This window comes from Symphalangus syndactylus, chromosome 21, assembly GCF_028878055.3.
Source record: "Symphalangus syndactylus isolate Jambi chromosome 21, NHGRI_mSymSyn1-v2.1_pri, whole genome shotgun sequence".
NCBI lineage: Eukaryota > Metazoa > Chordata > Mammalia > Primates > Hylobatidae > Symphalangus > Symphalangus syndactylus.
This window is the reverse complement of record NC_072443.2, coordinates 86,675,531-86,815,287: the sequence shown is the minus strand read 5'-3', so window position 1 is coordinate 86,815,287 and position 139,757 is coordinate 86,675,531. Positions and strand designations below refer to the sequence as shown.

Here is a 139,757-nt window from a genome sequence, read left to right as displayed (position 1 = left end):
TATGATTTAACTCTGTTAGCTGAATGCACAGATCAGTACGAGGTTTCACAGAATGCTTCTGTGTAGTTTTTATTTGAAGATAGTCCTTTTTCCAATATAGGCCTCTTAGCGCTCCGAATATCGAATTGCAGTTTCTACAGAAAGACTGTTTTAGAACGGCTCAATCAAAAGTAAGGTTCAACTATGTTATTTGAATGCACACAACAGATAGAAGTTTCACTGAATGCTTCTGTGTAGTTTATATTTGAATACATTCTTTTTCCACTATTACCTTCTTAGCACTCCGAATGTCCACATGCATTTAATACGGAAAGAGTGTTTCAGAACTGCTCAATCAAAGGTATGGTTTAATTCTGTTAGCTGAATGCACAGATCAGAAAGAAGTTTCACAGAATGCTTCTGTGTAGTTTTTATTTGAAGATATTCTTTTTCCCAATATAGGCCCCTTAGCGCTCAGAATGTCCAATTGCAGTTTCTACAGAAAGAGTGTTTCAGAAGGGCTCAATCAATAGTAAGGTTCAACCCTGTTAGTTGAATGCACAGAACAGAATGTAGTTTCACAGAATGCTTCTGTGTAGTTTATATTTGAAGATATTCTTTTTCCACTATTAACCTCTTAGAGCTCGGAATGTCCACTTGCATTTTCTACAGAAAGAGTGTTCAGAACAGCTCAATCAAAAGTATGGTTTAACTCTGTTAATTGAATGCAAAGATCAGAAAGAATTTTCACAGAATCCTCCTGTGTAGTTTTTATTTGAAGATATTCCTTTTTCCAATATAGGAATCCTAGCGCTCAGAATGTCCAATTGCAGTATCTACAGAAAGAGTGTTTCAGAACTGCTCAATCAAAAGTAAGGTTCAACACTGTTAGTTGAATGCACAGAACAGAAACTTGTTTCAGAGAATGCTTCTGTGTAGTATTTATTTGAAGATATTCCTTTTTCCACTATTACCCTCTTAGCGCTCCGAACGTCCACTTGCATTTTCTACAGAAAGAGTGTTTCAGAACGGCTCAATCAAATGTAAGGTTCAACTCTTTTAGTTGAATGCACAGAACAGAAAGTAGTTTCACAGAATGCTTCTGTGTAGTATTTAGTTGAAGATATTACTTTTTAAACTATTACCCTCTTAGCGCTCCGAATGTCCACTTACAGTTTCTAAAGAAAGAGTCTTTCAGAACTGCTCCTTCAAAAGTAAGGCTCAACTCTGTTAGTTGAATGCAGAGAAGAGAAAGGTGTTTCAGAGATTGCTTCTGTGTATTTTTTATTTGGAGATATTCTGATTTCCACTATTACAATCTTAGCGCTCCAAATGTCCACTTGCATTATCTACAGAAAGAGTGTTTCATAACTGCTCAATCAAAAGTATCGTTTAACTCTGTTACCTGAATGCACAGATCAGAAAGAAGTTTCAGAGAATGCCTCTGTGTAGTTTTTATTTGAAGATATTATTTTTTCCACTATTAACATCTTAGCGCACCAAATGTCCACTTGCATTATCTACAGAAAGAGTGTTCCAGAACTGCTCAATCAAAAGTATCGCTTAACTCTGTTAGCTGAATGCACATATCAGAAAGATGTTTCACAGAATGCATCGGCGTAGTTTTTATTTGACGATATTCTTTATCCCAATATAGGCCTCATAGCGCTCAGTATATTAAATTGCAGTTTCTACAGAAAGAGTGTTTCAGAACGGCTCAATCAAAAGTAAGGTTCAACTCTGTTAGTTGAATGCACAGAACAGAAAGAAGTTTCACAGAATGCTTCTGTGTAGTTTATATTTGAATATATTCGTTTGCCACTTTTACCCTCTTGGCGCTCTGAATGTCCACTTGCATTTCCTACTGAAAGAGTGTTTCAGAACTGCTCAATCAAAGGTATGGTTTAATTCTGTTAGCTGAATGCACAGATCAGAAAGAAGTTTCACAGAATGCTCCTGTGTAGTTTTTATTTGAAGATATTCTTTTTCCCAATATAGGCCTCTTAGCGCTCAGAATGTCCAACTGCAGTTTCTACAGAAAGAGTGTTTCAGAACGGCTCAATCAAAAGTAAGGTTCAACTCTGTTAGTTGAATGCGCAGAGCAGAATGCAGTTTCACAGAATGCTTCTGTGTAGTTTATATATGAAGATATTCCTTTTTCCACTATTACCGTCTTAGAGCTCCGAATGTCCACTTGCATTTTCTACAGAAAGAGTGTTCAGAACTGCTAAATCAAAAGTATGGTTTAACTCTGTTAGTTGAATGCACAGATCAGAAAGTAGTTTCACAGAATTTTTCTGTGTAGTTTTTATTTGAAGATATTCCTTTTTCCAATATAGGACTCTTAGCGCTCAGAATGTCCAATTGCAGTATCTACAGAAAGCGTGTTTCAGAACTGCTCAATCAAAAGTAAGGTTCAACACTGTTAGTTGAATGAACGGAACAGAAAGAAGTTTCAGAGAATGCTTCTGTGTAGTTTATATTTGAAGATATTCCTTTTTCCACTATTAGCCTCTTAGCGCTCTGAATGTCCACTTGCATTTTCTACAGAAAGAGTGCTTCAGAACGGCTCAATCAATAGTAAGGTTCAACTCTTTTAGTTGAATGCACAGAACAGGAAGGAGTTTCACAGAATGCTTCTGTGTAGTATTTATTTGAAGATATTCCTTTTTCCACTATTACCCTCTTAGCGCTCCGAATGTCCACTGGCAGTTTCTACAAAAAGAGTGTTTCAGAAGTGCTCCTTCAAAAGTAAGGCTCAACGCTGTTAGTTGAAAGCAGAGAACAGAAAGAAGTTTCAGAGAATGCTTCTGTGTAGTTTTTATTTGGAGATATTACTTTTTCCACTATTACCATCTTAGCGCTCCGAATGTCCAATTGCATTTTCTACAGAAAGAGTGTTTCGGAACTGCTCAATCAAAAGTATGATATAACTCTGTTAGCTGAATGCACAGATGAGAAAGGAGTTTCCCAGAATGCTTCTGTGTAGTTATTTGAAGATATACTTTTTCCCAATATAGGTCTCTTAGCGCTCAGAATGTCCAATTGCAGCTTCAACAGAAAGAGTGTTTCAGAACGGCTCAATCAAATGTAAGGTTCAAATCTGTTAGTTGAATGCACGGAAAAGAAAGATGTTTCACCGAATGCTTCTGTGTAGTTTATATTTGAATATATTCCTTTTTCCACTATTACCCGCTTAGTGCTCCGAATGTCCACTTGCATTTTCTACAGAAAGTGTGTTCTGAACTGCTCAATCAAAAGTATGGTTTAACTCTGTTTGTTGAATGCACAGATCAGAAAGAAGTTTCACAGAATGCTTCTGTGTAGTTTTTATTTGAAGATATTCGTTTTTCCAATAAAAGACATTTTGCGCTCAGAATGTCCAATTGCAGTATCTACAGAAAGAGTGTTTCAGAACTGCTCAATCAAAGTAAAGTTCAACTCTGTTAGTTGAATGCACGGAACAGACAGTAGTTTCAGAGAATGCTTCTGTGTTGTTTATATTTGAAGATATTCCTTTTTCCACTATTACCCTCTTAGCGCTCCGAATGTCCACTTGCAGGTTCTACAGAAGGAGTGTTTCAGAACTGCTCCTTCAACAGTAAGGCTCAACTCTGTTAGTTGAATGCACGGAACAGAAAGAAGTTTCAGAGAATGTTTCTGTGTAGTTTATATTTGAAGATATTCCTTTTTCCACTATTACCATCTTAGCGCTCTGAATGTCCACTTGCATTTTCTACAGAAAGAGGGTTTCAGAATGGCTCAATCAAAAGTAAGGTTCAACTATGTTACTTGAATGCACAGAACAGCAAGTAGTTTCACAGAATGTTTCTGTGTACTTTATATTTGAATATATTCCTTTTTCCTCTATTACCCGCTTAGCGCTCCGAATGTCCGCTTGCATTTTCTACAGAAGGAATGTCCAGAACTCCGCAATCAAAAGTATGGTTTAAGTCTGTTAGTTGAATGCACAGATCAGAAAGAAGTTTCACAGAATGCTTCTGTGTAGTTTTTATTTGAAGATATTCCTTTTTCCAATATAGGACTCTTAGCGCTCAGAATGTCCAATTGCAGTATCTACAGAAAGAGTGTTTCCGAACTGCTCAATCAAAAGTACTTTTCAACTCTGTTAGTTGAATTAACGGAACAGAAAGAAGTTTCAGAGAATGCTTCTGTGTAGTTTTTATTTGAAGATATTCTTTTTCCCAATATAGGCCCCTTAGCGCTCAGAATGTCCAATTGCAGTTTCTACAGAAAGAGTGTTTCAGAAGTGCTCAATCAAAAGTAAGGTTCAACTCTGTTAGTTGAATGCACAGAACAGAATGTAGTTTCACAGAATGCTTCTGTGTAGTTTATATTTGAAGATATTCCTTTTTCCACTATTACCCTCTTAGAGCTCCGAATGTCCACTTGCATTTTCTACAGAAAGATTGTTCAGAACTGCTCAATCAAAAGTATGGTTTAACTCTGTTAATTGAATGCACAGATCAGAAAGAATTTTCACAGTATTCTTCTGTGTAGTTTTTATTTGAAGATATTCCTTTTTCCAATATAGGACTCTTAGCGCTCAGAATGTCCAATTGCAGTATCTACAGAAAGAGTTTTTCAGAACTTCTCAATCAGAAGTAAGGTTCAACACTGTTAGTTGAATGCACGGAACAGAAACAAGTTTCAGAGAATGCTTCTGTGTTGTTTATATTTGAAGATATTCCTTTTTCCACTATTACCCTCTTAGCGCTCCGAATGTCCACTTGCATTTTCTACAGAAAGAGTGTTTCAGAACGGCTCAATCAAAAGTAAGTTTCAACTCTTTTAGTTGAATGCACAGAATAGAAAATATTTTCACAGAATGCTTCTGTGTAGTATTTTGTTGAAGATATTTCTTTTTCCACTATTACCCTCTTAGCGCTCCGAATGTCCACTTGCAGTTTCTACAGAAAGAGTGTTCAGAATTGCTCAATCAAAAGTATCGTTTAACTCTGTTAGCTGAAAGCAAGATCAGAAATAAGTTTCAAGGAATGCTTCTGTGTAGTTTTTATTTGAAGATATTCTTTTTCCCAATATAGGTCTCTTAGCGCTCAGAATGTCCAATTGCAGTTTCTACAGAATGAGTGTTTCAGAACGGCTCAATCAAAAGTAAGGTTCAACTCTGTTAGTTGAATGCACAGAACAGAAAGAAGTTTCACAGAATGCTTCTGTGTAGTTTATATTGGAATATATTCCTTTTTCCAGTATTACCCTCTTAGCGCTCCTAATGTCCACTTGCATTTTCTACAGCAAGGGTGTTCAGAATTGCTCAATCAAAGTATGGTTTAACTCTGTTAGCTGAATGCACAGATCATAAAGAATTTTCACAAAATGCTTCTGTGTAGTTTTTATATGAAGATATTCTTTTCCCCAATATAGGCCCCTTAGCGCTCAGAATGTACAATTGCAGTTTCTACAGAAAGAGCGTTTCAGAACGGCTCAATCAAAAGTAAGGTACCACTATGTTAGTTGAATGCACAGAACAGAAAGAAGTTTCACAGAATGCTTCTCTGTAGTTTATATTTCAATATATTCTTTTTCCACTATTACCCTCTTAGCGCTCCGAATGTCCACATGCATTTTCTATGGAAAGAGTGTTTCAGAAAGGCTCAATCAATGGTATGGTTTAATTCTGTTAGCTGAATGCACAGATGAGAAAGTAGTTTCCCACAATGCTTCTGTGTAGTTATTATTTGAAAATATTCTTTTTCCCAATATGGGCCTCTTAGCGCTCAGAATGTCCAATTGCAGTTTCAACAGAAAGAGTGTTTCAGAACGGCTCAATCAAATGTAAGGTTCAAATCTGTTAGTTGAATGCACGGAACAGAAAGGAGTTTCACAGAATGCTTCTGTGTAGTTTATATTTGAAAATATTCCTTTTTCCACTATTACCCTCTTAGTGCTCCGAATGTCCACTTGCATTTTCTACAGAAAGAGTGTTCAGAACTGCTCAATCGAAAGTATGGTTTAACTCTGTTAGTTGAATGCACAGATCTGGAAGAAGTTTCACAGAATGATTCTGTGTAGTTTTTATTTGAAGATATTCGATTTTCCAATATAAGACTCCTAGCGCTCAGAATGTCCAATTGCAGTATCTACAGAAAGAGTGTTTCAGAACTGCTCAATCAAAATTAAGGTTCAACTCTGTTAGTTGAATGCACGGAACAGAAAGAAGTTTCAGAGAATGATTCTGTGTTGTTTATATTTGAAGATACTCCTTTTTCCACTATTACCCTCTTAGCGCTCCGAATGACCACTTGCAGGTTCTACAGAAAGAGTGTTTCAGAACTGCTCCTTCAAAAGTAAGGCTCAACTCTGTTAGTTGAATGCTCGGAACAGAAAGAAGTTTCAGAGAATGTTTCTGTGTAGTTTATATTTGAAGATATTCCTTTTTCCACTATTAGCATCTAAGCGCTCCGAATGTCCACTTGCATTTTCTACTGAAAGAGGGTTTCAGAACGGCTCAATCAAAAGTAAGGTTCAACTCTGTTACTTGAATGCACCGAACAGCAAGAAGTTTCACAGAATGATTCTATGTAATTTATATTTGAATATATTCCTTTTTCCACTACTACCCGCTTAGCGCTCCGAATGTCCACTTGCATTTTCTACAGAAGGAGTGTCCAGAACTCCTCAATCAAAAAGTATGGTTTAACTCTGTTAGTTGAATTCACAGATCAGAAAGACGTTTCACAGAATGCTTCTGTGTAGTTTTTATTTGAAGATATTATTTTTCCCAGTATAGGCCCCTTAGCGCTCAGAATGTCCAATTGCATTTTCTACAGAAAGAGTGTTTCAGAAGGGCTCAATCAAAAGTAAGGTTCAACTCTGTTAGTTGAATGCACAGAACAGAATGTAGTTTCACATAATGCTTCTGTGTAGTTTATATTTGAAGATATTCCTTTTTCCACTATTACCCTCTTAGAGCTCGGAATGTCCACTAGCATTTTCTACAGAAAGAGTGTTCAGAACAACTCAATCAAAAGTATGGTTTAACTCTGTTAATTGAATGCATAGATCGGAAAAAATTTTCACAGAATTCTTCTGTGTAGTTTTAATTTGAAGATATTCCTTTTTCCAATATAGGACTACTAGCGCTCAGAATGTCCAATTGTAGTATCTACAGAAAGAGTGTTTCAGAACTGCTCATTCAAAAGTAAGGTTCAACACTGTTAGTTGAATGCACGGAACAGAAACAAGTTTCAGAGAATGCTTCTGTGTAGTTTATATTTGAAGTTATTCCTTTTTCCACTATTACCCTCTTAGCGCTCCGAATGTCCACTTGCATTTTCTACAGAAAGAGTGTTCAGAACGGCTCAATCAAAATTATGGTTTTATTCTGTTAGTTGAATGCACAGATCAGAAAGAAGTTTCACAGAATGCTTCTGTGTAGTTTTTATTTGTAGATATTCTTTTTCCGAATATAGGCCTCTTAGCGCTCAGAATGTCCAATTGCAGTTTCTACAGAAAGAGTGTTTCAGAGCGGATCAATCAAAAGTAAGGCTCAACTCTGTTAGTTGAATGCTCGGAACAGAAAGAAGTTTCAGAGAATGTTTCTGTGTAGTTTATATTTGAAGATATTCCTTTTTCCACTATCAGCATCTAAGCGCTCCGAATGTCCACTTGCATTTTCTACAGAAAGAGGGTTTCAGAACGGCTCAATCAAAAGTAAGGTTCAACTCTGTTACTTGAATGCACCGAACAGCAAGAAGTTTCACAGAATGATTCTTTGTAATTTATATTTGAATATATTCCTTTTTCCACTACTACCCGCTTAGCGCTCCGAATTTCCACTTGCATTTTCTACAGAAGGAGTGTCCAGAACTCCTCAATCAAAAAGTATGGTTTAACTCTGTTAGTTGAATTCACAGATCAGAAAGACGTTTCACAGAATGCTTCTGTGTAGTTTATATTTGAATATATTCCATTTTCCACTATTACCCTCTTAGCGCACCTAATGTCCACTTGCATTTTCTACAGCAAGTGTGTTCAGAATTGCTCAATCAAAGTATGCTTTAACTCTGTTAGCTGAATGCACAGATCAGAAAGAATTTTCACAAAATGCTTCTGTGTAGTTTTTATATGAAGATATTCTTTTCCCCAATATAGGCCCCTTAGCGCTCAGAATGTACAATTGCAGTTTCTACAGAAAGAGCGTTTCAGAACGGCTCAATCAAAAGTAAGGTTCCACTATGTTAGTTGAATGCACAGAACAGAAAGAAGTTTCACAGAATGCTTCTGTGTAGTTTATATTTCAATATATTCTTTTTTTACTATTACCCTCTTAGCGCTCCGAATGTCCACTTGCATTTTCTATGGAAAGAGTGTTTCAGAACGGCTCAATCAATGGTATGGTTTAATTCTGTTAGCTGAATGCACAGATGAGAAAGTAGTTTCCCACAATGCTTCTGTGTAGTTATTATTTGAAAATATTCTTTTTCCCAATATGGGCCTCTTAGCGCTCAGAATGTCCAATTGCAGTTTCTACAGAAAGAGTGTTTCAGAACGGCTCAATCAAATGTAAGGTTCAAATCTGTTAGTTGAATGCACGGAACAGAAAGGAGTTTCACAGAATGCTTCTGTGTAGTTTATATTTGAATATATTCCTTTTTCCACTATTACCCTCTTAGTGCTCCAAATGTCCACTTGCATTTTTTACAGAAAGAGTGTTCAGAACTGCTCAATCGAAAGTATGGTTTAACTCTGTTAGTTGAATGCACAGATCTGGAAGAAGTTTCACAGAATGATTCTGTGTAGTTTTTATTTGAAGATATTCGATTTTCCAATATAAGACTCCTAGCGCTCAGAATGTCCAATTGCAGTATCTACAGAAAGAGTGTTTCAGAACTGCTCAATCAAAATTAAGGTTCAACTCTGTTAGTTGAATGCACGGAACAGAAAGAAGTTTCAGAGAATGATTCTGTGTTGTTTATATTTGAAGATACTCCTTTTTCCACTATTACCCTCTTAGCGCTCCGAATGACCACTTGCAGGTTCTACAGAAAGAGTGTTTCAGAACTGCTCCTTCAAAAGTAAGGCTCAACTCTGTTAGTTGAATGCTCGGAACAGAAAGAAGTTTCAGAGAATGTTTCTGTGTAGTTTATATTTGAAGATATTCCTTTTTCCACTATTAGCATCTAAGCGCTCCGAATGTCCACTTGCATTTTCTACTGAAAGAGGGTTTCAGAACGGCTCAATCAAAAGTAAGGTTCAACTCTGTTACTTGAATGCACCGAACAGCAAGAAGTTTCACAGAATGATTCTTTGTAATTTATATTTGAATATATTCCTTTTTCCACTACTACCCGCTTAGCGCTCCGAATGTCCACTTGCATTTTCTACAGAAGGAGTGTCCAGAACTCCTCAATCAAAAAGTATGGTTTAACTCTGTTAGTTGAATTCACAGATCAGAAAGAAGTTTCACAGAATGCTTCTGTGTAGTTTTTATTTGAAGATATTATTTTTCCCAATATAGGCCCCTTAGCGCTCAGAATGTCCAATTGCATTTTCTACAGAAAGAGTGTTTCAGAAGGGCTCAATCAAAAGTAAGGTTCAACTCTGTTAGTTGAATGCACAGAACAGAATGTAGTTTCACATAATGCTTCTGTGTAGTTTATATTTGAAGATATTCCTTTTTCCACTATTACCCTCTTAGAGCTCGGAATGTCCACTAGCATTTTCTACAGAAAGAGTGTTCAGAACAACTCAATCAAAAGTATGGTTTAACTCTGTTAATTGAATGCACAGATCAGAAAAAATTTTCACAGAATTCTTCTGTGTAGTTTTAATTTGAAGATATTCCTTTTTCCAATATAGGACTACTAGCGCTCAGAATGTCCAATTGTAGTATCTACAGAAAGAGTGTTTCAGAACTGCTCATTCAAAAGTAAGGTTCAACACTGTTAGTTGAATGCACAGAACAGAAACAAGTTTCAGAGAATGCTTCTGTGTAGTTTATATTTGAAGTTATTCCTTTTTCCACTATTACCCTCTTAGCGCTCCGAATGTCCACTTGCATTTTCTACAGAAAGAGTTTTTCAGAACTGCTCCTTCAAAAGTACGGCTCAACTCTGTTAGTTGAATGCACGGAACAGAAAGAAGTTTCAGAGAATGTTTCTGTGTAGTTTATATTTGAAGATATTCCCTTTTCCACTATTACCATCTTAGCGCTCCGAATTTTCACGTGCATTTTCTACAGAAAGAGGGTTTCATAACGGCTCAATCAAAAGTAAGGTTCAACTCTGTTACTTGAATGCACAGAACAGGAGGAAGTTTCACAGAATCCTTCTGTGTAGTTTAAATTTGAATATATTCCTTTTTCTCCTATTACCCTCTTAGCGCTCCGAATGTCCACTTGCATTTTCTACAGAAAGAGTGTCCAGAACTGCTCAATCAAAAGTATGGTTTAACTCTGTTAGTTGAATGTACAGATCCGAAGTAAGTTTCACAGAATGCTTCTGTGTAGTTTTTATTTGAAGATATTCCTTTTTCCAATATATGACTCTTAGCGCTCAGAATGTCCAATTGCAGTATCTACAGAAAGAGTGTTTCTGAACTGCTCAATCAAAAGTAAGGTTCAACTCTGTTAGTTGAATGAACGGAAGAGAAAGAAGTTTCAGAGAATGCTTCTGTGTAGTTTATATTTGAAGATATTCCTTTTTCCACTATTACCCTCTAAGCGCTCCGAATGTCCACTTGCATTTTCTACAGAGAATGTATTTCCGAACTGCTTAACCAAAAGTACGGTTTAACTCTGTTAGCTGAATGCACAGATCAGTACGAAATTTCACAGAATGCTTCTGTGTCGTTTTTTTTGAAGATAGTCCTTTTTCCAATATAGGCCTCTTAGCGATCCGAATATCCAATTGCAGTGTCTACAGAAAGAGTGTTTCAGAACGGCTCAATCAAAGGTAAGGTTCAACTATGTTAGTTGAATGCACAGAACAGAAAGAAGTTCCACAGAATGCTTCTGTGTAGTTTATATTTGAATATATTCTTTTTCCATTATTACCCTCTTAGCGCTCCGAATGTCCACATGCATTTTCTATGGAAAGAGTGTTTCAGAACTGCTCAATCAAAGGTATGGTTTAATTCTGTTAGCTGAATGCACAGATGAGAAAGAAGTTTCCCACAATGCTTCTGTGTAGTTATTATTTGAAGATATTCTTTTTCCCAATATCGGCCTCTTAGCGCTCAGAATGTCCAATTGCAGTTTCTACAGAAAGAGTGTTTCAGAACGGCTCAATCAAATGTAAGGTTCAAATCTGTTAGTTGAATGAACGGAACAGAAAGAAGTTTCACAGAATGCTTCAGTGTAGTTTATATTTGAATATATTCGTTTTTCCACTATTACCCTCTTAGTGTTCCGAATGTCCACTTGCATTTTCTACAGAAAGAGTGTTCAGAACTGCTCAATCGAAAGTATGGTTTAACTCTGTTAGCTGAATGCACAGATCAGAAAGAAGTTTCACAGAATGATTCTGTGTAGTTTTTATTTGAAGATATTCGTTTTTCCAATGTAAGTCTCTCAGCGCTCAGAATGTCCATTTGCAGTATCTACAGAAAGAGTATTTCAGAACTGCTCAATGAAAAGTAAGGTTCAACTCTGTTGGTTGAATGCACGGAACAGAAAGAAGTTTCAGAGAATGCTTCTGTGTTGTTTATAGTTGAAGATATTCCTTTTTCCACTATTAACCTCTTAGCGCTCCGAATATCCACTTGCATTTTCTACAGAAAGAGTGTTTCAGAATGGCTCAATCAAATGTAAGGTTCAACTCTTTTAGTTGAATGCACAGAACAGAAAGTAGTTTCACAGAATGCTTCTGTGTAGTATTTAGTTGAAGATATTACTTTTTAAACTATTACTCTCTTAGCGCTCTGAATGTCCACTTACAGTTTCTACAGAAAGAGTCTTTCAGAACTGCTCCTTCAAAAGTAAGGCTCAACTCTGTTAGTTGAATGCAGAGAAGAGGAAGGTGTTTCAGAGATTGCTTCTGTGTATTTTTTATTTGGAGATATTCCGTTTTCCACTATTACAATCTTAGCGCTCCAAATGTCCACTTGCGTTTTCTACAGAAAGGGTGTTTCATAACTGCTCAATCAAAAGTATCGTTTAAATCTGTTAGCTGAATGCACAGATCAGAAGGAAGTTTCAGAGAATGCCTCTGTGTAGTTTTTATTTGAAGATATTCCTTTTTCCACTATTACCATCTTAGCGCACCGAATGTCCACTTGCATTTTCTACAGAAAGAGTGTTCCAGAACTGCACAATCAAATATATCGTTTAACTCTGTTAGCTGAATGCACAGATCAGAAAGAAGTTTCACAGAATGCATCTGCGTAGTTTGTATTTGATGATATTCTTTATCCCAATACAGGCCTCATAGCGCTCAGTATGTTAAATTGCAGTTTCTACAGAAAGAGTGTTTCAGAACGGCTCAATCAAAAGTAAGGTTCAACTCTGTTAGTTGAATGCACAGAACAGAAAGAAGTTTCACACAATGCTTCTGTGTAGTTTATATATGAATATATTCTTTTTCCACTTTTACCCTCTTTGCGCTCTGAATGTCCACTTGCATATCCTACTGAAAGAGTGATTCAGAACTGCTCAATCAAAGGTATGGTTTAATTCTGTTAGCTGAATGCACAGATCAGAAAGAAGTTTCACAGAATGCTCCTGTGTAGTTTTTATTTGAAGATATTCCTTTTTCCAATATAGGACTCTTAGAGCTCAGAATGTCCAATTGCAGTATCTACAGAAAGCGTGTTTCAGAACTGCTCAATCAAAAGTAAGGTTCAACACTGTTAGTTGAATGCACTGAACAGAAAGAAGTTTCAGAGAATGCTTCTGTGTAGTTTATATTTGAAGATATTCCTTTTTCCACTATTATCCTCTTAGCGCTCCGAATGTCCACTTGCATTTTCTACAGAAAGTGTCTTTCAGAACTGCTCAATGAAAAGTATGGTTTAAGTCTGTTAGCTGAATGCACAGATCAGAAAGAAGTTTCACACAATGCTTCTGTGTAGTTTTTGTTTGAAGATAGTCCTTTTACCAATATAGGCCTCTTAGCGCTCCGAATATCCAATTGCAGTTTCTACAGAAAGAGTGTTTCAGAATAGCTCAATCAAAAGTAAGTTTCAACACTTTTAGTTGAATGCACAGAACAGAAAGGAGTTTCACAGAATGCTTCTGTGTACTATTTATTTGAAGATATTCCTTTTTCCACTATTACCCTCTTAGCGCTCCGAATGTCCAGTTGCAGTTTCTACAAAAAGAGTGTTTCAGAACTGCTCCTTCAAAAGTAAGGCCTAACGCTGTTAGTTGAAAGCAGAGAACAGAAAGAAGTTTCAGAGAATGCTTCTCTGTAGTTTTTATTTGGAGATATTACTTTTTCCACTATTACCATCTTAGCGCTCCGAATGTCCAATTGCATTTTCTACAGAAAGAGTGTTTCGGAACTGCTCAATCAAAAGTATGGTATAACTCTGTTAGCTAAATGCACAGATGAGAAAGGAGTTTCCCAGAATGCTTCTGTGTAGTTATTATTTGAAGATATTCTTTTTCCCAATATCGGCCTCTTAGCGCTCAGAATGTCCAATTGCAGTTTCAACAGAAAGAGTGTTTCAGAACGGCTCAATCAAATGTAAGGTTCAAAACTGTTAGTTGAATGCACGGAACAGAAAGTAGTTTCACAGAATGCTTCTGTGTAGTTTATATTTGAATATATTCCTTTTTCCACTATTACCCTCTTAGTGCTCCGAATGTCCACTAGCATTTTCTACAGAAAGAGTGTTCCGAACTGCTCAATCAAAAGTATGGTTTAACTCTGTTAGTTGAATGCACAGATCAGAAAGAAGTTTCACAGAATGCTTCTGTGTATTTTTTATTTGATGATATTCGTTTTTCCAATAAAAGACATTTTGCTCTCAGAATGTCCAATTGCATTATCTACAGAAAGAGTGTTTCAGAACTGCTCAATCAAAAGTAAGGTTCAACTCTGTTAGTTGAATGCACGGAACAGAAAGAAGTTTCAGAGAATGCTTCTGTGTTGTTTATATTTGAAGATATTCCTTTTTCCACTATTACCCTCTTAGCGCTCCGAATGTCCACTTGCAGGTTCTCCAGAAAAAGTGTTTCAGAACGGCTCAATCAAATGTAAGGTTCAAATCTGTTAGTTGAATGCACGGAACAGAAAGTAGTTTCACAGAATGCTTCTGTGTAGTTTATATTTGAATATATTCCTTTTTCCACTATTACCCTCTTAGTGCTCCAAATGTCCACTTGCATTTTCTACAGAAAGAGTGTTCCGCACTGCTCAATCAAAAGTATGGTTTAACTCTGTTAGTTGAATGCACAGATCAGAAAGAAGTTTCACAGAATGCTTCTGTGTAGTTTTTATTTGAAGATATTCGTTTTTCCAATAAAAGACATTTTGCTCTCAGAATGTCCAATTGCATTATCTACAGAAAGAGTGTTTCAGAACTGCTCAATCAAAAGTAAGGTTCAACTCTGTTAGTTGAATGCACGGAACAGAAAGAAGTTTCAGAGAATGCTTCTGTGTTGTTTATATTTGAAGATATTCCCTTTTCCACTATTACCCTCTTAGCGCTCCAAATATCCACTTGCAGGTTCTCCAGAAAGAGTGTTTCAGAATGGCTCAATCAAAAGTAAGGTTCAACTCTTTTAGTTGAATGCACAGAACAGAAAGATGTTTCACAGAATCCTTCTTTATATTATTTATTTGAAAATATTCTTTTTCCATTATTACCCCCTTAACGCTCCGAATGTCCACTTGCAGTTTCTACAGAAAGAGTGTTACAGAACTGCTCCTTCAAAATTAATGCTCAACTCTGTTAGTTGAATGCAGAGAAGAGAAAGAAGTTTCAGAGAATGCTTCTGTGTAATTTTTATTTGGAGATATTCCTTTTTCCACTATTACCATCTTAGCGCTCCGAATTTCCACTTGCATTTTCTACAGAAAGAGTGTTTCAGAACTGCTCAATCAAAAGTATGGTTTAAATCTGTTAGCTGAATGCACAGATCAGAAAGAAGTTTCACAGAATGCTTCTGTGTAGTTTTTATTTGAAGATATTCTTTTTCCCAATATAGGCCTCTTAGCGCTCAGAATGTCCAATTGCAGTTTCTACAGAAAGAGTGTTTCAGAGCGGATCAATCAAAAGTAAGGCTCAAATCTGTTAGTTGAATGCACGGAAGAGAAAGAAGTTTCAGAGAATGTTTCTGTGTAGTTTATATTTAAAGATATTCCTTTTTCCACTATTAACATCTTAGCGCTCCAAATGTCAACTTGCATTTTCTACAGAAAGAGTGTTCAGAACTCCTCAATCAAAAGTATGGTTTAACTCTGTTAGCTGAATGTACAGTTCAGAAATAAGTTTCAAAGAATTCTTCTGTGTAGTTTTTATTTGAAGTTATTCTTTTTCCCAATATAGACCTCTTAGCGCTCAGAATGTCCAATTGCAGTTTCTACAGAAAGAGTTTTTCAGATCGGCACAATGAAAAGTAAGGTTCAAATCTGTTAGTTGAATGCACAGAACAGAAAGAAGTTTCACAGAATGCTTCTGTGTAGTTTATATTTGAATATATTCCTTTTTCCACTATTACCCACTTGGCGCTCCGAATGTCCAGTTGCATTTTCTACAGAAAGAATGTTTCAGAACTGCTCAATCAAAAGTATGGTTTAACTCTGTTAGCTGAATGCACAGATCAGAAAGATGTTTCACAGAATGCTTCTGTGTGGTTTTCATATGAATATATGTTTTTACCAATATAGGCCTCTTAGCGCTCAAAATGTCCAACTGCAGTTTCTACAGAAAGAGTGTTTCAGAACGGCACAATCAAAAGTAAGGTTCAACTCTGTTAGTTGAATGCACAGAACAGAAAGAAGTTTCACAGAGTGCTTCTGTGTAGTTTATGTTTTAATATATTCCTTTTTCCACTACTACCCTCTTAGCGCTCCAAATGTCCAGTTGCATTTTCTACAGAAAGTGTTCAGAACTGCTCAATCTAAAGTATGTTTTAACTCTGTTAGTTGAATGCACAGATCAGAAAGAAGTTTCACAGAACTCTTCTGTGTAGTTTTTATTTGAAGATATTACTTTTTCCAATATAGGACTTTTAACGTTCAGAATGTCCAACTGCAGTATCTACAGAAAGAGTGTTTCCGAACTGCTCAATCAAAACTATGGTTGAACCCTGTTAGCTGAATGCACAGAACCAAAAGAAGTTTCAAAGAATGCTTCTGTGTAGTTTTTATTTGAAGATAGTCCTTTTTCCAATATAGGCCTCTTAGCGCTCTTAATATCCAATTGCAGTTTCTACAGAAAGAGTGTTTCAGAACGGCTCAATCAAAAGTAAGGTTCAACTACTTTAGTGGAATGCACAGAACAGAAAGAAGTTTCACAGAATGCTTCTGTGTAGTATTTATTTGAAGATATTCCTTTTTCCACTATTACCCTCTTAGCGCTCCGAATGTCCACTGGCAGGTTCTACAGAAAGAGTGTTTCAGAAATGCTCCTTCAAAGGTAAGCTCAACTCTGTTAGTTGAATGTACGGAACAGAAAGAAGTTTCAGAGAATGTTTCTGAGAAGTTTATATTTGAAGATATTCCTTTTTCCACTATTACCATCTTAGCACTCCAAATGTCCACTTGCATTTTCTACAGAAAGAGTGTTCAGAACTGCTCAATCAAAAGTAATGTTCAACTCTGTTAGTTGAATGCACAGAACAGCAAGAAGTTTCACAGAAGGCTTCTGTGTAGTTTTATTTGAAGATATTCTTTATCCCAATATAGGCCTCTTAGCGCTCAGAATGTTCAAGTGTAGTTTCTACAGAAAGAGTGTTTCCGAAGGGCTCAATCAAAAGTAAGGTTCAACTCTGTTAGTTGAATGCACAGAACAGAAAGAAGTTTCACAGAATGCTTCTGTGTAGTTTATATTTGAATATATTCCTATTTCCACTATTACACTCTTAGCGCTCCGAATGTCCACTTGCATTTTCTACAGAAAGAGTGTTCAGAACTGCTCAATCCAAAGTATGGTTTAATTCTGTTAGTTGAATGCACAGATCAGAAAGAAGTTTCACAGAATGCTTCCGTGTAGTTTTTATTTGAAGATATTCCTTTTTTAAATATAGGACTCTTAGCGCTAAGAATGTCCAATTGCAGTTTCTTCAGAAAGAGTGTTTCAGACCTGCTCAATGAAAAGTAAATTTCAGCTCTGTTAGTTGAATGCGCGGAACAGAAAGAAGTTTCAGAGAATGCTTCTGTGTAGTTTATATTTGAAGATATTCCTTTTTCCACTATTAACCTCTTAGAGCTCCGAATGTCCACTTGCATTATCTTCAAAAAGAGTGTTTCCGAATTGCTCAATCAAAAGTATGGTTGAACTCTGTTAGCTGAATGCACAGATCAGAAAGAAGTTTCACAGAATATTTTTGTGTAGTTTTATTTGAAGATACTCCTTTTTCCAATTTAGGCCTCTTAGCGTTCCGAATATCCAATTGCAGTTTCTACAGAAAGAGTGTTTCAGAACGGCTCAATCAAAAGTAAGGTTCAACTCTTTTAGTTGAATGCACAGAACAGAAAGAAGTTTCACAGAATCCTTCTTTATAGTATTTATTTGAAAATATTCCTTTTTCTTCTATAACCCCCTTAGCGCTCCGAATGTCCACTTGCAGTTTCTACAGAAATAGTGTTACAGAACTGCTCCTTCAAAAAGAAGGCTCAACTCTGTTAGTTGAATGCAGAGAAGAGAAAGAAGTTTCAGAGAATGCTTCTGTTTACTTTTTATTTGGACATATTCCTTCTTCCACTATTACCATCTTAGCGCTCCGAATGTCCACTTGCATTTTCTACAGAAAGAGTGTTTCAGAACTGCTCAATTAAAAGTATGGTTTAAATCTGTTAACTGAATGCACAGATCAGAAAGAAGTTTCACAGAATGCTTCTGTGTAGTTTTTATTTGAAGATATTCTTTTTCCCAATATAGGCCTCTTAGCGCTCAGAATGTCCATTTGCAGTTTCTACAGAAAGAGTGTTTCAGAGCGGATCAATCAAAAGTAAGGTTCAACTCTGTTAGTTGAATGCACAGGACAGAAAAAATTTTCACAGAATGCTTCTGTGAGGTTTATATTTGAATATATCCCTTTTTCCACTATTACCCTCTTAGCACCCCGAATGTCCACTTGCATTTTCTACAGAAAGGGTGTTCACAACTGCTCAATCAAAAGTATGTTTTAACTCTGTTAGTTGAATGCACAGATCAGAAAGAAGTTTCACAGAATCCTTCTGTGTAGTTTTTTTTGAAGATAATCCTTTTTCCAATATAGGACTCTTAGCGCTCAGAATGTCCAATGGCAGTATCTACAGAAAGAGTGTTTCAGAACTGCTCAATCAAAAGTAAGGTTAAACACTGTTCGTCGAATGCGCGGAACAGAAAGAAGTTTCATAGAATGATTCTGAGTAGTTTATATTTGAAGATATTCCTTTTTCCACTATTACCCTCTTAGCGCTCCGAATGTTCACTTGCATTTTCTACAGAAAGAGTGTTTCAGAACTGCTCTATCAATAGTATGGTTTAATTCTGTTAGTTGAATGCACGGAACAGAAACTAGTTTCACAGAATGCTTCTGTGTAGTTTTATATGAATATATTTGTTTTTCCACTATGAGATGAAACAGGGTGGGAGAGTACATATGGAGGCTCATAACCTCAGTGTGGTTGGAGAAAACCGGCTGAAAGGAGAAACGGGAGAAAGTTACAAAGGGAATCAAATGTGTTAGTAGTGGAGGGAAAAGCAAATATTGAATACGACCCACAGATCTTGGATAACCCTGTGTTTGGTAGTAACTTACCTGAAAGGTTTTGACAAAATAGCGGGATAGATGGAGAAAATAATAAGTAAGTGTTATATTTCCTCAGTAGAAACAAACAAACAAAAAACGTGTAATCACAGCCTGATCTTTTAACTGGCCTCCACTTTTCTTTCTGCCTGGTTTGGCATACATATTCCGCTGCCTGAAAACTGCCCAACACGTTTGAAAAGTTGTTGCTCACTATTACACCCAGGCATTCCTGCTTCACCAGCTGAGTTGTAAGGGGTCTCCAGGTGGCCTAGATTGTTCTCCTTATCATATACTTTATTTTCATTTATCGATTTGCCCAGAACATCTAGTGAAATATTACGGACACCAATAACATGAATACAAACATAGCTATAGACACTAAAATGTAAATTGATGTCTTTTGAAAGGCTGTCATGTCTTAGATGCTAAATTTGGAGTATTTGCTTCTAATAAATAAATAGCTTGCTTTAATCATTCTGGTTTATGAATATAATATAGGGGAGCAGCTTTGATTTTGCCCTTAATCTTAAAAAACAATTAGCGAGGCATGGTTGCAGCACCTGTAGTCCCAGCTACTCAGGAAGCTGAGGCAGGAGAATGATGTGAATACGGGAGGTGGAGATTGCTGTGAGCCAAAATCATGCCACTGCACTCCAGCCTCGGCGACAGTGTGAGACCCAATCTCAAAAAAAAAAAAAGATCATACAAGGAGTAAATGATGATTTAGCATAAAACACAGTTCATAGAACTCAAACTTTGTTATTTTATGGGATTATACTAACCTGTTACTATTCAAAATTTACCATTTCAAAAGAAGAAATATTGGTCTGGGAAAATTGCCATTGCTTATACAGAAGAATGGAAGAATCTTTTTGAGCACAACAATTCTAATGATATTCCTCATCACTGGTTCCAAAACCAAGCCCAAGGAAGGCCTGCATAGGGATAACGTGTAGAACACGCAAAAGAAACACACATCACCAGCTCCTCAACCCAGAGCTCCAAGGGAATGGCCAAGGAAGCTGTATTGTCCTAAGAAATTTGAGATTGTTTTGACTTACATTAAATCCTGCTCAATCATATGTATGTACACAGACACACACACACACACACACACACACACACAGACGGTGTTGTCAGTGAAGCCTCTAACAATGCATCTTGACTGGATAGATTCGACAATTAAAATGACTGGAAGAAAATATTGCTCCAAAAGTGGCACTTACTATTCACATAACACATTAAAAGGACATCTCCTAAATTAAATCTTGTCTATGATAAAAAGGCAGACAATCATGACCCAAGGCTAATTTATAACTGCACAAATGTTCAAGACAGACCAATGCTTGCTATGTTTAGGAACTGACAAGAAAGTACAGGTCTTTATAATCTACCATTTTGCTTCATTTGATACCAGGTGACCTTCATAATGCAGGCAATAGAGAATTGCAAGACTTGTCGGAGATTTCAGGTCTTTGGAAAGCTACGCCCTTTCACAAGAACAACCGTGGAAACAGGAAGAAAGTCAACTCCCACTTAATGCAATCAGAATTTACAAATATTCATTCCTTCATTGAAATTTCAATAGGCACTTCAATATTATCTTTAATTAATTCTTTTGTTACAATCATACATCACATAACATTTTGGTCAAGGATGGTGCACACACATGACAGTGGTGCAATAAAATCTTAACACTGTATTTTTACTGTACCTCTTCTATGTTTAGACATGTATAGATACACTTACTGTATAGATATAAGTAAGCATATACATATACTTAACTGTTGTGTTACAATTGCCTACAGTATTCAGTGCAGTAACATGCTGCACAGGTTTGTAGCTTAGGAGGAATAGGCTATACCATATAGCATAGGTATGTAATCAGCTATAGTATCTAGGTTTGTGTAAGTAAACTCTGTGATGTTCATACAATAATAAAATTGTCCAGCAATGCATTTCTCAGACATACCCCTGTCATTAAGTGACACATGACTATGTTAGTTAACACTGAGGGAACTTCATGGGAAATGCACTCTGCAGCCCCATCATAAATAGAAACCGTTTATGTCAAAAAACACATAAAAGCATAGTTGCAAGATTACAATTCCTTCCAGATATTTCATTTAGTATCTCCACAGATCACTAACTGCCTGAATAGCATTCTTGAGTCTCCACTGCCTCACATTTGATTTCAGGTCATTCCATCAATTGTCAAAGACGCATCCAACATTAACTTTCCAATACTGGTTTGGATTGTGTCAACATTGTCATCCTGGGCCACAACAACACAAAAGGCTAACTCGGTGAGGTAACATAGACACTGATCAGTGAGATTTTGCTGACGGGTGGTACGATTTTTTAGCAAGATCAAGGGTATTCATACCTTCAGGCATATAGATAACATTGAAAAGGGCAGGTTCGTAGATAAAAAGGCGATGAGGAAGGGTTATTGCAGGGTACATGAGCTACGGTGTCTCCTGTTTAACCTGAGTCTGAAGAGATTCAAAGTGCAGGTGCCATGCATGCCTCTTCAATAGTTCCATGTCGATTGATTTTCTGGGCTACACTTCCCAGCATTCAAATTGCTAAATGCATATAAATGACAACTGAATATTTATAACCTGGATTTGTGCTTTTGAGTGACCTTATCTATAGTTATGTGCTTCAGTGATCTAACTTGGGGTTGACTCCAAACTTTGATAAAGTAAAGACCCTGCTTATTCCTTGAGTATTGCTGCACTGACAACTGATTTAGTGAATGCCACTGTGAAAATAATAAACCTCTTGGTGAATATATTGAGACATGTCTTGTAACCTGTACACATCTTAACCAGGGATGTTACTTGATCTTTCTATGTACAGGAGTGTGTGGACATAGAACAACATACATGATTGTAATTGCTGCCTGTGAGACTAATAGAAAATTCAAGCTAGTGAAGTATGTTTATGCATGCACACTTCTCACCAGCAATTTTAGGAAGTTCTACCCACAACCCATATGTCTTTTGATATGTGGGTTACCTTGGAGAGAGAAAAAGGAACTCTGAACACAGGCACGAAATCCTTTAGAATTTTATCTAGAGTTGGACTTGTCCCAAAGCTTTTGTATAAACTTGCTTGATGAGCAATGGTTGTCCACTGGTACCTTCACTGTACAATCCACACACAACCAAACTTCACAACTGGAGTCCTAAATTTGCACTTTGTTTGGTAAAGTTGAACGAAAAATGGTCTTTAAAGCATATGCTCTCTTATGAGAGCTGTTATTAGATTAATTTTACTCCAAGATATGCCAGTTAGGAAATAACTTCCAATATAATTTCACCAGCCCCCTGTGGGTGGACTAATTAGTCATACATCACACTTACTCTGGTGGTGAAATGCCTCAAAAGAAGGTCTGCAGAGTGTTGCTCTACCTAGAAGGACATGAATAAAGAGACATAAAAATCATTCATTAAGAAGGAAGAAGACTTTCCTTGCCTAGATTTTCACTTGTAGGATCCAATTAATTTTATCACTTAATATTTTGTCCTGGTGGGCATTCATTTTACAAATTTGTAAGATCAGTAGAAATGGTAACTTTCAGAAATCAAACTGTAAATGTTCTGTAGACATTGACAGAAAGAGCTATTTGGAGCTGTGCTTTTGCCAATTAGACACTCTGAGAAAATCTGTGAAAGGATATTTTCAGGAAGTCATTGAACCCCCTAAAAATCAAGTTTATTGCTCTTACCATAAATATAAATAATTTATTATCAACCATTTTCAATATTCTAATAAGTAACCTTTATTGTTCATTTCATTGGCATGATCTACGTAGACACGTGATTTATCTTCTTTTGCAATAAATTCAGAAAATTTCCTGCCTGGAAAAGCCATGTTTTAAAATTACCACCTGTTTGATGATTTTCTTATAAAAACATTTCCACTTAAGTACCTATCTCTATTTGTCCTTTATTTTCCCTTCCATTCTATCTCTACCCCTTGTCTCCTTTGTGTGTCTCAGGATAAGTGCCCTATAACATTATGTAATTCTGGAAACCCTTCGATACAATGTTATTACATGTAAAAAAAAAAAGTATGTTTTAGCAAACTCTTTGTTCACAGATTATCTTTGACTACTTGCCTATTAGACAATTTTTGTAGGCTCCATATGCTATTAATTTATATTCACTTTTAGAAGAATTTTCATCAAAAGCAAAAGTCTTATGTAAATTGATTATATGCTACTTGTACTTCTGTGTATATATACACACAGAGCCACATACATATATGTAACTCCGGAGGCCTGCCTGGACTGTTTAATAACTGTCCTGAACAAGAGCAAGAAAAAGCTGGTCAAATTTCAAACAACAGGTTGAACTGGGAAGCTCACATTTTGCATAAAATACACAGTAGCGGCCTTCAAAAATTAAACATTTCTACTGTTTTAAAAAATTGTAGCCATCATAATATGAGGAAAAAATGTAATAATCCTTTGTAATTCTTGCCATTTTATTAACCACAGAGTCCTTACGCCCTAACTTCATTGGTATCCCTTTGAGATTAAACAGAACACTGAATTTAAAATTCTGAGAAATAAATAATTACACCATTTACTTGAGGCACTCTTTCCCCTTTCAAGAACTATTTTGAGAATTCATTAGCTAAATATTGCTATAATGCAGGCTAGTAATAAATGGAAATAACGAGTTCATTGTAAAATTTAAACTCATGATGGTATGATCTGGAATTTTTGTTAACCTAGAATACATAATTAGCTCTAGAGGTGAAATGAAAGACAAAATCACTTTACATATTAGTAAAAAACAAATAATGTAACTTTTTAAGCTACTGCTGTTCTTTTGCTCTTGAGAACCAGTGACATCTCTAATTAGAGAACATTATGGAAAGGTTAAAGATGAGAATACGTGCAGTCTGTCTACAGGAAACCTCAACTGTTCAGGTTAATGAAATGTTTGCTGAAGTCATATTAATTAGCAGGTTCACAGGAAACTAATATTTATTGTATAAATTCCATGGTAAAATGGATTAGGGCTCCAGGCACACAACTGTGCACCATCTACGTTACCACACAGTGCCTACTTCTTTCCGTCTTTATTCATTTCTCTCCTGATGGTCTGTATGTTATTGTTACATAGTTCTAAAAATCTTCCATGAGGCAGAAATTTCATTTAATGATATAGCTTTGAAAATAAAGAAAAACAGTAGAAACTTTCTATTTTCTTATAAAGCAGAATTGTTGAATTTTCAAAGTTTCATTTATGTAGTGTCACAAGGTGACAAACGTATTTCTTTAATTCCCTCTTGTTGTTATTTTTGTGTAACATCAAACAAAGCCGTTTCTTTCATTTGAAGGTGAAAACTGCTCATCAAAATCCAGTTTAAGCTGAGAAACAAAGAACTAAATTTTGCATGAGAGATTATACACTGCATAAGTATAAAACAGGACCAGAAACAATGGTGGGTCAGCAATTTTAAAAAAGATGAACACAGGTTATCATCAAATCAATTGTTACCAACACACCAATTCCACCTCTAGGCCAGAAAATTAGCCACTTCCCACAGGAAAACAATAATTGAAGACAAAGTTCACCAGTGAAAGTTGGTTATTTTTTTTTCCATCCTTGCATCAACTAAAATGATATCTATAGTTCCTCTTAACACTTTTCTTACTTTCAAATATCTGGGTATGCTTAATTAGCTGAGGCCATGTTTCATAGGCACATCTGGCTACAAGGGAAACTGGGAATTTGAGCCCCAATCCTAATGTTTGTAGAGTATTTAGAAATTTGAGAATTCCCTCCAAAGAAAGAGTTTTTTAAAACACTGTTAAACAAAAAGTTTGAATTACAAAATGTGGTAGTAGCTCATGTCTAACTCAAATGCAGGGAAAAAAAAAACTGTAAACTCTAAAAAAAATAAATACACATTTGATGGTAATAAGAAACAGAAAATAGGCAGAAATAGTAGAATATTTGATCACTGATGAAGTTTTTAACCATTGAATAAAGAAAAATTCCAATGATTTAAATTTGCATCAATGCAGCTTCACACCTGATGACACTCCCTGGTCTGTGCAAAATTGCATGTCTACGAGTAAAGCAGTGAGTTTTACTAGCTTGAGGAATAAGAGCACAGAGTTCCAGGCTGACAGAAAAGAAGAACTGGGAAATTTGAGTGACATGGGAGGAAATCTCACACAAGTGAAAGTCACAGAGGAGAATGTCACAGAGTAAAAATCTAAAATCAGCACTTAAACTTCATTCAGATATATGACGGCTGCTACATTTCACATTGATAAAAAGAGACTCCATAGAATACAGCAGAAAACAACAGCTAAATTGCTAGTACAGAGCAGATATTTCAACCATTGCATATAGCTCAGGAGTAAAAGTTTGGTGTTTGACTACACAAAGAAGACTAATATTAGAAAAGAGTCGCTCTTCAAAGGAAAATAAAAGAACCTATCTCTACAAAATATCATCCACATAATCTAACATATAATTTAACCTGTCTAGACATAGAACCAGGAAAATATGACGCATAAGAAAAAAAGTAAACAATGGATTAAGACATTGAAATGGCCCACACGCTGGGATTAGAAGATAAGAAATTTAAAATAAGCTATTGTAAGCATATTCAAGGATTTAAGGAATAGACGATCATAAGAGTGAATATATGGAGAATCTCAACAGAGAAGTAAAAACGACAAAGAAATAATGGGACAAATTTTAGAATTGAGGGACAGAATATCTTATATAAAAATGACATCGTACGCACATACCAGTAAATTAAAGATGGCAGAAAAAAACTATCAGTGCACTTAAAAAGAGATTAAGAAAAATTTCCCAATACAGTTAAGAACACAGAGGAATAAAAATAATAAAAATAGGGCCAGTCTAGAACTAATAAAATTGGAGTCCTAGAAAGAGTAGAGAAGTAGAAAATGAGACAGAAAAATCTATTTGAAAAAGTAAAGACCAAAAGTTTTCCTAATTGTCAGCATATATCAACTTACAGGTTTAAGAAACTCAAAGAACAGAATAAAAATAAAGAAACAAAGGCAGACATATCATAGTCAAACCACTGGGCAAAAAAAGAGTAAATCTTGAAAGTAGCTAAAGGGAGGGAGAAAAATAATGTACATACATGGAAACAAACTGACAGATGACCTGTCATCAGAAATGACAGTTTAAAAAGCAATGAAACCACATCTTGAAAATAAAAAAAAAAACCTGTCAACTCCAAATTCTATAACTAGAAAAAGTAATTCTTGAGAAAATAAAGATTTATTCAGATAAAAGAAAGCTTCGAACATCTGTCATTTGCAGACCTAAATACAAGAAATGCAAACGGAAATTTTTCGGGCTAAAGAAAGATAACAACAGATGGAAATTCTGAACTACAGGAAGCAAGGAGAAGCTCTAGGAATGGCAAGTGCATCAACATGAAAAGCTAAGGCTTTTTTCTTTTAGTTTTATAACAAACAACTGATGGTTTAAATAAAAAATTACGTGTACTGTTGATAATGTATGTAAACTATTCTAAATTAATAGCTCTGACAGGAGACTAAACGCAACAATTTTGCTGCAACATTTCTTTATGTTACATGAAAACGTTGACTGTTAACAGTAAGTGGACTGCGATAAGCCCAGGGTGCTGATTATAATCCCTAGAGAACCACCACATCATATGAAGACATTCTTCTAAAATGCCAATAAAGGAATTAAAATGGAACGCCGAATATTGTTCAGTTAATATAAAAAGGCATGAAAGAAAGAACAGAGGAGCAAAAAATGAGGGAACAAATAGAACATAAGAGCAAAATAGGCCGGGCGCGGTGGCTCACGCCTGTAATCCCAGCACTTTGGGAGGCCGAGGCAGGCGGATCACGAGGTCAGGAGATCGAGACCATCCTGGCTAACACGGTGAAACCCCGTCTCTACTAAAAATACAAAAAATTAGCCGGGCGTGGTGGCGGCACCTGTAGTCCCAGCTACTCGGGAGGCTGAGGCAGGATAATGGCGTGAACCCGGGAGGCGGACCTTGCAGTGAGCTGAGATAGCGCCCCTGCACTCCAGCATGGGCGACAGAGCGAGACTCCGTCTAAAAAAAAAAAAAAGAAAAAAAGAAAAAAAAAGCAAAATAGCAGGCTTAAATCCAACCTTATCAATAATTATTTCAAATGTATTTTAAATACTCCAAATAAAACACAGATTGTCCATCGGTATATTCTGTTGTATGAATATACCACATTATCTTTATTCATCTGCCAATAGACATTAATAAAAGTACCTATAAGAGATGCATGCCAAATATTATGATATAGATAAGCTGAGAGTAAAATAATTTCCAAGTATACCATGGAAACAACAAGCACAAGAAATCTTATGTGGCTATATTAATAGAAGAAAAAGTAGACCTCCAAACAAGCAATATTACAACAGAAAGCTATTTCATAATGATAAAATGTCAAGTACTTATGAAGACATAATGCTATATTGCTAACTGATAGAATAACTAAAGAAAGTTAAGATAAAATAATTTTGACAACAGCTTGACCTAATCAATATTGACCAAGACGATAGAATATATGTTCTATTATGCTACACGTGAAACATTTATCAATAGACTATAGACCACAAAATATCCCTCAAGAAGTTTCAAAACACTGTAATCATAGAAAGTATGCTTTCTGACCACAATGAAAATGAGTTGAAATGGGTAAAAACAAGCTACCCAGGAAAGTCTACACTACTGGAAGATTTAAATACACTTTAAAATGCCCTTTAGCTCAAGGAAGAAATCATGAGAAACACCTTAAAATACATTGAACTGAATACAAATAAAAATATCCTATATCAAAATGTGTGGGATAAAGTTAAGCAGACCCAGAGTAAAGTTTTTGTATAAATGCTTATTCTAAAAAAGAGAAGTTCAAAACAAGTGAACTAATTTTCTACCTTAAAAAGAAAATCTAAAACAAGAGAGCAAATTAAGTCCAAACAAAGTAGAAGAAAGGAAATAAAACAGAAATTAGAAATCAATGAGACAGAAAACAGACACAGGAGAAAAGTAACATGGCCAAAAGTTAGTTCTGTGAGAAAGAAAGAAAACGCAAATTATAAATATCAGGGATTAATGAGATTGTACAGTTGTAGACACAAGGGACATTAACAAGATAATGGAATATTGTAAAACATTTTATACCAATTTTCATTACTTGGATGAAAGGGTGAATTCGTTGAAAAAAACATAAAAATATTCACAAGATTAAATGGAACATATGAATTGACATTTATTAAAGTAATTAATTGTCAAATAATTGCACATAAAAACATAAAACTAAAGAAAATAAAAAAATAAGCAAACTCCAGATCCAAAGAGTTTTGCTGGTGAATTCTTTCAAACATTTTAAAAAAATAAAATGTTTAAATTATTTCAGAAATAAAGAAGGGGGAAATTCCAAATTTGTTTTATGAGTCAGAATTCTGATACCAAAGCTGCAAAACCCAGGAATGCAAAACAGATTTCAGCTTAAAGAGCTATCACCATTCTAATCTGTGATTCTAATGAATTTGGCTATCTTAGATACTTTATACACGTGGAATCACACAGTTTGTCCTTCTGTGACTGATTTCCTTTACTTAGCATTAATGTCCTCTAGGTTCATCCATGTTGCATATTGCAGGGCTTTCTGTTTTTTAAAGCTGAATAATACTCCGTTGCATGAATATACCACATTTTCTTTATCTATTGATCTGCCAATAGACATTAACCTTATTCCCACATTTTGATTTGTGTAAATAATGCTGCAATGAGCCTGAGAATCAGAGAATCATCCCAATTTCAATCCTTTCAGATAAATAACCTGAAGTGAGATTGCCAGATCATATAGTAGTTCTACTTTCTTAATTTTTTTGAGGAGCCACCGTACAGCTTTCCATAGAGGCTGCACAGTTTTACATTCCCAGAAACACTGTACAAGTGTTCCAATTTCTCCCCATTGTTAACACTCATTATCTTTTTCTTTTAATAAGACCATTCTAACAGGCTTGAGGCAATATCTCTGTGGTTTTGAATTACATTTCCCTGATGATTAGTGATGCTGAGCATCTTTTTCATGTACCTGTTGGTCATTTGGATATTTCATTTGGAGAAATATCTATTGCTGATTAAAAAAAGAAAAAACTCTCAGCAAGCTAGAAAAAGAAATTTTCTCGAAGTGATGGAAAGCATCCACAACAAAACATATAAACAATATTATATTTAATGGTGAAAGCGTCAATGTTTAAACCACACAGATTAGGACAAGAAAAGGATGTGTGTGTTCGTCACCTCTATTCAACATTGTACTGGTGATTCTAGATTTTGAGTATTAATATTTAGGGGACAACTGTTGTCACTGAAGCCCAAATCTTGGTCATCCTCAGAAAAAAAAAAAAAAAAGTTGATTAGGTTGTATATAATCTAATTCTACTTGCTTTGGGCTTAATTTTAGAGAAATTCAATTAAGTTGCTTAATTTAAGCAACTTTTGCTTAAATTAAGCAACTTAATTGAATTTCTCTAAAATTACAGCTTGTATCAACTCTAGAATTTACTGGGCACCTCCTAGGACATAAACACTGCAATTTGGTGAGAGACACCAGGTAGGAAACAGCCTGGCTCTGACATAAATTCAACACACAGAGGGGGACACATGTTATGAGACTGACCTGCCTTCTCCATCTCATAAAAGGGTTCTTGTTGCTGGTAACACAGATTAAAGTATTTCAATTACATTCAAGATAAAAGGATTAGCAATTGTATGTAAGATGTAAAAATCACCCCACAGGAAGACAAAAGTCTCACAAAAGGATATTTAAACAAGCCAACACTTTGAAATTTAGGCAGAGATCGCGCTTTCTGGTGAACTAAAGTAGCAAGAACAAAGTAGAGGCTCCAATTCTAGGAAAAAGGGGCCCTAATAAGGTTTACTATCCAGAAACTCAAGAAATCCAGACAGAAGGATGCAGTCTCCGCATTCAAGGCAGTAGCAATACCTGGATTACGAAGCCAATCCCCAAAGCAGGAACTCATAAACACAAATTGGATTGAGGAAGAAGCTTGCCCACCAGAAGATTTAGGTTATTACAAGGCAGAATGTGATAGAGAAAACGAGCATGGGACTGGAAACAAAAGGAGGAAGCCCCATGATTACAACTAGAATATAACTGTCAGAGATGGTGCAGAAACAAGACTGAAAAGAGAACTCCTTAAACCCCACGTGCCTTACGTCAGGACTGATCCTGGACACAGGCTGGACAGCATAGCCTGCAAGTGCTGAGGGAGGAGGCGTGGGCTCCGCTGTGAGAAGGAGAAGGACATAGAGCTGAAAAGCAGATACGGGTCTTGAAATCGCGCAGAGGGTTTGGGCCTTTGTTGCTCTCTGCCAGCAGCTGCCAGTAGTTCTCACACTTTGGCTGGCATCAAAATCACCTGGGGCAGTGGTGGGGAGGGGGAGAGTGTTGTAAAACCACAAGTGACCAGGCAGAAAACACCTGTATGTTTTCCAATTCAGTAAGTACAGAAATATTAATTGGAACAAGGTGGAGGTCAGACATTGATAGTGCTGTGGACTGCTCCAGGGACATAAGCATGATCTTTAGAGAAGTTGCTCTAACCAGTTGAGGGCAACCACTGGACAGAGAGAGGTCCAGACCAACCGTACACAGAGACATCATGCAATTACACTTTAGCAACCTCTCCAAATAACATGTCTCTTAGAGAAACTTGGCAGGATGAAAACTAAACCATAAAATCCAGTGGCAATTATGTATCCTAGACACTTATATTTGTCTGGTTCTTCCACCTTGCCTTTGCTTGGTTAGAATTTTGGCTAGATAAGAGGTGGACTTACATGTGCTAGTGTGAGAACTTTGATACACTCATTTAGACATTGACCTACTATCTTGATGTTTGAAAGCTACAACCCAAAGAAATTTGTCTTTTTACATAAAACAAATTCAGCCCTTGCCTTCCTTATAGATTACATCTTCCACTAGCAGTAATAAAAATGTAACAATATGCGTAAGTCAAAGTATCTTCTTAGATCCTCTGTAGTGTTTTATTATTTAGTTGTGTGAATTAAAGTAACTCTCAAAATTTCAAGGATGCCTGAGAAGCAATTCATGTTCAAAGGCTGCCCTCTTGTGACAATGTGTTGTATGTTTTACTGTAAAAGTAATCTTATTTCACCTTATAACCTCTACAATCCAATTCATAACAGCATAAAAAGGAAATAAAACCTTACATAATTTTGAATTTTAGAAAGTACCTTGTTTATATGGCTCCTTTAGAGAATGAATAGTCAATTTGGTAAATATTCCAGTGAGTTGAAGGTTTGAATCCATCTCACTTAACTAGCTTGATGGATGTATTTCTAAACCTATACAACCCACTCCACTGCTTCTAAAAAATTAAAGTTAGCTGTAGATTGAGATGTCAGTGACACAGTTTATAGAACATAACTTAGATTGTCATCTACATTACTGTAACTGCAAATACCACCATCAGATGGAAGAATCAGTTTTATCAGTAAACATCTCTAATTGAACTAGAAATGGTGTATGTCTTCTGGCTTTTACAAGCTCTTGGTCTAATGCAGGGGATATATGATGTAAAAATTACGAAACAAGGCCACGCGCGCTGGCTCATGCCTGTAATCCCAGCACCTTGGGAGGCCGAGGCGGGTGGATCACAAAGTCAGTAGATCGAGACCATCCTGGCTAACACGGTGAAACCCATCTCTACTAAAAATACAAAAATTAGCTGGGTGTGGTGGCGGCGCCTGTAGTCCCAGCTACTCAGAAGGCTGAGGCAGAAGAATCGCTTGAACCCAAGACGCAGAGGTTGCAGTGAGCTGAGATTGCATCACTGCACTGCAGCCTGGTGGCAGAACAAGATTCCATCTCAAAAATAAATAAATAAATAAATAAATAAATAAATAAATAAATAAATATAAAGTAACAGTGACTATAACGTTTTGTGATGTTAAACTTTGAGAGCTTTTTTTTTCTTTCTTTTCCCAAGTCCCTTTCCCAGTTTCAGGAGCAGTTATTCTAAGCTCATTGACGTAAAGGAATAGAAACAAAAGGTTTGGTGGAAAAAATAATAACCTGCTATCATTTCTGTCTTTTGTTTTTTAAAAGCTTGAGCATTTGGGAGAATTTGGAAAGATTGTGGAGTAAGTGCAAAGAAGGAATTCGCTAACAAAAATTATATAGGGTAAAATGACTTTTTTCCAGTTTAGAAAATACTCACTCCCTACATTCCTACCTTCCTTTCCCATAGTTAAGAAGAGGAAAAAGCAAAGGCCTCTTGGTAGCAGTGGTGACTTAGGCAGTTTCTTAGAAATATTCTAGAAGGCCTAGTCATCTTTAAAAAAAATAGCTACAAGGATATGTCTAAGAAGAAGGGACCATGGGCCAAATTACGAGTAGACTTTTGCATTCCAGATATGGTAAAGAAGAAGCAGGAAGCCGGTGGGCCTAAACAGGCCACACAGAAATGGACAAGGAATAGGCCAGCAGCAGCTTGTGGGGACAAGATGTCAAGCCCCAAATGTTAAACCCACCATCCATCCTCCAAATTCTGGCTCTGTTTAACAAGGCTGTGGTCTGGCACTAGGTGCCACCTCAGTGACTAAAGCATAATTCCCCGTCTCCTGCGAGTGTTGACAGCTGACTCCTGGCAACAACACTCACAGCACAGTAAAGTTCCTTCATCCAAGTTCATGTCCCTTCTCAAGGCATCCCACATCCGAGAACTGCTTGGTACACAAATATAATGGCCTGGCTTGCTTGCTCCAATTTGAGGTCATTAGGTAAACTCACCAAGATCCCTGTAGAGCGGGCCGCGGCCATGATAGTGATTGCATTGCAGCCAGCTTCCTGCTCTGCCCAATCCTATTGCTTTCACTCTTCGCAGGTGTTGGGAATATCCATTTCAACTTCCTTGCATGCAAATCTCCAACTCCGAGTCAGTTTCCTAGCACACCTGACTGGTGACATCTCTATCACTATCACAGTACTTAGAGGTGGAGCATCTTAAAATGATTTAAGGCTAACTGCCCTAAGAGCACAGACAGATGGTGGCTTAAAATAGAATTTAAGTGGCTTTAAAAAAAACATGAAAGAAGTTGACATTGCACGCTCATATGAGCTTATGGATCAAACCATGCATATGATTTCTAAGATCCCTTGTGCAGTGTATATTTGCACTGTTTATAAATGACATCCCCTTGAATTGAATTCACTGCAATTCAAAACAGTAATTTGTGGGAAAAATTAGGTATGCAGATAGCCTAGACTCTACAGAGGCACACATCATTTGGAGAATAATAGTGAACTGGCTGGTCTATGAGGGAAGAAAACAGTGAATATAGACTACTAGTGAACAAGGATATTTTCCCATATATATTCAAATTAAGGTGAATTTCTTTACAGAATTATGCCTCAGAAAAAGTATTTCCCTATATATGAATCGTCACAAGTTTTCCCTCGATGAGTACTTTTGTGATTATTTTGAATAACGAAGTAATATTTAAGGAAACTCTCTTGCCCCGAATGTACTTTATGTCAATTGATGTTGCATATAGAGATCATCAGAGTGAAGCTACAAGAAAAGGAGGAACATTACTTAGCAAAGACTTAGAGAATTAGTCCTAATAGTGTGAAATCAAAATTTCAAGTGAGGGAATAAATGCAGCTTTTAATGATTACTTAAATGAAGTTTAACTGTAGCAGGATCTACAAGAAATTGGCAACCTTTGGCTCCGGTAACAGAAACTCAGGATATCCGCCTTTCAGGGCTTTTGGATTCTGCATCATATTGAGAGAGACTCCTTTAAACAAGCAATAGGAAACTTCCTGTGACAACATAATAAATTCAAAAAGTTCTGTAACTCAGACAATGTAGATAGAAGTGAGGACTTTGGCCTAGACAGCCCTGTTCACTCTAAAGATGGATTAAACAAAGAAAAAGATATTGATATCAAAAATTCAATCGGGAATTTGATTAAAGCGTTTCATTAAATGTGATAATTTCTTAGTATATTATCTCACATATGCAATTTCCATGTGTAACAAATTAAATACAAGTAAACATTTGACTATATTATCTGCAGCATAATTTACATATCAATTTACGTATTCAGTTTTGCTCACGTGAAAACTTGGATCTTCTCAAGAAGAAAATTTGTGAAATCTTTAATTCCTCATCCCCAGAAATGTAAATAAGTCAATATCAATACTGTAAGTCAATGATTTGTTCCTAGGAAGACAGTAAAAGTTTTACAAAAATGCTTTAGAGCCCTTCTCATTGTAAACCTAGAAAACAGAGAAAGGCTCTCTGATGGAAAAAGACAGACCTTAGGGAGGAGGACATTGCAATGGGAACATGCCTGACAAAAGAAACTATGTAGATTCAAATGGTGAAGGAAGACAAGGTCTTTAACAGAAAAACGATCAACCTGGAAGCATGGAGGAGTAGAAACAAATAAAGGAAAAATGAAGAGGCTTATGTAATTGTTTCGATACAGTTATCTTCAACTATACAGATCAACAACAAGGTCGATGTCAGTTGAAGGTTGGGCAGGTGGTTGCTGGATAGATGTCCTCACAGAAGTGTATTTTGTGTAAGGTTGCTATGGCCTTTGTGCAAGGTTGTGGTTTTTGTGGTATTTTGTGATAGTTTTTGTTATCAGGCCTAGAAGCATGAGAACCCTCTCTTCAAGGCCTTCTCTGAATCTATTTGTCCAGGTGTTTTCCTTTTAAACATTAGTGACAGTTTTGATTCTGATAACTTTCATATCATGATCCCTAATTTCAAAAAAAAATTAAACATGTAATTTGTTAGTGATGTATTTGATAGGCTTGGATTTGTGAGTCACCTCTACTATCTATAGTGGTAGATATATCTGAGCCTGCTTACACCAGATTTGCATCAGATTTTCTCTTCAGTGGAATTGGAAGAGGGGGTTTTGGAGAAGGGGATGAAGGAATTGTGCTGCATCAGAGGTCTCCATCTAACACCACAGGGACGTTTCCTGTGCTCTTGCCAGGCCGTTGTATTAGGCTGATGCAAAAGCAATTTTGCTGTCGTCATTGAAAGTAATGAGACCATGTGACTTACAATGTCTGTGCCATGACCAGCTTCTAATAGCCTCCGAGGACCCCTCTGCCCTGACACATACTGTCCTGGAACCACGTCTGCTCTGTAACACCTGAGGTAGCTGCCACCATGACCAATCCCTTCTCATCTTTACTCTACATGCAGGTAACAGTTATAATTACATCTCTGTGTATTCACAGAACAGTTAGTACATCTAGGACTTCTACAAAATTTCCCTAGCTGATTTTGGTGTTTTGGTGTCCTGGCAGCTCTAGCCATGGAGGGATGATGCTTTATGAGCATTTCTGTTGAGTTTTTTGCTTTTCCTCAGAAACTGATTCCAATTTTCCCACATATGTTTGACAATTTGTTTGAACTCATTTATTCTAAACCCATTATTTTTTGTCTATTATTTAATAGGGAGGGGGCGAGGGATAAAAGATTACAAATAGGGTGCATACAGCAGGAGGTGTACAGCCACCCTGGGATATGACTCCGAACATCCACGGAGAGGAGAGGCTGCTATTACTCCCAATATCGCAGGGGGTGTACATCCATTCTGTGACATTGTTCTTAATATTCCAAGGCAGAGAGGTTGATATTACTCCCAATATCAGAGAAAGTGTACAAACCCGTGTGATATTGTTCCTATTATCCAAAAGAAGACAAGATGATATTACCCCCCATATCGCAGGAGGTGTACACCCACTCTGTGATATTTTTCGTAATATGCAGGGCGGGAGAGGCAGAGGGGCGAGGCGCCCCCCGCGAGGTGGGGACTGAGAGCCAGCCCCTCTGCCCCCCTGGCTCTTAGGACCCGTGGTGGACTCACAGCCTGTTTACCATATTGTGACTAATATCTTCCCCTCTGGAAATTATCAACTATTGCACAGGCGGGTGTACACCGGCTTTCTACAGAGGACGTACACCCGTCTGTATTCGAGTAACATCATCCTCTTCCTCCCTGAAGATTAACAACAGTATCACAGGGGTGTTTCTACTCCCTGCGATATTAATAACAATATCACAGAGTGGGTGAACACAGCCTGCGATGCTGCAATTATTATCATCCTCTCCCCCTCGGGATACTAGGAACAATATCACAAAAGGGGTGGACACTCCCTGCGATATTGGGAGTAACGTCATACGCTTCTTCCGTGAATGTTAGGAGCAATATCACCGGGTGGCTGTACATTCATTGCTATGTTGCAGTCATGTCATACTCTACCCGCTGGATATTAGGATCAGTGTCACAGGGTGAGTGTACACCTACTGCGATATTAAAACTAATATCATGCTCTCCATCCCTGGATATTAGGAACAATATCACAGGCAGGTGTACACCTCCTGCGGTATTAGGAGTCATAATATTGTGAATTATTAAACATCAGTCTCATTAATAACTATCAATGCTAATATTAATTCATAGTATAACGTTATTAATCATTAATGATTATTTTAAAGAGAGGATTATGCATGATTAGAATTATTACTATTAATGCCATTTTTAATATTAGTTATTAATCTTAATGTTTATCATTGTTTTATTACCAACATCCGGAATGAAATCACCCTGTGATATTGTTCTTCATATTATAGGGAGATATTGCTTCTAATATCACAGTGGGTGGACCCCTCGTGTGTATACTCTGTGACAGTGTTTTTTATATCCTAAGGAGGTATTACTCCTAATGTCACAGTGGGTGTTCACCCTGTGTTATCATTCTTATTTGACCTGACTGCCTTTTTTAACCCACACTACAGAAGGAATGGAACAGATAAAAAGATATGGAGATTGGGCCGTGCTGCCGTGTGGCCGCTGCAGGACACCTTTACTATCCCTGTTTCTCAGGCTGTCGATGAAGGGGTTCAGCATGGGGGTGACCACCGTGTACATCACCAAGGCCACTGCAACCTTTCTGGGGGAAGAGGACACATCTGAACTGAGGTCCCCTCCAACGCCTCTTCCATAAACCCAGCAAACAACTGACAGGTGAGACCCACAGGTGGAGAAGGCTTTATACTTCCCACCTGACGATGACAGCCTCAGAATGGAGGAAACCATTTTATAGTAAGAGGAAAGGGTCCCCGAGATGGGAAGGAACCCAAATACGGCAGCAGGAAAATACATGATTATGCTATTGGTGAAGGTGTCACAACATGCAAGGTGGGGGAGTTGAGAAGGGTCACAGAAGAAATTAGGATTTTCCGCACCCTTGAAGCAGGTCGTTACCAAGGCAATCAAGTTGTGCAGCTGGGAGTCTAGAAGACTGAGAAGAAAAAAAAAAAAAAAAAGACAACCAAACTAGGAAGCCACAGAAACACGGGTTCATGATGGCCGAATGATATAGAGGGTGACAGATGGCTACAAACCGGTCATAGGCCATCACACTCAGGAGCGTGTCTCTCTTCCATGCTTCGAAAAATGGCAAACAGAGACATCTGAGTCAGGCGGCCTGCCTAGGAGATGACTCTGCCGTGAGATTGGATGTCCACAATCATCTCGGGGACCGTGGTGGAGGTGAAACCCATGTCAGGCGAGGACAGGTTGGAGAGGAAGAAGTACATGGGGGTGTGGAGGTGGGAGTCAGGGCTGATGGCCAGGATGATGAGCGGTTCCCCAGGACCGTGACCTGGCACATGGACAGGAACAGCCCGGTGAGGATCGGCTGCAGTTCTGGATCCCCTGAGAGTTCTAGGAGGAGGAATCTAGAGACATCGGTTAGATTCTGTGGGTCTGCATGGTTTGGACACCTTTTGCCTAGAAAAGGGGGTTGAAAAATGGGAAACAAGTAAACCAACACGCGGCATTGTGTCTGCATTTTGGATAGAAGCAATTCACAAGTAACGTTTTCAGATTTCAGAGCAATCCACGCTCAGCAATATTTTGCAGTTCTGACAAACTCACTTGTCTTCTAATGCTTTCATCATTGATTTCTGTGTTCTTCACTTCTTGCTGTACACGCCTGCCATAGAGACACTAGATTCAAGAATGTTCCAAGAACCAGATCATCATATATAACAAATGCGTAACTGCTAGAAAATACAGCCTATCTTGTCCGAAGAAAAATACGTAACAAAGCCGTTCTCTTCACTTGAAGAAAAAGGTTATCCTAATTAAAGGAAATTAAGAACTCAAATATTTTATTTTATTTTATTCTACTAGATTGATACAAATTCCCTTGATTTAGAACATTTATAAACACTGTATAGCAGCTGAGACCAGGCGGGGCGCGGTGGCTCACGCCTGTAATCCCAGCACTTTGGGAGGCTGAGGCGGGCGGATCACTTGAGGTCAGGAGTTCGAGACCAGCCTCAACATGGGGAAACCCCGTCTCTACTAAAAATACAAAATTAGCCGGGCGTAGTGGTGCATGCCTGTAATCTCAGCTACTCGGGAGGCTGAGGCAGGAGAATTGCTTGAACCTGGGAGGCGGAGGTTGCGGTGAGCCGAGATCGAGCCATTGCACTCCAGCCTGGGCAACAAGAGCTGAGACCATGTCAGCTGGAAATGAAATGAAAGTTGATAGTTCCTAAGCAGAAACTGGTTCCACAAGCCAGTTAGGTCCTAGTGATGTCATCGTTCCGTTTTCTGACTTTTCACCTTCAGCAGGAATAGTAATTGCTTCCTCAAATCGGTGGGTCTTCTTTGAAAATTCACGTCAGCTACAACTCCTATCCTTAGCTTAGGTGGACTTAGAGTTTTCATCAGAAAGTTCGGCCAGACACGGTGGCTCACGCCTGTAATCCTAGCACTTTGGAAGGCCGAGGAGGGCGGATCACGGGGTCAGGGGATCAAGACCATGCTGGCCAACATGGTGAAACCCTGCCTCTACTAAAAATACAAAAACTTCTCCCGGTATGGCGGCGGGTGCCTGTAGCCCCAACTACTCGTAAGGCTGAGGCAGGAGACTGGCTTGAACCTGGGAGGCAGAGGCTACGGTGAGCCGAGATCACACCACTGCACTCCAGCCTGGGCAACGGGAGCAAAATTCCGTTTCAAAAAACAAAAAACAAAAAGAATCAAGTAAGTTGAAGTCACACTGATGACAGCCAATTGTTGTGAACCAAGGAAGTGTCAATTCAAGAATTAACATAGATTTTGACTTTTGCTACCTCTTCTGTGCCAAGCAAGATACAGGCTCTGGAGAATCAGAAACAACAGAGACTCACTTGTTCCTCTCACAATACTCAGTACTTACTGAGATAAGGACAAAAGAAAATGTCCTGTCTGGAATGCAGGGAAACCGGAACTTCAGGTCAGGGGATATTTCCATTGAACTATATGGAGTTGAAGCTTAAAATAGTAACGAATGTATGGGAGATTCACTTGGCCTTGACTTTCCACATCCATCACAGAGAGATCACGCAGCGGGCACCCACAATCGGTTTCATCATCGCTCGCTTCCATTAGATCACCTAGAAATCAGCTCAGATTAGAGTGCTGAGTCTCAGAGGATGGACATCTCACCGCCTGCCATACACAGAAGTAGAAAGGGTGGTATTCCAAATTCATGGCCAGACTCTAAGTCCCGGGTACTCTACTTCATGGTCTTCCAACTCTCAAAAAGTTGTGGTTTGCGTTTTGCTTTTTGAGATGGAGTCTCGTTCTGTGGCCCAGGCTGGAGTGCAGTGGAGTGATCTCGGCTCACTGCAGCCTCCGCATCCCAGGTTCAAGCTATTCTCCTGCCTCAGCCTGCCGAGCAGCTGAGAGGACAGGCGCCCGCCACTACGCCTGGCTCCTTTTTTTCTATTTTTAGTAGAGACGGGGTTTCCCCGTGTTGCCCAGGCTGGTCTCAAACACCTGACCTTGTGATTTGCCTGCCTCAGCCTCCCAAAGTGCTGGGATTAGAGGCATGAGCCACCGTGCCCAGCTTCCAAAAGTTGTAAGCAGAGCTTAGAGGTCTTAACCACGGGCACGTCTGAGGAGCATTTTTTGAAACGCTTTCCAGCTTCCTCAGTAGGAATGGAAGCCAAACTCTGAATCGATGACTCCTTTGAGGCAGTCGAGAGCTGTAAGGAGAGCCAGGAACAGGGGCAAGGGAGAGATGCGTCCCGAATGATCCTGTCCCCGTTCTTTCTGGAATCTTTGATGTGATCTCAGCTGCCCTTTCTCTACTTGACACAGTGATTGTGGCACCCACTGGTCTAGCTGTGGTCTACAAGGAACCCCAAAGGGAAGGGCACAGTGAGCAGGGGCATCGGCCTGAGTGACAAGGATTTGAGAGGGCAGGTTGGATGCAGGGAGAGGATTGGCCAAATGCCATGTGTCCGGACTTAGACTGCCTGGTTCAAATTGGACTTCACCCTTTTTGACTTCGTGATCTGGTACAAGTCCTATGAAAATGCGTTGCTCCTTCTCTAGTCTGTAAAATCATCATGAAATGTGCACTCGTAACTGGGAAACTATGCAGATGAAATGAAACAAGCTGCATAGAGCACAGAGCTCAGAGCCTGGCCTTTAGGAAGCCCTCAGTGAGGGTTCATGATGCCCTGGTGTCTGTCTTCATCCTCTTTATCCTCATCATCACCTTCATCATCTTTGCTGTTCTTAGGGAATAATTTAGAGGGACTCATTCCCTGCTATCTTGGGTGAGGTGTCTATGAAAAGGACAACTCAGTGGGGGAGGAAGGCAAAAGTTTGAATAAGATTTCTGAGGCCCCCTCACCACAAGCAAGAACAGAAACTCCACAGTCTGCTGAGCTGACAGGTTGCACCTTGGTCTCCTCCCATCTGCCCACCGCACTGTCCTGTTTGTCCTGAGGATGAGGAAACAAAGCGAGGCTCCCGAACGTCCCTCAGCTGAACTGCCCTTCCCCCCTGCCGGGCCATGACCGCGGAGAACAGGTCCACGGTCCTCCCTGCGTGGTGCACGATGGAGGCTCAGACTCCGTCCTCAAGGCTGGCAAGAAGACAGGGTGAGACATGAGCCTCCTGATACAGGTGACGGGTGTGAAGCCCCCAGGACTGGAAGCTCAGACTGCAGGGCTGGAGGCACAGACTGAGTATTGACTATTCTTTGGCCTGGGGGGCTCAAGGCACAGAGCTCCTCATTAGCCAAAGTCGCCCAAGCTCCCCAATCTCTAAAGATTTTCTCATAAGACTGCAGGAAGAAGAAGAGAAAAGGGAGTGTCCGTAGAAGCTTTGGGGCTCTTCCTGTAATCAGGAGGAAGCTTTCGTGTATTCTTCGCTTCTTTCTTTTCTTTCTAAAGATCCAACTGCTTTCATTTTCATCTGTTATTATGGGAAAATATACCACGTATCAATACTAAAAGTTGTAAATAGATATGATTGCATCTAGAACGGCCGGTATAAACATTGACAATTTCCACTATTTTTCAGTTGACAGTTGAATGACATTAAGTACCTTCACATTGTTTAGCAACCATCACCGCCGTCATCTCCAGAACAGTTTTCTTTCAAAATGGAAATGGCACCCATTCACCAAACTCTCCATTCCTCTCTCTTGCCCACCCCGGGGGCCACCATTCTGATTTGCAACTCTATGAGTTTAACTACTCTAGGCACTTGATGGAAGTGGAATCATACCGTGTTGAATTTGTTTTCCTGTTTTTTTGGGGGGGGGGGACAGAGTCTTTCTCTGTCGCCCAGGCTGGAGTGCAGTGGCGTGATCTCGGCTCACTGTAACCTCCACATCGTGGGTTCGAGCGATTCTTGTGCCCCAGTCTCCCGAGTAGCTGGGATTACAAGCATGCGCACCCACGCCCAGCTAATTTTTGTGTTTTTAACAGAGACGAGCTTTCAGCATATTGGCCAGGCTGCTCTCGAACTCCTGACCTTAAGGGATCCGCCTGCCTCAGCTTCCCAAAGCGCTGGGGTTACAGGTGTGAGCCACTGAGCCTGGTCGTGTTTATCCTTTTGGGATTTCTTTATTTCACTGACGATAATGTCTTCAAGGTTCATCCATGTTGCAGCCTGTGTCAGAAGTGCCTGTCTGGTTTTGTTTTTTGGTTTTGTTTAATTTCGTTTTGTTTTGTGTTTACATGGAGTCTCACTGTCGCACAGGCTGGAGTGCAGTGGCACAATCTGGGCTCACTGCAACCTCCGCTTCCCGGGTTCAAGCGATTCTTGTGCCTCAGCCTCCCAAGTAGCTGGGACTATGGGCACACGCCACCACAGTGGGCTAATTTTTTGCATTGTCTTTTTTTTTTTTTGAGACGGAGTCTTGCTCTGTCGCCAAGGCTGGAGTGCAGTGGCACGATCTTGGCTCACTGCAAGCTCCACCTCCCAGGTTCACGCCATTCTCCTGCCTCAGCCTCCCAAGTAGCTGGGACTACAGCTGCCCGCCACCACGCCCAGCTAATTTTTTGTATTTTTAGTAACACGGGGTTTCACCGTGTTAGCCAGGATGGTCTCGATCTCCTGACCTCGTGATCCGCCAGCCTTGGCCTCCCAAAGTGCTGGGATGACAGACCTGAGCCACCACATCTGGCCAAGATTTTCTTTTGTTCCCACATCTAAGTGAGGACATGTAATATTTGTCATTCTGTGCCTGCCTTACTTCACTTAACATACAGACCCTGCAGTCTCATCCATTTTTTCTGCAGTGGAGAGGATTTTATGCCTTTTTAGGCTGGATAATACCGCATAGTGTGTGTATACCACAGTTTCTTCATTGAAACAAAATTCAAAAAAGCAAATATTTTTAAAATGTCTCGGAATGTGAAACTTTAGGGATACTGTGCCCATTTTATTCTTTTCTATTTCCCATTTTATTTATATGTAAGTGTAGAATAAAGCAGGAATCAATGTGTGTAGAGATCTGTGACTTCAACAAATGTAAAATGAAAATGCTAAGTGGTGGATGGGCACTGTCACTCACGCCTGTAATCCCAGCACTTTAGGAGGCCGAAGCGGGCGGATCACCTGAGGTCGGGAGTTCAAGACCAGCCTGACCAGTATGGAGAAACAAAGTCTCTACTAAAAATACAAAAAAAAAAAGAAAAGAAAAGAAAACTGAACGGGGCGTGGTAGCACATGCCTGTAATCCCAGCTACTCAGAAGGCTGAGACAGGAGAATTGCCTGAATATGGGAGGCAGAGATTGTAGTGAGCCGAGATCGTGCCATCGCACTCCAGCCTGGGCAACAACAGTGAAACTCTGTCTCAAAAAAAAGAAAAGAAAGAAAGAAAAAGAAAAAGAAAAGAAGAAGAAAAGAAAATATTACTTCCATTATCGCAGGGGGTGTTCAGCCCTGATGATATTGTTTTCTAATATCCAGGGAAGGAGAGTATGATATTACTCCCAGTATCACAGGGGGTGTACACCTTTTTGTGATATTGTGTCTAATATCCAAGGAAACAGAGGATGACATTACTCCCAATATCGCAGAGGGTGGACACCCCCCTGGGATATGGTTCCGAATATCCCAACGGGGAGAGGATGATATTACTCCCCATATCAACCCTGGAGGGTTATCTTCCGCCCCTACTCTTGGCCACCGCTTAGCCGGAGCTGGTCTTCTCTCTTGGCCCGGCTCAGTGAAGAAAAGTCTCCATTCCTCCTCTCCGGGGACCATAAGGCTCATAGTGACTCCCATTCTGGGTAGCTTTAGCAGCAAAGAGCCATGCTCTGTCAAAGAGACAGTGGCTCTCAGCTTGTTAAGCAAGTCCCTCCCCAACAAGAGCAAGGGACAGTCAGGCATGGACAAAAACTGATGAGTCACTGTATGTCCTCCTACAGTGCAAGTCCCAGGCAAGCAGAAAGCTTGCTTTGCTGAAACCCCCGTGGCTCCGATGATGTCAATAGTCTTTCTGGAGAAGGGGGCGACCGGGGCGGTTACTAGCGAATGTCCAGCACCGGTATCTATAAGAAAATCAACGCCTCTACCCCCGACTGTCATTCTGACCATAGGCTCTTTGGGGACACTTGAGCCCACTCTCCCTCAGTCCAAGAACCCTTCTGCCAGGTTGAGCAGGGCCCCTTCCTCCTTGTCCGGGGCCTCCTGCTCTGAGTCACCTTGTTTTCTTTTAACTTGAGGGCATTTGTTCCTCCAATGTCGTATTTCTTTACAATAAGCACACTGGCTACGCTGCCAACTCTGACAGCCAAGCTGAGTTTCTTTCCCAGGGCCCCCCTTCCCTTGCCTCTTTGGGGGGAGCCCTCTGATTCCTGAAGCTAACAGGCAGGTCGGTGTCGCCGGGCCTGACGTTCATTCTCTGTGCGGTGTTCCTTACGGCTTACTGCATCCCTGTTTACAAACACCTGCTTAGCTCTTTCTAATAATTGTGATGTATTCGTCCCTGCAAGCACAGCCTGTTTCTGCAGTTTTCTTCTCATGTCTTCTGCGCTTTGATGGACTCAAGCCATGTGAAGCATGTGCTGATTTTCAGGGCTATCGGGATCAAAGGGAGTATACATACGATAGGCCTCACACAATCTCTCATAAAACTGTGCTGGACTTGGCCGGGAGCGGTGGCTCAAGCCTGTAATCCTGGCACTTTGGGAGGCTGAGGTGGGCGGATCACAAGGTCAGGAGATCAAGACCATCCTGGCTAACACGGTGAAACCCCGTCTGTACTAAAAACACACAAAAAAATTAGCTGGGCGTGTTGGCGGGCGCCTGTAGTCCCAGCTACTTGGGAGGCTAAGGCAGGAGAATGGTGTGAACCCGGGAGGTGGAGCTTGCAGTGAGCCGAGATCGTGCCACTGCACTCCAGCCTGGGGGACAGAGAAAGACTCCATCTCAAAAAAAAAAAAAAAAAAAAGAATTGTGCTGGTCTTTCTTCTTTTCCCCGAATGACCTCAGAGACTTCAGAGACCTTGTTAACGTTTGTGGCCTTCTGAGCTCCCCTCTTGAATGCTTCCAAGAGAGCTTCCCTGTCTCGGTTTAGCCTTTGCATATCCTCTCTTTCATTTGGGTCCCACTGGGGGCCGGTTCCTGGTAACTGGGTCCTTCCATACTCTTGGGGGTTTTGATAATCAGCTGGTGCATGTTCCTCTAGCCACTTAGTTGCTGCTAGGAACACTCTCCGCCTTTCATCTCTGTGAAAGAGGAACATGAGCAACCGGTGGCAATCAGCCCAGGTGGGGTTGTGGGTCTGGATAATAGTTTGGAGCAAATCAATTCGAGCTTGTGGCTTTTCGGTATAGGACGGGGTACGGTTTTTCCAGTTGAGAAGGTCGGCACAGGTGAAGGGCTGGTAGAGAAAAACACGCCTCTCCACCACGTGACCATCCTCATCTATCCCAGTATACCGCTGCTGTCAGGGGCATCTGTATCCCCGTTTTGGGTCATCAACGAGCTGCCAAGGGAGGGGTTTCTCCCGAGGCATCACCTCCTCTCTTGTCTCCTCTGGGTGGCCTAGGGATATGCTTGTCTTGCGGAGGCACAAGCACTGAGGGCTCAAGAGTGGGGAGCCTCTTTCCCTGGTAAGGGGAGGGCACCACTGGGATCACTGGTGCCATCTCCTGCAATGGATCTTCTGACATTGGGTCAAACAGAACTTGAGGAGTTGATTTCCCTGGGCAGGTGGAGCGGGATCCTTCCTTAGCTGTCTGTCCCTTGGCTACTAGTATTGCTGCTGCCTGCCCTCTTAGCCACTGTGGGGGGTCTAGCACCAGCTGTCACCAAGTGTCTATGTATGGGAAGCGGTCTAGGTATCCTTTCCCAGTTACCTTGTGCCACACTTGAGAAACAAGGGACCTGTCCAGGCTTACTTGTGACGGCCAACCCACTTCTAATGTTGGGCAATCTATTTCCCATGAAGTTTGAAGTTCCCAGGTGGTCTGGTGGTTAGGAGTCGGCGCTCTCACCGCCGCGGCCCAGGTTCGATTCCTGGTCATGTGAACCAAAAACTGGAGCAGGACTCGTCGCGGACACAAACCCCTCAGACGCCGGATTCAAGAAGGAAGAGGTTGCTTTTAATCGGCCAGGGGCGTCAGAAGACTCGCGTCTTAAGAGCCGAGCGCCCCGAAGGAAGACAGACTTCCTAGGCGTTTTCTCAGGGCTTACAACTCTAAGAGTTTCCACCTGAAAGGCTCCCGATGGATTCAGAGCACATGTGCTTAGAGTAGGGGAGGGGGGGTTCATCTTTTCACCTCAGGCTGCCTCATCAGTGGCAGTGGCTGGTCTTGCCACTGACTTCAAACTTCTTGGTTTTCAACTTTTACTTCCTCCTCCTCTTCAGAGACAGTAGACAGAAAGAGAAATGCCTTCTCTCCTCAGGGCCACAGGATGATATGACTCCCAATAATACTGTGAGGAAGGTCGCAATATTACTTATCAAAATTAATAATATCAATTATTAATTGATATTAATAATTATCAATATTAATAACGGATCGTATAATTTTTAAAATCAATACCGATAATAATGATAATTAATATTGAAGAGTCATACTGACGATAACAATAAATTATTAATATTAACTATTAATAACGCCCGATATTAATAACTGGGACTGATCATATTCATTAGAACACAGTAATATTAGCTCCTAATAATTAATATTAATAACCCGAAAACTTTTCACTAGCAATTATTTCTTAACATTAATATTGGTAATTCATATTAACGTGACTTGTAAATGAGTAACAAGTAATACTAATATGACTCCTAATACCGCAGTGGGTGTACCCCCACCTGCGATAGTGTTCCTAATGTCCAGGGACGGAGAGAGCATGGTATTACTTTCAATATCGCAATAGGTGTACACCCACCTGACGATATTGATCCGAATAGAATCTCCACGGGGTGGAAGACCCCCATCGCAGGGGGGCAAGTCGCCCCCCGCGACGCGGTGCGTAAGAGCCAGCCCCTCTGCCCCCTGAGCTCTTAGGACCCCCATCGCACGGGGGCGAGGCGCCCCCTGCGAGGCGGGGCATAAGAGCCAGCAGCTCTGCCCCCAGAATTCTTAGGACCCCCATCGCAGGGGGGCGAGGCGTAAGAGCCAGCCCCTCTGCAACCTTGGCTCTTAGGACCCGCGGTGGACTCAAAGCCTGTTTACCATATTGTGAGTAATATCATCTACCCCTCTGGAAATTGTCAACTATTGCACAGACGGGTGTACACCAGCATTGTACAGAGGACGTACACCCGTCTGTATTCGAGTAATATCATCCTCTTCCTCCCTGAAGATTAAGAACAGTATCACAAGGGTGTTTCTACTCCTTGAGATATTGGGTGTCAGGTCCTCCTCTCCCAGGTTGTAACTAGAATGCTAACCCTAACGCTAACCCTAAACCGACCCTACCCTAACCATAACCCTAACCCTTAACCCCAACCCCAACCCTTAACCCTAACCCTAGCCCTAACCCTAACCCCTAACCCCAACCCCAACCAAACCCTAACCCTACCCCAACCGTAACCCTAACACTACCCCCTAACCCTAACCCTAACCCCTAACCCTAACCCCTAACCCTAACCCCTAATCCTAACCCTAACCCAACCCAAACCCTAACCCTAACCCCTAACCCTAACCCCAACCCCTACCCCTAACCCTAACCCCAACTCTAACCCTAACCCCTAGCCCTAACCCTAAGCCCTAACCCTAACCCCTAACCCTAACTCTAACCCTAACGCTAACCCCAATCCCTAACCCTAACGCTAACCCAACCCTAACCCTAACCCCTAACCCTAACCCTAACCCTAACCCCAACCCCAACCCTAACCCTAACCCTAACCTGGGCCCTGACGACAACTCTAATCCTAACCCTAGGTTCCTTACTAAGTTTGTATGTACTTTGTTAATGTGGATTATTACGATTACTGTGTGAGGACTGCACAGCAGCATGGGGATTGCCAATCTTACATTAATTTTTTTTATTGAGGCAGTGCATTAGCATTACAGGTGCTTGTGACATGAGTAATGTGGGTGTCATATTTTGGGTGTCATGTCTGCATTAGCAGTGCTGCATTTGTGTTTCGAAGCTGCAGTGTGGACCTGGCACTGTGGCCCCTTGCCTTCGCTTGGGAGAACTTTGGTGGGCAGGATTCAGAGGGGCTTTTGGTTTCCCATTTTGCACGCTGAACCCTTCTAACTGGTCTGTGAACTTGATTATTCAGGGCTGCAAACAGGAAGGATTTTACTCACCGTCGATGCTGCCCCGAGTTGTCCCAAAGCGAGGTAGCGCCCCCAACGTCTGTGCTGAGGAGAATGGTGCTCCGCCTTTGCGGTGTCCCCCAGGTCTGTGCTGAGCAGAACGCAGCTCCGCCCTCGCGGTGCCCCTGGCCCGCACGCCCAGGTCTGTGCTGAGAAGAACACTGCTCCGCCTTCGCAGTACCCCGGAGTCTGTGCAGAGGAGAATGCAGCTCCGCCCTCGCGATGCCCTCTGGGTCTGTGCTGCGGCGAACGCAGCTCCGTCCTCGCAAAGGCACCGCGCCCGCGCAGGCGCAGAGAAGAGCGGCGGGCCGTCGCTCCGCGGCGCAGGCGCAGAGAGGCGCGGCGGGCCCGCGCCGGCGCAGAGAGGGGCCGCGCGCCCTCGCTCCGCGGCGCAGGTGCAGAGATGCGCGGCAGCCCGGCCCCCGTGGGGAGGCGCGGCGCAGGGCAGAGATGCACAGCGGCGCGTCGCCGGTAGGGTGGGTGCGGCGCAGGCGCAGACATGCACGCCGCTGGGCCGGGGGTTGGGGGGAGCGTTGCAGGCACACAGGTGCACATTCACACGCCGCCGGGCTGGGGGGCGCGGGTGGACGCGGTGCAGGCAGAGAGACGCACGTCGCCGGGGGTGCGGCGCAGAGACGGGTGGAACCTCAGTAATCTGAAAAGCTGGCCACTACAGGACCTGCTTGCTCACGGTGCTGTGCCACTGCGCCTCCTGCTGGCGCCTAGGGCAACTGCAGCGCCCTCTTGCTTACACTGGTGGCCAGCGCCCCCTGCTGGCGCGGGGACACGCAGGGCCCTCTTGCTCACAGTATAGTGGCAGCACGCCGCCTGCTGGCAGCTAGGGACGTTGCAGGGCCCTCTTGCTCACAGTGTAGTGGCAGCATGCTCGCGTGCTGGCAGCTGTGGACACTGCTGGGCCCTCCTGCTCCAAGTGTAGTGGCGGCTGACTCCCCTGCTGGCAGCTGGGGACACTGCTGGGCCCTCTTGCTTTTAGTGTAGTGCGGGCAAGCCCTCTTCTGGCACCTGCGGACACTACAAGATCCTCTTGCTCCCAGTGTAGTGGCAGCACGCCCCGTGCTGGCAACCAGGGCACTGCAGGGTCCTCTTGCTCATGTTGTGGTGCCCGTGTGCCACCTGCTGGCAGCTAAGGACACTGCAGGGCCCTCTTGCTCACAGTGTAGTCGTCGTATACCCCTGCTGGCAGCTGGGGACACTGCTAGGCCCTCTTGCTGGCAGTGTCATGGCAGCATGCCACCTGCAGGCAGATGGGAACTATGCAGGGCCCTCTTGCTCCCGGTGTGACGGCTGGGGTCCGCTACTGGCCACCTCCTGCACCACTTAAAGTCAGAGCGCCAGTTATTAAGCCCCATCAGTTCTGTAAATTCAAACTGAAATGGAGCTATTACTGGGGAGAGCTGATGTCCCAGTTCTTGTCTAACTTGGAAGAAAGATTTTCACCAAGAGGCAGTACAAAGATGGCAGATAACTTCATTCAAAAGAAATACAGTGTAAAGAGCTTATTGTAGAAAAATAGGGAGGAGTGGGCTGATCGTGCATGAAAACAGCCTAAGAGTCCTGTGCAGGGAATTTTATTGTAGACTTCTTCACATTCCTGCCTCTGTCTCAAGTCTCTGCCTGTTTTCTTTGTCTGGTTTTCCTGCTACTGCCTTAGGTCCCCGACTTGCCCCACTTAGGCATGTGGGACCTCCTCGCTGTTGGTTGAGGTACATGTGTGGTGATCAATCCAAATCCACTCTGGCACCAGCCTCTTTCCCGCCTCACAGGCCGGCTGACAGCGGTCATCTTTGTACCTACTGCACCTGCCCATCTCTTGAATGTCCTTCTCTGCCCTAATCTGTACTTATGGTGCCAGGTTTCTTAAGAATGTCCCCTTTGTTGTTCTTTTTTTTTTTTTTTTTTGAGACGGAGTCTTGCTCTATCACCCAGGCTGGAGTGCAGTGGCCCGATCTCGGCTCACTGCAAGCTCCGCCTCCCGGGTTCACGCCATTCTCCTGCCTCAGCCTCTCCGAGTAGCTGGGACTACAGGCGCCCGCCACCACGCCCGGCTAATTTTTTTGTATTTTTAGTAGAGACGGGGTTTCACTGTGGTCTCGATCTCCTGACCTCGTGATCCGCCAGCCTCGGCCTCCCAAAGTGCTGGGATTACAAGCGTGAGCCACCGCGCCCAGCCTCCCCTTTGTTGTTCTTATCAGCATGTACCTAGCAATATTCTGACATTTTTATTGCAGAACGAATGATGATTGGGGCATCTTAAGAAGAGTTCTAGGGTGTTTCTTTCTGCATAGGTACCTCTTCTCCCTCCTACCCACAATTGACAAGTGCCCATCCACTCCAGCACTAGAGATGCTACTAACATGAATTTTTGGTGGTCCCTCCAGGAGAGCCTTCCCAGGCTTTCACTTTTTCAGGAGCTCCCCCTCCTGTTCATGTCTAGCTATCTATTCTAATGGAGCCCACTATCCTGTGTCCTTCCCAAAAATAGTGAGGGAATGATTAATTGGAAGCCATAAGAAATGACATCCGTGTAGATGAAAACTTTACAACTTACACAAATAATCACTCAAAATCATCCTTACACTAAAAATCTAAAACTATACCATTTCTACAAGAAACTATAGAAGAAGAGCTATGTGCCTTTGGGTTTGGTAATGAATTTTAACAACTGACAGAAAAGGTTGATATACACAGAAGAAATGACAATGTGGATTTCTTAATATTCAAAGTTTATACTCTGGAAGAGACCTTGTTAAGAGAACAAAAAGAAAAGCCACATATTGAAGAAAATATTTGCAAAATACAGATCTCAGAATTTGTATTCAAAATATATAAAAATTGTTAAAACGAAACAATAAGTTAAACAGCCCAATTAAAAATGCACACAGATCTGAACAGACACCTCACCAAAAAAGATCTACAGATGCCAAGTAAACATACAAAAAGATACTCAACATACTAGAGAACTGAAAACCACAATGAGATAGCACAGCTGGTCTATATGTCTTAGAACTGCTAAACTCTTTAAAAAATGACAAATTGCTGGAGGAAAAACAAGAACTCTTTTCATTGCTGGTGGAACACAGTGCATAAGACCAAAATATGCCACCCCAATATATGTCCCTTTGGCTTAAGAATTATTCCAAGCTGATTATTTTGAAAAAAATTCTAACAAAGGAAGTTCTGAAAACAAGGTAGAAGTTACACTTGTGTAAGGAAAATTTACATCTATAAAGGAAATCCCCATTTAAAAGCTACCTCTCTCGACACCAAGAAGAGAAGGATAACTAAATCACTAAGGAGTCTTATCAATGGAGAACGCATGGACTTAACTCTGTATAACAAACCTTACCCTTGTCTACTGTGCTTTTGCTGATTAACTCCCCACTACTGCACCTCAAATCTTCTTTCTTTAAGTGAAAGATAGTATTTATGCTTGAATTGAAAGTCACCTATTGGAGATTTACTCATTTTTCTGTGAGTATCTCCCATGTATCCATAAGGTATACATGTTTTTAAACTTTTCTGTTTTTCTCATTTTAATCTGTCAGTTTTTACAGAGGGTCCCATCTAAGAATTCCAAAAACATAGAAAATTTTTTTCCTCCCCATTACAAGTTGGGCAGTTTTTTTCTAACGCTAAACAAGTCTCACCTTACAATCCAAAAATCACATTCCTAAGTATTTTGACAACTACTTTGATGTTATTTCCAAACAAAAGCTACCATGCAATTACTTACAGAAGCCCTATTCATAATGACCAAAGGAAAAAAAAGGAATCAGAAAGTCTTACAATAGATGACTGTGTGGGAATCCACTCAGACATCAAAAGCTGTTATAAAGATTATGTAAATGAAAACACTTGAGATACCGAAGATAAAGGAAGAAATCTTACCAGAACTTACTTTATCCAATTAAAGCAGAGCTCCCAGAAAAATGCAACTGCCATTAACCCCTTCAAAGGAGTTTCTTGCAAATTCAGCTGCCATGGAGACAGCGTATGCTTTCCCATTAGCACTGACAAATGAAAATGAAATCCTAAGCTCCCAACTGACTGAACAGACCCACTCTTGGCTGAGGGGACCCCAGAGTAACTTTCAAAACAGTTCTCAGCTTTGCTAGGACGGGATGATGGGGGTCAGTTACACATCGTTATACCCCCTCCTTTGCTAACCATGATGAGGCTTTCTTCCCTAAGGATTTACCAGAAACCAGCCCTTTCAAAGGCTCCACCACTGATGTCAGCCTCTCCTTTCTTGCCTGATAAGAGACCACCCATGACGGAGAGGTTCTGGCCAGTGTACAGAGGATGCACAGAGCGAGTTTTCATGTCCTCTGCTTCACATTTTAATATCAGAGGGCTGAAAATTCCACCCTGGGATCATGCTAACACTGCCATTTTTTGTACATGGGACCCATGAAGAAGCAAGAAACTCAATTGCGCATGCATGCATTTCTCCTTCCATAAATATTCATGACTCCTCCTAGAGCTTATTAAATAAATTTATTTAGCCATTCCACTCAGCATAAATTACTATTTCCTTTACCTCCTCCTTGAAGCGTCTGTTTCTGGCTTCTGGCTGGAGGCTATGCTTCCCAGCCTGTCAGAAGGACAACCCTGCAGGCTGCAACCCTTTATAGGAAATAAATCTCTCATTGGGTGTGGTGGCTCATGCCTGTAATCCCAGCACTTTGGGAGGCTGAGGTGGGTGGATCACCTGAGGTCAGGAGTTTCAGACGAGCCTGGCCAACATGATGAAACCCTATCTCTACTAAAAATACAAAAAAATTAGCCAGGTGTGGTGGTGGGCATCTGTAATCCCAGCTAATCAGGAGCCTGAGGCAGGAGAATTGCTTGAACCCAGGAGGTGGAGGTTGCAGTGAACCAAGATCACGCCATTGCACTCCAGCCTGGGCAACAAGAGTGAAACTCTGTCTCAAAAAAAATAAACATAAAAATGAAGAAATGTCTCCTTTCCAAATTTATGAACCTCATCATTCTTCCGTTGACAGCATTAAAAGGTTCAAAAAGACCTTTCCATACTCCCCCACAGAAGCCCTAGAAATTATCACTTTGTTAATCATTTTGGATGCCTGAGAACTTGTAATCCAATGAGTAGAAATGTTGGTACCCCATTTATGGCTGTCAACCTGCCAGTTCTCAGGAGTTTGTATAAGCCTAAATCTGAAAGGATCTCATCCCATTAGGACCCTTGTCTCCTTTTCTGTTGCCTTTGCCCACTGGCTCTGGCAACAGGGGTCTTTCTTTCTCATTGGCTATATTTGGATATGCGGGCTCCATCTTCTGTGCCACCTTAGGGAATCCCTTTTGCATGCATGGCTAAGTCATTAAAAAGCCTACAGTTTCAGTAAAACTTTGAGTGAGTGCTCTCTGAAGCTGGGTTGGAATCTCAGGCTTCTTTGTCTGGAAGGTAACTCTTGGGCTATAACTTTCTTATCTTAGCTTTGGTTTTGAGGCCTCTCTGTTCTCCTCTTGGGTTGGAAGTTATTCCTGGCTTTTTGTTTCAAGGTGTCTCTGTGTGATCTTAATCTTGCTCCTTTCATGGGAACTTCTCAGTTGACTAAATTCTCCCTTCTCGAACCTCTGCTGACTCTGTGTTCCACCAATATGGAACTAATTCTACTTCCTTTCCTGTTTGCATGACTTTACTAAGAATTATTTACAACTTTAATGGCACCTTTGAGAAAATTCTTATCTTCCAAATTACCTCCTTTTAGACCTTTCCTTTCCCAACTGAGTCTCTCAACTCCCTATAATCACTGAAATTTTAGGCGCCCCGCTCCATGCCTTGGAGGCTTTCAGTGTGCTCACTAATCTGCAAAAGCAAACACCTGGGGCTGAAAAATAAAATAGAAAAAAAAATTTATTTATCAGCCTCCATAAGATTGTATGTCAAAACAAAAGAAAATCTTAAAAATCTCCAAAAATATTGGTGAGAAAAAAGCTTTAGCCCTCACATGAAGAAGAAAAAAAAACTTGTTCCATTTTCCAGATACACAGTTATAATACAAATATAAAATGGGGCAAAGACAAAAACCAGGTCTTCTATATAAACTAGTTAATTTTGTATTATTGCAATCACATTAGTCAGAGTTCTCCAGAAAGGCAGAATCAATAGAATATATGTAGATAGATAGATGAGAGAATATTCATTAGGGGAATTGGTTCACATAATTATGGAGGCTAAGAAGTTCCACAATAGCCTGTCTCCCAGTTGGAGAACCAGGAAAGCTGGTAGCATGGCTCACTCCAGACACAAAGGACTCAGAGTCAGGGAAGCCAGTGGTGTAACTCTGATTCTGAGGCCAAAGTTCTGAGACCCTGAAGTTCTGATGTCAAGGGCAGGAGAAGAAGAATGTTTCCATTTCAGAAGGAGATAATTCACCTTTCCTCTTCCTTGTTGTTCTATGTGGGCTCTCAACCAATTGGATGGTGCCTGTATTCATCAATTTTTATACGGCTATGAAGAAATACCTGAGTCTGAGCAATTTATAAAGAACAAAGAGGTTTAATAGGCTGACGGTTCCACATGGCTGCAGGGGCCTCACAATCATGGCAGAAGGGGAAGCAAAGCCGTCCTTCTTCACATGGCAGCAACAAGGAGAAGTGCTGAGCCAAAGGGGAAAAGCCCCTTATAAAACCATCAGATCATGAGAACTCACTCACTGTCATGGGAACAGCATGGCAGTAACCACCACCGTGATTCAATCACCTCCCACTGGGTCCCTCCCACGACATGTAGGGATTATAGGAACTACAATTCAAGATGAGATCTGGGTGGGGACACAGCCAAACCATATCAGTGCCCATCCACACTGGGTCATGGTTATCTCAGTGTCTTCCAGAAACACCCTCACAGATATGCCCAGAAATTGTGTTTTACCAGCTATGTGTGTCTCTTAATCCAATCAAGTAGATGTCTAAAATTAACCATCAGAATATTTATGCCTGATTCACGGCTGAAATTTCAGGATGAAAGCTATGAAATCTCTATTTGTGTTTGTATATCTATTAATGTATGTTATGTATATGTGATACTTTCTTAACTCCGGAGAGCACTGCAAAATTCATTTATAAAATCCTTTAAAAGTGCTCCATTCTAACTTGGCTTAGAAAAAAAAAGCATTCATAAATAAATATTCACCAAACTCCTAAAAATATAGGAACTGATCAAATGTTTTTTAAGTTAACACGATTTGGATAAAACTTAGTTAAATAAGATTAATATAATATTTTTGATGTAATAAAACAACTATGTCTTCAAAGTTATCACTATTGAATATAAAACAAACATAAATTCCTATTCTGCTTGAGTTCTAGTCAAATAAGCTAATATTATACTTACTAGAAACATAAAATCTTAAAGCTTATAGATTTGATTCTAATTAATTTGTCACTCTTATGGAAAACATTATTTCTTTGTTTTATAGTTAAAAGATATACATGTATTTAGAGTTAGCCAGCTGGACTCAGTTTAAATGATCCCAATTTTGTTGCAACATACAAAGCATCATAATCAGGAGCCAGTCGAACATATATGCCTTCTTCTCTTGATCAGGACGAATCAGGGTGGTGACCTTGGCCACATAACTGTCATCGAGCTTCTTCACAGCCTGTTTAATCTGGTGCTTGTTGGCTTCAACATCTACGAGGAACACAAGCGTGTTGTTTTCTTCTATCTTCTTCACGGCTGACTCAGCGGTCAGCGGAAACTTGATAGCATAGTGGTCAAGCTTGTTTCTCCTGGGGGTGCTCTTCTGAGGATATCTGGGCTGCCTCCGGAGTCGCAGTGTCTTGTGACCAAAATATGCCACCCCAAAACCTAATCCTAACCCTAACCCCTAACCCCTAACCCTTAACCCTAACCCTTACCGGTGACCCTACTTTATCCCTAACTCCTAACCAACGTTGATCCCTAACCCTAAACCCCTTACTGTAACCATAATCCTCATCCTAACCCTATCCCTAGCCTTAGTGCCATCCCCCAGGCTTTTTCCAGGATGGGATTTTATGTGATTGTTTGGAATAGGTGGGAATCTCTGCTCATTTAGGAGTCCTTCAATGTAACAAGGATCTCGGTCTTCACAGAGACCCTAAACGCGTGTGGCCCAGGGTCCTATGGACGCCATCAGCCAGCAGGTGGCAGCAGGGGCCCTTTGGATTTGAATCGTGCAGCTCAGTCAGACGGCTGGACTGGGACACCCCTACACATGGTCTCTCTTGGCATGGTTTTGTTTGGTGACTCCAGGTGTCCCAACCTCCTGTGTCCATTGTAATACGTCCTGGGACCATCTCCCCCAGGGCCTTCGACCTCTCCTTGCTGTCCTGGCTACTGATGGAAGATGTACCTCCAGCCTGTCCCATTCCTCACTTCCTGCTGAGACCTGGCCCTGGCATGGCCAGCTCTATGTTCCTCAGACCCTCAGGCCACCTTCTCTCTTCTAGGCACTGCCGCTGGGCTCCTCCCCACCCCATAGATCCACAGCCCCCAGGTAGTCCTACAGCTGTGTCCACTCATGCAGCCTGCACCCCCTTCCCCTAGTCGGCCACCCCATCTGAGTAGTGAGGGGCCCCTGCCTGATTGGCGACCCCCAGACGCAGACCCAGATCACACAGCACACGGATAAGAGGAGGGATTCCCACCTTAAAAGAAAGGCATGGGACCAAGCCCAGATCCCACCACCCTCGGCCTCAAGGGCAGGCATGACTAGAGGCCCTTGGTGGCCAGGACCCACTGCCTTCTTCACCAACCAGCTGGCATGGCCTCTCAACAGTGTTCCCTCCTAACACACCTGTTCTCTCTCTTACACACCCTAAAGCCGCTTGCCAACCACCTGTCACACAGCCACTCCATGCCTGTTGCTGCTTGGCACCCACTGGGGGCCAGGGATGTGAACAAACCTCATCTGAGCTGGCTGCCAGGTCCTAATGGGCAGGTCCGGTCCGCCCTCTGGGAGAGGTGCTGTCCAGTGAGGCATAAAATCCCAGGATTCTCGCTGGAGGCAGCTCCTGAGACTGCCGGCATGAAGGGGAGCCGTGCCCTCCTGCTGGTGGCCCTCACCCTGTTCTGCATCTGCCGTGAGTCTGTGCCACTGGGGTTTCCAGAACATTCAGGGGCGGGGGGTGGGGGGGGGTACCTGAGAAGGTAAAATCCTGGCATCAGGCCCCTGCAGTGAACACTCCACCTGCTTCTGTCACAGAAGTGGGCAAGGACCCTGCAGAACCCGTGCCCACCCTACTCCACCCCAACCAAAGACAAAGCCCAGCTGACCCAACACCAGCCCAGTGTCTCCTACCCCAGCCCAGTCCAGCCTGACCTGACCCTTCAAGCCTCTGGTCATAGTAGCCTCTCATCAGGGGAAATTTTCCCCACACCAGGAGCTTCACTTTCCTTCCCTGGTGATCCCAGGGAATGCGGAGTGGAAATTGGAGCAGCTAAGATTAAGGGTGATGTGGATGGGTCTTCGGGCAAGGTGGAGTTGGGGGTGTTGTGGAGGAAGCCCTGGGGAGGAGAGGTGGGCATTGAAGGGGAAGGTACGGAGACCATGGAGGTTGGAGCCCTGGGGCAGGTCCAGGGCTGCGGTTGCACCAGAGTCACCCTGTCCTGTCCTGGCATCATCTCGCTCGTGATGCAGGGATGGCCACAGGGGAGGACAACAATGAGTTTTTCATGGACTTCCTGCAAACACTACTGGTGGGGACCCCAGAGGAGCTCTATGAGGGGACCTTGGGCAAGCACAATGTCAATGAAGATGCCAAGGCAGCAATGACTGAACTCAAGTCCTGCATCGACAGCCTGCAGCCAATGCACAAGGCGGAGCTGGTCAAGCTGCTGGTATGAGGGCAGGGGGGCACCCCATTTTCTAAAGACCTGCAGCCTTACCAAGACCACCCAACACAGCACCCCCACAGCCTACTCCACCCACAGACATCCACCACCCACAGACATTGGACCCGCATCAGCCAGCTCAAGTGGACACCCCAGACCTCCTGTCCACCGAGCAGCCCCCAGACTCCATAGACCTGCTCCTCCCCAGTCTGTGGGATACTCCTCCATGCACACATGTGAACATACACAGAGATCCAAACACAAGTGCAGACATGAAATGCACGCTGCGTGCACACATGTATAAACACATTCACGCACGCATGCTCACACTGGGATATGCACACACATACACGTGTGCACCCCATCACACATGCACTAAACACATTCACACGTGCGTGCTTACACTGGGATATGCACACACATACATGTGTGCACACCATCATGCATGCACACACACCTCCCAGCTGCTGGGAGGAGATAGGCAGCAATATGTCAGACCCCCCCACTGAGGGCCTTGCTTTCCTGATGGAGCTGTGGCTCTCCACTTATTGAGCACAGCCCTCTTAGTCCACATGTGTCTGCCTTCCAGGTGCAAGTGCTGGGCAGTCAGGACGGTGCCTAAGTGGACCTCAGACATGGCTCAGCCATAGGACCTGCCACACAAGCAGCCATGGACACGACGCCCACTACCACCTCCCACATGGAAATTTATCCTCAAACCGTTTAATCAATAAAGGCTTCTGCAGCTCAGGCTCTGGTTCCTGTCTCTGCCCCCACAGAGGCACACACAAATGGGGACATCAGGAACACACTCAGGGACACAGCCACACACAGAGGGTCCCGCTGAAGGAGCACATGTGTGAAAGTCCCCCACAGAGGGGCACACAGGGTCCACACAGAAGCAGGCACACCACAGGCAAGACCCAAAATGGAAATCCAGGCAGACGCCATGTAGGCAGGTGGACAGAGCACGGAGCCAGAGAGCACCGCGTGGACATCCAGAGGGGGCCTCTGGAGGGGGCGTCCGGAGGGAGACGGGCGGCAGAGGCAGCGGTATGAGGTGGGAGGGACAGGGAGCCCCAGAACGAGGAAGTGTCCTTGACGGGGTGGACACAGACCCCATGTCGCCCACGGGGCCACACACAACCAGCACAGACCCTGATCCTGACCCTGGATCCCAGGCTCTCCCACAGCCAGAACCTTCCAGCATCTCAGTTACCCAATCTATGGTCTCTTCTGGGGGCACAGCTGAGTGGAACTGCCCCATCCTTGGCCACCCTGGGTGCTGAGCCCTGACACTTCACTGCCCCGGCCCTCCTCTCCACACCTCTGTCCTGTCTGCACCTGGCAAGGAGGCCACGCGGTGCTGTCGGCTCTGTGCTCTGTCCACCTGCCTACATGGTATCTGCCTGGATTTCCATTTGGCTGAGGGAGCCCTAGGGAGGGGGCCCTGGAAGACTTGGTTACAGGGGACCTGGTGAGGGGACCCAGTGAGGAGGACTTCATGAGGCAGTGCCTGGTTGAGGGGACCTGGTGAAAGAAACATGGTGACAGGGCCTGGTGAGGGGCAGTCTGGTGAGGGAACTTAGGGGAACCTGGTGAGGAGCACCTGGTGAGGGGACATGGTGAGGGGACATGGGGGGGCCTTGGTGAGGGGACCTGGTGAGGAGGACCTGGTGAGGGGACATGGTGAGGGGACCTGGTGAGGGGAACCTGGTCAGGGGGACTTATAGGGGTGTCCTGTTGGGGGGACCTGATGAGGGGACCTGGTGGTGAGATCTGGTGAGGGGATCAAAGGCAGAGGCCATTGTCTTGGTAACACAGATAGAATCTAGAACCTGTCATCCCACAGAGCCACATTCTAGAGTTTAGAGTGAGGGACCTCTCCCAAATTCTGTAAGCCCCTGAGGACAGAGCAAGGCCTTTCTCTCCATGCTCCTTTTGCGGGAACTCCCTGGCACCAAGGCCAGGGGGGAAAGGGCGGTCTCTGAGGAGGATGGGTCCGTAGGCTGCTCTGAGTGCTGTCCCTGCACCGAAGAAGTTAGAGTTCCCTCCCGGGCGGCCCCCTCCCTGCCCCTCAGCACAGCCTCAGTCAAGAAGTTCCCCATCTTTGATCACCACTCCAAGTAGGAGAAACCGGCCCAGGGCTCCCTTAGAGCTAAGAACAGTGGTGAGTTGAGGGCCAGCAGGGACAGCAACTCTGGGTTACAGTTAAGCTCATGAGGAGCTCACAGTCCCATGCAGAAAACTCCTACCGTCCCTTACTCCTGGCTCCCAGCTGGAGATCCCCACTGAGGATGCTGCGGCAGGTTCGGCAGGTCCACCCTTCAGTGTCAGCAAGAGCAGGGACGGGGACATCAGGGGCCAGCATGGGACAGGACCGGGCCTCCCAGCACCTGGTAACCCTCTCACTTATGGACAGAGCTGGCCATGACGGAGGAGGTATGGATGGGCACCTGGAGGCCCCATCGCCCCCGGGGACCCATCATGGCCCTCTACAGCAGCCCTGGACCCAAGTACCTGATTCCACCAACAACAGGTAAGAGCCCGAGAGACTGTGGGGGAGGGTCAGGAGCCAGGCGGGCAGGTGGGGGGCCCGGGAAGGGCCTGGGGCTCAATGCCTGACTCCCAGCGGGCAGAAGGGCAGGTCAGGCTCCAGGCTGCTCAGGGCCCACTGCGTCCACAGGCTTCCTGAAGCACACGTCCACCAAGCTGCGTGCGCCAGCCTACAGCTTCCGTGGGGCCCCCATGCTCCTGGCAGAGAACTGCTCCCCAGGGCCCCGTTACAATGTAAACCCCAAGATACTGAGGACTGGCAAGGACCTGGGCCCTGCCTACTCTATCCTGGGGCGCTACCACACCAAGACCATGCTGACCCCAGGCCCAGGTTAGTGACCCTGTCTCAGGCTCCTGCCCCGCGCAGCCCCGGGCCTGCCCCTCCCTGCTGGGTGCCCCTAACCTCATGTCAGCAAGGGTGTGAGAGAGCTCAGCCATCCTGGCCTCTCCCGTCCCATCTTTCCCTCTTGAGGGGTCACCATCGTGCCTGGGCAGAGAAGACTCTGGCGCGAGAGCCCAGCTCCACCCTGGACCTTTCTCTGCCAGGCCGACGTCAGACCCCACTCTCCCTGCTCAAAAATAGCCTTTGTCTCCCCAGCCCTGAAGTCAGCATTTCCATCCTGGACACCCCCTGACCAGACTTGGTCACCATCTGTGTTGGAGCCCAGAGGCCCCACGCCTAGAATGTTGGGGAATCCTCCTTGAGCCCCCAAACTGGGCTGCATACCCACCTGCTTGTCCCAGCAACCCCCTTGGCTCCTTGTCCAGGTGACTACTTTCCAGAGAAATCCACCAAGTACGTGTTCGACTCAGCGCCCAGCCACTCCATCTCTGCCCGGACGAAGACATTCCGAGTGGACAGCACCCCAGGTCCGCAGCAGCCCCAGCCGTCCTCAGCCAAATGGACCTGGGGATCCTGGGTGGGGTGTGTGAGATGGGGCAGCCTGACGGCTGATCTCCAGAGTTGGGGGAGAGCCCCAGTGAAGGAGCAGTGGGCGCTGTTCCGGCCTGAGGCTCCACGTCCACCCTGCAGGCCCTGCTGCGTACATGCTGCCCATGGTAATGGGGCCCAATACCGTCGGCAAGGCCTCCCAGCCCTCCTTTTCCATCAAGGGCCGCAGCAAGCTGGGTGGCTTCAGCGACGACCTACACAAGGCAAGCGTCACCCCAACTGAGAACAGAGAATCACCCCCAACCATCTGAACCCTCCCCCAGAACCCAGGACCCACCAGTTCGGCCCTGCCTTGCCGATGCCCCTCAGCCCCCTCAGCCCTTCATCCTCTGGGTGCCTGCCACGTGCTGGGGTCACACTGCAGTGGTGAGGAGGGGCAGTCAATAGGCCAGAAGGGAGAGGCCCTGGCCCCAGCATGGACAGTGCTGAGGACAAGAGATGGGGTTTAGGAAGCACTGTCTGAAGAGAGAGAGGCAATCTTAGATAGGGTAGCATGGAAAGAAGAGGAGGAGGAAAAAATAAACCGTGACCTATTTGGGGGAGGAGGGTCCTGGTTTCAGAAACAGCCAGTGCAAAGGCGCTGGGTGGCACATGCCTGAGAGCTTGCAGGGCCTGAGATGGGGAAGCAGCATCATGGCACCCAACAGCCCTCGTCCATGTTGATTTTGCCAGCCCCAGGCCCTCAGGTCCAACGGGGCAGCGACAGCCTCTCTCACACATGCTCAGCGATGTTCCCAGGACTGGCACATGCTGGGGATGCCATTGCCAGCGTGAGGCTGAAATGGAGGAAGTGACCCCCACAGGAGGTGCCCCACAAGCAGTGGGGTGTGGTCTCCACAGTGTGACAGAAGACAGAAAGGGACCTTGATGCACGGGCACCAACTTGTAGCTGACCCTGTTGACTCAGGGCCTGAGACCCTCCGGCCAAGCTTGCTCCCTGTCCTCCAGGGCCACGCGCCCTGGGTAGGCCGAGTTTGTCTGAACCTCCTTTACCTCTCAGACCCCAGGTCCCGCAGCCTACCACCAGACTGATGTGCAGGTGACCAAGCGCAAAGCTCCGCAGTACACCATGGCTGCCCGTGTGGAGCACCCAGGGGACAAGACCCTCAAGCCAGGACCAGGCGCCCACAGCCCCGAGAAGGTCCAGGAAGAGCACAGCTCAGAGGGGTCAGGGTGGGGTCGGGGGCCTGGCCCGGAGGGATGTGTAGGAAAGAGCAGGGAGGGGGGTTGGGACACAGACGAAGGGAAACAGGGTCAGGCTATGGAAGGACACAGCCAAGAGGGGGTGGAGGGGTGGGGTGGGGTGGGGAGGGGAGGCACCTGCGCCCTGAGGACTCTGTACATTTCCAGCACTAGCCCCACAGGTAACCCTTCAGAGACATGGAAGCAGAGACCCTGCCCTTTTCCCTAGACAGTGTGACAGCTACTACTGCTGAGTGCTCTGTGTTCAAACGTGGGAGCATAGCTTCTGGCCACCGTAGCCCCAGGTTCAGGAAGGACAGCAGCCCAGCCCCAGCCAGGGCAGAGGCCTGCAGGTGGGGGCAGGGGTGCTGGCTCCTATCATAGCCCCTCCTCTCCCAGGTGACCCTGACCAAGCCCTGCGCCCCAGCTGTCACCTTCGGCATCAAACACTCTGATTACATGACTCCCCTGCTTGTTGATGTGGAATAGCGCCAGCCCTGCTGTGCCCCATCACGCCCAGCGTCTGCACAAGATCCACCGGGCCACAGAGCTCCAGGCTGTCTTCACCAGCTGGGCTGGCCAGCCTGGCCCTGCAGGCCAGAGCACGCTTGTTTGGGCAATTGTAACCAGTTACTTCTTTTCTATGCTATTTTACCATTTGTTAATCTTGTTTTCTGCTGTGCCCAAATTATTTAATAGATCAGATCGTATTAATAAGGGTTTGTCTTGGGGGAAGGATCAAGCTTTTCCAGAAAGGAGCCCCCGTAGGCTGTCAGCACTTGCCCACAAGGGGCCCCATCCTGCCTTCTAGGGCCCAGGGTCAGCCTGGTGAGATGGGAGGGCCCAGGGTCTGTGTTGGGAGAGACGGTAGGGCCTGAGTGCCCCAGACACCCTGCTCCACACTGTCCCTCCTGAGGCTTTCTGCCTTGAACCCGAAGATGGCCACACCCGTGCTCATCACCTCTGAGCAATGCTGTGTCCCTTCCCTTGAATCTGGACTGCAGCCTGTGGGTGTCCTGAATAATGGGGTATGGCAGAAGTGATGCCACCAGGCTCCTGAGGCCAGGCATACAACATACCAAGGAAACAGCTTCTCCCTGGACACGAGAGCCCACCCCACCCCCACCTTCTGCCACGTGTCCACGTTTGCTCCAGCACCAGCCATCATGTGAGGAAGCTCAACCATGGCGAGACTGAATCCACCATCCCAGGCAGTCAGCCCAGCCACAGGCAGTCAGCCCGGCCAGGCCTTCCACTCACCAGCACTGACCTCTGGACCTGTGAGTGAGCCTTCAAGTGAAGGCAGCCCCAGGACCACATCTCCCAGTGAGGCCTCGACATTGTAGAGCAAAGACAGCCAACCCTGAAGTGTGCCCCGTCTCAAATTCAATGAGACATGATAAATCATTGCTATTTTAAGTGAAGTTTTAGGGTGACCTATTACACATCAATGGGTAATACAGGGACTACAAGGAAGACATGGACAGGGAAGGTGGGGTATCCGCTGGGCCTGAAGAGGAATTCCAGAGGCTGCCCAGAAGTCCAAGGCCAGGCCTCAAGAAGTGGAGTCTGGATTTCAACTCAGGCTTTCAGGGAGGTCACTTTAGGACGGGTGACCTTGACAGACACACTGGTAGGACCATCACCTGCACCTGTATAAAGCACAATACAGCTGCTGACCTTCACTTAGCTGTGATCATGCCAGGCTATTTGAAGCACTTCATGTTTACTCTCTTTTTTTTTTCTGAGATGGAGTCTCGCTCTGTTGCCCAGGCTGGAGTGCAATGGCACAATCTCAGCTCACTGCAACCTCTGTCTGACAGGTTCAAGCAATTCCCCTACCTCAGCCTCCTGAGTAGCTGGGATTATTGGCACGTGCCACCACACCCAGCTAATTTTTGTATTTTTAGTAGAGACGGGGTTTCACCATGTTGGTCAGGCTGGTCTCAAACTCCTGACCTCGTGATTCACCCACCTTGACCTCCCAAAGTGTTGAGATTACAGGCATGAGCCACCGCGCCCGGCCAACTCACTTATTCCCTAAGCGGTGATGCTATCAGGATCCCCATCTGCGTTTCAGGAACTTGGGCAGGGAAGGGTAACACAGCAGGAAGTGGGTGAGTGTGGGGCAAAGGAAGACAGATCAGACTGTTACTCTTTCTATGTAGAAAAGAAAGACAAAAGAAACTCCATTTTGATCTGTACAAAGAAAAATTGTTCTGCTTTGAGATGCTGTTAACCTCTAACGTTAGCCCCAATCCTGTGCTCACAGAAACATGTGCTGTATTAAATCAAGGTTTAAGGGATTTAGGGTTATGCAGAATGTGCCTTGTTAACAGTATGTTTGCAGACAGTATGCTTGGTAAAAGTCATCACCATTCTCCATTCTCTATTAACCAGGGACACAGTGCACTGCAGAAAACCACAGGGACCTCTATCCGAGAAAGCCTGGGTATTGTCCAAGGTTTCCCCCAACTGAGACAGCCTGAGATACAGCCTCATGGGAAGGGAAAGACCTGACCGTCCCCCAGCCCGACACCCATAAAGGGTCTGTGCTGAGAAGGATTCGTAAAAAAGGCCTCTTTGCAGTTGAGATAAGAAGGCCTCTGTTTCCCGCATGTCCCTGGGAACGGAACGTCTCGGTGTAAAGCTGATTATTCGTTCTGTTCTAAAATAGGAGAAAACCACTCTGTGGCTAGAGGCGAAATATGCTAGCGGTGATACTGCTCTGTTACTCTTTGCTACACTAAAATGGGTAAAGAGAAACCTAAATCTAGCCTACGTGCACATCTGGGCACAGTACCTTCCCTTGAACTTATTTATGACGCAGATTCCTTTACTCACATTTTCCTTCTGACCTTCTCCCCACCATCACCATTCTCCCTGTTCTCCTGCCGCACTCCCCTTACCAAGATAGTGAAAATAGTCATCAATAAATACTGAGGGAACCCGGAGACTGGCGCCGGTGCGGGTCTTCGCACGCTGAGTGTGCTGGCCCCCTGGGCCCACTGTTCCTTCTCTATACTTTGTGTCTTCTTTCTTTCCTCCCTCAGTCTCTCGTCCCACCTGATGAGAAATACCCACAGGTGTGGAGAGGCAGACCCCTTTCAGGTGAGTCTGTGGCTGCTCTGCCCAAAGTCAACCGTGATGGGGTGAATGAAGGGGCAGGGTTTACAGCACCAGTGCCCATGACCAGCCACGCGGTGAATGAGGGAAGGGGCAGGCTTTACAGCACCAGTGCTCATGGCCAGCCTGTGGACCAGAGTGAGCTCCAGACAAAATTCCCTCAAATACCAAGGAAATGAGGACAGAGACCATGCGATTAGTTCTTCATGAGGTTATGTTTACTACAAATTTTTATTGTTGACATTTCTCATCCTGAAATTATGGGATATGGCCTAGCAGTTTGTTCTCACTTGGCAGAGTGGGTAACCCTGGCTCTCACACTGAGCCCCCAAGAGTCCTTTTGGTTTTACTGGTGTCAGGGATTACAGTCAGCAAACCCCATTCATTTACAGGGTCAGGTGTACGGGGCTGAGCTGGAGGGTTAGGGTCAGGGCCCCTCAGGAAACTCTGGTCTGGCACAGCAGCAGCAGGGATGCCACTCTCCCTTTGTGGAATCCTTCTTAATACAAGAGTGAGAAGCAGAAGAGCAAACCACAAAGGAAGTCCAGCTCAGACCCCAAAGTACCTGGGAGGGCTGCAAGCAGCCATGGAGATAACAGAGGCGGGGAGGGAACACAGTGGCTGAGTCTCAGAGACAGCAAAGCACCTCTCCAGCGAAGGCCACTCCGAGATGCAGCCTAACTTCCTAGTTTGCATCAGCAAGATGAGGAGGCACCACCATGGAAAGAGCACCTGGGGTGTAGCTGGTTACCACAGCTCAGCCACATTCCCCAGAATTGGAGGTCAACCCTCCATGGCCCAGGAAAATATGGGGGATGAAGGGTTGGCACCTGCAGTGACCAGATGGAGATACAATGCAGGCAGCTGCTACCATGCTTGGTGACCAGGGTGCAAGACCCTGATGAGCTTGCCATGGCAGCCAAGGACACTGGTGCCGGAGGAACGACACGGGCCTGCAAAGGGACATCCGAGGAGGGGGAAGCAAGCTGGGAGCAAGACCAGCCCAGCTAAGTTTCAGGGCAACGGCAAAACCCCAGAGACATGGAGGCAGATGAGTCGACCTTGCTGGGTGAGAAGTGAGCTTGCACCTGCATAGGGGAAGAAGAAGGTGGACCCCACCCCTCCAGGAGGCTGACAGTCTCAGCCAGGTACAATGGAGGGCCCAGGTCACAAGGAAGGGGGCTATGGTGAGTGTGCATGGAGAAAGGTGGGCTTGCTGTGTGGAAGGAAGGAAAGGGAAGGGTGAGCAAAGTGGGGCTGCAGGCACCAGGCTGTGGCTGATCTGTGGTCAGCCTGGAGCTCAGAGGCAGTTCTGGATTGACAGGACACATGGTGTGGCCACACAGGTGGGGGGACAGCGATCCCACAGTCCCCAGGGAGTGACTGGGAGGCAGAAGATTGGAACAGGACAGAGAAGGGCAAAGAAGCACATGGCTCATGCTTTAAAGGTGTTTTTATGCCAAGACAAGGGGCGAGGACCTCATCTTGAGGTGGGAAGAAGTCGTTGCCCTGCCAGTCCAGCGGTTTGAACATGAGCCCAGCCCAGTGGACAGGGAAGGCCCAGGGAGAGGTGGGTAGGGAGGGCATCCTGCAGAGGCTGGGGACAAGGAGGACGGCACAGAACGCCATCACAGCCAGGGGAGTCTGGCAGGGCTTGGCGGAGGCGCCAAAGTTACCAGCAAGCTAAAAGGCAACAACTGATAGCCCTCACAGGAACCTTCTTGTGTAGACCCACAGAAGCTCCCCGGCCCTGCCTGCTTTGCCTCACTCTGAAATGCCAGACAGGCCCATTTCTAGGTCTGTTCTCCTGAAAATACATCTTTGTTGCTGGGTAGATCCTGAATCCTGAGAATACAAGTTTCTGCTCCTGGATACACAGTCACATGACCCAGAAGGATCCCAGCCCAGTGGCTAGGCCAAGGCTGCAGTCCACTCCTTCATCCACAACCCCAGTTCTCCCCAGGGGTCTCACTTCATCGTAGGCGCAGATAACTCACAGCAGGGTGGCCTGCACTGGTCTGCCCGTGCTCAACAACCATGGCCAGGAGTAACTGCCATCTCCAGGCTGAGAAGCCTCAGTCGGACGAGATGACACCCACTTAGGGTTCACAGCCCCTTCCTGTGTCAGTTCCAGGAACCTTGGATCACAGACATGGCCTCACCCAGACAAGGACACGACCGTGGAGCCTTAAGATGTCAGAGTCCCAAGCGCTGGGAGAAAGGCTGCAAGCCACAGGTGGCCATGTCTGGGATTCAACATCTGCTCTGCTCAGACCTGGCTCCTCCAGACATGCTGTGGCCCCAGCTCTGCCTGGGTCTCTAGCACCTGGGGGAAGCGGGAGGGGCTGGGCCTTGGTTTCCCCGAGAGAGTCCCTTCCACACGTGGGACCAGCCAACACGAGCTCATCAGGTCACAGGCAGCCGCAGCCTCCTGCCACACAGGAAGAAGATTCCTGACCCACGATTATAATTGCAAAGGAGTATTTTGTAGGTAAGTCCTCTGGAGCCCAAGACACCAGGCAGGGAAGACCCTGGCTGCCCTTGGTACCCACAGACACCAGCTCCCACTGGCTCACGTCCTTGCCCTCGACAAGAAGTAGGACAGGATGAAGAAGGCCACAATTAGACCCACGGCCATGCCACATAGAAGCTTCCGGTTGTCTCGTCCGGACCTTGCCATTGTGGAAAAGCGCTTCATGCTCCCTGTAAGCAGGCCGGTCGTGCTTGTGAAATCCGAGTCCTAAAGGAGGAATCCCAGCAAGATCACACAGAAGTGGTGATTTGACCACCCACCCGCACCAGTGCTGAAGGAGACACTGCAGGCTCTGCAGCAGGTAGTGCTGGGGCAGGGCACTGATTCACACACACTGTGGGCCCTTACCATGCCATCCAGGTACCGGTTCTGATCCTCTGCATCCCTGTCGATGTCCAGGGCGAGCTGTTCATCAGACAGAGAGGGCAGAGTTGAGCCAGAGCAGACACATAATACAGCACTCACCCTCCCCAGACCAGACAAACCCTGCCAACAACTCTGCCAGACACAGTGGGGCAGCAGCAGATAAAAAGGTCCAGGTGTCAGCGGGGGCCTCATGCAGGTGAGCACAGCCACGAATCGGACGAGGATGGAAAACTGCCCGAAACTCCTCTGGGCCCTCTGCCTTCCCTCTGATCCCCATTCCCCAAAGGCACCAGGTGGAGGTAATAGGACAGACCACCACTGACCGATTTGAGCCTGGTGACTTTGGAGGCCAGGCTGTCAGCCATTCGCTTGTTCTCCCGGTCTAGAATCTCTTCCACAGCGCCCGGGCTCTGAGCTGAGAAAAGAGAGGGGCTGAAGGGTTGCATCCATCGGTGAGCGCGGCCCCTGACCCCTCTCACTCCAATCACATCTGGGTGAGTCAGAAATCTAGGGGGCCCTAACCTAGGTTCCAGCAGGTGAATCCTGCACATGAGACAGGCTGCATAAAGGACGATGTGTGTAAGGGCCTGTCATGTGAACACATGTCCTGTGTACACATCAAGGTGGGGATGGGCAAGCACCCACAACGGGTTCGGTCCAACCAGCACCTTCTGAGACTGTGTAGCAAAAACTGGACCCAGCCCTGGGGTGCTAGTATGATGTGACACTTGCATCCAGGGAGGTAACCATCTGTGTATGTGGAGCCCATTCTTATAGAAAAACAGTAAACTCTGCAAAGAGCATAGGAAAGACTTGGGAAAAGTACCCAGCGGGGCAGCAGAAAGGCTCCTGCAGGGACGACCTTTGAGCAGAGGTGGCAAGGAACCAGGACACAACATTGGGAAGGCCCTTTCCCGCACACAAAATGGCTGAGCAAAGTTCCCAATTCCCCGAGATGGGAGCTGACGTCGACCAGGAGCGGGATCCTTGGTCTGCATCCCACATGGGGCTTCCTGCAACACCCAGGGCAGAGTGCTTGCAGAGGCCTGGCCTGTGGCCGGCTGGGCCAGGTGATAAAAAATTTCTGTCACATCAGGTACGTGAGAACCACCTCCTCCCTAGCTTCAATGTAAGGAAGGGATGCCAGCGTCCTTCCAACCACTTCATGTTTATCAATTCTTTTAATCATCATGACAACTCAGAGAGACAGGCATCAATATCCCACTTTGCAGACAAGAACACGGGCTCCAGGAGGGGAAATGGAGCCACCGAGGCCCAAGTTAGTAAGAGTCCTGCTTGGACACCAGCGGAGCACAGCCTCTACTCCTAGGGCCTGGCCTCGGGACCTGTCGAATGCCGACTCCCGCTCACCCCGAACCCATGCAGAACGATCTCACAGGGGGCGGCGGGGAGTGGGGGGACCCCGCTGCTGCGCGACCCCTCACTGGAGCTGCTGCGCCGCCACGCCCGCCTTCGGTCCTAGCCGCAGTGCCGGCCGAAACCCGGCCCTGCTCCGACCCGGAAGGATCCGAATCCGCCCCCCTGACAGGGTCCTCCCGGCCGACGTCACCCTAGTCGGGCCAAAGGCAGGCGCACGCGGCTCTACAGGCAGCGGCGTCGGTTTCGGCCCGGCCCTGCCCCCAACGGCTCCGCTCTCCCGCGCTCACCCCGAGCCCAGTCCGCCATCGTGCCCTGCCCCGGCTCCTCGACGCCGACACCGACGCGGCCACTGCCGCCTCAGACGTGGCGCAGTCACGAGGAAAAGGGTTCCGGCCCCGCCCCCAGCCAGCGATAGCCCCGCCTCCACACCGACCACGCCCCTAGATGGCCCAGCCCCTTCCGCTTCGGGCTCTCTGACTTCCGGCTTAGGGCCGAGGGTGGGGAACCGCTGGCCGCGGAAGCGATGGGCATAGTTGTGACTTATTTTCAGCACTGTCGCCCAGACAGTGGCGCGATCTCAGCTGACTGCAGTCCCCGCCTACCGGGCTCCCAAGGTGCTGGGATTACAGCACCACCGCGGATGTGACGTTTGTTGTTCCTGTGAACGTGGGGCGGGGCGGGGCCGTTTGCTTGCTCAGTGCCAAGACGATGGTGGTGGAAAGACGCTTCTGTGGGTTAGGTCCTAACGGTTAGGAAGGATTCACAGGCGGGTCATGAGGAAGGAGCAGGCCCCTCGGGCAGAAGCCCGCGAGGAGCACTGGGTGTGGTGGGGGCAAGGGTGCCTCCTCTGTCAAGTGGAGATCGGCGCCTCGCTCGTGCCTGCGAGTGCGCGCCGCGTCGAATACAGGCGTACAGAAAGCACTACAGGAAAGTGAAGCAGGGAGAGAGACTGGGAGGCGGCGCGGGGACTGGGGGCCGTAGACGCCTTTGCTCCCGGGCACTTGTTAGAAGAGCGAGTGCACCGCGCTTCCTGTGCGTCACTGAATCCTCATGACGGCCACTGAAACGGACACGCAGGATCTTTGCTTTTCAAGAGGGAACTGAGTCCGGGCCAGACTGGGTTGCTCCCCTTTCTGTCGGCCCCTCACGGCCCTCCACCTTTGCAAGTGCTGCTCCTTCTGCCTGGAGTGGCTCCAGTCTTCCCGGCTCACTTCCCACCGTCCGGTGTCAGCAAAAACGGCACTTCCTCACAGCCCGTTGCAGCCTAGTAGTCGCCTTTTGCTTCCTTTGAAGCACAGCCCTGTGACCGCCTCATGTCCTTTTGTTTTTCCTTGTCTCCCTTCCCCTCTGGAACATAAGCTCCACAAAGGCAGGGACCTGGGAATCCCGTTCGCCTGCATTCCCCAGCAAACGCCTAACGAACCCAATGGCCTAGGACTGAAAAGTCCTTTCCACTTCGGCTTTCCCCTCTACATCCCATCGGTTCTGTGGAGCTCGAGGGGCGTCACTATGTGTGTGGCAGGGCACGGTGGGGGCTGAGATCCTTTCCTGTTGGAAATTCTGGCCCAAGAAGCGCGGGTCACAAGGAAAGGGGTCAGTTCGGTTCAGGGCGACTCAGCCCCCCGACTCGGGTCTTAAAACCTCCGAGCCGCCAGCGCTGCCTCAGGCCGCGCCCCCTTAAAGCGCCACCAGACGCCGCGCCCCGTCCCGGCCTCCCCCGCGCGCTGGCGCGAGGCTTTCTGGGCCAGGGCGGGGCCGGCGAACTGCGGCCCGGAACGGCTGAGAAAGGGCTCGTCCCGCCTTCCCCGCGCCGGGTCCCGGTCGCGCCATGGAGCCCCGGGCGGTTGCAGAAGCCGTGGAGACGGGGAAGGAGGATGTGATTATGGAAGCTCTGCGGTCATACAACCAGGAGGTAAGCGGCCGCCTGAGGCCGGGGGGCGGGCACGGAGGGGGTGGGGCAGGGTCGTGCGCGGGTGGCAGGGAGGGTGTGGGTGAGGCAGGGGCTGTGTCAGCAAGCGTAGGGGACGCGGCGGGGTGCGGGGGGCAGGTCTGGGATGCAGTGTTGCGGGGAGAGTGGGGGTGCACCCGTTGGGTGGCAGGTGTGTAGGGATGGGGGCGAGTGCAGACCCTGCCATCTGTTCTGAGCAGTGGCTGCTGCCTGAGTTAGAGGCCAATAGGCCGCCCCCCATCAGCGGACGCGGATCCTACCCCTCTGTGGATTTGAATTCACTAGTTCTCTCTGCAGCACTCCCAGAGCTTCACGTTTGATGATGCCCAACAGGAGGACCGGAAGGTGGGTGCTGGCCCAAGGGGTAAAGGGGCAGGGACAGGTGGCCCCAGGAAGAAGGGCCTGGTGGAACCGCTCTTCTCCCTGCCCACAGAGACTGGCGGAGCTGCTGGTCTCCGTCCTGGAACAGGGCTTGCCACCCTCCCACCGTGTCACCTGGCTGCAGAGTGTCCGAATCCTGTCCCGGGACCGCAACTGCCTGGACCCGTTCACCAGCCGCCAGAGCCTGCAGGCACTGGCCTGCTATGCTGACATCTCTGTCTCTGAGGGGTCCATCCCAGAATGCCCAGACATGGATGTTGTACTGGAGTCCCTCAAGTGCCTGTGCAACCTCGTGCTCAGCAGCCCTGTGGCACAGATGCTGGCAGCAGAGGCCCGCCTAGTGGTGAAGCTCACAGAGCGTGTGGGACTGTACCGTGAGAGGAGCTTCCCCCACGATGTCCAGTTCTTTGACTTGAGGCTCCTCTTCCTGCTAACGGCACTCCGCACCGATGTGCGCCAGCAGCTGTTTCAGGAGCTGAAAGGAGTGCGTCTGCTGACTGACACACTTGAGCTGACGCTGGGGGTGACTCCTGAAGGGAACCCACCCAAGCTCCTTCCTTCCCAAGAGACTGAGCGGGCCATGGAGATCCTCAAAGTGCTCTTCAACATCACTCTCGACTCCATCAAGGGGGAGGTGGACGAGGTGAGCACTGACCTGAACCCATGGATGGGTCTCAACGCAGCTCCGACATTTCCTGGACCTGCCTCCCACTGGGTACCTTCAGGTTTCTGGGTGTCAGACATGGAGAGGACAGGACCTCCCAGCCTGTTGGGACAAGGCCAAGGAGATGCCAGTTCTGGGCTGGGACCTCAGGGAAGGCTTCTGAGGAAAGTAGAGGCCCCTTCTGGCTCTTGCTGCCTGGCAGGAGGGCTGTGTGGTGTCCGGGGAGACTGTAAGAGATCCTCCACCACGAGGCTGTGAGTGGGGCTGAGACAGAGTGTGACTTCATCCCAAGGGTATGTGTTAACGTTCCTAATCAGGGAAGTGCTCTTGGAAGAATACTCATGGAGTTTTTAGGAAGACAGCAGTGGTCATCTTTTGCCCCCAGCACTACCCACAGTCACCTAGGAAGATCCCAGGGGACCAGGTACGCAGTACAGGAAGTGCACAGTCATTGCCACACAGTCCTGGAGTGCAACAGACAGTGGAGCCTCAGCAGGCAGCAGTGGGATGAGTGGGGCGCCTCACAGGAACCCTTCTTTCTTTGATCAGGAAGACGCTGCCCTTTACCGACACCTGGGGACCCTTCTCCGGCACTGTGTGATGATTGCTACTGCTGGAGACCGCACAGAGGAGTTCCATGGGTGAGGATGGGGCTTTTTCTGGGAGGGAAGTGTGCCCACATGTCTAGATGGTCGTCCTCAACCCTGGCTGTGAACCAGAACTCACCTGAGAGCCCAGGCCCCACCCTAGAGGGTCTGACTTTGTCTGGGTGAGTAAGACGACATCGGTGTATTTCCAGAGAATACTGGGTGCTTCTAATATGTGGCCAAGACAACAGCCATGAATTTGGGGGCAGGAATGTGCCAACTGGGCCTTGGTAGTGGCAACAGTGTAGTACTTACTAGGGCACATTGGTTCCTTGGCCCCGTTTTTGGTCCAGCTGCCCCTAGGCTGGTCTGGGTTTCCAGAGATGGTCTGGCGCTTTGGCTCAGACAGGGTGGGGGAGGCAGGGTGTCTCAGTGCCCCCACTTCTCCAGGGGACCCCACTGTACAGCTGAGTGGCAGTGCCTCTCAGATCAGTCCCTGCCCTTGGCTTTGGTCCCTAGCGCTGCCCCTTTGGGACTCACATGCCAGCTCATGTAATGTGTGGTTCAGCGGGGGCACAAAGATTGCACCTGTGCTGAGGGATTAACCCTATTGAGACCCCCACCTCCATCTGTCCCCAGCCACGCAGTGAACCTCCTGGGGAACTTGCCCCTCAAGTGTCTGGATGTTCTCCTCACCCTGGAGCCACATGGAGACTCCGTGGAGTTCATGGGAGTGAATATGGATGTGATTCGTGCCCTCCTCATCTTCCTAGAGAAGCGTTTGCACCAGGTAGGCTGGGGATGGCTATGCATGCTCCCCCAGTGGCTCTGGCACTGGTTCTCCTGCACAGCTGTGGTCAGTGCTTCTACACTGTCCACACTGGTAAGTGGAGATCGTCTTGGTGGTGTGATATGGGCGATTCCTCCAGCTGTTCTGTGGTCCAGCCTGGCAAGACGCCAGACCTTTCCTCCATGAGAAGCATGTGGACACCTTCCACACACTTGAAGGTTTCACTTCTTAAATCTTTGTGGATCTTTATTGAGTGGTCCTGAGAAGCCCCCCAGTCCCTGCTTTTAACTCTTAGACACAGGCAGCCCTTGATTACAAGCATAGCTGTCCCTCAGCATCCTGAGGAGACCCATAGGAACCTCAGATCAAAGCTTCCCTCTCACTCCTGTGACTGCACTACAGGGCATCTGGACAGCTGGGGCTCTAACCATCTTCCAGGAGCTTGCAGAAAGCAGGCTGGAGTACAATAAACCAAGATTTAGTAGACCTCCTGGGAATCTACCTGCCTAAGCAAGGGACACACATGGTGCCTGCGAGCAACTCAGGATAGGGAGCTGGCATTGGACACACACCTGGGGGGTTGTCTGTGCCCGTCGCTGCCACTGCTGGTGCTGGGGTCCAGGCACATTATGCTAGGAGGGTCAAGAACTCCCTGCTCTGTCCATGAAGTACACAGAGCTGGGATTCGGTTCTCGTTTCTTTTTGCCACCAACATCTGAGGGCAATGTGTGCGCCAGTCTAAAGCTTGAATTGCTTTGTGTTTTCTTCCCAGCTCTGGTTTATAGTTGAGGTAATTAGACTTAAAGCAGTTATTTCTCCCAAGTCACAAAGCTTACGAGTACCTCTGAGTTACGCTCTATCCCCGTCCTTTTCAAAAGTGACACAGACACCCACCACCCACTCTTGGCCTTGCGCTAACTGCAGAGGGGCTTATTCCCAAACCTCTGCCGCCAGGACCAGCTGCTGTGTATGTTGGTGGGAAGGGGCGGTGGGGGGGTGTAACTCTGTGCCAGTCTCAAATTAGGCAGGGGCACAGCCCCGGTGACAGAGAATCCTCTACAGACACACAGGCTGAAGGAGAGTGTAGCTCCCGTGCTGAGCGTGCTGACTGAATGTGCCCGGATGCACCGCCCAGCCAGGAAGTTCCTGAAGGCCCAGGTATGAGGCTGAGGAGCTGGTGCTCCTGGGGGATGTGGTTTCAGCCCTGATCACAGACCCTTGGCTACTCCAAGCCCAAGCTTAGGGATGGCCACCTCCCCAGGTGCTGCCCCCTCTGCGGGATGTGAGGACACGGCCTGAGGTTGGGGAGATGCTGCGGAACAAGCTTGTCCGCCTCATGACACACCTGGACACGGATGTGAAGAGGGTGGCTGCCGAGTTCTTGTTTGTCCTGTGCTCTGAGAGTGGTGAGTTATGGAGACCCAGGTCCCAGCCCACCCCACCTCAGCCAGGCTTGCACACTGACCTCTGCCTTGCCCCTCAGTGCCCCGATTCATCAAGTACACGGGCTACGGGAATGCTGCTGGCCTTCTGGCTGCCAGGGGCCTCATGGCGGGAGGCCGGCCCGAGGGCCAGTACTCGGAGGATGAGGACACAGACACAGATGAGTACAAGGAAGCCAAGGCCAGGTGTGTGCCCCCAACACACCCTCGGGTCTCCATTCACAGCCCCCCCAGTCCCTGCTTCCACACCCATGTGGACCCCTGTAGGGTGGGACAGGATGACAAATGGACAAGACCTTCCAGAATCAAGCACCTGTTCCTAAGTGCTATCTGGGATACCAGAAGGTGGCAGATGGCAGGAGCTGGTTACCTGTGCCGCTTCTGGAGGGAGGCCTCTTCCTGCAGTTGCCTTGCCCACCTCACCCCACTGGGAAAATAGGTGGCTTGCCTCCTGTCCTGGAGAGTCACTAATGCATTCCCCACATTCCACCCACTGGGAAACAGCATAAACCCAGTGACCGGGAGGGTGGAGGAGAAGCCGCCTAACCCTATGGAGGGCATGACGGAGGAGCAGAAGGAGCACGAGGCCATGAAGCTGGTGACCATGTTTGACAAGCTCTCCAGGTGTGTGGCATGACAAGGAGGGGCCTGCAGCTGGGAGAAGGGAGAGCTGACCCACATCCTGTCTTGTGAGCCCCAGGAGGTAGGATCAGAGGAGAGCTTAGGATCCTGGTATTAGGTTGCATTGCTGATGTTTGAAATCACTGGCCCTGGAGGAAATCCCCCAGGGGATGGGTATATTGAATCAGTATTGTGCCCCTTTTACAGATGATAACTGAGGCCCAGAGAAATTAAGAGACTGTCTAAGGCCGGGCATGGTAGCTCACGCCTATAATCCCAGCACTTTGGGAGGCTGAGGCAGGTGGATCACAAGGTCAGGAGATCAAGACCATCCGGGCCAACGTGGTGAAACCCCGTCTCTGCTAAAATACAAAAAAACAAGTTAGCTGGGCGTGGTGGTGGGCGCCTGTAGTCCCAGCTACTTGGGAGGTTGAGGCAGGGGAATCACTTGAACCCGGGAGGCAGAGATTGCAGTGAGCTGACTGTGCCACTGCACTCCAGCCTGGCGACAGAGTGAGACTTCCTCTCCAAAAAAAAAAAAAAAAAAGACTAATGTCGCCAGATTTATTGGAGATGGCCCAGTGTCCAAATTAAGAGCCTGCTTAAGGCCAATTTAGATGTTTACATTAGGAAACTGCTTAAAGCCAGGAGGCAGCAGTTAGGGTTTGGGCCCAGTTAACAGAAGGTCCAACCAGGCTTCCCCAGTAAATGGGAGCAGCCTACTTGGTGGAGGAAGGTAGCAGCCAGGGGTGAGCAGGACCCCTGCCTGGCCAACTGGGCCCCTTCCCCAGCCCCATTGCACCTTTCCCCAATAGGAACAGAGTCATCCAGCCAATGGGCATGAGTCCCCGGGGTCATCTTACGTCCCTGCAGGATGCCATGTGCGAGACTATGGAGCAGCAGCTCTCCTCAGACCCTGACTCGGACCCTGACTGAGGATGGCAGCTCTTCTGCTCCCCCGTTAGAACTGGTGCTGCTTCCAGAGACTTCCTTGGGGTTGCAACCTGGGGAAGCCACATCCCACTGGCTCCACACCCGCTCCCACTTCTCCATTTTAGAAATCTCTTCTCTTTACTCCCAAGGTTCTGTTCATGATTTGCCTCTGGTCCAGTTTCTTATCTCTGGACTGCAATGGTCTTCTTGTGCTAGAACTCAGGGCTCAGCCTTGAATTCCACAGACGAATACTTTCTTTTGTCTGCGCCAAGAGGAATGTGTTCGGAAGCTGCTGCCTGAGGGCAGGGTCTACCTGGGCACACAGAAGAGCATATGGGAGGGCAGGGGGTTGGATGTGGGTGTGTACAGAGCAAGCACATCTGGGATTGGCACGCTGGCAGAGCCAGTGTGTTGGGGCATGTGCTGCACTTCCCAGGGAGAAAACCTGTCAGAACTTTCCATACGAGTGTGTCAGAACACACTTCCGAGGTATGTATGCTCTGTTGTTTCTGTCCTGTCTTCACTGAGCGCAGGGCTGGAGGCCTCTTAGACATTCTCCTTGGTCCTCGTTCAGCTGCCCACTGTAGTATCCACAGTGCCCGAGTTCTCGCTGGTTTTGGCAATTAAACCTCCTTCCTACTGGTTTAGACTACACTTACAACAAGGAAAATGCCCCTCGTGTGACCATAGATTGAGATTTATACCACATACCAGACATAGCCACAGAAACATCATCTTGAAATAAAGAAGAGTTTTGGGCAAAAATGTATGTGTGAATATATGTGTAAATTATCAAATAAAGGGGCCAGGCACAGTGGCTCATTCCTGTAATCCCAGCACTCTGGGAGGCCGAGGTGGGTGGATCACTTGAAGCCCAGGAGTTCGACACCAGCCTGGCCAACATAGCGAAAGCTTGTCTCTGTTATAAATATGCCCATGTGCTAGGCGTGGTGGGACACACCTGTAATCCCAGCTACCCAGGAGAATCGCTTAAACGCAGGAGGTAGAAGTTGCAGTGAGCTGAGATCGTTAACACTGCACTGCACCCTGAGCGACAGGGCGAGACTAAAAAAATAAAAAAGGAACATTAACTAGGGTTAGAAACTAACTTCATTCTTTTTAGAATTCAACAGTTTTCCTAGGTCACCAGTTCCACCTTTTGTTCTTATTAAGGAGCAAAGACCCCCTTGCTGGGAGTCACTGTCATTAAATCTATTCCCATCAGCTCAGCCCAGGGTAGGCAAGGTTCAGGAATGGGAAGTGCTTTTGTCTGGGAAAACACGCAGGTAATCTGATGCCAGGAAGGAGGATGTGCATGTGGGTGAGAGCCCAGGAGGGAGCAGCTGGTGCCTGACAGGGTGAGCCATCAGAGCTGGGCTTTGGTGCAGCCCCAGGAGAAGGAGCCTGTGCAGAAGTAGGAGCTCAGTGGATTCCACCTCCTATGTCACAATCCAGCAGGTGGCCAGGACTCAGCCTGGGTTTTAAGTGAGTAATGCCTTCCCTGTCTCAAAGATTAGCTCTAACAGTGTCACTCGAGGAAGCCCTGGCGAGGGTGGGGGGGCGTAGTGTGGGGACAAGGAGACCAGATAGAAAGTGCTGGAATGTTCTGGAACAGATCTGTTTCTGGAGGAGAGGCTAAGTATGGAGATGCAACAGAATGTGACCACCTTCAAAGGGAGGAGCTGGGCCATCTCCAATAAATCCAGGGACAAATGCCTTCAGTCCTCAGACTGTTCCAATAGAGGGGACGCCAGGGTTCCCTTTCCAACTCATGTCAACACTTGCACTCCCTTTGAGGAGATTAAATGTATTTCATGCTGGAAAGAACAGATTTTCTCTCACTAAAAATAGCCCTACTAAAGGAGACCAACATGCTAGAAGTGCAGCACCAGGGCCTCAAGACTACACTTTGGAACATGAAGAGGGCTGGGGGCTGCTCGGCCCAAGTCTGGATCTCTATCCAACAGATGCTGAGCTTGCCGTTCACCTGGGCACAGAAAGCAGACTCGGTCTGGGATTCCAGTCGGTCTGTTTCAGTTCAAGAGGGTCACAGTCAGAAGAAAGCTTTTTCCATTAGGAGCTTCAGCAGAGTAAAGAATTCAACACAGCAAACAGGCAGGCAGCTCCTTTGTATATGTGATGGGGTGGCCCTGAATGTAAACACAGCCCTACCAGTCAGTGCAGCTCATGGCCTGAGAAGACATTCCAGTGGCAGCCTCAGGTGTCCACTCAGTTCACATATTCTGGTTTCACCTGCCCAAGCTGTCTTCAGGCATGAGGTCTTGTCAGAATTGGGATGTGGATGTCTCCTATGTCACCATTTATTGTGTGGGGGCAGCCATCCTATTTGTCTGGTCCATCAAGCTGGAATACAGAAGACAGAGGGTATCAGCTATCTGTTTACACACCCAGGCAGGCCAGCAGATCTCTGGTCAAACAGCTCTAGCTGCAGACATGCAAAATATTTCACAAAACAAGGTGCTTTCTGCCAATGCTGCTGCTACTGTGCTGGACTAGGAGGTCCCAGCAGGCCTGGGCAGAACAGGGTGGCTAAATGGAGAGCCTCATTCTATGGGACTTTAAGTACCCAAATCAAGATGTACTGATGCTCATGTGCTTAAAAGCATTCACTATTTGGAAAAGTAACCCCTTGGATAGTAATTCTTTAAAAAACAAAAAATGAAATCATAACCCATTTTACATACATTTCTGTGAAACTAGATAATACAGTTCACATCCTATTAGGCCATTTCCAAAACTCCACAGGAGCTACCAGAGTTACAATCTGCTTTTCTATGAAAACAGGAAGTTGGGCCGGGCATGCTGGCTCACGCCTATAATCCCAGCACTTTGGGAGGCTGAGGTGGGTGGATCACCTGAGGTCAGGAGTTTGAGACCAGCCTGACTAACATGGTGAAATCCCATCTCTAATACAAGTACAAAAATTAGCCAGGCATGGTGGCGCATGCCTGTAATCCCAGCTACTTAGGAGGCTGAGGCAGGAGAATCACTTGAACCCGGGAGGCAGGGTTGCAGTGAGCCAAGATCGCGCCATTGCACTCCAGCTTGGGCAACAAGACTGAAACTCCCTTACAAAAAAAAAGAAAATAGGTTGGAGCAGGAATAGGCTCCCTCACAAAAGCCTGCTGGGCTGATGTAAGATTTCTGCTGCCTTGTGAGCTGGCCAGGAGGCACTCGCCTCTCAGCGTTTAAGCCTCATTGTTAGCTGGGTTCCCTGCTTCCATAATGAAGTGACCATGATTGGTAAAAAATCAGCCTGTGACCAGAGGTTGGAGGTCTTGGACTGGTGGAGGTGAGGAGAGTGCTGACCCCATGGCCCTAAGCCATGAGGCAGCCACAGCTGTGGACAAGGAAAAAGGATCAGGATTTCCTAAGACATCTGCCTTGGAAGGCAAGAGGAGCATCAACTGTGATATATTCTGGTTGATATGGTTTGGCTGTGTCCCCACCCAAATCTCACCTTGAATTGTAATAATCCCCATGTGTCAAGGGTGAGGCCAAGTAGAAGTAACTGAATCATGGGGGCGGGACTTTCCCATGCTGTTCTTGTGATAGTAAGTCTCACAAGATCTGATAGTTTTATAAAGGGCAGTTCCCCTGCACATGTCCTCTTGCCTGCCGCCATGTAAGACGTGACTTTGCTCCTCCTTTGCCTTCCACTATGATTGTGAGGCCCCTCACAGCCATATGGAACTGTGAGTCCATTAAACCTCTTTCCTTTATAAATTACCCAGTCTCAGGGATGCCTGTATGAGCAGCATGAGAACAGACTAATACACTGGTGAAATCCCCTTTGGACAGTGTTACACCTGCCTGTAATCATAACACTGGACTTTAAATGCTTACTGACACCTCCCATTGAAAACTCTTTAATCAAGGCTATGCATGCTACATGATTCTCATGGGAAACTGCATTTTCTGTAACTTTACTTGTTTACAGGTGGTTTGGAATCTCTTAGAAAGCATCAAGGCTCTTTGGCTTTCCTCAGATTATAATTGATCAATGGCTCTCATACCAATTCCGAAAAGCATCACTAATGTAGCCTTCATCCAACACAGATGCAGAGAACTTTAGCTTCTCAAAGTTCTTTAACCCGTATCATCTTAGAATCACATACCAGGCCTTAGAGGAACACTGTTGGCTGCTTTATTTTAGGGAGTGAAGATAACGCCTATAGTCTGTTAAGAATACAGACTCATAAGCCCTGAGTGTCTGGACCGTGTCCCTGCTTGGCCTGTTAGCATCTGTTTCTTCATCTCTAAATGGAGGTATTGAAAGTAATACCCAGTCAGGTCCAGGTAGTGCCTGGTGCAGGATTCACAGCATCATCAGCTATTACTGTTACTGTGTTAGCCAATGGGGCTCCCTATCAGGTGGACCATACCCTAGAGCAGTGAGAAGGGCAGCCCCTTGGATGGTCCTCCTCAGCAGTCTGTACCTTCCCAGTTTCCCGCTGCACAAGGTCCCGCATCTCTTCTGTCCAGCCCAAAAGCTCCACTAGCCTTTCCACGCCGTGAACCACGTCCCCCAGCTGGGCCACGTCCCTGCTGCGAGGATGCCAAGCCAAGGGCCCCACCAAGTCCCGGTTGATGAGCAGTCGGGGAACTGAGCTCCGCACGGCCTCGGTCAAGCTGGCAAAAGGCTCCACCTGAAAAATGGCCCAAATGTGAGGGGCAGAGTGTCCACCTTACAAGCCCCTCAGGATGTTTCATGCCACAGCCACTGAGGCCTTGGAGGAGCAGCAGATTGGCAGTCAGACCCTGCGATATAGGGAAAACCCACCACCAATCTCATTTCTTCAGTTGAGCTCCTGCCACTTGGCCTCAGTGACTTTTTTCTCCCCTCAGCCTCTCTCTCTTCCACTTCTTGCTATTTCCACACATCCTTGCTTCTCCCCACCTCCATTCCAAGGCTCATCAGGGATCCAACCTTCCTACCTCCTCTTTGTGAGCACGTTCTGTTCTCCCCGTCCTTCCCACCTCGCTGTCTCCCAGCATGCCACAGAGGGACAACAGCACAGACTCGTCCGTCTCCTCTGGCTAGCCCTGCTCGCTGTGACAGCTGCCACCAGCATCAGGCACCCAGAGGAGCTGGTACCCCCAAGCAGGAGTTACTGTTATGTCTCTCCATGGTCTTCCCCACCCAGCCTCTAGAGAGGCCTAGCTCGGTGCCATCAGGCTCCTTCATACAGCTCTCAAAGCTTCTTTTAAGAGGAACAAGGTAAAAAATGGACACATTAATAAATGGCATTAGAACTGGCTCATTATCTGGGAGGAAAATACTCCATTCCTACCTCCCACTGAAAAAAAATTCAAATGGATTAAAGGTTTCAATGTAAACAAAACAGTTCTTGAAGAAAACTGAGGGTTTACAAGTAAGGATAGGGAAAAACTTTTTAGGCGTAAAAACTGAAGTCAGATAAGACAAAGGAAAATGGCAGATCTGACTATGTAAATACTATTACCTCGGTATCTACATAAAACTACTATGTCGAAAACTTAAAATGTTTAAAAACTTCTCATCATCATAAACTACAAAAATATTTACAACATATGACAATAGTTTATATTGCTAATTGATACTCATTTATAAACATATAATTTATGAACTAATTTATAATGCTAATTTATAATGACATTTATATTAACAGCCAGGCATGGTGGTTCACACCTATAATCCCAGCAATTTGGGAGGCCGAGGCGGGCAGATCACCTGAGGTCAGGAGCTCAAGACCAGCCTGGCCAACATGGTGAAACCCCATCTCTACTAAAAATACAAAACTTAGCTGGGCGTAGTGGCACACGCCTGTAATCCCAGCTACTCAGGAGGTTGAGGCAGGAGAATGGCTTAGGCCGGGCGCGGTGGCTCACGCTTGTAATCCCAGCACTTTGGGAGGCCGAGGCGGGCGGATCACGAGGTCAGGAGATCGAGACCGCAGTGAAACCTCGTCTCTACTAAAAAATACAAAAAAATTAGCCGGGCGTGGTGGCGGGCGCCTGTAGTCCCAGCTACTCGGAGAGGCTGAGGCGGGAGAATGGCGTGAACCCGGGAGGCGGAGCTTGCAGTGAGCAGAGATTGCGCCACTGCACTCCAGCCTGGGCGACAGAGCGAGACTCCGTCTCGAGAAAAAAAAAAAAAAAAAAAAAAAAAGGAGAATGGCTTGAGCCTGGGAGGTGGAGGTTGCAGTGAGCCAAGATCGCGCCACCGCACTCCAGCCTGGGAGACAGAGCAAGACTCTGTCTCAAAAAAAAAAAGAAAAAAGAAAAATTTATATTAACATTAAAACGGATTTATATTATTTAATTTATATTAAAATTAAAACTAATTTATAATGACCCAATGAAAAATGGTCAAGAGGTACAAATATACAATCCAAAGAGAAGAAACACAACTGGCCAACAAACATGAAAAGATGAACTTCGTTCTTTACTACAGAACTGCAAAATCCGCACCCCCCTCCACACACACACATGCATTTTTTAACCAATTTGATTTGTGTGATTTTGGTTTTGATGAGGATGTGATAAAATGGCTACACAAAAACACAGTTTGTGGCAGTGTAATTGTTACATCTTTCTGGAAGGCAAGTTCTCAATATTTATCAGCATTTACCTTTCAGGAGTACTTGCATGGGTAGATAAGGATGATACACAGGGATATTCATTACAGCATGGGATCTCATGCTGTTACCCAGGCTGGAATGCAGTGGCATGATCATAGTTCACTATAACCTCAAACTCCTGGGCTCAAGCAATCCTCCTTCCTCAGCCTCTCAAATAGCTGCAAGTACACAGACCACGGCTATCTTTTTATTTTTTGTAGAGATGAGGTCTGACTATACTGCCCAGGCTGGTCTCAAATGCCTAGCTTCAGGCAATCTTCCTGCCTTGGCCTCCCAAAGTGCTGGGATAACAGGTGTGAGCCACGGTGCCTTGCCTGGCATTACTTTTTTTTTTTTTTTTTTTTTTTTGAGACGGAGTCTCGCTCTGTCGCCCAGGCTGGAGTGCAGTGGCGCAATCTCGGCTCACTGCAAGCTCCGCCTCCCGGGTTCATGCCATTCTCCTGCCTCAGCCTCTCCGAGTAGCTGGGACTACAGGCGCCCGCCACCATGCCCGGCTAATTTTTTTTGTATTTTTAGTAGAGACGGGGTTTCACCGTGGTCTCGATCTCCTGACCTCATGATCCGCCCGCCTCGGCCTCCCAAAGTGCTGGGATTACAAGCGTGAGCCACCGCGCCCGGCCCTGGCATTACTTTTAATATAAAAATTATATACTATTTATTGTCATTGTCCATCAGTAAGAAATTGCTTACATAAATTTTGTATTAAATCCACAAAATCTATGTTAAAGCTCTTGTGGCTGAATATGTTTCAGAATTTTTGAGATTTTAGAAAAGATCATATGGTTTACATCCCACGTGTTACGTCACACCTAAAGGGGATCTGGAGTGGCACTCCATAGTCAAACACATTAACATTTCGTCCACAAAGCACGTGAGACAGAGTCTGTGCGTGAGACCAGCTCACTCGGTTCATGATGGCACCAGCCTTACAGACATGGGCCTCTCAGTTGGGACCTCGTATCCGTGTAAGGGAAACTGTCGGCATTAACAAGGCAGCGGATCTCCATGGACTCACATTGTTACGTGAAAGCAGCAGGCTGCAGAATAGAATGTACAGTGCTGTCCAACTTTTAGTTAAAAATTACCACCTGTACATGTGAATTTGTACAAAAAAAAGAAACCTGAGAGGACACAGAATAAGATGTTAACAGTTGGTGGGATTAAAAAGTTGATCCTTTGCTTTATATCTTTATATAATGTATGAATCTTTTCAAAGACACACATGGTACACTTATAATCAGGAAAAATGCCATTTTCATCTCACTTCCATAATAAAGATGGCTGGTGGCCCAAGTGTCCACACCTGGTGGCCAGCACGGTCAGCTGGTCTCAGCCCACACTGTGCTGACCACCATGGCCCCTCTGACTGCTCCTCCTGTGTCTGTCCCTGCATCCTAGGCCTAGCACGGCATTCTCATGTCTGTCCACACTCTGGGCTCTCCTGTCTGCTCACTCCAGCACCCCAGCTCCTGCCTCTGGGCCTTCCTGGACTCCAGACTCATGTCCACCTGCTCAACACCTCCAGTCTGCAGCACATCCTCAAACCTGTGGAAACCAGGCTGAGTTCCTGAGCTCCCCCAAACCCACCTACCAGGCTTCTCCATCTCAGGAAGTGGCAGCTCCGTCTTTCTAGCTGCTCCAGCCACAGCCCTGGAGTCCTTGGGAATCCACACCCTCCCGTGCACTGTGCCAGCATACCCACTCTGCGTTCACACACACCCAGACTCCAGCACCCCTCAGCCTCTGCTGGCTTTACCTGCCAGTGCCAGCCGGTGAGTACCTACAAGGGCCCTGCTGGGTCTGCTGCTCCCAGTCTTGCCCCCATGGTGGGCTCACAGCCCAGCACCCAACGGAGTCCTCTCAACTTCAGGCTCTGGCCTGGAACCCAAGCTGAACCCATTCACCTTCTGAGGCGGCGCCAGCCTCCCATGAGATGACACTTGTGCTCCACCTCCTTCTCTGCTCCAGCCCCGTGCCCATCAATGCTGACTTCGCCCCACCCTCCTTGCTGCTTGTCACCTGTGCAGTGTCCCCTGCCAGACCCCCCTCACCTTGGTAAACTCTTAGATCCAACTCCACCTGCCTGATTTGACACTGCAGCTGGTTCCCAACCCTTCTAGCCTTTATCCTACTTGTTATCTTTCTCATAACATCAATCATCTCCTAACAAACTATATAACTTCTCACATTGACATCTGACTGTGTATGTCCAAAGCACTGGAGCAGGGCCCAGCACACAGCAGGCAGCACACAATGAATGCCTGAACAAACACATGCTCTGGGCCCCTGCGGCTGCCCTGGGCCCCTCTAAGCACAGGTCTTTCTGGCCCTTCTGCCCTTGGTGCCTACATCCAGTCACGCACACACTGACTTCATGGTCTCATTTCTTGCTCTCATCACAGCTTTTAGGAATTTCCTGAGTTTCAGACACAGACGCAGAACAGCTGCTTGAACACATCCAGGGGGTGTTTCCCAGACACCTCAGACACATGCAGAACCGAGCCAGGCATCCTCCCTCCCAAATCACGCCCCACCAGCAAGTGCCCTGACCTTACAGACCAAGCCAGACGCCTCCTTCTCACGTCCCCAAAACATCACAGACTGCGAGTCCAGTCCCCTCCTTGCCATCCCTCAGGGGACCACAGTGCCACCTTCTTCAGGACCAGCCTCCGGGCACTGCTTGCTCCACTCTCCACTCTCCAAAGGCCTCTCTGACCCCAAGGGTGCAGCCACGTCCCCGGGACAGTCCCTGTGGATTTATCACTCCTCCCACTGCAGCATCAGTATTCCTGATCTGACCTGGGAGGCCCGCCCCTCCACCTCACCCCCACGCCCCCATCCTTCCCCCTTCTCCTCACACGTGGTGCCCCACCCGCACCTATACCACCTCCAAAGCCCAGCAGCTTCCCACCTTCCTGTCTCCTGCACAGGCTGCTGCTCCCTCAGCCTGGAACCCCAGCTGAATCCACTCACCTTCCAAAAGTGGCACCAGCCCCGGAAGGGCCCATGAGATGACTCCTGTACCCCTCCCTTCCCCTGCCCTCCAGCCTCCTCCCTGCACAGGCCTGCTGACAAACCTCCAGGGAGGTCCCAAGGATGAGCAGCAGATCTGCCATGGGGAAATCAACCACATGCAGCAAGAACTTCTGGGGCAGCGGCTCCCCAAAGAACACAATGTCGGGCTTCACAACGCCGGTGCACACCGGGCAGCGGGGAACCCTGTCTGCCATCACATCAGCCTGGAAAACAGAGAAAACAGGCCTGAGGAAGATGCCTGCAATACCCTGTAAAAGGAAAAGGCAACAAGCTCTTATTAAAGTGTCATTCTCCCCCAAAAAGGTGAGAGAGGTATCATGAACCCCCATGTACCCAGCTTTAGGAATTACCAGTTTTCATAGCTAATTGTTTCACAGGCCTCCAGAATCTGGGAGGAGGTGTTGGAGCGTTTAAAAGCAAATCTTGGACATCATATGTTTCACCCATAATTACTTCGGCAGGCATATAGCGTATCTAACACCATGCTCTATCCCTGGAATAGCGACCAGAGACATTCAGGTGCTAAGGAAACACCGTAGACTACACCAGTCCTCAAACAGTTGTCTGCAGGCATCTGGCCCACACCGAACATTATTCAGTCACAAAGGTGAAACTGTCTCCAGTTTGAGCTTAAGTGATCGTGCCATTGCCTCAGCCCTGGGAGGCATTCAGGTCAGCTTCACTCACTGGCTGGCATTATTAGGAGTAACAACTTCTGCCAAACACTGCTTCCTTACTGGCCAAGGTGAACTGCACACAACTTCACTTTGCGTCAACATTAATATAAACAAATGCCTTGGAGCAGATGGAAAAAGGAGAGAGTTACAGAGGAAGACACCTGACTTTCTAAGGTAAACCTTTATAGCTAACGGGACTTGTTTTAAGCAGGCTCAGTCCAGCAAGAAGCAACAGAAACAAAAGACAAAAGAAAGAGACCCACAAAAGATTTCAGATATTCTTGGATACACAGTAAAACCGTACTATATTTAAATTAAAAAGAAAAAACTGTTATCTTGGAGGCATGGGGTATAGCAAAAAAAAAAAAAAAAAAAAAAAAAAAATTAAGGAAGCAAAAAAAAAGAAAAGAAAAGATGAACTTGAAATATCTATTAAAGGCCCGGCGCGATGGCTCAGCTCTGTAATCCCAGCACTTTGGGAGGCCGAGGTGGGCAGATCATGAGGTCAGGAGATCGAGACTGTCTTGGCCAACATGGTGAAACCCCGTCTCTACTAAAACACAAAAAATTAGCCGGGCGTGGTGGTGCGTGCCTGTAATCCCAGCTACTTGGGGGACTGAGGCAGGGGAATCACTTGAACCTGGGAGGTGGAGGTTGCAGTGAGCTGAGATCGCACCACTGCACTCCAGCCTGGGCAACAAAGCGAGACTCCGTCTCAAAAAAAAAAAAAAAAACACCATCTATTAAAGATAAAAAACTATTAAAAAGTTATGTAATAATGTAGCAGACTTGAAAAATAACCAAATAGAACTTCTAGCAATAAAAAATACAGGAACCAAAATTAAAACTCAATGTCTGTTTCGAGTTGGTGTTTGGGAAAACAGAAAGAAACACTCAATGGAAGGACTTTATAACAGAATATAGTATTAGTAAACTGGAAAAAAGACCAGAAGAAATGACCCAGAACACAGCACAAGGAGCAGCAATTACAGGACACAAGAGTGATCAGGAACGGCAGGAGAGAGAAGGTCTAACGTATGTTCAATCAGAGATCCCTAAAGAGAGGGGCCAGATAGTGGGCTAGGGGCAATTCATATCCGAAGAGAAAATGGCAGAGTATTATCCAGCAACCATGGAAGATACCAACCCACAGATTCAGGATCTCAAGCAAGTGAGGGCTACTGAGCCAGCTTGAGGGTGCCCACAGGAAAAACATGAGTCACAAGCACATCTGTGGTTGTTTTTGTCCCAAGAGGTTCTCAGGAGGTTTAGTAATTACACGTGGTCCCTCAAAGGGGGAGGGTGGCTGTGAGGTGAGTGGTTACATACTTGTGAGACTTCAGTAAGTGCCCAGTAAATGTACATTTTACCTAAGATAGAAGGAAACAGAGGGAGAGAACTAAGCAGACCTCTCAGGGAAGGGTGAAGGAGCCATTAATCTCATCTTGTCTTTAATCTGTATCTGGGAAGGTAAGCCAGTAATCCACATTAGCAGTGTGGAGTCTTTGAAAAGGGCTGGTTTCTGTTTAGCCCTTAGTGAAGAAGCCTAATGGTGGTTAGAGAGGGAGGGGTACAGTGAGACGCGTCTGGCCTCCCCTCCTGCTACGGCCAGGAACTCAAGCTTCCAAGGTTTCTCTGGGGTTCCCTTGACCAAGGGGAGGGGTCCATTCAGTTGGTTGCAGGGCTTAGAATTTTATTTTATGTTTTATTTTTTTGAGATGGCGTCTCGCTCTGTCACCCAGGCTGGAGTGCAGTGGCATGATCTCGGTTCACCACAACCTCCGCCTCCTGGGTTCCAGCAATTCTCCTGCCTCAGCCTCCCGAGTAGCTGGGATTACAGATGGGTGCCACCACACGTGGCTCATTTTTGTATTTTTAGTAGAGACGGGGTTTCACCATGTTGGCCAGGCTGGTCTCAAACTCCTAACTCAGGTGATCCACCCGCCTCAGCTTCCCAAAGTACTGGGATTACAGGCAGGAGCCACCGCGCCCAGCCTAGAATTTTATTTTATTTTTCTTAAGGAAGGCCTACAATTTTTTTTTTTTTTCGAGATGGAGTTTCGCTCTTGTTTCCCAGGCTAGAGTGCAATGGCCTAATCTCAGCTCACCACAACCTCCGCCTCCCGGGTTCAAGCAATTCTCCTGCCTCAGCCTCCCGAGTATCTGAGATTATAGGCATGCACCATCACACCCGGCTAATTTTGTATTTTTAGTAGATATGGGGTTTCTCCATGTTGGTCAGGCTGGTCTCAAACTCCTGACCTCAGGCGATCTGCCCACCCGGCCTCCCAAGGTGCTGGGATTATAGGCATGAGCCACCATGACCAACTGGCCTACAAATTTTAAGCAGAAGAAATAAAAAGAAATTCATATGGAAAACCACAATGGAGAAACCGCAAAACTCCAAAGACAAAAGTCTTAAAAAACAGGCAGAGAAGCCAGACACGGTGGCTCATGCCTGTAATCCCAGCACTTTGGGAGGCCGAGGCAGGTGGATCATGAGGTCAGGAGTTCGAGACCAGCCTGACCAACATGGTGAAACCCCCATCTCTACTAAAAATACAAAAATTAGCTGGGCGTGGTGGCACATGCCTGTAATCCCAGCTACTCAGGAGGGTGAGGCAAGAGAATCGCTTGAACCTGGGAGTGGGAGGTTGCAGTGAGCTGAGATCATACCACTGCACTCCAGCCTGGGTGACAGAGCAAGACTCTGTCTCAAAAAAAAAAAAAAAACCCCAAACAACAACAACAAAAATAAAACAGGCAGAGAACAGATAGCAACACTTTCAGAAATTTATATGAAAAGGCAAAAGATTCAGACCAGCCAACACAGTAGTGAAGAAGAACAAAGGTGGAGAATTAACACCAACCTGTTGCCCAAATTATCTATTTTATTCTCTTATTTATTTATTTATTTATTTATTTATTTATTTATTTATTTTGGTTTGAGATGGAGTCTTACTCTGTTACCCAGGCTGGAGTGCAATGGTGCGATCTCAGCTCACAGCAACCTCCCCTCCCGGGTTCAAGCAATTCTTCTGCCTCAGCCTCCTGAGTAGCTGGGATTACAGGTGCACCACCACACCCGGCTAATTTCTGAATTTTTAGTAGAGATGGGATTTCACCATTTTGGCAGGCTGCTCTCAAACTCCCCACCCCAGGTGACCCGCCTGTCTAGGCCTCCCAAAGTGCTGGAATTACAGGCGTGAGCCACTGTGCCCAGCCCCAAATAATCTCTTTTAAATACAAATCCTTTCACATCATTTTCCTGCCTAAAAATCCTCCAATGCCTCCCATGATCGTCAGGATACAGTTCAAACCCTAACAGAGCAAGCAGGCCTCCCACACTCCAGGTCTCTGCTGCCAGAAACAGACTCTACATCCAGACGACCTCATCTCCAAGGTGCTTCCCAGCCTGCTCTGTTCCTACAGCTGAGTCAGTTAGTGTCCAGTGCATACTTGTAGTAAAACTCGTATGGCACCCAGTTGTAACTGTTGGATGACTCCACCTTATTTTAATTTGTTTTCACATCCACAGAACCCAGACAAGGGCCTGGCACTGAGGAGACTAAACTATTTGTTGAATAAATTGGTCATTCAGTGAATGAATGAGTTGACCAAAACAGTAATACGCATATATGAAGTTTCTACTATGTGCTGCATTCACACTTCCTAATTTCAAAACTTACTACAAAGCTACAGTAACCAAAACATTATAGTGCAAGCACAAGGATATGTATATAACAATGGAATAGAATTGAGAATCCAGAAATAACCCATCACCTATGGCCAACTGATTTTCAACAACAATGCCAAGACCACAGTTTTTTTTTTTAACAAATGGTGCTGGAACAATTACATATCCACATAAAAGAAAATGAAGCTGGATCCCTACCTTACAGGACACTCAAAAATTAACTCAAAATGGATCAAAGAACTAAATGTAAAAGCTTTAAACTATAAAACTCTTATAAGAAAACAGGAGTAAAACAATACCATTTCTCAGATATGATTCCAAAAAAGTGAGAAAATAAATAGATAAACTGGATTTCATCAAAATCAAAACTTCTATGCATCAAAAGACATCAGCAACAAAGTAAAAAAGACAATCTACAGACTGGCAGAAAATATTTGCAAATCATGTGTCTGATAAGGATCTAGCATCCAGAATATATAAAGGACTCTCTTAACAATAAAAAAGACAACACAATTACACAATGCGCAAAGGACTTCAATCTCCAAAGATATACAAATGGCCAAAAAGCACATGGAAAGATGTTTGATATCATGAATCGTTAGGAAAAATGCCAATCAGTGCTACAATGGGTTACCACCTCCCGCCCACTGGGATAGCTGTAATTAAAAAATGAAAAGTAAGTGTTGGGATGTGGAGAAGATGAAACCCTTGCGCACCGTTGGTAGAATGTAAAATGGTCCAGCTTCTGCAGAAAACAGTATATTCGTTCCTCAAAAAGTTAAACACGGGCCGGGAGCAGTGGCTCACGCCTGTAATCCCACACTTTGGGAGGCCGAGGTGGGCAGATCACGAGGTCAAGAGATCGAGACATCCTGGCCAACATGGTGAAACCCCATCTCTACTAAAATACAAAAATTAGCCAGGCGTGGTGGCGCGTGCCTGTAGTCCCAGCTACTCAGGAAGCTGAGGCAGGAGAATCGCTTGAACCCAGGAGGCGGATGGCACAGTGAGCCGAAATTGCGCCACTGCACTCCAGCCTGGTGACAGAGCAAGACTCCGTCTCAAAACAAACAAACAAAAAAGTTAAACATGGGCAGGGCATGGTGGTTCACGCCTGTAATCTTAGCACTTTGGGATGCCGAGGCAGGTGAACCACCTGAGGTCAGGAGTGCAAGAGCAGCCTGGCCAACAAGGTGAAACCCTATCTCTACTAGAAATACAAAAAACATTAGCTGGGCGTGGTGGCAGGCACCTGTAATCCCAGCTTCTCAGGAGGCTGAGGCAGGAGAATTGCTTGAACCCGGGAGGCGGAGGTTGTATTGAGCCGAGATTGCGCCATTGCACTCCAGCCTGGGTAACAGTGTAAGACTCTGTCTCAAAAAATAAATAAATAAAAAAAGCTAAATGTGGAGTTACCCAGCAATACTTGTGGGTATCATACTCAAAAGAATAAAAAACAAGGACTCTCAAACGAATACTTGCATATATTCACAGCAGAACTATTCACAAGAGCAGAAAGGTGGGAAAAACCCAAACATCCATCCATGTACAAGCAAACCAATTATGGTGCATATATCAGTGGAACATTTAGCCATAAAACAGGATGAAATACTAACACAAGCTACAAGGTGAAGGAGACAGAAATATTTTCAGGAAATAAGCTCGACACAAAAGGCCATCTGATTGCCGGGCGTGGTGGCTCACACCTGTAATCCCAGCACTTTGGGAGGCCGAGGCGGGTGGATCACCTGAGGTCAGGAGTTGGAGACCAGTCTGACCAATCTCGTGAAACACCATCTCTACTAAAAATACAAAAATTAGCCAGGCAAGGGGGCAGGCACCCGTAATCCCAGCTACTTGGGAGGCTGAGACAGGAGAATCGCTTGAACCCAGTAGGCAGAGGTTGCAGTGAGCCGAGATCGCGCCACAGCACTCTAGTCTGGGCAACAGAGTGAGACTCTAACTGAAGAAAAAAAAAGGCCATCTGATTACATTTAAGTGAAATAATGAAACATCCAGAATATACAAATCTATAGAGAGAAAGCAGGTTCGTGGTTGCCAGGGGCTGGAGGGAGAAGAAATGAGGAAGGTCTGCTTGAAAGTACAAGGTTTTCTTCTGGGGTGACCAGCTCCAGGGCTTGATAGAGACGATGGCTTCACACACTGTGAATGTACCAAATGCCAATGAACCAAACACCTTAAAACAGTTAATTTTATGTTATGTCAAATTCACCTCAATAAGCTGGGTGGATCACTTGAGGTCAGGAGTTCAAGACCAGCCCGGCCAACATGATGAAACCCCATCTCTACTGAAAACACACACACAAAAAATGGGCCGGGCCTGTTGGCACACGCCTGTAGTCCCAGCTACTCGGGAGGCTGAGGCGGGAGAATTGCTTGAACCCGGGAGGCGAAGGTTGCAGTGAGCAGAGATCGCATGCAGCCTGGGTGACAGAGCAAGACTCTGTCTCAAAAAAACAAAACGAAAAAATTCACCTCAATAAAAAATAAGTAAATAAAAAAAGTCCTGTGCCATGTCTCCATTTCAGAGTTTTATCTTTAAGATTTTTCAACTCTATCCTATTCTAAGAAACCCATTCTACAGAAATACAGAAGTACATAGCAGTATAAGCATAGGTATCACTGCTATATTTTTAATCGTAAAAATTATACATCAAAGAATGTTCCACAATACGTGAATGGCTAAATGTAATACTCTATAGTTAATAAAAAGAGTAAGCAGAACTGTGGGTTTTGACACAAGAGATCCATGAAACTGCTCAGTAAAAAATCAAGCTGTAGAATACTAAGCTTAAAATGACCCCATTGCTGAATTTTTTTTTTTTTTTTTTTTTTGAGATGGAGTCTCGCTCTGTTGCCAGGCTGGAGTGCAGTGGCACAATCTCAGCTCACTGCAACCTCTGCCTCCCGGGTTCAAACGATTCTCCTACCTCAGCCTCCCTAGTAGCTGGGACTACAGGCGTGCGCCACCACGCCTGGCTAATTTTTGTATTTTTAGTAGAAACGAGTTTTCACCATGTTGGCCACCAGAATGGTCTTGATCTCTTGACCTTGTGATCTGCCCGCCTCAGCCTTCCAAAGTGCTGGGATGGCAGGTGTGAGCCACTGCGCCCAGCCTGAAAAAAGAATTTTTTAACTGTGTAGGTTTATGTACATAGATACGTGCACGTATGTTTATATAAACATATCACTTTTTTTTAAAAGGCCTGGAACATTATACACCAAGCTGTTAAAAGTGGGCAGCAGGGGCTGGCATCGTGGCTCAAGCCTAGTATCCCAGCACTTTGGGAGGCCAAGGTGGGCAGATCACCTGAGGTCAGGAGTTTGAGACCAACCTGGCCAACATGGTGAAACCCTGTCTGTACTAAAAATACAGAAAAAAAAAAAAAATTAGCTGAGTGTGGTGGCGCATGCCTGTAATCCCAGCTACTTAGGAGGCTGAGGCAGGAGAATTCCTTGAACCCGGGAGACGGAGGTTGCAGTGAGCCGAGATAGCCCCACTGCACTCCAGCCTGGGCAACAGAGTGAGACTCCGTCTCAAAAAAAAAAAAAAAAAAAAGTGGGCAGCTGGAATTGGCTGAAGGGAGATTCATTTTCCCTACATATTTCTATATTGTCTTAAATTTTTTCACAAGCATGTATTAATTTTATAATTTACAAATAAAATGTTTCACACTATTATTGTTCAACTGTCCTTTCGAGACAGTGCTTACAAAATACCACTTTTCCAGATCACCCCAACAGCAAACTGTAGAAAGACGACCAACAGCAGGTTAACTCACCCGAATGTCCTCCCCTGGGAAGGGTCTTCGGCAGACCGTGCAGGTGGCAGAGGCAAAGGTTCCATGAGCTTCAACCAGCTTTGAGGCAGGGATGCCCGACACTGAAATTCAAGCCAAAGCGAAGTGTTGCTGCCGCCTCCGAGATGAGCACGCAAGGCCAAGAGCACAACTTCTGGGCTTGGTAGGCCTCCTGGAAGGACGCACAGCCCCTTGGGGTTGCGATGTCCTCAAGCCTGGTTTTCATGCCCGTATCACCTACATGCGCCACCAACCAGAATAAGGCAGGGGAGCAAAGGGGCTCCCAGCTGGAGCCAAATCACGGTTAAAACAAAGCCTGTCAAAACTCAGCATGAAAAACCATTTGATAAAAGCTCAAATAAAATTATATCCAGCTGGGCACAGTGGCCCACGCCTGTAATCCCAGCACTTTGGGAGGCCGAGGTGAGCAGATCGTTTGAGGCTAGGAGTTCGAGACCAGCCTGGCCAGCATGGTGAACCCGTACCTCCACTAAAAATACAAAAATTAGCCGGATGTGGTGGCGGGCACCTGTAGTCTCAGCTACTCGGGGAGACTGAGACAGGAGAATCGCTTGAACCCAGGAGGTGGAGGTTGCAGTGAGCTGAGATCGTGCCACTGCACCCCAGTTTGGGCAACAGAGCGAGATTCTGTCTCAAAAAATAAAATTGTACCCAATACCAGGCTGGGCGCGGTGGCTCACGCCTATAATCCCAGTGCTTTGGAAGGCCAAGGCAGGAGGATCACTTGAGGCCAGGAGTTTGAGACCAGCCTGGGCAACACAGTGAGACTTGTCTTAAAAAATTTTTTAAATTAGCCAGGCGTGGTAGTGCATGCCCGTAGTCCCAGCTATTCCAGAGGCTGAGGCAAAAGGATCACTTCAGCCCAAGAGTTCAGGTTGTAATGAGCTATGATCATGCCACTGCACTCTAGCCTGGGCAACAGAGCCAAGACCCTGTCTCAAAAATTTATATCCAATATCTAGGAACATATTTTCTATTCTACAGATACCAAGTTAAAATGAGGATATAAATATCATAAATTCCAAAAGAATTGCTTGTTAGGAACAGACAAAAAGTGACTTCTTATGAAAGTTGCATTAGTATTATCTGGTTCTGAAAGGCTGCGGTGGCACAGCCAGGGTCCCAGCTGCAGGAGGCTTCCCAAGTCCCTGTCGCTGCCCTAACTCAGCAGTGCTGAATCTCACAGCCAGGAGCTCCCACCTTCCCACAAGGCCTGCCCTGCTGCACCTCTGGGAGAAGAGCCCACCAACATGGGGCATCCACTGCTGCCTCTGTGGTTCCAAGCTAGGGGATCCTTCTGGCAAGGAAACACATTCCTGGAGCCAAGGTGCCTCTTCTTTTTAACTGACAACACATCAGCAGACTGGATGAGCTGCTCCTGGCTCCCGGAGAGCTGACTGTCCCAGCACCTGTCTGCATCATTGCACGTAAGGAAAAGGCCTCACCAGGTGCTTCCGTAAGGTGCACGGCCAGAATTTGGCACAACCTGTGAATCGCTGGTTTGGGCACCACATGGATACGGTCAAGAAATCACCACAGACTAAGTGTGACCATATTAAGGAATTACTAGTGATTCTTCAGCATGAAAATGGTATCAGAGTTGTTTTTATTTTTTAATTATTTTTATTTTTATTTATTTTTTTGAGACAGAATCTCCCTCGGTCGCCCAGGCTGGAGTGAACTGGCACGATCTCAGCTCACTGCAACCTCCACCTGCTGGGTTCAAGAGATTCTCCTGTCTCAGCTTCCCAAGTACCTGGGATTACAGGCGCACACCATCACGTCTGGCTAATTTTTTGTATTTTTAGTAGAGACGGGGTTTTGCCACATTGGCCAGGCTGGTCTCGAACTCCCGACCTCAGAGTTCGACCTCAGGTGATCCGCCTGCCTCGGCCTCCCAAAATGCTGGGATTACAGGTGTGAGCCACCGCACCCAGCAGGAGTTGTTTTTAAAGTATTCTCTAGAGATATCCATTCATGTGTTTATAGATTATTTCTAGATTGAATTCATGATATGAGAGATTTGCTTCAAAATAATCTGGGGATTTGGAAGAAGGTGGTGAGGACGCAGGAAGGACTGGCTATGTGCTGGTGATGAGGACAGGACGGTTCATTACATTGTTCTCTTTGTGTGTGCTCAAAAAACTTCCATAATATAATTTTTAAAAGAGAGAAGAAAAAAAGAGATCATCACACCAGATTGGCAAAACAATATCAACTTCTGCCCAAAATACACAGCTCTGCAGGTATGCAGGAGAACAAGCAGTGGCCTTTAAACACCCAGAGGACATTTTCCTTGGGAACAAAGCCCTGACTAGTTGGCTCAAAAACAGTCCCAAGGAAGAAGCATAAGCGCTAGGTTTCGGCCGTCCCCAGAAACAGGCACCCGAGCCTCCCCTGTGAGAAACGGGCAGCCGAGCCTCCCTGTGAGAAACACGCACCCGAGCCTCCCCCGTGAGAAACAGACACCCGAGCCTCCCCCGTGAGAAACAGAATGTGTGCGACTCACAGAGGGCTCACCTCTCTCAAGCCCATCGATGTTCTGCGTGTACAGCCGCAGAAGCAGCCCCTTGTCATGAAGCAGCCGGAGGAAGTAGTGAGTGACGTTGGGCTTGTAGTTTCCAGGGTACAGCTCCTTGGCCAAAGTGAAAAAGGGCTTGGGGTTGTGAAAGAAGAATGGGAGTTCAAAAATGGCCTCGGGGTATGGGAGATGGTACTGCTGGAGGTTGCTGTACAGGCCACTCCCCGGAGATCTGCAGGGAGAGAAGAAAGAGGCTCTGAGGGCTTTGGAAGAGGACAGGGAAGTGGAATAAACCCGGCAGTAGGGAGGGCAGGAGGCAGGGGAGGGGAGCGCAGAAGGCAGGGGGGACTGCGGGCAGTACCTGAAGTCTGGAATGCCACTGGGTGTGCTGATGCCGGCCCCCACCATGACCACCACCCTCTGGCAGGCTCTGGCCCGAATCAGCTCAGCTACATCCTGCAGGGAAAGCTTCCCCTTGTCACTGTTGCCTCCACTTCCAACAACACTTGAAGCACCCACAGAAAAAGATATGGGCCTTCTTCCACCTTTAATACTGACAGAAAAAAACACAGCAGCAAAGGAAACAGACAGCGACCAATCTCAGGATAGCAAGAACGAGCATGGCTCTGCCCTCTGTACCACCCCCCCCTCGAGAATGACCATGTGTGTCTCCCCAGGCCTCTCAAAATAATCACCTTTCTCAGACGACTATTGGGGTACAACAGAAAGCAGTCATAAATCAGAAATCAAGACTTATTTGGGAGCAAAAAATTCAGGTTAATGGGAACTGTGCTCATTTCATAATTCAGTACACTCAGTAGGCACTCAACTCTGACTGACTGCAAACCTCCAAAGGGGTCTCCTAATGAAAACTGGTCAACGAGTAAAGAAGCAAAGAGGGAAAACCCTGGTTCCAAAACCATCTCACCACGTATTAAGCACCCCACTTCACACAGCATTTCAGACATCTATTCACTTAAGTTCGTTCCTGAAACAACTACTGTGCTGCTACTGAACACGAACTGTTAAGAGAAGCACAAAAGGAATGAAAGTTATTATTGCTGTTGAGTGCCTGCTGAGGGCAAGGCATCACAAAGGGTGCCTGAGTACATTCCTCATCTACATAAAATGTTTGTGAGTCACTGAAAAACACATAAACGACGTTTTACCAAATGTCTGGAACAGTAAGATGTATGGCTTAAAGTACATGCTGCATGGTGTGAAACTCACTGGGAGTGGGGGACCCTGAGGGGCAGGCATGGGTGCAACCTGGGAGGGACACTGTGCAAAGGACACAAAGAACAAATTCAGAGAGCTCAAAAATCCAAAGCCAAACTGCAGGAAGCCCACGCAAGGACTACTCCTCACACGCAGCCCTATGCCTCCTGCTTTAGGGCCAGTGGCAGCAAGGATTTCTTTTAACAGTTCTGCAGAGTATCACTGATATTAGAATGCGCTCCGTGTGTTTGTCGGTCCTGGTCCCTGCTCCATCCATAGCACCTAGAACAGAGTCTGGCACAGAATAAGAGCTCAGTCAGGGCTTCTTGGATGAACGACTGACTCTTCGGGATCTTTGTTTTTTTTTGAGACGGAGTTTTTGCTCTTTCGCCCGGGCTGGAGTGCAACGGTGCCATCTTGGCTCACCGCAACCTCCGCCTTCCGGGTTCAAGTGATTCTCCTGCCTCCGCCTCCTGAGTAGCTAGGATTACAAGCGGCCGCCACCATGCCCGGCTAATTTTTGTAATTTTAGTAGAAATGGGGTTTCACCATGTTGGCCCGGCTGGTCTCGAACTCCTGACCTCGTTATCCACCTGTCTCATCCTCCCAAAGTGCTGGGATTACAGGCGTGAGCTACCGCGCCCAGCCGACTCTTCAGGATCTATTAAACTTTTTTTTTCCCCCAGGTAGATAAGAGTCTTGCTCTGTCACCCAGGCTGGAGTGCAGTGGCTCAATCATAGCTCACTGCAGCCTTGAACTCCTGGACTCAAGGGATCCTCTTGCCTTAGTCTCAGGAGTAACTGAGACAACAGCCTTGTATCACCATGCCCGGCTAATTTTTAAATTTTTTGTAGAGATGGGGGTCTCGTTATGTTGCCCAGGCTGGTCTTGAACTCCTGGCCTCGAGCGATCCCCGTCTCAGCCTCCAAAAGTGCTGGTATTACAAGTGTGAGCTACCACTTCGAGCCTCACTTTTCACCAACATTTTCAGCAGTTGTGTCAGACAGCAAGTCAATGTGCCTTTACTTAAATATTCATCCATTATAGGGCATCTGATACCTAACAACCACGGACCTTAAGATTTTTTCCTATGTAGGCTCAGTTCTTAGATGCAATTACTATGGAGACGGGTACGATCACATGCCGGTGGGAGTATTAACTGCACATTTATGAGGGATAATTAAAGCGTTAAATGCATATACTTTTGGACCTTGCAGTCCCAGTACTAGGAATTTATGCAAAAAGTGAGGTGCCAACAAGGTTATCCACCACAGCATGATGTACAATAACTAAAGGTTAGAAGGTATTTCAATGACGGAATGGTGAAATAAACGACAAAACCCCCATAAGGGACGTCCACAGATCAGCATAAAGACGGGGGCCCCGGATGTTGGAACGCAAGTAAACTCCCAGACATGCCGCAAAGGAAACACGGCAAGGTGAGAAAGGGGGGGCGAGGTGTCGACAACGAACACGCAATAAGTGCTTGTCCTTGCCCAAAATACCTCGAAAAGAAGAAACCGGGAGCTGCTGCCCTCGGCTGCCTCCGGAATACCCTGGGCACCTCGGGTCTAGGAGGCCTCTGCAAGGGGCGCGCAGGGTCCAAGGGCTCACCGCGGGCCCCATGGCTGCCTCTCAGCCCCGCACTGACATCGTCCCTGCCGCCAAGCACCAGCCGACAGCCGCAGGCCTGGAACGGCCCCACGCCTCCCCCGGCCTCGGCCCGTTCAACTACCCGGCCCCACAGCCGCACGGCTGCCGCGGCGCGCCAACCCCAGAACGCCATGTTCCGCGCAGTCCGAGGAGTCCTCCGAACTCGCCCCGCCCCCGGGCCCGCCCCCGCCCCCGGCGCCCCGGCGCTCCGGTCCCGCCTCCGCGTCCCGCCCTCTCCTCCGTGTCGACGCCTCCGGCGCGCCCCGGTAGACGTAGAGGCGAGTAGAGGAAGCTCCCTAGTCTGGTGTCTGACCTCTCGCCCCGGAGGTCAAACCTGGAGGCAGCATCTCTGTACCCTGCGCTCACACCTTTTTCAACCCGGATGGCGGTGATAGTTAATACTTTCTGAGCGCTTTTCTATGGTCAGGCATTATATTTACACCTAGTCCTCGCAAAACACTACTGGGAAGGTCCTCATTTGACAGGAGCAATTCCGGGTCACAAAGGCTGACACCACAAAGCTAGTCCGTGGCGGGTTCGACCACAGGTGCCCACACTCTTTAACGCCTCAATGGCACAGCCAAGTGCGCGGGAAGTGGGCTGCAAATACCAGAGAGTTTTGTCCCGAGCGCAGAGACGCGCTGTTGCCGAGCAACCAGCGGGGCCCGCCCCCGGCCGGCTACGGCGCTCCCAGCGTGCCCCGCGCCGCGCGGCGCCGGAAGTGAGTGAGCATTTCCGGCAGCCATCCCCGCGGCGCTGACATCCCGGTTGTTCTGTGCCGGGGGTCTACCTGCTGTCATGAAGGACGTACCGGGGTTCCTACAGCAGAGCCAGAGTTCCGGGCCCGGGCAGCCCGCTGTGTGGCACCGTCTGGAGGAGCTCTACACGAAGAAGTGAGCGCCGAGCAGACGGGCCCTGGGCCCCGGCGATAGAGGGAGACGTACAGGGCAGGCGGGCGGAGGAGCGGACCCTTGATGGGCTGAGGGCGCCCAGGCCCAAGTTGGGGGGAAACGGGGACGTGTAGCGACCGGCTGTGCCGGCAAGGTTTGCTGAGGAACCCCGAGTAGCAGGGTCGAGGAGTAAGAGGGATGACAGACCACGAGGGCCAAGAGCTGTAGCCAGGATGTTTGGGTCTGAGATTCACTGCTTCCTTAACGGAGGTCTGTGACTGAGGCTTCAGAACTCCTCTACCTCGGGTCTTACTAAAACGGTTCAGGAGTAGCCTTTGATTTTAGCTCTTGATTCCAGTCAAACAAGCAAACACACTTTCAGGGCCAGGTTGCCACCCACTTTGGGAAACATCTTGGTGATTCGTGCTTAGCCTTGTCATAGTGTAACTGTATGTACAGTTATCTTTCTCATGGTCTGGAGTTGAGAAACCAGAGGCTAGTGCAGCTTTGCTCTCTTCCCTATTCATTCTGCAGCTAGTTGCACGGGGTGCAACCACTTCCCCCGTCCCATTGTCTTTACCTTCCATTGTATTTCTCATGGGCTTTGTGCCCCTAGAAAGATCTTAAAGTTTAGGTTTGTTTAGAAACGATGAATTGCAGAGCAATTAAATTCTTGCTAAGCACTAACCTCCTTTTAATATGAGTAGACTAAATTGCTGGCATTGGGCTGGAGCTATTCCATAGAAAATACATCTCCTGTAGTAACCTCCCTGTTAACCCTAGCATTTAATATCATACCTTTCACATAGATGTTCTATACATGGTTTGATGTTGTTTAGCATTCAGCAGCCTTCTGCTATTAGCAGTTTTTGAGAGCAAATTAATGTTTGGCAAATAATGGTTTGTGTTGGATAGCACTTGGTAATTTTCAAAGCATTTCATCTGCGTTATTAAATATTAGCCTTTGGGTTTTGGATGAAGCGCTATGTCACTGTCCTGCAGGTTTTAAATATTAGCTTTTTTAGTCCTTTATTCATCCTTTTCACAGAGGAGGAAACTGAAGCTCATTTTAATTGCCTTCCTTGAGATACTCAGCTAATAGGTAGAAGAGCCAGAATCTCAAGTTAGATATGTATGATTCCAAAGTTCTCGTTTCCAATCAAACCTCACAATAACCCTTTGAGGTAATCTGGAATAATGTTCTCCATTTCATACCTGGGAATACTGAGTCTTAGAGAAGTTAAGTGATCTCAAAGTGACATAGCCATTCAATAGCAGAGCCGGGAAAAGAACTCAGGTTTATCACATCTGCTTCAGCATTCTTTCTACTACACAGTAGAGACTAGTTAGTATGGATTTAGTATCTGTTATCAGAAATGTATTGGGGCGGCCGGGCGCAGTGGCTCATGCCTGTAATCCCAGCTACTTGGGAGGCTGAGGCAGGAGAATCACTTGATCCTGGGAGGCAGAGGTTGCAGTGAGCCGAGATGGCGCCACTGCACTACAGCCTAGGCAACAGAGTGAGACTCTGTCTCAAAAAAGAAAGAAATGCATTGGGGCAAAAGTTTTTTTGGATTTAGTATTTTTTCAGATTTTGAAATATTTGCGATATATACTTACCCGTTCAGTATCCATAAATCAAAAATCTGAAATCTGAGATGCTCCAGTGGTCATTTCCTTTGAGCCTTATATTGGTGCTCAAAAAGTTTTGGATTTTGGAGCATTTTGAATTTTGGAGTTTTGTACTAGAGATACCCAACCTGTATTTGTGACTTGATAGGATCATCAAGGCTGAAGGTGTCTGTGACTGGATATTAGGTTAGAGGTCTTAAGGGCTGTATGTTTTTCAGGTTGTGGCATCAGCTGACACTTCAGGTGCTTGATTTTGTGCAGGATCCGTGCTTTGCCCAAGGAGATGGTCTCATTAAGGTAAATAATTTGCCATACCAGATCAGATTATATGAATGTGCCCAAGAAATTTTTAAAATAAGATGGGCTTTATGCTAATAATAATAATCTCCAATATTCAGCAGTCACTTTACGTCAGGTACTGGTCTGAGCGCTTCACATATCCTTCATGACAACGTTGGTCAACAGATACTATTATCTCACTTTTTTGATGTAGAAGCAAACATAAGACTTTAAGTAACTTACCATAGATCACTGCTGATAAGTGGCAGAAGAGGATTCAAACACTGACATTCTGGCTTTTTTTAAAATTCTAGCATAAAGTACTGTCTTACAACATGCCTAAATATCTTAGTTCATAGGCTTCTTTTTAGTACTCTAGTTTTAGAAACAAAGTTCAAACCCAGTTAGAGGGTGGAGTAAGGTATGAGGAAGATTACTATCTATGGGAATCTTAGGTAACTTCCATCACTCCCCTTCTTTAAGCCACACTGACTGCTTGCTTGCCCAAACACTTCTGTCCTGGGTAGTGTCGAAGATAAAACACCTTTTGTACTTCAGTTGGGTAGATTGGAGTGTGAGTCCTGTATAGTGTCATGCTGCCTCTGTAATAGAGGACTTTTAGAATTTTTTCAGCAGTAGACAGATAACGCACTTTCTTTCCCAGCCTTCCCCAGATCCCCTGACACATCCCCACAGATTTGCTCACTGGTAGCCTCCTCTTTGAAGTTTTTCTTACTCTTCTTACATCTTACTCTATGATGGCTTTCTCTAATTCTGAATGAATCAGAGATTCATACCAGCATTGCAACTGATAGCTTATAATTACAGCTTGAGTCATTTCTCCGGAATACATTACTTTTATATGCTCGCAATAGAGCTTACCACCTTGCTACCCCACCACCAGGGCTTGTAAGATTTTCTTGTGGTTTATAGCCATCAATTCGACATTTTACTATTCAGAGGAACTTATAATCATCTGTAAGCCTGGAGATTTTGCTGAACATTCTGTCTTCTGGAGTATGTGGGAAAATGATAAATGAGACCTGCTTTTTTCTTTTTTTTGAGACGGAGTTTCGCTCTTGTTGCCCGGGCTGGAGTGCAATGTGCGATCTTGGCTCACTGCAACTTCCACCTCCCGAGTTCAAGCGATTCTTCTGCCTCAGCGTCCCAAGTACCTGGGATTACAGGTGCCCACCACCACAGCCAGCTAATTTTTGTATTTCTTAGTAGAGATGGGGTTTCACCAGTGTTGGCCAGGCTGGTCTCAGACTCCCGACCTCAGGTGATCTGCCTGCCTTGGCCTCCCAGAGTGCTGGGATTATAGGCAGGAGCCACCGTGCCTGGCCTGAGACCTGTCTTAATACTTGTTCCCTAAGGTTCTAAATCATCAAGATAGATGATTCGTAATTGTTTATCTCTATCCTTTGGTTTCTTATCTTTAAATCACTTTTCTACACATGGCAAAATAATTTCCTCAACCTCACAGTAAGGTGATGTTTGTTTGGGTTGGCAGATCTGAGTTTACTTTTCCAACAGACAGAATAAACCTTTAAAATTTGTTGGGATCCAGCCAGCATAAGTGTAAAATGGATAGTATTTATGAATTTCTAGTATTTATGAATTTGTAGTCACCAGAAGTAATTTTGACTCTCTGGACTTAGTGGGCTTCTTTTTTAAGGTAATTTTTTACATTGATAGATGTCAGGAAAGTTCAAACATTTCCTTCTAATAAGGAAGATATCTTTGAAATAGTCTTTTGTAATAAAAATGCCATTTTATTTATTTATTATTACTATTTTTTGAGACGGAGTTTCATTCTTGTCACCCAGGCTGGAGTGCAATGGCACAGTCTCAGCTCACTATATCCTCTGCCTCCTGGGTTCAAGTGATTCTCCTGCCTCAGCCTCCAGAGTAGCTGGGATTACAGGCACCCGCCACGACGCCTGGATAATTTTTGTATTTTTAGTAGAGACAGGGTTTCATCATGTTGACCAGGCTGGTCTCAAACTCCTAACCTCAGGTGATCCACCCGCTTTGGCCTCCCAAAGTGCTGGGATTACAGGTGTGAACCACCACCTGACCACCATTTTATTTATTTTGGGTGGGCAAAGGGACAGAGTCTTGCACTGTCGCCCAGGCTGGAGTGCAATGGCGGATCTCAGCTCACTGCAACCTCCGTCTCCCCAGTTCAAGCCATTCTCATGCCTCAGCCTCCTAAGTAGCAGGGATTACAAGCGTGTGCCACCACACCTGGCCAATTTTTGTAGTTTTAGTAGAGATGGCATTTCATCATGTTGGCCAGGCTGGTCTCGAACTCCTGTCCTCACGTGATCCACCTGTCTTGGCCTCCCAAAGTGCTACATTACAGACATGAGCCACAGCACTGGGACAAAAGTGCCATTTTATTGAGTTGACTGTTTCTTGTGTGCCTGATTCGAATAGGTGATTGCTACAGGAGTGTTTTCATCCTTCTACCTTCATATCCCAGAGGAACTACAGGCTCTCCTAATCCAAAGTTAAGGTCATTTGGAGGTTCCCTCTCCTACTGTGCCCACACTAAGCGCTCTTGGCCCAGTTACCCCTAACTCGGGTTATTGTCAGCTCTCCTTCTCTGTGACCAGCCCACATCTGAGTGAGTCTGGTTCGTTACCGCTAAATCTCTCTCAAATTATTCATCCATCCTCATTACTGTTGCTCCCTCACTCTCCTGTCTTGGCCAGTACTAGCCTCTGACTGTTCTCTCTCAGCCTCTTTCACCTGCTGTCCTCTCTGCCCCAGGCATGTTTCTAAAATAGAAATGATCGTGTGTGTCCTCTGGTTCAGCCTTGCACTCTGGACAGAGACCAATCTTCAGTGCTTCCTAGTCTGTGTCCCTCAGAAATACCCTTGAAACATAATGTGTTTTTTTCTTCAGTGCTTTTGCACATGTTTGTTACTGTCTGGAATGTTCTTCTCTCAGCTTCTTCCCCTCCCACACCAAATGGCCACCTCTCTAACCGCCCTTCATTCTTTGAAATTCAGTGTTGCCACTTCTACAATAACCTTTGAAGCCTCTCCCTTTGGCTGATGCACTTCTGTGCTTTTTTTTTCTTTCTTTCTTTTTGCTCTTAAACTCACTGTATTGTCATTTATTTGTTTAAAGACTGTCTTCAGTGGACCAGGAGCTCCTTGAAGACACATCATTTGTCTTACACGTTCTGTGTTGTAGTACCTAGCATGGAGTCTGAGGAAGTGCTCAAGTGTGCTGAATGGCTAAGAAATTTGAAAATGGTGCATAATTAGCTTTAACTAAAATCTGAAGGAACTCCACTCCATTTGATTAGCGAACATTTCTTTTTTTGTTTCAAATTTTATTTCATTAACTTAATAGGTGAACAAAATGTGTATTTCAAATCTAATTGAAATGCATCTGAAACATGTTTACACAGAAGATATAAGATTTCAAGTAACTTACTGTACAGTCTGTTGTCCATTTTAAAATATTCTTCCAAAAGAACTGCATTGAAAGTCAAAAAAATTCTTTTATACTCCATAAAAGTGAGATGCAAACTTCTGATATAAATTTATTTCACTGTCAACTCCGATGATAAAGATGGGAGGCACAAGAGTTCACAGTTCAGTTAAATGATGCAAATGAAAAGCTTCTGTTTTCCTTTGATACAAATTAGAAACCTCCATTCAGGTCTCTTACAGTAGTACCGCATACTTGATGCTCATACTACATTATGTCTTTTTCTTTTTCTTTTTTTTTTTGAGATGGAGATTCGCTCTTGTTGCCTGGGCTGGAATGCAATGGCACAATCTCAGCTCACAGCAACCTCTGCCTTCCTGGTTCAAGCGATTCTTCTGCCTCAGCCTCCCGAGTAGCTGGGACTACAGGCACGCGCCACCACGCCCAGCTGATTTTTGTATTTTTAGTAGAGACGGGGTTTCACCATGTTGGCCAGAATAGTTTCAATCTCTTGACCCTCATGATCCGCCCGCCTCGGCCTCCCAAAGTGCTGGGATTACAGGCGTGAGCCACTGCACCCGGCCGGTTACATCTTTTTCTTTCCTTTCCCTTTTTTACTTCCCTCTCCTTGTTGAAGACTTTGGTCACCGCCTCCTGTTTTTTTGTGTCCTTGTTTTTAGTTTAGGTATCGTTTATGCTGCACACAACATTACTGACTTAACGTGGTGGGAAATGTACAAGACAGAGGCTGCCATCTTCCTGTTTGAGCTGGGCCCAGATTCTGCTTTTATATTGGATATCACGATTCCATACTCTAGAGAACATTTTATTTTTCTCAAGAAATGCATTAAGTCCAACTGCTGAACATAGATCTTGAATCTCTGGCTGCAGGATTTTCAACAGTCTTACTTATGGGATTCACCTTCCTTTCACAATGGTCTTCTTCTTATTTAAATGAGCAGGACAGATACAAATAAACCTGTCCTGGTCGGCTGGGGACCACACGGCAGCGCAGGCTGTCTTCACAAGGGTCCAAATGCCAACAGCCCAGAAGCCACAAGGAGAGAACTGAGGGAGTGTTTCAGTCTGATAGTCTATTTAACTTACAGTACCTGGAAGAAGGAATATAGGAATTTGGAGGTTCTTATAGATCAGTACTCTAATTCCCAAAGGTAGAAGATACCTAATGTTCCTTAATAATCTGTTGATCATTTATGTGAATGTAAATAAGCGCTGATATGGTCTCCTATCATTCTGCAAACATGCGTTGCTTACTGTGTGCTGGGCACTGTGGCTTGTACACTCCCAACTTGATAGCATTGATGCAGCTTCTTTACCAAAAATTGGGTTTGGGGTCTTCATTTTGCAGAATAAAAGACATCCTATAATTTCTCTCCATGTTTTGGTTTCACAGCTTTATGAAAACTTTATCAGTGAATTTGAACACAGGTAAAACCCTCTCATCCGTTTTTCACTTTGAAAATGAGTACATTGATACTCAGTGGTTCTCAAAGACTGGTGGTTTCTATTTCAGGGTGAATCCTTTGTCCCTCGTGGAAATCATTCTTCATGTAGTTAGACAGATGACTGGTAAGTCTCACTTTGTTTTATAAAGGAGCAGATCCAAATGGTGGTTAAAATTATTTTGAAATATAGGTTAACTGAACTTTTGTGTTTTCTGTATCAGATATTATGTTTTTATTATACTTTATGGTCAAAACCTAAAGATTACCCTACCTAAGGGTGTCTTGGTTAGCAGAAACCAATCTGTTGATGGGCCTTCTGACTGTTGTTTCTTTTCCAGATCCTAATGTGGCTCTCACTTTTCTGGAAAAGACTCGTGAGAAGGTAAATGTGAGATGTGAGCAATACCTTTTAGAGTATGTGTGACTTACAGTTTGTGTCCATGCACACTGTCCAGACCTTTAGAGACCACAAGGCCTCTAGTCATCAAGGTGAAGGTAATGTACAAGTAGCTAGCTTCCTTTGTTAGTCAACTGCCCACATTCTGAGGTTTCTTGTTTTTGTTTTTGATGTCTTAGGTGAAAAGTAGTGATGAGGCAGTGATCCTGTGTAAAACAGCAATTGGAGCTCTAAAATTAAACATCGGGGACCTACAGGTTACAAAGGTGAGCTCACCATAATACAGATTTATCTTTGGTTTAAAATTATTTAAAACCCTAGGAAAAAAATAACCTATTTTTCTTCTTTACTGTTTATTTTAAAACATTTTTAAATTACAGAAAAGTTGCAAAAATAACACAAAGAACTACTATACCCCAACCTAAATTCCCTATTGCAAACCTCTTTTTTTTTTTTTTTTTTTTTTAAGACAGAGTCTCACTCTGTTACCCAGGCTGGAGTGCAGTGGTGCCATCTCGGCCCACTGCAACCTCCGCCTCCCGGGTTCAAGCAATTCTCCTGCCTCAACCTCCTGAGTAGCTGGAATTACAGGCACATGCCTCCATGCCCAGCTACTTTTTTTGTATTTTTAGTAGAGACAGGGTTTCGCCATGTTGGCCAGGCTAGGCTGGAACTCCTGACCTCAAGTGATCCCTCTGCCTCAGCCTCCCAAAGTGCTGGGATTACAGCCGTGAGCCACTGCGCCCAGCCCCCCATTGCTAACCTTTTACCGCTTTTGCCTTTGTGTGTGTCTGTAGCTTTTTTTCAAAACCACTTAGGAGTAAGTTGCTGATACAATGCCTGTTGCCCTTAAACAAAAGAGCACTCCCCTGTGTGACCACATCACATCCGTCTAATAATGACTCCACATGGCCTCAGTCAGCCCAAAGCACATTGGTTCTCCCTGACCAAGGTCAGCCTACACACCACTGGCACGTCACGTGCTATTCCTCCATCTTCCTTCTGCCTCCTAAATGTTGTTGAAGTATCCTGTCTATTTTTATGTCTTTCTTATGTACAATTATGTTTTGGTGCAGTTGGGAGACAGGTATGGATGTGGGTGGCAGTGAAACCGACATGTGGCTGGTCCACCTTGTTGAACCAGAGCCTGTATGTGTTTGTGTTTGTTTGCTAATCATAATGTTAAAGAAAATATTGGGGGTAAGGGTTAAAAGTGTTCATGTCCTCATTGCCCTGAAAAGATACTTTTTATTGTTTATTGTTTGTCAGTCCTAACCCATATGCATACTTAGTGCATTTTATTTTGAAATATTTTAAGACATAGTGAAAGCTATAAGTCACAGTACAGAATGCTGTCATAGGCATCCATGTGCCCCAACAACCAGCTTAGGAAGGAATGAAGCCACACGGCACAGTCAGGGTCCCAGTACCCTTCAGACCACACTTCTCCCCCAGCCAGGCTCCCTCTCATGCCCATGCATTTCCTTGTGCTTCATTAAATAGGGGTGTGTAACTCAAGTGTTTTAACATTGGCTCGGTACTAGGTTTCAAAGTCACGTGGATATGTGTAACCAGTGTGCTTTTACTCCTATACGGTATTTCATTGTATAAGTGTTTCACAACATATGTATCCTGTCTCCTATTGAAGAGATTTAGGGCCAGGTTCGGTGGTCACACCTGTAATCCCAGCACTTTGGGAGGCTGAGGCAGGTGGATCACAAGGTCAGGAGTTCAAGACCAGCCCAGCCAAGATGGTAAAACACTGTATCTACTAAAACCACAAAATTTAGCCGGGCGTGTTGGCGGGCGCCTGTAGTCCCAGCCACTCGGGAGGCTGAGGCAGCGAATTGCTTGATCCTGCGAGGCGGAGGTTGCAGTGAGCCGAGATCGCACCACTGCACTACAGCTTGGGCAACAGAGCGAGACTCTGTCTCAAAAAAAAAAAGAGATTTAGGTTTTTTTTTTTACTATCACAAACAGTACTGCCATAAGTATTTCTGTGCATGGTCCCTTGTGTGTGGGCAGAATCTCACCAGGATGTATGCCTAGAGACTACAGGTACAAGCCGTGTGCATCTCTGCCTTTCCCAGATACATGCTCCCTCAGCACCGTACGAGCACTCTGGAAGCTCCATGTCTTCAACACCTGATAGTTTCAGGCTCTAACTCTTGCTGATCTAATAGAAGTGAAATTATATCTTGTTGGGGGTTTAATTTGCGTTTCACAATTACTAGTGGTTTATTGGCCATTCTGTTTGTGTCCCCAAATTTGTCAATTACCTATTAATGTCTTTTGCCAATTTTTCTACTGTGTTGCTTATCTCCTGACTCATTTGTAAGTGTTTTTATATTTCCTTGGTCATAATTGCTGGTGGGTTATACATGTTGTAAATATTGTTTCCCAGTCTGTAGCTTGTCTTTGTACTTTTTTCTGTGTTTTGGATTAAGTTTTCCATTTTAACGCGGTCACATTCATCCGTCTTTGCCTTTGTGGTTTATGCTTTTCATCTCACAATGTATTACTTTAAAAATCTTAGCCAAGCACAGTGGCTTGAACCTGTAATCCCATCTACTACAGAGGCTGAGGTGGGAGGATCGCTTGAGGCCAGGAGTTCAAGACCACCCTAGGCAACAGAGTGAGACCCTGTCTCTGAAAAATAAAATAAACTTTTAACTTAAAAAGAGAGATGATTTTGCTTCCTGTGTGTAGGAAACAATTGAAGATGTTGAAGAAATGCTCAGCAACCTTCCTGGTGTGACATCGGTTCACAGTCGTTTCTATGATCTCTCCAGTAAATACTATCAAACAATTGGAAACCACGCGTCCTACTACAAAGATGCTCTGCGGTTTTTGGGCTGTGTTGACATCAAGGATCTACCAGGTAACCTAGGCCATTAAATCCATGTCACACAGGAGCATATTCTCCAAACTTAGCATCTGTGAGGTGCTTGAGGTGACAGTTCTCAGAAATAACTAAGGTGGGGCTGGGCACGGTGGCTCACGCCTGTAATCCCAGCACTTTGGAAGGCTGAAGTGGATGGATCACCTGACATCAGGAGTTCGAGACCAGCCTGGCCAACATGGTGAAACCCTGTCTCTAATAAAAATACAAAAAACTAGCCAGGTATGATGGTGGGTGCCTGTAATCCCAGTTACTCAGGAGGCTGAGGCAGGAGAATCGCTTGAACTCGGGAGATGGAGGTTGCAGTGAGCTGAGATTGCACCACTGCACCCCAGCCTGGGTGACAGAGCGAGACTCCATCTCACCAAAAAAAAAGAAATTACTCACATGGATTCATCCTGTTTTGAAGAAAAAACGGGAAGATTTGTATAAACTTTAGTTTCTACACTGTATTTGTTTCCAGCATTTAATTTACATGAAAATGAGGCTAATTCCTCCTAGCTCCTTTATTGTTCCTTCTCCAGTTCCTTACTGTTACCTAAGTCACAGGTATTTGTAGGAAGTACCATGATGTAAACACCTTCTGAGCCCACCCCACCCACCCTTCTGCTGCAGAATAAAGGGCACGTGAAATCCCTATAGCTGAGACCCTTGTTTTGAAAACTGAAATTCCAGACCCGTGGGGACAAATTATTAAATCTTTCAAGGATTTGAGAGTGGAAAGAAAATGACCAGTGAGTTTTGGGAAAAGTGTAAGGAATATATGTTCAGAAAATAAATTTTCAGCATATTTTAGATGTTTCTCACAAAACACTGTTGAAGCTAAGGAGACCAGCAACTCTTAACAGTGTTGATGCGGTTTTTATTACTGTATGTCAAGAAAAATATATTGGAAAAGGAACTAAGGTGGTCAAGAGAATAACAGACTTGCTGTCTAGGAACAGAAAGGAAGTTAATTCTGGTCTGAAAAGAAGCTAGATTAGGTAACTTAGATAAGAGGTAGTATTCCTTGCCATAGCAGAAAAGAGATTTAAGGCACTTCTTGGAAGTGGCACAGCTGAAAATATGAATAGATTCACATATATTTAGGAAAAAATAAATGAATACTCTTCCCAAAAAACCCATGTATATATGGTTCCTGGTATAATCTAAGTCAACCCAATACTTCAGAAGAGGTGACTAATGTCAAGGCTTTGTAATACAACCATTACAAACAATGTTTTTTTACTTTTTGTTGTATGAGATTTTAAAGCTAAACGGGACTGATGATTGTGACTGGATTGTAAGTGGGCCTGTGTTGCTACCATAGTGTCTGAGCAGCAGGAGAGAGCCTTCACGCTGGGGCTAGCAGGACTTCTCGGCGAGGGAGTTTTTAACTTTGGAGAACTCGTAAGTTGACCCTGAGCTCAGCTTCCTTAACAAGGGGGAGACTAGGCCAGGCGCGGTGGCTCCTGCTTGTAATCCCAGCACTTTGGGAGGCCGAGGCAGGCGGATCACGAGGTCAGGAGATCGAGACCACGGTGAAACCTCGTCTCTACTAAAAATACAAAAAAATTAGCCGGGCCTGGTGGCGGGCGCCTGTAGTCCCAGCTACTTGGAGAGGCTGAGGCAGGAGAATGGCGTGAACCCGGGAGGCGGAGCTTGCAGTGAGCCGAGATCGCGCCACCGCACTCCAGCCTGGGTGACAGAGCAAGACTCCGTCTCAAAAAAAAAAAAAAAAAAAACGAGGAGACTAAAGTGTTCCTAGCTGACCATCTCCATCCTCACAGCTCATGCACCCCGTGCTGGAGTCCCTGAGGAATACTGACCGGCAGTGGCTGATTGACACCCTCTATGCCTTCAACAGTGGCAACGTAGAGCGGTTCCAGACTCTGAAGACTGCCTGGGGCCAGCAGGTATGACTCCCACGATGCGCAGCCCTCATTCCCCCATGTATCTACTCGCTCATACAACAGATGTTCATTGAGCGTCTTCCCTAGGCACACAGGAAGGAACTTGGCAAAGAGGAGACCAAGATAGGCTAGTCCTTGCTCTCATAAAGCAGAAAGTTAAGTGGTTGGTTAGCTACAGCATTACTCAGTGCTGCAGACAAAGAATGAGGATGGTCTGAGAAAACAGAATAGAATGTGGACCCTGCATCTACGCTGGGTGGAGGGGGTGTCACAGAAGGTATAGAAGTCATTAGTGACCTAAGGTCTGTGTGTTCTTAGGAATGAGTGAAGAGGTACGGGAAGAGTGCACTCAGCGGAGGAAAAGGAAAATTTTAGTATCTTTGCTGAACTGAAAGGGATGTGTGGGGCTAACATGAGTGGGTGGGAGAGAGCGTGGGATGAAGGAGGAACAAATGCCTGGTGAAGAGAATGGGAGAGTGGCGGGTGCAGGGATGGGGAGAGTGGCGGGTGCAGGGAGGGGGAGAGTGGCGGGTGCAGGGATGGGGAGAGTGGCGGGTGCAGGAAGGGGGAGAGTGGCGGGTGCAGGGATGGGGAGAGTGGCGGGTACAGGGATGGGGCGAGTGGCGGGTGCAGGGATGGGGAAAGCGGCGGGTGCAGGGATGGGGAGAGTGGCGGGTGCGGGGAGGGGGAGAATGGCGGGTGCGGGGAGGGGAGAGGGTGCGGGGACGGGGAGAGCGGCGGGTGCAGGAAGGGGGAGAGTGGCGGGTGCAGGGATGGGGAGAGTGGCGGGTGCAGGGATGGGGAGAGTGGCGGGTGCAGGGATGGGGAGAATGGCGGGTGCAGGGATGGGGAGAGTGGCGGGTGCAGGAAGGGGGAGAATGGCGGGTGCGGGGAGGGGGAGAATGGCGGGTGCGGGGAGGGGAGAGGGTGCGGGGACGGGGAGAGCGGCGGGTGCAGGAAGGGGGAGAGTGGCGGGTGCAGGGATGGGGAGAGTGGCGGGTGCAGGGATGGGGAGAGTGGCGGGTGCAGGGAGGGGGAGAGTGGCGGGTGCAGGGATGGGGAGAGTGGCGGGTGCAGGGATGGGGAGAGCAGCGGGTGCAGGAAGGGGGAGAGTGGCGGGTGCAGGAAGGGGGAGAGTGGCGGGTGCGGGGAGGGGGAGAGGGTGCGGGGACGGGGAGAGCGGCGGGTGCAGGGAGGGGGAGAGGTCCATGCAGGGAGAATGGCCAGTTCACCTCTGTGCAAGGGGAGGGTGAGCACTGGGTGAAGTTGTCTCTGGAAGGTGGGAGTTAGGGAAAGGTGCTTAACAAGGACTTGAGCTTTAATGATAAGTATGTTCTTTTTTAATGAGATTATTAGAAGTAAATATTAATAAAATGTTAACTGTGGTAGGAATTATGGTTAGTTTTGTATTTTTCTGAAACTTTCAATTTTCTCAGTTTAAAATAAACTTGTAAAATTCATGCATAGTGGAGCAGGGTAGATATAGATGAAGGCACTGTGAAGAGGCAGAAAGCACAGATGCAGCCAGACCTAACTGTGGTCTGATTATTTATTGATATCTCAAAAACAGGTGACACTCAGAAAGGAAGATGGCTACTTATAGCAATTTAAAGAAAAAAAATTCGTAGATGCATGTTGGCAGCATCTGTTCAGGCAGCAAAGCCTGTCTGGAGGGGGAGTGAGCCCTTTACAGAGCTTGACCTGTCCAGTACTTGTGGCAGAAATGTCCCCATCTGGGCTGGGCGCGTTGGCTCACGCCTGTAATCCCAGCACTTTGGGAGGCCGAGGCGGGCGGATCACGAGGTCAGGAGATCGAGACCACAGTGAAACCCCATCTCTACTAAAAATACAAAAAATTAGCCGGGCACGGTGGTGGGCTACTGTAGTCCCAGCTACTCCGGAGGCTGAGGCAGGAGAATGGCGTGAACCCGGGAGGCGGAGCTTGCAGTGAGCCGAGATCACGCCACTGCACTCCAGCCTGGGCGACAGAGCGACTCCGTCTCAAAAGACAAAAAAAAGAAAGAAATGTCCCCATCGGGGCTACCTGTGTCAGGATATGAGTTGCTATAAAACAAGTCTCCTTGGTTTAATTCTGTGCTCACAGGTAACGTTTTGATCCGTAAGAAGAGATGATGCACGTCTTGCCGAAGAGTATATTCTAGTTCTCATGACAATGATATTTTTCATTATAAATTAATAACTTGCTCTTTTGATTCAGAACAAGTCTCTAGAGCTTAAGGAAGCTTTTCCTCAGAGGGGCTCCTCTGCACTGGCTGACTGAACCGGCAGCAGCCCCTGAAGGAAGCCTCCTGGGCCGTCGGGTGTATCCTTCCCAACAGCACCTTGACCAGGAGGGTCTTCTCAAAATGCCCGTACCCTGTGGCCCTGCCTAATGGTGTCTGTAGCATGAATACAAATCTTACCTTGTAAATTCCTTGCCTTGACAAAGTGTCCCAGTTAGGTACCACTCTTCCGATTTCCTAAGAATGAAGTTCAGATCACTCGTTGTTAATGAGCTTCAGCAGTCTGCAATGTGAAATGTTTGGATCTGCTTAGCTGCTTTTTGTGGGGTCTACTGTTATAGAACGAATTCCAGAGCCCCAGTCAGGTAACTGATAAGCACACACATGGAAGGCATTTTTCTGTCTTTCTACAGCCTGATTTAGCAGCTAATGAAGCCCAGCTTCTGAGGAAAATTCAGTTGTTGTGCCTCATGGAGGTAAGCAAACACCCAGGAGCCACTTTGTCTGTGGTTTCAGAGTTTGGTCAGGTGGGGGCGCTGCGCTCTCCAAGCCTGTCCTGAGCAGTGTGAGCTTTCAGTGGTGCTGCTGCTGCTGTGCGTCACTCTCTTCACCGCCTTCCTTTTCCTTTGCCACCACTTGCTTTTTTAAGTTTATATTTGGCTCTTAGCTCAGGTGACACCCTCCCACCCCACTGCCACCTCCCTGAGGCCTTCCCTGACCATCTGAACTGGGATGAAGTAGCTGCCCCATCTCCCCGTGATGCAGTTGTTGCCTCACTGCATGTCGCTTCTTGTCTACACGCACATCGGTCTTTCCCCACTAGAACTTAAGTGTCGTCAGGAAGTGGCCCTTACGTTTCTGGTTTGCCGTGGTCAACCCTGGTCAACCCTGGCAAATTGTGGCCTCAAGTACTTGTTTGGGGATTGAATAATGGCTACTGTCAGAAACTCCTATAAGGCATTTTACTGTCATCCTTCTTATCTAAGCATTGAAAGCTTGTTCTTAACAAGATATATGTCTAATATTAGGAAACTTTTTAGTATATGGGGTACTAATAAGATCTCTATTTTCAGAGCCAATATTGACAAAATATCCTTATCAGTTGTCTGTTTTTATTTGGAAAAATAGTTTAAAATAGTTAATAAAATTTTTTCCAGATGACTTTCACACGACCTGCCAATCACAGACAACTTACTTTTGAAGAAATTGCCAAAAGTGCTAAAATCACAGTGAATGAGGTACGGTCCCTAGGCTTAGGGTGTTAGAGCAGCAAAGCTGCCACATGGAGGAGTGAAGGCTCTTGTGTGAGCACTGTGCTCCCTAGACAGTAAAAAATGACGGGAGGCACGGCATCTGCTCAGAAGCCATCTGGGTCCGTGGGGGTGTGTCAGGCTATCTTGTCTTACACAGGCCCCCGTCTCTGCACAGGTGGAGCTTCTGGTGATGAAGGCCCTTTCGGTGGGGCTGGTGAAAGGCAGTATAGATGAGGTGGACAGACGAGTCCACATGACCTGGGTGCAGCCCCGAGTGTTGGATTTGCAACAGGTGATGTGTTTGAAACCCATTATTCACCTCTGTGGATTTTGAGGGGCTGTGTCTATGCCATCTTAGTTTCATTTGGGTGGAAGCCATTTGGGAAGAAAGCATTATTAGACAAGAGGTTTTGGAGAAGGAATTACTGCTGCTGGGTTTTTCTAAGAGCCTAATTTAATGCAAGCCTGGGATTTGAACCCTGCATTTAAAAGCTTATGATGACAATAGCACTGGTTGTGCTGATGGTGCCTTTTAATCTTAAGATAGGTGCTCTGATCAAATACGTTCCTGGTTCTGTGATTTGAGCTCACGTCGATCTTACATTTGCTGGAAATGTAATCCTGTGGATTTCCTCTATTCTTGTCTGCTTTCTTTCATGCAAGTTTTTTCTAAAGTTCTTGTGATAAGAATTAACCCAGGAAGTCCTGTCACACTCCCCCAGCTCAGAGGTCCTTTTTATTAGAGCTGCCCTAGAGAGTTAGCTGAAGATGTAGATTCGCCCCATCAGGTGCTGTGCCGGCCGCTTGGCCTGTGACTCCTGCGTGTCTTAACGTCCCCTGTGTCCGGATTTGCATTTCAGATCAAGGGAATGAAGGACCGCCTGGAGTTCTGGTGCACGGACGTGAAGAGCATGGAGATGCTGGTGGAGCACCAGGCCCATGACATCCTCACCTAGGGCCCCCTGCTTCCCCGTCGTGTCTCCTTTGACTCACCTGAGAGAGGCGTTTGCAGCCGATGAAGCTGGCTGCCCAGACGTTCGACATTGAATTTGGGTGGGGGGTGGGATCCTGTCTGAAGTACAGAGTGTTCTTGCTCTAAAAACAGGACTGTCCCTGATGGGGGCCAGGCCACAGGGAGGAGGCTTCTTTGTGGGTCTCTCCTGCAGAGGGTGGGGGTCTCAGGGTCCTAGGTGTTAAGGGAGAGAAAGAACACGCGAGGCAGGAAGTCCCCTAAAGTCTGTGTACGCCGAGGTTGATCTCCATCCTCATCCACCTGTACGGACATCTTTTCCGTTGTGGTTTGAGAATGTTCCTATAATAAACCCCTCTGCTTTGTTCTTCTCGTGGCTCAGTTTTCTTGGGCTTCGCTTCCAGGCCAAGCCTGTGCCTGGAGGTTAAAAAGCATGAGTTGGAACCTTGGGAAGACATGGTGGGGGTAGCCTTGGCCCTTCTCCTCCCTGCACATACAGTAGATTGGGGCAGAATCCAGCACCAAGGACTACCGAGGATGCTGGTCCTATCTTTATTGTTAGTCAAGAGAGACCCCTTCTCCAGCCCTCTCAGGTACCTGCCCCGACACAGGCATCCATCCACATCCTTGTCACCACTCATCATTCAAATAGCCACCAGCATCTGTGACCCCCTGTGCCCCAGTGTGGACATGAGCCATCCCTGGGACTGGGCACGTAAAGGAAACCACCTTGAGGTTCCCCATCTGGGAGTGGAGGTGCACGTACACAAAGAATCACAAAGTGAGTATTAGGTGGAAGGACAGTTTAATGTGATCTGTCAGTCCTGGGCCTGCAGTGACAGCATGGAGCTCTTGTAGCTCTCCAGGTGGGGTGAGACCCAGCCTCCAGGAACCAGGAAGCTGATGAATATGAGTGAGAGCCCCACGGCCTGCTCCTGTTGGAGGAAAGCACCCACAAGTCTGCTAGGCTGGTGGAGGGGTCAGGCCTGGACCACTAAGGGAGGTTGCCTGCCTGCCCTCTGTCCCTCAGGTCCCGCAGTTTGGGATTTGGGAGCCAGACTGCCCCTGGCCCCTCCCTCCCCTAGCCATGTTACCTCCATCTGCCTTCAAACTGTGTAGTTGTGAGCAGTGAGTAACCACTGTCATCAACACAGCTGGCAGCCTCTGGCCCTCACCCGGGAGGACGAGCTCTGAGAGACCAGGGGCCTTGGGTTTCCATCTCTGGGGCGGGCTGCTTGTTGCAGCCCCATCCCTCTGCCCAAGAGCCTGCCTGGCTGCGTGTGCCTTCTAGCAAGGCCACAGTTCATGCTGGGCAGACAAGCCTCAGACAGGATATGCACGCTTTGGTTACCTGTGGCTGTGCATGTCAGGGTGCTGTACAGAACAGCAGAAACAAGTACAGGGCCCTTTCTCTAAATGGCAGTCCCGTTCCGAAGGCTGGGTAGAGGTCAGATTCCCCGGGCTCTGCGTGTGCAACACGAGCCCACAGAAGAGACCCCATCTGGAGTCCTGTGTTCTCAGTGGCTGAACTTTAAAGAGCCAGGTTCTGAGGCCCCAGCCAAATTTCACCCTCACTCCATTTCCTCCCGAATCGGCCTGGGCCCGGTCCTCCCACCCTGTTTGCTAGAGCTGAATCAGATGCCAGGTTGGAGACCAATTCTTAATTTTGACTTTAGCCCCAGAGGTTTAAGAGCAAATATGGCCTAGAATGGGGACCTTAATCTAGGTTCAGGTCTTAGCTATATGACCTTGGGCAAATGACCTTCTTGACCTTTGTTTATTTCTGCTGAAAACAGAGACATTCATACTCTACTGGAGTGGAAATGGTTAACTTAGGTTTTAGTTTTCACCTGTGCTCTCATCTGACCCTCAAAGCCGCCCTCCTCTTCCTGTTTAAGGGGATGAAGCTGATGGGTCCACCAAGCCTCTGGGCTCAGCCAAGCACCCATCTCTGGCCAGGGGAGCAGAGCCTCAGAACTAGGCGCCCCTCCCCACTCGACTCTGCTGCTCATTTGGAAGCCTGGTCTACAGGTGATGGCTGCCAAGGACCCCTTTCCTGGTGTTCAGACACTGTCACAGTCATGGCTGAGTCCCAGGGCTATGGTCACCTCTCCCTTTTTCCATCCTGGACTTCTGTGTCACCCCGAAACACAGGGAATGGGCTGAGTTCTCAGGACAGCCCACTGCTACCTTGGAGGTCACTTAACTGCGGGAGAGGTGGGTGTTTCGGCCGGCTTGGAGAGATGTGGGCCTCGGGGACTGCCTGACGCCTTGGCGGGGCTTGGAGCGGCCTGAGGGCAGCGGGCAGCCTCAGAATGGTTCTGAGGACAAGGTCCTTCCTGAGTCCCAGCGGGGTTTCCCTGGCGTGTCCTCCTCAGCGTATCCTCTGCTTGCTTGCCTGTTAGGGCTTTTTATAGCTGAAAGGGCAGCTGCAGCTGTCCCCTCCTGTCACAGGGCTTGGCAGAAAGGACGCCTGCTTGGAACTGGGAGAGAACCAGCCTCAGACCAGCAGCCCCAGCCTGGCACTCCCTGATGTGACTTCAAGTAAAGCACTCGCAGTGTGGGGAGCTGTGACCCCTGGAAAGGGCTTTCATTTCTTTGTGAAAAATGACCTCCACTGGCCGGGCGCGGTGGCTCACGCTTGTAATCCCAGCACTTTGGGAGGCTGAGGCGGGCGGATCACGAGGTCAGGAGATCGAGACCACAGTGAAACCCCGTCTCTACTAAAAAAAAGACAAAAAATTAGCCGGGCGTGGTGGCGGGCGCCTGTAGTCCCAGCTACTCGGAGAGGCTGAGGCAGGAGAATGGCGTGAACCTGGGAGGCGGAGCTTGCAGTGAGCCGAGATTGCGCCACTGCACTCCAGCCTGGGCGACAGAGCGAGACTCCGTCTCAAAAAAAAAAAAAAAAAAAAAAAAAATGACCTCCACAAAGGAGCAGGGCCAGGAAGTCAGGTTTGAGAATGCAAGGAGGGGCCGGACGTGGTGGCTCAAGCCTGTAATCCCAGCACTTTGGGAGGCCGAGGCGGGCAGATCACAAGGTCAGGAGATCAAGACCATCCCGGATCGAGACCATCCTGGCTAACACGGTGAAACCCCGTCTCTACTAAAAATACAAAAAATTAGCCGGGCGTGGTGGTGGGCGCCTGTAGTCCCAGCTACTCGGAGAGGCTGAGGCAGGAGAATTGCTTGAACCCGGGAGGCGGAGCTTGCAGAGAGCCGAGTCCACACCACTGCACTCCAGCCTGGGCGACAGAGCAAGACTCTGTCTCAAAAAAAAAAAATAAATAAATAAATGAATAAAATTTAAAATAAAGAATGCTGGCCGGGCGCAGTGGCTCACCCTTGTAATCCCAGCACTTTGGGAGGCCGAGGCGGGCTGATCACGAGGTCAGGAGATCGGCACCATGGTGAAACCCCGTCTCTACTAAAAATACAAAAAAATTAGCCGGGCGTGGTGGCGGGCGCCTGTAGTCCCAGCTACTCGGAGAGGCTGAGGCAGGAGAATGGCGTGAACCCGGGAGGTGGAGCTTGCAGTGAGCCGAGATTGCGCCCCTGCACTCCAGCCTGGGCGACAGAGCGAGACTCCATCTCAAAAAAAAAAAAAAAAAAAAGAATGCTACGGGGTAAAGTGACATACTTTTGAAGTAAGCCCTAAACATCTGGGGTGTCAGCCATGCAGTACCATGTAGAGCTATTTTCAAATTCTCAAATTTTGGGATTCCTGGGTGAGCTGCTGAACCTTCTTAAGTGATGCATTACCACAGAGTGGCCCAGAGTTGGGAGCTCAGCTCCACTCGGCTCAGTTCATGATGTCTGAGGAGGCAGCCTCTGTCCCTCTGAGAATGCCGGACGCCTGGTAGGAAGAAGTTCAGCAGTTTCCGAGTGCTGGCTGTGGGCAGGGGGTTGTCTGACCCCAGGTTCCTTCCCTTGGGGCCACAGGTAGGTCAAGGCGCCCAGGGACAGATGTGCTGCGTTAGTTGGGCTCCAGCCTCTTCTGCAGATAATGAGTGGTTCTTTCCTTCCCACAGCAAACACTTACTAATAAAATTGTTTTCCTGCTGTCTGGGAGACAATTTCACCCACAGCTTCTCTCAGTGCAAACTCCCACCCCCACCCCCTGGGAGGGCCTGTGCGCGCTGCCCCAGGCAGCCTGTGCCCTGTGCCCCCGAGGCCTCCCTTCCACCACATGCAAAGGACAGTTCTCCGGCACCTTCTCCAGCCTTTTTCTCTTTGGTTGCTGGTGTCTGAGCTCCTGGTTTTTTTCACCTCGTCTAGGCCTCACCTGACCTCAGGGCCCCAGACCCCTCTCAGTATTTCCACCCACCCTCTCCAGACCTCATTTGGCCCTGGTCCAGATGGCCTGACACCCCAGCTGTTCCTTGTCAGTCACAGTCGCTGGGATCTGTTGACCACTAGCCTTTATACCCACCTCATGGTCACGTTCCCAAGGCCCTGTGGTGCGCCCTTCAACCTCCTGCAGCCCCTCTCAGCTGCTCAGGCCAAATGTCTCAGTGTGAGCCTCCATCTCCCTCAGACACTCATGTGTGCATCGAGCCCACTGACTCCCCACCCTCCCTAAGTCCAGCCTCAGACCTGTCCTCCACAACTGCTCCTCCACACAGCAGCCCAGACAGTCTTCTAGAACAATCAGGTCTTGTTGCTGCCGCTGCTCAGCATCCTCCAACAGGCTTCAGTCACCCCCAAGGTCTGAGTGCTCTGACCACCGCCTGCCTTGCTGGTCCTGCCCCTACCCCTCATCTGCTCTGCCTGCACCCCACCAAGGCTCCTGTCTCATCCCAGACATGAGCTGATCACAGCCCAGAGAGACACATTCCGCGTGCTGAAATCCCGAAAAATCAAAATTCTGAAAATATAATTCTGGAAAAAATAATTTTAAAATTCTTTAAAAGATATTTATTTACTTTTTTTTATTTTTTTATTTTTGAGACGGAGTTTCACTCTTGTTGCCCAGGCTGGAGTGCAGTGGCACCATCTCCGCTCACTGCAACCTCTGCCTCCCAGGTTCAAACAATTCTGCCTCAGCCCTCTGAGTAGCTGGGATTACAGGCACCTGCCACCACACCTGGCTAATTTTGTATTTTTAGTAGAGATGGGGTTTCTCCATGTTGGTCAAGCTGGTCTCAAACTACCGACCTCAAGTGATCCACCCGCCTCAGCCTCCCAAAGTGCTGGGATTACAGGCATGAGCCACCACGCCCGGCCATTTATTTACATTTTTAAAGGGGATTTATCTGAGAAACATAAAAACATGACACATGACAACACATCATAGGCCACTTCACACAATAAAATAGACAATAATAACATCCACGTTTCTGCAAGTGTAAACAGTCATACCAATGACAGTTATGCACAGATGAACTGTATTCGTAAAGAAATATGTTGAGAGGGGAAATGCGTGAACACATACCGCTCGCGTGGGAATTGCGTGTGCCCAGCTTCATAGCTGCAGTCTTCCGAAAAGCCAGGATGAACAACCTGCGCCTTCTAACAGGCTCAGTCGAGAACCGCAACAGATCACCCCCACGTAGCCAGTTGCCAAAAAAACCAAGATCTAGAGAAATTTTTCACAAATGCAGATGTACAAAAAGGACATCTCTTCATTTATTGAGGAAATTTCCCATTTTTATGTACACACACAGTCAACATTGTGGTAATGCACTTCTGTGGAGTCAGTTTTGCAAAAAATGCCTAAAACAAATTAGAACACTGTATAAGTCACTACGCAATGTATCTCTTCAGTATTGAAATGATGCAAGGATAAAATCAGAGCATAGTGAACTGTAAAAAAAAAAATGCTGACAATTTATGATGATGAAAAAAGCTAAAATAAACTAACAGAAAATTCAACTTGAAAAAGCCATATGTCGAATTTTCTGTGTAACTCATATTACAGTAGATTATGGGCAACTATGCAGAGATATTCTGTAAGAGCTCGCCAACTTCCACGACCCCATAACTGTATTCTGAAGTCTTGCATCACAGTGAATAGCTGCTTTTTTTTTTTCTTTTAGGACATGGCTTTCCTTGGAGAATACATTCAAATTCATTTTCTAGGTGGCGCTGCTTTTTAAAAATTTCTGTGATTGTGATTTTTGGAATTTTAAATATTAGAGATTTTACACTTTAGAGATTTTGATCTTTCAAGATTTCAAGACCCAAGAGTGTGTCTTTCAGGATTATAATCCAAACACATCCCAGACACAGGGCATCCTAGACACAGGGCATCCCAGACACAGGGCATCCCACCCTTCACTGGCGCCTTTGTCTGGACAGCCTTTCCCTCAGGTCTTTACTTGTTTCTTTAGATCATTTAGGCTTTGCTCAAATGATATCTCCTTAGATAGATCTTGTTTACTGTCTGCTTTTGAAGCTGGAATAGAAGTCCCATGAGGGCAGAGACTCTGTTGTGTTCACCACTGAATCTTTGGGGCCTGGAGCAGTGTCTGGTTTAGCAGATTTTTCAGTCAATGTTACATGGATGGATGGACAGATAGGCATATGGATATATGGATGGGTGGATGGATGAATGGATGGGTGGATGGGTGAGTGGATGGACGACAGATGAGTGGATGGATGATGGATGCATGGATGAATGGATGAATGGATGGATGGATGGATGGATGGATGGTGGGCGGATGGATGAGTGTATGGATAGGTGGATGGACAGATGCATGAAGGATGGATGGATGGATGGGCAGATGGGTGGGTGGGAGGAGTGGATGAGTGGATGGATGCAGGGATGAGTGGATGGATGTGTGGATGGGTGGATGGATGGATGAATGGATGGGTGGATGGGTGAGTGGATGGACAACGGATGAGTGGATGGATGACATATGAGTGGATGGATGATGGATGCATGGATGGATGCATGAATGGATGGATGGATGGATGGATGGATGGATGGATGGATGGTGGGTGGATGGATGAGTGTATGGATAGGTGGACGGATAGATGCATGGAGGATGGATGGATGGATGGATGGATGGATGGGCAGATGGATGGGTGGGAGGAGTGGATGGGTGGATGGATGCAGGGATGAGTGGATGGATGTGTGGATGGGTGGATGGATAGATGAGTGGATAAGTGGATGGATAGATGCATGGACAGATGGATGGATGGATGGATGGGTGGATGGATGGATACATGGGTTGGTGGGTGGATGGATGAGTGAATGGGTGGATGAGTGGAAGGGTGGATGGATGGATGGGTGGGTGGATGGACGGGTAGATGGATGGGTGGGTGGGTGGATGGATGGGTGAGTAGGCAGGTGGGTGGATGGATGATTGGAGGAGTTGTTATAAGGATGGATGAAGTTTCTATTATATGCTGGGCACTGGGCTAGATTTGAAGGATACAAAGCCAAGTTAGACATGAGAGCAACTGTGGGGATTACACTTCTCCATCAGAATGACCCACAGTATTGTCATTGACCATGAAAAAGGCCACAGCTGAGTACAAGCCCAGGAGCCAGTAGAAGCAGTAGGACATCTGACCCCACCTAGGCCCCCAGATTTCTCCATGGTCATTGCCTGTACCTCCAGGCGTGGCTGTGGTCACCACCCTCACTAGGGACAATCATCCTGTATCTGTTTGTTTTGAAATGGTAAATTGGTGATATGAGCAAATTTCACTAGGAACATGATTTTACTTTTGTTCTTCCCCAGAAACCGCATTTGTCCTAAATGTGAGACTACTTCCTGGGCTTTCCACCCCACCTTCCAGGTCCCTGGCCAGTCTTCATCTGACTTGGTTTCTCAAGCAGGAGCCAAGTCCTGTGAGGCCAGAGGAAGGAGGGTGTCCTGAATGTTATCTCCAGCAGTGCTGGGCTCCCAATACCAGCCTCAGGCCGTGGGGGGGCTCTGCCCCTCCTCTGTAATAATCCCTTCCACCTGAACCTTTAATTATAGCTTTGGGGTCCAGTTCTGGATAAGGCTGTGGACCTGAGTGCGTGTTCAAAGGATCAGTCTCCCAGCCTATGGTATTTTGTCTTTTACAGATAAGAACTAGCTGCACCACCATCCAGGCTTGCCCCTGAGGGAGGCCTCCACCTCTGCCTTTTTTGAGCTTAAGTGGAGTGGGGGATGCAGGTGGTGTGTGTGGGTGGGCAGTGGAGAGGCCCACTGTGCTGCAGGACATTGGGCTTCCAAACAAGTCCCCAGCCAGCCCAGCCTTGGGTGGGTGATGCCCCCGATGAAGGCTGAGAGGAGGGAGCTGGCAGGGGTGGGAGCAGCAATGCCAGGAGGAAGCACTGCCCTCCAGGAGAGAGAGATTTCATCAGCCTCCCTCAAGCTCAGATGGCCACGCCGTCCACAGCCTCCAACCTCTTCCCGTCTGCCCCTCACCGGCCTTCCGACCTTTCTGACCTTTCCAAGCACAAACCTGTCCTGCTCACTTCACACTCACGCAGCTCCTGCTTCTGGGGCCCCACAGCAGCAGAAGTGAGCTTTGGTCTTTATCCTAGCCTTGTTTTTAGTCCCCAGTTTGAACCACTTGTTCAAACCGAACCATGTGGTAAAGATCTTGAGGCCCCCCACCCACAGCAAGGCTGCCTGAGATGGCCTCTCCCGTCATCACCCTGAGGCCTAGACCCTCTTCCCCGCCACCCCCAGGTCTGCCCTTTAATAGAAGGAAAATGATGTGACCCAGAGAGAAAGAGGTGGCCAAGTGGGGGTGCAGGATGGAGATTAAGGCCCCATGTAACAGCTGGGGAAACCGAGACTTGAAGAGCATTCAGGGTTCCAGGCTCAGGTCTGCCAGACTCATCCAGGCCCATCCTGGCTCATCCTGGCCCATCCTGGCCCATCCTGGCCCATCGTGGCCCATCCTGGCCCGTCCTGGCTCATCCAGGCCCATCCTGGCTCATCCTGGCCCATCCTGGCCCGTCCTGGCTCATCCTGGCCCATCCTGGCCCCTCCTGGCCCATCGTGGCCCATCCTGGCCCATCCTGGCTCAGCCTGCAGGACCACCTGGAAGGTCCGGTGGACACCTGTGGGCACATGGCACCACCCTGTGTCCAGACTTGGAACCACAGAAGCTGCTGGAGGAGGCACAGATGGGGGCACCGCCCTCTTCCATGGAGCTCTTCGAATCAGAGACCCAGAAAGAGCACACACGCATGAGGAACATTTGCATGTTCCTTTTTTATTGCATTAGAAATCTATTTCTTCACGTAAAATAGTGGTTCTTAAAGTGTGGTTCCTGGACCAGCAGCATCAGCATCACCTGCCTTGTTGAAAACGAATCGGAAAGTGGAGTGGGCCTATAATCTGTTACAACAACCCCCAGGTGAGTATGATACACGGCCAAGTTTGAGAACCAGCCGGTCGCGGTGGCTCACGCCTGTAATCTCAGCACTTTGGGAGGCCAAGGTGGGCGGATCACCTGAGGTCAGGAGTTCGAGACCATCCTGGACAACATGGCGAAATCCGGTCTCTACTAAAAATACAAAAATTTGCTGGGCATTGTGGCGCACACCTGTACTCCTAGCTACTTGGGAGGCTGAGGCAGAAGAATTGCTTGAACCTGGGAGGTGGAGATTGCAGTGAGCTGAGATTGTGCCATTGCACTCCAGCATGCGCAACAGAGCAAGACTCCGTCTCAAAAAAAAAAAAAAGCTTGAATACCATTTTCATGTCACATAAAAACTTTGATACTTCACAGTATTTTGTTCAAAACTGAATGACCACTTCCAAAAAATTAAGCCAGATTCTAAGACTTGGCCCCTTCCTTTCATCTAAAAAAACCACATTTCCCCTAAATACCTTGTAGATTTAGTAGAATTTACTGAAACTTTGGGATTCATGGGAAGAGATCCCGTGGCGGGTGTGGCCTCTGACCCTCCACCCCACCCCTGTGCACGCCCCTCCTCGGGAACTCAGCTTCGACTCCAGCCCTCTTCGTATGGAACCGGCCCGTGCGGGACTCTGGTGCCAGTTGACACTGTCCGCATTGCCAGCGCTGATGCTGTGCGTCAGCTTGACTGGGACGTGGTGCCCACGTTTGGTCAAACATTGTTCTGGATATTTCTGCAAAGGTGTCTTTTGGATGAGATACTAACCTTTAAATTGGTGAACTTTGAGAAAAGCAGAAGACCCTCCATAATGTGGTGGGCTTCACCCAATCAGTTGAAGATCTTAGGAGAACAAAGACGGACCTCTCCTGAGGAGGAAGAAGGAATTCTGCCTCCAGATGGTCCTCAGGCTCCACCGCAGCATCAGCTTTTCTCGGGGCCTCCAGCCACCTGGGCTCCTCCATCAGATTCCGGGCTTACCAAGCCTCTTACAATCACATAAGCAGTTCCTCAAAATAGATCTCTCTCTCTCCACATATACGTGTGTTGGGGATGGGTGGGTACACACACACACATGCATGCACACACAACCTGTTGGTTCTGTTTCTCTGGAGAATGCTAATACAACATGTATGATACATTTGTCACAATTAATGAACCAATATTGATACGTGTGTTATGAACTTCATGAAGTCCATACTCGATTCAGATTTCCTCACACTGTCTCTCATTTCCTGTTCCAGGGTCAACACCATTTTACATTCCGTCTCCACATCTCCTGAGCTCCTGTCTGCTGGGGCAGTTTCTCGTCCTCCTTGTTTTTCGGTGACCTTGAAGGTAACTGGTCAGGTTTATCGTAGGACACCCCACCCTTCTATTGAGGTTCGGCTGCTGCTTTTCTCATGATTAGATTAGGGCTCTGGGGCTTGAGGAGGAGGACCACAGAGGGACAGCGCCTTCTCATCACATCACACCAAGAACTTCTCACTCCTGATGTTGGCCTTGGCCACCTGAGTGAGACCGTCTGTCAGCTTTCCTCATTGTAAAGTGACTCTTTTCACTCCCCTTCCCATACTGTTCCCTTTGGGAGGGAATCACTATGCACAGCCCCACCTAAGGGTGGCCAGTCACACTCCCCTCCTTGGGGGTGGGGTCTCTACAGGCTTTTATTTGTCATTCTTTTGTATTAGAGACTTGTCTCTTTTCCCCGCTTATTATTACTGATTCATTTATTCACGTCAGTGTGGACTCAAGCATATTCGTTTTGCACTGGGTTATAGTTCCCACTGCTTAATTTTGTTGCTCAGATTGTCCCAGCTCTGGGTATTGGGGTCCTTCCCTTCAGCCCTGTGTCCCTTTAGCATATCCTCAGAATTGCAGAGCTTTTCCATTTGCTTGTTTTGACACTTTTTTACTTTCTGGTACCACAAAATGCTCCAGACTCCTGTGTTTTCTGCCCCCGTCCTGGAATAAGCGAACATAGAACAAGCCAATAGGCCTGGTTCCTTCTGCTGGAGACCAAGCTCTGGGCTGGGCATAGTGGCTCACACCGGTAATCCCAGCACTTTGGGAGGCTGAGGCAAGTGGATCACTTGAGGCCGGAGTTTGAGACCTGCCTTGGCAACATAGTGAGACTGAGACCCTGCCCTACAAAAAATTTAAAACTTAGCCACACATGGCGGCCCCTAGTCCTATATATAGCGCCTATAGTCCTAGCTACTTGGGAGGCTGAGATGGAAGGAGTGCTTGAGCCCAGGAATTCAAAGCTGCAGCGAGCCATAATCATGCCCGTGCACTCTAGCCTAGGTGACACAGCGAGATCCTCTCTCAAAAAATAAAAAATAAAAAGCATTAACTTATGTTAAAGAAAAAGAAAGAAAGAAAAGAAGAAAGAAAGCAAGAAAAAGGAAAGAGAAAGAAAAAAGAAAGAAAGAAGAAACGAAAGAAAGAAAGGAAAGAGAAAGAAAGAAAAACAAAGAAAGAAAAGAAAAAAGAAAAGGAAGGAAGGAAGGGAGGAAGGGAGGAAGGAAGGAAGGAAGGAAGGAAGGAAGGAAGGAAGGAAGGAAGGAAGGGAGGGAGGGAGAGAGGAAGGAAGGAAGGAAGGAAGGAAGGAAGGAAGGAAGGAAGGAAGGAAGAGACAGAAAGAAAGAAAAAAAAGAAAAGAGGCCAAGAGCTGGACACTAGGTGGCTACATGACACTATACACCTGTCAAGATTCATGGAGGGCCAAGCACAGTAGCTCATGCCTGCCATCCCAGCACTTTGGGAGGCCGAGGCGGGCGGATCACGAGGTCAGGAGATCGAGACCACGGTGAAACCCCGTCTCTACTAAAAATACAAAAAATTAGCCGGGCGTGGTGGCGGGCGCCTGTAGTCCCAGCTACTCGGAGAGGCTGAGGCAGGAGAATGGCGTGGACCCAAGAGGCGGAGCTTGCAGTGAGCCGAGATCGCACCACTGCACTCCAGCCTGGGCGACAGAGCGAGACTCCGTCTCAAAAAAAAAAAAAAAAAAAAAAAAAAGACTAAGAGCAAAGGAAGTACACATAAGCACAGTACTCTAGCTGACAAAGTAGTTTCCCACACGAGAGATGTGTGTGTGTGTGTGTGTGTGTGTGCATGCGTACCATGCAAATTAGCAAAATAAAACACAATGGAGGCCGGGCGCGGTGGCTCATGTCTGTAATCCCCGCACTTTGAGAGGCAGGCAGATCACCTGAGGTCAGAGTTCAAGACCAGCCTGACCAACATGGAGAAACCCCATCTCTACCAAAAACACAAAAAATTAGTCGAGCTTGGAGGTGTATGTCTGTAATCCCAGCTACTCGGGAGGCTGAGGCAGAAGAATCACTTGAACCCGGGAGGCGGAGTTTGCAGTGAGCAGAGATTGTGCCACTGCACTCCAGCCTGGGCAACAAGAGCGAAACTCCATCTCAAAAAAAAAAAACCACACAGTGGAAAATATGCATGAGTAATGTAGCAGAGATTGCTAGCTGATCTCCAAAATTTCTGTTCCTGTCTTCCTGGACAAATAGCTAGACTGCATGTCCTATCTTTTCCTGCTGTCAGGGTCGGCCATGTGACTGTGGCTATGAGTGACATGCACAACCTCCTGATCGGGCCATTATAGCCTTCCTCCAACCCAGGCATCAGGCTGTTCCCTAGAGCACTCTTTATAAGAGGAGGGAAATGAAACTGATCCAATTTTCATCAATAGGGCACTGATTAATAACTTGTGGTACATCTCAACCATAGGCAACTATGATGAAGATAAAAATAGTGAAGTATATTTATATACACCAACATAGAAAGGTGTCCGAAACATACCAGTTATTAAACAAATAAAGCAAATTAAAAAGCAGCAGATTTGTCAAGGTGCGGTGGCTCACGCCTGTAATCCCAGCACTTTGGGAGGCCGAGGCGGGCGGATCACGAGGTCAGGAGATTGAGACCATCCTGGCTAACACAGTGAAACCCCGTCTCTACTAAAAATACAAAAAATTAGCCAAGGCATGGTGGCAGGTGCCTGTAGTCCCAGCTATTCGGGAGGCTGAGGCAGGAGAATGGCGTGAACCCAGGAGGCGGAGCTTACGGTGAGCCCAGATCGCGCCACTGCTCTCCAGCCTGGGCGACAGAGCAAGACTCTGCCTCATTAAAAAAAAAAGCGACAGATTTGTCAGGGCATGGTGGCTCACGCCTGTAATCCCAGCACTTTGGGAGGCCGAGGCGGGTGGATCACCTGAGGTCGGGAGTTCGAGACCAGCCTGACCAACATGGAGACACTCCGTCTCTACTTAAAATACAAAATTAGCCAGGTATGGTGGCGCACACCTGTAATCCCAGCTACTCAGGAGGCTGAGGCAGGAGAATCGCTTGAACTGGGAGGCGGAGGTTGCAGCAAGCCGAGATCGCGCCACCGCACTCCAGCCTGGGCAACAAGAATGAAACTCCGTCTCAAAAAAAAAAAAGCAGCAGATCACATCCACACATGGAGACACTAATTATCAATAAAAAGGAACAAACTACTAAGACGCAAAAGCACATGGGTGAATCTCACATACACCATCCTCAGTGAAAATACCTGGGCCCAAAAAGCTACATACCGTCTCAGGGGCTGGCAAACGTCCTGTGTGTCAAATCTAGCCCACATCTTGTTTTTGTATGGTGTGTATGGTTTTAACATTTTAAAGCATTAAGTTAAAAAAATAATTTTTAAAATGTGAAAAAACACATTTACAATGAAAATAATAAAAATATGGTATATCGAAATTTGTGGTATCCAGATAAATTCATGCCTTGAAGTAAATTTATGGCAATATGTATATATTTTATATATATATACCCTTATATATACGTACACACACATATAGTATGTGTATATATGTGTGTATATATGTATATATAGTACACATACTATATATAATATAGTATATATAATATATAATACACATACTATATACACACACACACATATACACATATAGATTTTTTTTTTTTTTACAGAAGAATAAAATCTAAAAACCGATAAACGAAGCATTCCTCTAAAAGATTTGGGGGTGACCAGGTGCAGTGGCTCATGTCTGTAATCCCAACACTTTGGGAGGTGGAGGCAGGCAGATTGCTTGAGGTCAGGAGTTCAGGACCAGTCTGGCCAATATGGTGAAACCCCGTCTCTACTAAAACTATGAAAATTAGGCTGGCATAGTGGTGCACACCTGTAACCCCAGCTCCACAGTGGCTGGAGCATGAGAATTGCTTCAGCCTGGGAGGTGGAGGCTCCAGTGAGCCAAGATCATACAGCTGCACTCCAGCCTGAGAGACAGAGCAAGGCTCCATCTCAAAATAATAATAATAATAATTAATAATAATAATTTGGGGATGTAGAGGTTGCTAATTAAACTCCAAGAAAATAGAAGAAAAAATAAATATAAGAGCAGGACTTAATAACAACAGAAAATAAATGCACAATAGAGAAGGTTAACAAAGACAAAAATTGAAAAAAATGGTTTTGATAAAATTAATGAAGATACTCCAGGTGTGGCTGTTTAAGAAAAAAGAGAGAGGATACAAATATCACACTTTAGGAATGAAAAGGGGGCACTGCTACAGATCTTACAGATATTAAAAAGTTAATAAAGGAAAATTATGAACATAAATTTGAAGAGAATTGCTTCAGCCTATTTGAAGATGATAAATTTGAAGACACATTAAATATGACATATTCCCAGAAGAAACTTTAAAAAACTCTCATGAGAATTAATAGAAAATCTACATAGTTCTATATCTGAACAATTGTGCTAAAGAAATTGAAACTGTAATTTAAAACCTCCCCACAGAGAAAAAAATTAGGCCTCAATTGTTTCATCAGTGAATTCTACCTAAATCTTCACACAAAGAAAACTCAAACAGTTAGATTCACTGATGGATTTTTGCCAAACTTTTAGGAAAGAAATAATACAAATCTTACACAAACTTTTCCAGATAATAGAAAAAAAAGAAATGCTTTTTATCTCTTTTTATGAAACAAATATAACCTTGTTTTTAAAAACCTGTTAAGGACATTGATAAAGCAATAAAAATCTCTCTCATAAACAGATACAAAAACCCTAAGGAAAACATTAGCCAATCAAATCTAGCTATATGAAAACATATGTCATCACGTCATTTGGTTGGGTTTATAGCCTTGTTTAAAATGATTTAAATAATACGAGTCATTACATTAACAGGAAAAGGAAAAAAATCATTCGATTACCTCAATTGATACAGAAATAGCATGTAATAGAAATCAACATCCCTTCATCATTTTTTTTTAAAAAGAAAACTAAGGCCGGGTGTGGTGGCTCACGCCTGTAATCCCAGCACTTTCGGAGGCCGAGGCGGATGGATCATCTGAGGTCAGGAGTTCAAGACCAGCCTGGCTAACAAGGTGAAACCTCATCTCTACTAAAAATACAAAAATTAGCCGGGGGTGGTGGCGGGTGCCTGTAATCCCAGCTGCTCGGGAGGCTGAGGCAGGAGAATGGCTTGAACCCAGGAGGCGGAGGTTGCAGTGAGCTGAAATCATGCCAATGCACTCCAGCCTGGGCAATAAGAGCAAAAAAAAGAGAGAAGAAAAGAAAAGAAAGAAGCAAACTAAGCATAGAAGAAATTTCCTTAGTCTTATCTGTAATAAACAAACAGGGCTGGGCGAGGAGGCTCACGCCTGTAATTCCAGCACTTTGGGAAGCCGAGGCGGGCAGATCACCTGAGGTCAGGAGTTCGAGAACAGCCTGACCAACATGGAGAAACCCCATCTTTACTAAAAATACAAAATTAGCCGGACCTGGTGGTACATGCCTGTAATCACAGCTACTTGGGAGGCTGAGGCAAGAGAATTGTTTGAATCCAGGAGGTGGAGGTTGCAGTGAGCCGAGATCACACAGTTGCACTCCAGCCTGGGCAACAAGAGCAAAACTCCATCTCTAATAATAATAATAATACTAATAAATAAAAATAAATAAATAAAGTCTGGAGCAAACATCACAGTAAAAGCTGAAGTATTGAAAGGCTTTCATCTTAGAATGAGAATGAAGCAAGAATATCTACTGTCACCAATTCAAGGCAACATTGTACTAGAGATGCAAGGCAGTGCAATAAGGCAAGAAAACGAAATAAAAGTTATAAAGATTGGAAAGAAGAAGAAAATGAAACTATAATTATTTTAAAATAATATAGTTGAGGGTGTCAAGAATCTAGGATAATCTATAGATAACCTATTAGAATTAATAATGTATTTGGCAGGGCCACTGGTTGTAATGCCAATATGCCAAAATTGGTTGTAGTTCTATTTACCATCAATAAAAAATTAGACAATGAAGCAAAAAAAAAGATTGTTTGCTTGTTTTTCTTGAGATGGAGTCTTGCCCTGTCACCCGGGCTGGTGGGCAGTGGCATGATCTTGGCTCACTACACCCTTCACCTCCCAGGTTCGAGCAATTCTCCTGCCTCAGCCTCCGGAGTAGCTGGGATTACAGATGCATGCCACCAAACCTGGCTAATGTTTGTATTCTTAGTAGAGACAGGGTTTTGTCATATTGGCCACGCTGGTCTTGACCTCCTGACCTCATGATCCACCCACCTTGGCCTCCCAAAGTGCTGGGATTACAGGCATGAGCCACTGCACTTGGCCCCAAAAATGATATTTTTAAAAGCATAAAAAATATCAAATGTAAGATGGGCATAATATTTACATAGAAAACTGTAAAACGTTCTAGAGAGATGTTTTTTAAATGCCTTAAATAATTGGTAGGTTATATTATATTCATGAATTTTAAAATAGATTACTTTGACAATTTTTATTCTCCTCAAATAGAACTATAGGTTCAGTAAAATTCCAGCCAAAACCCCAACAGGTTTTCCATTAGTGGGAATTCCAAGGCTAATTCTAAGATGAAAGCAGAAATGTGAAGGACAAGAATAACTAAGACAGCCATGAACATGAACAAGAATATGGTTGGGGAACTGACACCCCAGACTTATTATCAAGCTGTAGTGCTAAGTATAGATGGTGTGGTAATGGCACAAGTAGATCAGCGTCACAGAATGTCTGTATAATTGCCGCAAAATTGGTCTGTGCTACCACACTAATGATTCACAGAGATTCTCTGTGGGAAGAACAGTGACTTTCATGGAGGGAAAGATCATTTTCACATTTTATTTCATACACATTTATACTATTAGATTTTCTTAAAATTAATATATTCAGTCATTGCCTATAAAATTTAAAATAATGCCAGTGGGGGAAGCCCTCAGGCCCTTCCATTGCCTGTTTGAAACAGTTACTGGGCTCACTCGTTCAGAAAACATCAGCGGCTCCCACTGGGTGCCAGGCCCTGTTCTAGGTGCTTGGAAAGTGTCAGTGAGCAAAACAGACAAATCCCCAGCCCATATGGAGGGGCGAGGAGCAAGGAGGAGGGGAGAGGAGTGGGGAGGAGGGGAGAGGAGTGGGGAGGAGGGGGGAGGGGTGAGGAGGAGGGGGGAGGAGGGGGAGGGGAAGAGGAGGAGGAGGGGGGAGGAGGGGGGAGGAGGGGGGAGGAGGGGGGAGGAGGAGGGAGGAGGAGGGGGGAGGAGGAGGGGGGGAGGAGGAGGGGGGGAGGAGGAGGAGGGGGGAGGAGGAGGGGGGAGGAGGAGGGGGGAGGAGGAGGGGGGAGGAGGAGGGGGGAGGAGGAGGGGGAAGAGTGAGGAGGAGGGGCAAGGAGCGAGGAGGAGAGAGAAGGAGGGGCGAGGAGGGGGGAGGAGGAGGAGGGGGGAGGAGGGGGGAGGAGGGGGGAGGAGGGGGGAGGAGGGGGGAGGAGGGGGGAGGAGGAGGGAGGAGGAGGGGGGAGGAGGAGGGGGGGAGGAGGAGGGGGGGAGGAGGAGGAGGGGGGAGGAGGAGGGGGGAGGAGGAGGGGGGAGGAGGAGGGGGGAGGAGGAGGGGGGAGGAGGAGGGGGAAGAGTGAGGAGGAGGGGCAAGGAGCGAGGAGGAGAGAGAAGGAGGGGCGAGGAGGGGGGAGGAGGAGGAGGGGGGAGGAGGAGGAGGGGGAGGAGTGAGGAGGAGGGGAGAGGAGTGAGGAGGAGGGGCGAGGAGGAGGGGGAGGAGGAGGGGCGAGGAGGGGGGAGGAGCGAGGAGGAGGGGGGAAGAGCAAGGAGGAGGGGGGAGGAGGGAAGAGGAGGGGGGAGGAGGGAGGAGGAGGGGGAGGAGCAAGGAGGAGGGGGGAGGAGCTGGACAGGACATCGTGCCAGCCCGAGGGCGGAATGAAGTTCAAAGAATTTGAGAGCAAAAGGTGCTTTGCTGCTGTTAGACCATGAAATTCCACGGGTCCCTGGACAGTTTTGGGAGCCGGGAGGGTGAAGAGAGTGGATCAAGCTTCGTGGGGTGGACCCTGGAGAGATGGGGCAGTGAATGGTTGTGAGGGACTGTGGGGTCCTCTAGCGGCCGCCGGGGAGCCTCCGGGGAGTGATTTTTTGCCCTGAGGGGAATCACCGCAGCGGGGACCAGGCTGGGGGAGAGCCCTTCCTTCTGCGAGGGCACTGCGGAGCCTCACTTGCTGGAGCTTGCACTGTGCAACGGTAATTCACGTTGTGTGCCCTCGCCTGAGCTTCTGATGAGGACGCTGGAGGGCCTGGCCCTTTGAAGTCCTCACCTGTCCCTCCTCGGGCTGGGGGTGGTGGCTAGGAGGGGCTGCACGGCTCCTGCCCGGGGTGGTCCCGGCCATCCCAGCTCCCTGGTAAACAGGCTTCTCCAACTAGGATACCTGGGCCTTGGGAGTTACCTGCAAACTCTGTTCCCGCTCTAGTTCCCCACCTCCATCCCTCCTCTTGCCTCAGCCCCTTTCTCTGATCCACCCTTTTTATGCTTGTGCAGAGCGTGGCCCGCTCCCTGATTCCCTTCCCCTCAGGAGAGCCCGACGTCTCCCTCCCCTCACACCCTCCCCAGCCCCACAGCAGCCCAGGGAGCCTGGCCGCTCCTGGCTCTCCCAGCCACCCGGGCCTGTGTCCTGAGTGGGCCAGCTCCTGCCAGACCACGGCCCTGCCCTGCACCTGACTGCGTCCCCACTGCCGACCTGCCCCCTCGTTTCTTCTCCTCTCTCTGCTCTGTCCTTGGTACTGTTTTTGTTTGTTTTTTGTGTTTGTTTTTTGAGACACAGTCTCGCTCTGTCACACAGGCTGGAGTGCAGTGGTGTGATCTCTGCTGGCTGCAATCTCCGCCTCCTGGGTTCAAACAATTTTCTTGCCTCAGCTTCCCGAGTAGCTGGGACTACAGGCGCCCGCCACCACGCCTGGCTAGTTTTTGTATTTTTAGTAGAGACAGGGTTTCACCATGTTGGCCAGGCTGATCTCGAACTCCTGACCTCAAGAGATCCGCCCATCTCTGCCTCCCAAAGTGCTGAGATCACAGATGTGAGCCACCGCGCCCGGCCCTTGGCACTGTTTAATCCGTGTGCTGTTTATTTATTTATCCTGTTTATTTTCTGTCTCCCAACAAAGACGTAGCTCCTTCTGGGTAGGGCATTTTGTTCACGCTCTCAGATGCCGCCTACCGCCCTAGAGCAGGAAATAGCGGTCAGCACCAGCTGTGAGGAGCACAGAACTGCGGCCAACACAGCAGGCACTGACCACGGGGCAGGCGCTATTTAAAAATTGTGGCAAAGGATCACACGTAGCAGAACTCTTTCTGTTTTAATCATTTTTAAGTGTACACAGTTCAATGATGTTAGTTACATGCACAATGTTGTGTAAATCATCACCACTATTTCCAAAATCTTTGTCATCTGTCAGACAGAAACTCCCTCACCATTAAACAGCAACTCTGCATTCCTCCGTCCCCCCAGCCTCTGGTCACTTGTCTCATCTACTTTCTGTCTCTATGGATTTGCCTGTTCTAATTATTTCATAGAAGTGGATTCTTACAGTACTTGTCCTTCTGTGTCAGGTTCATGTCACTCAGTGTGATGTGCCCAAGGTTCATCCATGCGTCGGGATCTCATTCCTGAATCGTATTTCTCTGTACGGATAGACTGAGTTTTGTTTGTCCGTTCACCTGTTCATGAACACTTGGTACTTCCACATTTTGACTGTTAAGAATAACGCTACTAGCAAAGTGGACACATTAGTGTGGTTTGAGTTCCTGTTTTCAATTCTTCCGTGTCTTTTGAGAAAAACCAAACTGTTTTCAACAGTTGTATCATTTTACCGTCCCATCAGCAACGTGGGAGGGTTCCCATCACTTGTTTTCTTCATGTTTGTTTTGTTTAGTTTCGTAATAATTGCCATCCTAGTGGAGGTAAGAGGGTATCTCACTGTTCTTTTCATTTGCATTTTCGTAATGACTAACGAGGTTGGGCAACTTTTCACATGCTTGTCAGTCATTCGCATTTTTTTTTTTTTTTTTTTTGAGAAACGTCTATTCAAGTCCTTTGCTCATTTTGAGATTGGGCTGTTGGTTTTTGGTTGTTGATTTGAAGGAGTCGTTTTTATATTCTGTATATGAGTCCTCACCGGATACATGACTCACAAACACTTTCTCCCTTTCTGCGGTGTCCTTTGATGCACAAAAGATTTTAATTTTGATGAAGTACAATTTATCTTTATTATCTTGTTGTTATTGCCCATGCTTTCGGTGTTATATCTAAGAATCCAAGGTTGGCCGGGCGCGGTGGCTCACACCCGTAATCCCAGCACTTTGGGAGGCCGAGGCGGGCGGATCACGAGGTCAGGAGATCGAGACCATCCTGGCTAACACGGTGAAACCCCGTCTCTACTAAAAAAAAATACAAAAAATTATCCGGGCGTGGTGGCGGGCACCTGTAGTCCCAGCTACTCAGGAGGCTGAGGCAGGAGAATGGCGTGAACCCGGGAGGCGGAGCTGGCAGTGAGCCGAGATTGCGCCACTGCACTCCAGCCTGGGCGACAGAGCAAGACTCCGTCTCAAAAAAAAATAATAATCATCATCATCATCATCATCATCATCCAAGGCCATGAAGATTTCTCTGCATTTTTTCTAAGTGTTTTATGGTTTTAGTTCTTAAATGTCGGACTTGGTCCATTTCCAGTTGATTTATGTGAAGGAGGAGGCCCGGCTCCACTCAGGCCCGGCTCTAAGTGTTTTAATATCACCACCTTTGAGATCACAACCACCTTAGGGAGCAGGAACCGTCCATCCACAGACACAGAAACTCGCCTAAAGTGTGTCCAGGGTCACAGAGTGACCAGTGAGTGGCAGAGCCAGGAGCTGGACCAGCCGCCCACTCAACAGGGTGCACAGGACCCCAGACCCCCAGGCTTCACCGCCTCTGGAGACCAATGCACAAGAGAGTGAACTTGGGGAGTACCTTAGACAGGTG

The 139,757-nt window shown here is 46.3% G+C and overlaps 7 protein-coding genes and 1 pseudogene across 30 annotated transcripts; 4 read left to right on the top strand and 4 right to left on the bottom strand.

Annotated features, from left to right (window-relative positions):
* Window positions 1-35,143: 35,143 nt before the first annotated feature.
* LOC129471243 (uncharacterized) lies at window positions 35,144-49,296 on the bottom strand. Of its 2 annotated transcripts, none has more exons than XM_063630944.1 (2): window positions 48,086-49,296; window positions 35,144-37,789 (listed from the first exon to the last, which is right to left on the bottom strand). In XM_063630944.1, exons 1-2 carry the CDS (start codon window positions 48,647-48,649, stop codon window positions 37,751-37,753), a joined length of 603 nt encoding a protein of 200 aa, XP_063487014.1. In that variant the 5' UTR covers window positions 48,650-49,296; the 3' UTR covers window positions 35,144-37,750. The 2 variants fall into 2 exon arrangements, with proteins under 2 accessions (XP_063487014.1, XP_063487012.1); XM_063630942.1 differs by lacking the exon at window positions 35,144-37,789 and adding an exon at window positions 38,146-46,247 and having other exon boundaries at window positions 48,086-49,284.
* SCGB1C1 (secretoglobin family 1C member 1) lies at window positions 48,461-58,729 on the top strand. 4 transcript variants are annotated; one of them, XM_063630945.1, is made up of 4 exons: window positions 48,461-48,565; window positions 56,950-57,208; window positions 57,766-57,965; window positions 58,549-58,729. In XM_063630945.1, the coding sequence occupies exons 1-4, from the start codon at window positions 48,545-48,547 to the stop codon at window positions 58,579-58,581; spliced, it is 513 nt and encodes a 170-aa protein (XP_063487015.1). In that variant the 5' UTR covers window positions 48,461-48,544; the 3' UTR covers window positions 58,582-58,729. The 4 variants fall into 4 exon arrangements, with proteins under 4 accessions (XP_063487015.1, XP_055115908.2, XP_063487017.1 ...); XM_055259933.2 differs by lacking the exon at window positions 48,461-48,565 and having other exon boundaries at window positions 56,338-57,208; XM_063630947.1 differs by lacking the exons at window positions 48,461-48,565; window positions 57,766-57,965; window positions 58,549-58,729 and adding an exon at window positions 57,334-57,446 and having other exon boundaries at window positions 56,338-57,208.
* A 1,135-nt stretch (window positions 58,730-59,864) lies between these two features.
* Window positions 59,865-63,366, top strand: CIMAP1A (ciliary microtubule associated protein 1A). 2 transcript variants are annotated; one of them, XM_055259478.2, is made up of 7 exons: window positions 59,865-60,129; window positions 60,382-60,498; window positions 60,646-60,846; window positions 61,284-61,385; window positions 61,549-61,670; window positions 62,468-62,608; window positions 63,049-63,366. In XM_055259478.2, the coding sequence occupies exons 2-7, from the start codon at window positions 60,390-60,392 to the stop codon at window positions 63,136-63,138; spliced, it is 765 nt and encodes a 254-aa protein (XP_055115453.2). In that variant the 5' UTR covers window positions 59,865-60,129; window positions 60,382-60,389; the 3' UTR covers window positions 63,139-63,366. The 2 variants fall into 2 exon arrangements, with proteins under 2 accessions (XP_055115453.2, XP_055115452.2); XM_055259477.2 differs by having other exon boundaries at window positions 59,865-60,133.
* Window positions 63,367-65,971: 2,605 nt separating this feature from the next.
* Window positions 65,972-67,814, bottom strand: LOC129471242 (uncharacterized; annotated as a pseudogene).
* BET1L (Bet1 golgi vesicular membrane trafficking protein like) lies at window positions 65,972-71,738 on the bottom strand. Its single transcript, XM_055259245.2, has 4 exons — window positions 70,342-71,738; window positions 68,998-69,089; window positions 68,657-68,713; window positions 65,972-68,515 (listed from the first exon to the last, which is right to left on the bottom strand). Exons 1-4 carry the CDS (start codon window positions 70,358-70,360, stop codon window positions 68,348-68,350), a joined length of 336 nt encoding a protein of 111 aa, XP_055115220.1. The 5' UTR covers window positions 70,361-71,738; the 3' UTR covers window positions 65,972-68,347.
* RIC8A (RIC8 guanine nucleotide exchange factor A) lies at window positions 71,733-78,186 on the top strand. Of its 6 annotated transcripts, none has more exons than XM_063630933.1 (10): window positions 71,733-71,966; window positions 72,288-72,347; window positions 72,436-73,026; window positions 73,597-73,688; window positions 74,274-74,424; window positions 75,487-75,582; window positions 75,686-75,830; window positions 75,908-76,052; window positions 76,371-76,490; window positions 77,361-78,186. In XM_063630933.1, the coding sequence occupies exons 1-10, from the start codon at window positions 71,883-71,885 to the stop codon at window positions 77,719-77,721; spliced, it is 1,845 nt and encodes a 614-aa protein (XP_063487003.1). In that variant the 5' UTR covers window positions 71,733-71,882; the 3' UTR covers window positions 77,722-78,186. The 6 variants fall into 6 exon arrangements, with proteins under 6 accessions (XP_063487003.1, XP_055115206.1, XP_055115207.1 ...); XM_055259231.2 differs by having other exon boundaries at window positions 71,765-71,966; window positions 72,300-72,347; XM_055259232.2 differs by having other exon boundaries at window positions 71,765-71,966; window positions 72,300-72,347; window positions 77,303-78,186.
* A 327-nt stretch (window positions 78,187-78,513) lies between these two features.
* Window positions 78,514-100,893, bottom strand: SIRT3 (sirtuin 3). Of its 11 annotated transcripts, none has more exons than XM_055259237.2 (7): window positions 100,563-100,893; window positions 98,200-98,391; window positions 97,838-98,070; window positions 95,279-95,379; window positions 87,143-87,304; window positions 81,882-82,091; window positions 78,514-79,785 (listed from the first exon to the last, which is right to left on the bottom strand). In XM_055259237.2, the coding sequence occupies exons 1-7, from the start codon at window positions 100,841-100,843 to the stop codon at window positions 79,765-79,767; spliced, it is 1,200 nt and encodes a 399-aa protein (XP_055115212.1). In that variant the 5' UTR covers window positions 100,844-100,893; the 3' UTR covers window positions 78,514-79,764. The 11 variants fall into 11 exon arrangements, with proteins under 11 accessions (XP_055115212.1, XP_055115211.1, XP_055115217.1 ...); XM_055259236.2 differs by having other exon boundaries at window positions 81,828-82,091; window positions 100,563-100,883; XM_055259242.2 differs by having other exon boundaries at window positions 98,200-98,294; window positions 100,709-100,882.
* A 512-nt stretch (window positions 100,894-101,405) lies between these two features.
* Window positions 101,406-118,455, top strand: PSMD13 (proteasome 26S subunit, non-ATPase 13). Of its 4 annotated transcripts, XM_055259646.2 has the most exons (13): window positions 101,406-101,603; window positions 103,451-103,529; window positions 108,377-108,411; window positions 108,497-108,552; window positions 108,767-108,810; window positions 109,005-109,091; window positions 111,535-111,706; window positions 113,037-113,116; window positions 113,497-113,622; window positions 116,276-116,338; window positions 117,020-117,100; window positions 117,291-117,407; window positions 117,976-118,455. In XM_055259646.2, exons 1-13 carry the CDS (start codon window positions 101,509-101,511, stop codon window positions 118,069-118,071), a joined length of 1,131 nt encoding a protein of 376 aa, XP_055115621.1. In that variant the 5' UTR covers window positions 101,406-101,508; the 3' UTR covers window positions 118,072-118,455. The 4 variants fall into 4 exon arrangements, with proteins under 4 accessions (XP_055115621.1, XP_063487010.1, XP_055115620.1 ...); XM_063630940.1 differs by lacking the exon at window positions 117,020-117,100 and having other exon boundaries at window positions 101,426-101,603; XM_055259645.2 differs by lacking the exon at window positions 103,451-103,529 and having other exon boundaries at window positions 101,432-101,603; window positions 108,377-108,552.
* The last annotated feature ends 21,302 nt before the right edge of the window (window positions 118,456-139,757 follow it).

What these genes read in the sequence shown, in the direction of transcription:
- LOC129471243 (XM_063630942.1), bottom strand. Translation starts at nt 48,649, where the DNA reads ATGTGCACCTGTGTGCCTGCAACGCTCCCCCCAACCCCCGGCCCAGCG. An exon ending in AACTCGGGGCAGCATCGACG is followed by an intron (nt 46,248 to 48,085) that starts GTGAGTAAAATC and finishes CCTTCCTCACAG; the next exon opens with TATTATTGGGAGTCATATCA.
- SCGB1C1 (XM_055259933.2), top strand. Translation starts at nt 56,890, where the DNA reads ATGGCCTCTCAACAGTGTTCCCTCCTAACACACCTGTTCTCTCTCTTA. An exon ending in CACCCTGTTCTGCATCTGCC is followed by an intron (nt 57,209 to 57,765) that starts GTGAGTCTGTGC and finishes CTCGTGATGCAG; the next exon opens with GGATGGCCACAGGGGAGGAC. An exon ending in CGGAGCTGGTCAAGCTGCTG is followed by an intron (nt 57,966 to 58,548) that starts GTATGAGGGCAG and finishes TCTGCCTTCCAG; the next exon opens with GTGCAAGTGCTGGGCAGTCA.
- CIMAP1A (XM_055259478.2), top strand. Translation starts at nt 60,390, where the DNA reads ATGACGGAGGAGGTATGGATGGGCACCTGGAGGCCCCATCGCCCCCGG. An exon ending in CCGAGTGGACAGCACCCCAG is followed by an intron (nt 61,386 to 61,548) that starts GTCCGCAGCAGC and finishes TCCACCCTGCAG; the next exon opens with GCCCTGCTGCGTACATGCTG. An exon ending in GCGCCCACAGCCCCGAGAAG is followed by an intron (nt 62,609 to 63,048) that starts GTCCAGGAAGAG and finishes CTCCTCTCCCAG; the next exon opens with GTGACCCTGACCAAGCCCTG.
- BET1L (XM_055259245.2), bottom strand. An exon ending in AAGTCACCAGGCTCAAATCG is followed by an intron (nt 68,714 to 68,997) that starts GTCAGTGGTGGT and finishes TCTGATGAACAG; the next exon opens with CTCGCCCTGGACATCGACAG. An exon ending in ACCGGTACCTGGATGGCATG is followed by an intron (nt 68,516 to 68,656) that starts GTAAGGGCCCAC and finishes TTCCTCCTTTAG; the next exon opens with GACTCGGATTTCACAAGCAC.
- RIC8A (XM_063630932.1), top strand. Translation starts at nt 71,883, where the DNA reads ATGGAGCCCCGGGCGGTTGCAGAAGCCGTGGAGACGGGGAAGGAGGAT. An exon ending in CGCACAGAGGAGTTCCATGG is followed by an intron (nt 73,689 to 74,273) that starts GTGAGGATGGGG and finishes ATCTGTCCCCAG; the next exon opens with CCACGCAGTGAACCTCCTGG. An exon ending in TGTCCTGTGCTCTGAGAGTG is followed by an intron (nt 75,831 to 75,907) that starts GTGAGTTATGGA and finishes CTTGCCCCTCAG; the next exon opens with TGCCCCGATTCATCAAGTAC.
- SIRT3 (XM_055259236.2), bottom strand. Translation starts at nt 100,843, where the DNA reads ATGGCGTTCTGGGGTTGGCGCGCCGCGGCAGCCGTGCGGCTGTGGGGC. An exon ending in AGTGGCATTCCAGACTTCAG is followed by an intron (nt 98,071 to 98,199) that starts GTACTGCCCGCA and finishes CTCTCCCTGCAG; the next exon opens with ATCTCCGGGGAGTGGCCTGT. An exon ending in TCCTTGGGACCTCCCTGGAG is followed by an intron (nt 82,092 to 87,142) that starts GTTTGTCAGCAG and finishes GCCATTTTTCAG; the next exon opens with GTGGAGCCTTTTGCCAGCTT.
- PSMD13 (XM_055259645.2), top strand. Translation starts at nt 101,509, where the DNA reads ATGAAGGACGTACCGGGGTTCCTACAGCAGAGCCAGAGTTCCGGGCCC. An exon ending in TGTAGTTAGACAGATGACTG is followed by an intron (nt 108,553 to 108,766) that starts GTAAGTCTCACT and finishes TTTCTTTTCCAG; the next exon opens with ATCCTAATGTGGCTCTCACT. An exon ending in AGTTGTTGTGCCTCATGGAG is followed by an intron (nt 116,339 to 117,019) that starts GTAAGCAAACAC and finishes AATTTTTTCCAG; the next exon opens with ATGACTTTCACACGACCTGC.